Here is a 141,257-nt window from a genome sequence, read left to right on the forward strand (position 1 = left end):
GTAGACCAAATCCTAAAGTGGGACCATTCAAGTGAAAGCCATTGAATAGTACTTCCCCATCACCAGCTGTTTGTTGTGCTGAACGGTGGTTCCAACTTTTGATCCTTTGGATGAAATCCTAAACTGGCCATAAAATGAAAGCTATTGAGCAGTACTTTCCTGTGCTCCCATCTGTTTTAATTTCTATTTTTTCTGGACTGAAATTTTGATATTTGTTTGGAATTTTATGCACTATATCGGGAATGAAAGAGGCTAACCAGGTACACTTTGCAAGTTGCACGAACATATAGATACAACTTTCCTTCTTGGAGATCCTCCTTTCTCCTCACTGTCGCAGGAGGATTTTAAAAAAGTTGACCAAAAACTAGACGAGGAGAGAGTTTTGGACATTTTTATATAGGGATATACTAATAGATATTTAGTATCTGGTATTGAGATATAATTACAATAATGTCGAGTAGCGGACCAGCTGGTGTTTATCCATACATTCCAAGCTAGGTCCAAGAATTTTGTTATTATAATTGTCGAACGTCAAATACATTAGACCCATTGGGACGTAATCAAAGTCACCTGGCCAACTTATTATTTTTTTAAATATACATTCCTTTGTAAATGATTTGCATTTAGAGTGGGAATTTTTGTACAATATTTTTGTATGTTGAATGTGTTGCTTATATTTTTGTACAGTATCTTTCATATTTCCAAGACTACTGCTCTCGTGATGAAAAGTCGCCCAAGAAAGCTTCGTTGATGTCTAGGCAGAAGTATGGCGACTTCTTTTAAGGCAGTATATATGGTTCTTGGGAAAAATATATATGCTTTTAATACTTGAAAGCACCTTAAGTTCAGCTGCTCTGTCCCTATATCTTGAAATGTTGGCATCACCGGCTTCAATAGAACACTTTTTCATATTTGTAGTTCTTTTATTTTATTAATATTATTATTGTCTAGTTACTGTGTTACTCTGGAAAACGTGAACACTTAAATTTGATTTTGGAAATGTAAATGGGCCAATTTCAATACAGGAAATTTCCTACTTGGTTATGTGGGTTAGGGTAATAACATAAGAAATTACTTTTTAGTTGAGAGATGAATAGTTATTTTCTTTAGTTTTATCCCCGAGCCTTGACGCCAACTTACACTTTTAATGTACTGAAATTAGCCCACTGTGTTTAGACCAATCGGAAGGTAGACCAAACAGCAAGGCAAAACTCCAAAGCCATTAGCCTTAAGCCAGTAAGAATATTATTACTCTTGCAGTTTGTTTCTCTTATGTTTGTTTTCCATTGCAGCACATGTGTAATTTTCCAGAAATAATTTTAGCGTTCATGTTTTTTCTTACCTACTGCCCGAAATGGGAGTTATGATACTGAAATGGGATACTGTTAGCTCTGCAATCGTAGCTTTTACTTTGATTGTTTCTTTCCTCTATTATATTATGATTGTAGGAGAAACTTCACAAGTAAAACAGCTGTCTTTTTTTTTTTCCTAAAAGACTGCAACTTCGGTTCCTTTACCACTAATAGCGATTGCTTGTTTTGAAAATGGGTCGTTCAGATTTACCGAGCTTTGTGACATTTAAAAGGTGTAATGAGGACTCGTAGCTTAATCCAGAATAGGCCTTATTCGCTCTGTATGCTAATTGCTCATTACGAAGCACGTGATATTCTCAGGAGAATCGATCCGTCCTTTGTCTTTTTGGGAGTAAAGAATGCATGCCAGCGTGAATATGATCAATTCTAAACATACTCCCTAGAGTACCGTAACATGGCGTGTAATGGAAAAACAAAACAGGGAAACGAATAAGGTCTATTAATGTGTTTTCCAGAGAATTTCCATGTAGCCCCACAGAGGGTTTTAATTTGAATCCCACCTCGCAGGAAATCCCACTTCAGCTTAACGATTTTGGCTCAATGTCCCTTCTTAAGATGGGTATGGAAATTTTCTGGAACAATATAATAATTTATCGGTGAGGAGTAGTAAGCATTATCGAGTCAGAATTTGAGGTAAGCTACTAGAAAGATCCTTGAGTTGTTTTCTCAAATTCTCATTGGATAAGTGATGTCACAAAAGTGTGGATTAAAAGTGTTCACAGTTGTGGGTCGATAAGCTCAGTAACTGATAACTCCCGGGTGATAACTACCTATTTTTTCCTGCACATAATGTTTTCCAATTGTGTGCTCACTTCTCCTTGTATTTCTTGTGTTATGATATTTTTTTTTTCTATTCCATGCTAAATATTTTGCGCCTGTGGTATTTAATATTTCTCGTCTTCCTTTCTTTCTGACTGGAAGAGGGGACAAGCAGACAAGCCAGCTTCTCTCGAGTACAGCGAAGAAAACATAATTATTTAGGCTCCGGTAGTCTTGTAATAGCTGGTAATAAAATGTTGTATTTTAATTAACTTTCGTGTACTTACTGACTGAGTGATAGGGAAGTAAGTTGGTTTCGGGGTAATCCTCGTTCCCAGAGCCTACGATCGTTTGGTCAGCGGTTGGATCGCGCAACAATTTTGAAAACCGTGGGGCTCTGGGGACGAGAATGGAGTTAAAGCAATCTCATACCCAAAGATTGAGGCGCGCTACGACGGTCTGTTACCATGGGGATTGAGTAAGGGACTGTTGAATCTTATCAATGCGTTTTCAGAAATAAGGCAAACAATCATGTATTACACCTATTAGGGTCAGGTTAATATGGGGCATAGAAAACCTGGGAAGTCATCAAATTTTGTAATTTCGTTTTTCCAGACCTGGAAAGTCATGGATTTTTAAAATTGTGGGTCATGGAAAGTCATTAGAAATTATATTTATGGAGAGAAATCACTAAGAAAGCATTCTTTTAGGGATTAAAAAAAGAAAGAAGATGAACAATTAAAAAATACGAGAAGAAACCAAGTTACAGGATTTTCACTCAGTACGAATAAACACCGCGCATTTTGACACTAAAATGCGAACGCTTTGTCGCGGAAATCTTGCCGAAAAAGTCATGGATTTGTAAAGCCCAAAAGAGTTCGCACCCTGAGTGTTAAGCTGCTTTGGGCGTGGTACGGGAATTTTAAATAAATGTCCAAAGACGTTTAGTGACTATTTGGGAGATCAACAAATGCCCTGCAGATGAACATTTAGAGAACTCGAGTTCATGTGCACGTGGTTCAGCGGTACATGATCCATCAGTAGAACGTCGTGAATTCAAGAGGGAAAATGTTGCTTCACAAGATATGGATAGAAAATTAAACGTAAATGAACCAGTTTCCAAATACTGCATTATTACCAAATTTTATTGGAACATTTGTTTTTTGAGGAAAGGCATTTTATACTAGGGTAAGCTTTTGGCCCTGTGGGCCGGGGATTTGAACAAGCAAATTTTCAAAAGTTAAAATGCGCGGGGGGAGGGGGGTGGGGGGGTTGAAGTTTCGAATTGATGGGCGCAAAAGGTGGAAGAAGAACATAAGGTTGATGTGAGTGATGCTATTAAATCTGCCTCTTTGCGAACTCTTCATCCACAGCTTCCTGCGCGCTTTCGTTCAGTGTTGTAATTTTACGCAACATTGTTCAATTGTCCGCTGCGTCACGTCCCATCATTGACGCAACCTCGTTCCCAGGTCCTTTCTCTTTCTCTCCTGGGAACGAGGTTGTCATTGGGTACACGTACTTTGAAAGGGAAGTGACCCTGAGAACCAGTTTTTCTCCCCCGAGTTTCCCCCACCCTCCCCTCCACAGACACGAATACCGTGGTGGTGTTGGATTCTCAATTCAATTCTATTAACTTTATTTAACTTCTTTTTCCTATTTACAATAGGATAATACAACAAAAGGCAGATTTATTAGTGGCCAATATTTCAACTAATAGAATTAGTCTTGTTCAGGGCCAGAGCTATACTTAACGTGAACTTTGATTCAATGCCGTGGTGCCAGCCTTGCATTCAGTTTTGTATTTTCACGTTCAAGTGACGCCTGACACGAGGTCTTTCACAAGAGAGATCCGGCAAAATTACCAGCAAGTTTAATTCCTGCGTTGTGTGGACCTCTGCTTTCAAAAGTTTTCTATAATACAACAAACTAAACAACAATCTCTGTTGCAGGGTAAATGTAAAGGAAAGAAAAGCTGAACATATAAACATTTGACATGAAGTTCGGACACTGGACAATCCAAATAGCTGTAAGGCTAACCTTGAAACCGAGGGCATTGATGGCCCAAAATTATTAACAAGGTACAGAAAATGATTGAAAAGATGTAATTCGTTTAATTATAATAAAATATCAAAAGTAAGACTCCTTACAGATTACAGTTAACTTAACTGTTAAATTGAATTTGAGAATGGTTGGGTTGATAATGGGGTTCTATCTTTGATGACTGTTGCACACACATAAATACTAAATTGAAACATTTAAATGGCATTTTCCGTAATCTTTCTTAGACTTCTTTATTTTCTACTTCAAGCAGTATTGAGCCAAAGTGGAGAAAGAAAAAGAAGAGAAGAAGAGGAGGGGCTTATTAAAGCCGAAAGCGCTCTGAACCGGAAGTAATCGTTTTTGGGGCTATAACGTCGGGGGGAGGGGAGGGTTGCTAGATTGTTTGTTGAACCTTGGTGTTGTGAAACTTCACTTTTTGACCTGGAAAGGGAGATTGGAATCCGGAAATGCTTCATTCATTCATAATTTCCCAGATCCGATTACTTTGAACATTCGTGAAAGAAGTGTGCATCAAAAAACTTTTCTAAACGCTACCAGGGCGGGTTCAATATGTTTATCAAGGCCAGGAAATGGGTCTGTAGCCAGTTGTGTTTACTTGAAACATCAGTCGGAGAATTTAATGAAAAAATGCCTAACGGAAAAATGGCTTGAGTTCACGACGAGCTTTGCATTCCTGAGGTCGCGCCAACTGAATTTCGTGGCTGGGGGTGGTGTGACACATTCATTGACTTGCAAATTTTTCAAATCATTTTTTGTTTGAAATCCTCGCCAAAAATGTCCCGAAAGAATTTGCTTATTGAAATGCATATTTAATTCGGCTGCGAAGTCAACCGTAGAAAGCGTCGGTTGGGAGAAAAAGAGGCCACCGCGTGAATCATCAGATTTCCCAGGTCCCGCGGTCACTAAATCCGACTTGAATTTAACGTGACAGATATAGTTGAGGAGCTTAGATTTCTGATTTGGAATGCAGCGCAACATGGCGAGCATTACGCGTCAACCAGGTATGAGCGGGCAGAAGGAATACTCGGGATCCGTTCAGTACATTGGAGGCTATGACGGACCTTATTCAGGTGATGGCGATGTATTCCTTCAGGAAAATCAAGGAGCCAACGGCGTGCCACCAATTCCAATGGGCCTGGAGGTTTTCGAAAGAGTAACCAAGTTAGTAGCTCATCAGGTTGTTGGAAACGACGAAGGTGAGGCTACTTATTGTTCACTGTGTAACCCTGTTCATCTTTTGTGCAAGAACTGTCGCTCCAAACCTGGTTAATTCATAACCGAATCTGCAAACCAGTCGAAGGGATTGGATTCGTTTCACGTTCTTTTATCCCTCTATCGAGTTGAGCTCAGCTCCGCATGCAGAATCCAGCAACCTTACTTTCAACGACGCGGGAATTCTAACCGCCTTATGAGATTAATTTTAGTCAATTCAATTCAATTCGTTTATTCATGTGTGCACAAGCGATCTTATGGTTAGAGAAACTGATTGAGAAAAGATCAAACATAGGCCAAGCTCAGCTCTCAAATCAAAAATAAAGTTTTGATTTCCGTGAATTCATTCATAGCGTGATCATTAATTGAAACTTCGGTATACGGTTCTCGAATTACGTTTACCGACCGCCCTAGTTGAGAGCAGCCAACCTTTATCTTACAAATCTTGGTTCCCCCCTCTTCAAGAATCACGCATTAATAACTTCAATTTTAAAAGAGAACTGAAGTCGCAAATGTGCCAGTTTAACTCCGGAAGCCACGAAATATTTCAGTGTTTTCGATGCACGTACGTTTATTAATTTATAAAACTCATCTCGAGAAGAAACCTTACATAAAGAACCCTTTGTGTGTTGCAGTTCATGCTCTGTTGCAACTCGCTGTATTTAGATCATCAAATTTAATCATCTTACTTATCTAAAACAGCAACTGTTTAGTCTCCTTTAAAACCAAACACGTTAAAGATACGAAAAATCGAAGTCAAGAGCAACATCCGTGACTCGGATTTATAAAATACATAAAATTCCTTTCACGCGTAAATTTAAGAAATTCGAGCACTACGCATCTCGATTAACTTTAATTTCCGCGATGCCATCCCTTTCTAAAAGAATAATTTTTATCGCTTGAATTTTTTATTTTTGTTACCGCCTTTGGATTTGCAGAGGTTCGCTGTCTTATCATGGCGAACGTTTCACGTTGTTTTGGTCATAGTTAATAAGCTATAACACACATTGTTATTATAAATGCGGTGACAACCAACTACGTGTAAATTGATTATTTGTATAGCTATCGTGACAGGTGGATTGGCAGGTAAATGGCAATGTTATCAATATTGTTGCAAGGAGTCATCATTTTTAAAAAATCACAAATGTGTCAAGTTGTTGCAAATCCTGCCCTATATTTGACTAAAGCTTTTGAGGGCAGTGTACAGTGTAACTTGTATACATGCACTTAAACGTTGTTAGAGTCAATATAAAGTTATGACCCAGGTTGAAAACAGTAGAATATATAAAATAAGCATGTGTATTTAATTAACAATAATTATTATTTATACTTTTATATAATTAAGTCATATAAATTTCACCATCCACAGAATTGAAACAAACAAATCATCAATTCATGTAATTTGAACAAGAAAGTTTATTTCTAGTTCATCTCGGAATAAAATAATCTCATCCCTGCAAGGCCAAACAATAATTAAGTTTCAAGTTTTATTAAGTTTTTCAAACGTTACTTACAAATAAACACCGCCTGCAAATAGCGAGCTAATCTAGGCAGGCGGTGTTAAGGACATACATAAACGAATTACTATTTGAAAGCGTTAAAAAAGTCAGTTTTGAATACATTATTTGTCAAAAGAGTAAAAAGTAATGTAAAGTGAAGAAAAAAATTATGATTTATGATTGAATTATAATTAAGATGACTTTTTTTAGGGTACCAGGACCCTGTTGATGGTCAGTCAATGATGTTTCTTATCCTGCTAAACTCCCTTGCATTTCCCAGGTTGCTCTGGGGATTTACGGACTTAATTTTCTGATATCAATAAGTTTATGTAATAAATAAATTGACAGAAGAATAATGACAGTGTTAAATTGTCTGTCCAACTCTAGCCTGGTGGAATCGCATGGAGTTTGTTGTGGATGATGGTACGGGAAATCAGCTGTTCGATGTGAAAGAAAGTAAGTAATTTGAATCAGTGGAATTAGTAGAGTAATATTTTCTTAATTCAAAATTGTGTTCAAATCAATGTGGCCAATCCCAAAAAAAAATTCTGAATTTAATTTAAAGAAAATACACGTGAATAATATTGGGCAGTGCATTACTTAATACATGCAAGCTAAGTCTTGATTACTTTTGGTTCTATATCTCCATCTAGTTGAGAGAGTCAGGCACTGTCTGATTAAGGTTTTTAAATGAAACTTGATTGTAGCATCTAATAAAGCAACAAAATTATTAAAACCAAAAAAAGTAAAATACTAATTATAATTAAGTCAGTAGAGAGGGGCGCAGGCCTGGAGGGGGGTACCCCTATAAGCGACTTTACAGGGACAGGGACTCTCCAGCTGAAAGGGGTACCATTTTCAGGATGGTGGTATAAAAGGGTAGGGATTTTATGAGCTCAGAAGTACAGAAAAGGGTATAGGAAAACTGTAATTTTGGCATCTTTCAAAAGTCTTGAACAGACCAACCTAAAAGAGATGCAGTGTTTCTGATCTACTGTAGGCATGTGAAAGAGTTACATTTTCTGTCAAAAATAGTATATAAAAAGGCAAGGGTTTGTATGTTGGGATCCTCAGCCTCCCTATTCAAAACTTTGTTGAGTTACCCCTGACCCCTGTCACTCAGCCTCTCCAATCTCACCCCAAACGTTTCTTCTATAAGAAACCTTGTTTTGGGGATTCCCTCAGCCCCTTGGAATTTTCAATGTCACCTCCTTGTGATGGGGAAGGGAGAGGGGTGTACATGAATACATTTCTGGAACTATATCAACGCCAGGGGAACTTTTTTTGTGAAAGGAGAGGGGATGCTTGTCGGAAATTTCAAATTAAACCCCTAAAGGAGACCAATCTGGGCGTGGCCCAAGGTATTTTTCACCCCTAAAAGGGACCATTTTAAAACACAGGCAAATAAAAAATACAGTGACTTTTCGCGTGCAACCCTAAACGAGACCTTCACGGTAAATATAATGGCGTTTTGCCAAGAACACCTTAAGTGAGACCAAAATCCAAAATTTACACCCCTAAGCAAGACGACAAACGTCCCCACCCCTTTCATATGAGATTCCCCCTTCCCCCCGGGATATCAACACAGTGGGGAAATGGAAAAATTTTTTACATGAGAGTTGTAGAAGGTGATTTGCATTAACAACAGGTCAATTGGATGTTTAGGTAGAGGTTCCAATGCTAATCTTCTTTATCTGTTGGTTATTATTGACTGATCTTCAATCCATTTTTCATAGTCAAGACCCTGAACACCTGGCTTCAAGCTCTTCTGGGGCAGTCACGACCTTTCTACATGAAAGTCATCAACAGTGTCTCAAATAACTGGATAATGGAGCTTGAACATCCAGCAAGCTGTGCTTGTCCTGCTCTCTGTCCCTGGGCCGGACCACAAATGACTGTCCGTATGCCCACTGGTGAAGTGCTAGGACACATCAAACACTCGTAAGTTAACTTGCACTTCTTTGGTAGATAGCTGTTAGAGTCCCATCCTTCTTTGTGTATAGTGAAGGAAGCGAGCTTATCATTTAAAATTGACGAGACTCAGTAGTAAGTAGAAAATTAGAGGAAAGAGATAGGGGGATAGACAACCCCCTCCCACTTCTCCCTTATTTTGTACCCCAGCAAGAGGGGCAGTTCAGGTATATTAGTATGTGCCAGGAAGGTGCAAAATATATGGCTTCGGAATGAGCAATCAGGGTTTGCTGCTTGATGTTTGCTTGTCTACGCTTTTTGGGTGGAAAGATATTGGTGCAGGATTTTTTTGGAATTTATACAGAGAATGGACATTTTTGTTTTTTTAAACTGGGTCCTGTTTTAGCCTTACAGCACTTTTTAGGGATCTACCAACTTGGCATCTGACTGTTGCACCTCCCTCCAGCTTATACACTTTGTAAATAGACATCCCCCCCCCCCCCCCATCCCTATGGAAGTTTCACACTTCAGACTTTGCTGATCTTTCCTTGTATATATGCATGATATTACATTTAGCTTGCCTGCACAGCTATTAGGGAACTCAAGCAACGGCGAAGGCAACAACAACGCTGCAAAACAATAGGCGTAGAGGGCTGAGCAAAAAACAATCGCCCTGGACATGCATATTAAATTTTGGTACATTTCTTTGCTGTCCTCTGCAATAACAACATAAAATGGGGGGAGTCTGGAAGGAGCAGGGATGGCACAGTGGTGATTAGAAGCACTAGCCTGACCCACCGATGTGGCCCGGGTTCTTCCTGGTCTCGGCATCATATGTGGGTTGAGTTTGTTGTTGGTTCTTGTCCCTGCTCCAAGGGCTTTTCTCTGGGTACTCCGGTTTTCCTCCCTCCACAAAAACCAACATTCCCAAATTCTAATTCAATCTGGAAACATGCAGTGGAGATGTTATAGAGCCACTCTGTGGATTCCACTGAAATTGCCATTATTTAAATGATCAAGTTCAAGGTTTTGTGGAGGACGTGCACACACGATGGTGAATTTTTCATTTTCTTTCTTAACTTGAATGCCACTCCTAACAATGTTTTGGTTTCTGGGTAGTTTGGCCATTTCTGTAGAAGTTGAACAGGTCGAAATTGTGAAGTGGCACATTAAATGAAATAAAGTTATATATATTTTCAAGTGGCATTTTCGCTGCTTAAGTTCCCTATTCATTACAGAGGACAACAAGCATATACATGCATACTGTACCCACAAACACCAGCGTTATATTACAACCAAGACAAACATGCAGTCCTTAACAGAATGATTATTAAATTCAAAATTGTCAGATAATTTAGTCAAATAACCATGTAGAAATTTTTTCACCAACACAGGTCCAGAGAGACTTGTGGCAGTTGGCTTGGACCTTCAACCTACTTTGAAATTTACAACTATGAAGGAAATCTAATCTACAAGGTGCTAGGTCCCTCAGGGTACCCCTGTGAGTGTACAAGGGATAACATTGCTGTCTTTCAGGTACAATTATTTTTATAAGTACAAGGAATGTTACCTTGCAACAACCTTGAAGGCACTCTGTTGTTGTGATCTAGCTAATATGCCCAAAAATATACATAAACACGACTCAATTTATTATTTTCATGAGTTCGCACAACTTTGCCAATTTGCGTAAAATTACCTGCAAATGTGGGTTGAGTTTGATGTTGGTTCTCGTCATTGCTACAAGAAGTTTTTCTCCAGGTACTCTGGTTTTCTCTTATCCTCAAAAACCAACCGCTTCCAAATTCCAATTTCGATCTGGATTAAATTGTCGAGGACTTTATCATGAGCCAGCTGGCTTAGGATGATTGCACAAGCACTTGTTATTTACATATTTAAACAAATTAGAATACTTTACTTTTTGCTTTAAGTAGGCAAAAATCACTAGCTGACATGACCTTTCTTTGATAGGGCTGATCGAAGCACTCTTCACACAGACCATTATTTGATTGAACCTTCTGAGTCCCAAGTCCGTTTTTCTTTCAGGTCATCAAAGAAGGGAACGAATCTGAAGCCCCCCATCAAGTAGGTGAGATCACACACACCTGGCGGGGGTGCTGTGGGGGCATTTGCAGTTGCTGTATTTCTGGGGACCCGGACTTTGTCACTATCTCATGTAAGTTTAATAGGATTAGTGTAACAGCCAATTAACTCAGGTGTACTTTAATTTGGAGAGGAAGGGGGAGGGGACAGAGCTGTTAACAGGGCAGCCAATCAAAAAATTTCCCCAGAGTCTCTCCAGGCAACCAACCGCTGGCCAAACAGCCTGTGGGGTCTGGGTACAAGATTGACCCTGTTGTGGACCAAACTACATCATCCTAAAGACTGACTTTTTAATGTGTTTATTATGAAAACAAATGTTTGTACTCAAAATAACTCGGTAGTAGTGAAAGTGGCATCCTTACGCACAAACGTGTGCAGTTTCGAAAGTAATGAACAGAATTTGCTTCTTGTAGTTTGCTCTGATTACAATTCATGTGGGATGCGATTTCATTTTAAAACTGTCTCTGCGTGTATTAACGATGAACGAAACAGATATTACAAATTCAAGAAAAGAGCCGTTTCTAGAATTTGCAACGAGGTGTACTACAAAAATACATTTTTGTCTGAAATAATTTCTCACAAAAGCAAACAGATAAATATTCGCGCTGTACAATTAAGACAATTAAGTCACCCCGTATTCACGAGTTGGCTTATAGAGCCTTTTGATTCTATTTCATAACCAAGAGGACACCCTGTGCAACAGCTGTGTTGCCCTATATATGCTGCAGGTTTTGATGTAGAAATTGTCCTCAGTTGCTAATGAAGAAATCCGAAGATGACCGAACCAGTCCTAAAGTTTTCTAAAGTATTACAGTCAACCCAGGTCACGCGTGAACAGTATTTCCAAGAATGAAATGAACATTCGAATTTCTCTTTGTAATGTCCGACGTGTGAATGGAATGTTGGACATTTTTCTGGAAATCGTTCCGAAAAAGACGCATTAACTGAAAAAAAGATTCAAAATACTTGGGAGACAATTGTTATTCTTGAAATATTCAGTTTTGCAATGTAAAGAAAAATTCATAGCTTAATACCGTCAATAAGCTAGGGAAATTTATACGGGAACTCTGAAATCTCGTTGGCGATTTTCAAAACTGACATGTAAATTTCAAAACTCCGTTCAAATTTCAAAAATATCGTTCACGCGTGACCTGGGTTGACTGTAAATGAAACCTCCACTGTTGAAATAAGTTAACGTTAAATTGTTGAAACTACAATCTCATTTGACATTTTGTTGGAAAACATGGAAATAATATTTCTGTGTCGGAAAAAACAGGATTTGCTTATCGCTCATTTTCGCCGTTTTAAATTTCCCGGGCGCCGCCATGTTGGATTTCATGACTTTATACGGTTGTTCAATTGTTTCACACAAAAGAATTTCCGGCGGCAACCGTATGACATCACAAAATCCAAAATGGCGGCGCGCGGGAAATTTAAGAGCGAAAATAGACGATAATCGTATCTAATTCTAGCACTCTGGAATGTTATTTCTACTTTTCAGACTAAAATTTAGAATTAAGACGTTTCTCGCAATGTAACGTCAAAGTTTGTTATCAGAGTAGAGGTACCCTTCAAGCAAATTAAGAAACAGTTTGATTAGGACAGTTGAAAACATTTTCTAACACTTTCAAGGATTAATTTGATTTCCCCATAACACAGTGATTAGAGCTCACTGTAGAAAATTGTTTTCTTGCAGTTCCTGAGAGTCTTTCTGCAGAGGACAAAGCCCTGTTTCTTGGCCTACTATTTGTTGTTGTAAGTATAGCTGTATTCAATTAAAAACTACGAATTTGTCCGATTTCCTAATGATTACCCTTATACGGCACAAAAAAAGGGAAAAAATCACAAAATATTACAGTTTTCTTTAATACATGATTTAGATAATGGCGTATTATTCAGTGAGTGAAACAGGCATACTCGGAAAAAGTAAATCCGAATGTTTCCATCAGGAATCGATCCTAACACCCGTTACGATTACTAGTTCAGATGCTCTACCACTGAGCTACAGGAGACTCGTGGGAGCTAAGGCCATTAAACTAGGTTCATGGGACAAACATTCTGCATACTGCTAGGATTGGAATGTCAATGTGCGGCATATGTGCAATGGAATAAATGAGATGGAATATTTTAAGCGTGGCGAATGAATGAGAATGGTTTATTATTCAGTGAGTGACGCAGTTATTAACAGTCAACTAATCCAATATGAATCCTAGGTTCTGTGAAGTCTGTGAATTGTCTCTTGTAAACTGGCAGGAAAAATATTTCGCTCATGTCATTATCGTTTTATTTTTCTTTTCAGATGCATTCCTATTTGGAAATTATGTGAATACACGCAGTTGTTTATACCAAATACGACAGTGTAAGCGAATCGGCTTGAGGCTTTTTTTAAATAGTTGTTACTCGAATGGTCATTGTGTTTGAGCGAGGATTATGAATGTAAAGCTATCGTCTTTATACGTTTTTGTTTTTATTATTTTTTTTGTTTTTTGTTGTTGTTTGTTTGTTAGTTTGTTTTTTGTTTTTGTTGTTGTTGTTTTGCAGTATACATTACTTTTTTCCCTTTTAATCTGTTGCTATCTCTTGCTTTTTATCTTGTATTATAATGGGAAAGATTTCTATCATTTGCTAAACTCGAGTCGTTTTCGCGAGTCGCGCATAAAAAGCAATCGAGTTAAGTTTGAAAAAGCATGTATCTCCAAGGTAGTTAGTACAAATTTTATTCTTATAAAAGCCGTTTTTACAAGCAGTTTGTACTGTGCATCAATTTTTATTCGCTCTTTGTAGGTAGGTCGAACCGAGTAAAAGTGAAAACCCGATAAAAACATCCGTTTTCAGAGGTAGATAGTGCAATTGTATCCTCAGAGCGCATCTTATTGAGAGTTGAAGAAAAAGCAAGGATAGTAATATTCATTAAAAATCCTCTGAAAGTCTCCAACCGTCGATATTTTGATGCACATAAACATACTTTCTCTCCTGTTTTCAAATCTGCTGAAGTCTATATGTATTTTCATTGTCTTGGGGGTAGGTTTTGTATTGAAGGGAATAGTTTCATCTATAAATACTATACAGCCTTTCTCAAAATTTGTATTACTGAAACAGAAACTTAAAGGGGAAGTATCATGGGGTTTTTGAGCTGTTGTTAAAATTAGTGAAATTAGACCTTCACTTAGCTACAAAATAATTCTAGAACATCGACAGGAAAGAGATCAACTCGTTTCTTGAAAGGAACAACTCGTGATCTGTTCTGGTGTATTTTGGAAACAAAAATGTGAGAACTTGAAAAACGTTAGCCTAGCAGTTTTCAAGTTTCAATCTATTCCGACCTACTCTGTCTCTGGCCAGAGGCACTAATTGACAGTTTTATTGCACTGGGGTGATAAGTTATAACACAACTAGACAATTTTTTTTTGTTTTTGTCGACAGAAAAACTGTTGGGTTTTGAAATGACATCAAATCCACGTGATACTTCCCTTTAAGTTAGGTCGCTAAAGACGTATACCCAACGAAAACACGACATTTTGTGAACGAGTTTTAAACTAAGTTCTCAGTAATTCCCTTTGAGATGAATTCGTCGTCGTCACGTGTAAGTCCGTTCTTATAATCAAGCAATCGCCCCTTTGAAAAAGAATGAAGCATAGCGTGACAGACCAAAAGACGGCGTGACATCTGTATAGGGAAGCTACAAAGTTGTGGTTTAATGGGTAAAAATTCTCATTTCTGAAGTAAAATATAGAGAACTAGCTGGTAGTGCTTCATCAATAATTTTAAAGGGCCAATGTCATAAGTACAATTATCTTGTTGGCCAAAACTGTAAGTATCTTTTCTTGTTCACGAACTTTTTCGAGAATATCAAAGAAAGAAATTGAGTGATTTTACCAAAGGGAAAACAAACCATAAGTTTTTATCAATTTTTACACAACACAAGGGAAGGACTTAAAAAACTTGGCCAATTTATTGTTTTTGTTTGATATATTGTTTTAATATATCAAACACGAGGAAAAGTGTTTCATCCAATTTTCAAACACCGAGAACTGGTTTGAAAAAACGACGCGCAGCCGAGGGGGTTTTTTTTTTTTTTGTTAACCAACTTCGAGATGTTTGGAAATCAATGAAACACTCTTTCGAGTGTTTAATATGGCTTCTCAAAACATTAATAATTCTTGGAGAAATTCAAAGCAAAAGTTCACCAAATTTTATGATAATTAAGATCGCTTTCCAAATCTCCTTCACGGTAGTGAATTCCCTTGTTTTCTCTTCATGGTTTATTTATAATTTGAGAAGTTTCATCTCTTTCAATCCTCGCCATCCGTGGCGAAAGACACTTATAAATTGTCTCAGTGCCGTGGTAAAGTAACTTTTAACAAAACTGGTTCATTATTTTTAAGATTTCTTTTTGTGTGTGTGCGACTTTTGGCTTTTCAAAGTGTTACTTAAAATAGCATGACATGGTCCTTCAAAGCTTTTTGGGGAGTAAGTGTACTTTTATAATAAAGTATTTCCTTTGTAATAACGTTCCTTCCTTAGAAAAGAATAAAGAAAAAAGAAAAAAAAAACATTTCCTTGTCAGCTATTGAGCATATTAAGTATGGGCAGCAAAGTTTGCACAATTCCAGTAGTACACCCTCCCCCGGGAATTAGTGGGGCATTTTTCCAACATTGTCCTTTCCTGGGGTGGGATATTAGTCTACACCCAGGCATTTTACAGACTTCCTGTAAACGAGTAGAAACTGGGACTGGTCAAAATTGCACGTGAAGTGAGGTCGTAGTCTTTGTATATTGTCCTTCAGTAACATTTTGAAAAAAGCAATTTTGGAGTTCGAGTGAGGCCTTTAACTACTGTTAAAATTAAAGGTTAAAAAAAGCTTTAGGTGGAATATTTTTCTTATCCCTGATGATGCCGTTGATCCGGCGAAAGCTTGGATTTTTAACTTTCAATATAACAGTAGTTAAAGGCCTCATTCGAACTTTAATATTGAAGTCGTAGTGTACACAACAAGACCTGCACTGGTCCTCATAGGTGTTCCATTGCCAATTAAGACCTTGGGAAACTCCTTCTTTCAAGATGTACTCTATTAATTCTCTAAAGGTGACCGGCATGCAGGGATTTCTGGGTAGCTTTCGGACGAAACTTCGCGATAATTTTCCTTCCATATGTTTCGACATAGCGGTGGTCCACAGGTCTCACAGCAATAAATTTATCCTTAATTGTAAGCTGATAATAAACGTTAGAAAGGATCTCTGACAAACATAAACTTGAATGACTTTTAAAAGAAGTTCTGTACATTTGTTGCGTTGTACTGACCCAGGTTTTTACGTATCTGGGTATTTTGCTAGGGTATTTTTTAAGTACATCTCGCCATTGTCGACTGCCCATTTAAGTCACCATGCCATAGAGGAGTTGGCAGGGGCAGATCCAAAAAATCCAGAAAGGGGGGGGGGGGGGGGGCGAAGAAATTTTGGGGAGAGCCGTATAAACCAAAGACGGTCCAGATCATGTTCCGCAGAAAATTTAACAAAACGTTAATCATGATGGCTGACGTAATTATGGTTGGTGGTTGAAAAATGAAAAGTTGGTGTAAGGAAATGCAACGTCACTCATCTACCATTTCATTATGAAAATACTTAATCATGATACTTGAGTTCGCAGGCTTCGCAGATTTTCAAGCTGCCTTAACAACCGCTTTAGCGTCCTTGAGCAATAAAGCGAAAACTTTGAAATCTAGAGGTTCGGAAATCCTATTTTTAGCATCCTTCACGAGAATCAATCTCGATTAAGTGTAAAACGACAGGTCTTTTTAGAGCTTACAGCAATATTTCCGAGGTTTAACTTGATACACATATCTCGGCTTTAGTACACTAAACAGGTATCGCTAGAGAATCAGTTGAGAAAAGTTGCAAAGGTAAACTAATCATAGTGAAGTTCAAACTATCTACACCTAAGGCCTAGTTTATACGTCGCGCTACAGTCGAATTTAATACCATTAAATTCGTCGTTCCGTCAACATAAATCGCGGAGTGGTTTTATGCGTCGAAATCAATACGGTCGAATTTAATTCTCTTCCCAAAATGAAGTGTCTCTGGTCGCCACGGGTCGCTGTGGGCTCGTTAAAATAGTTTGAAATACATTAAGAAAATGTATGCATTTCATTAGACGCGACGCTAGTGCGACGTTTAAACTGAAGACGCGTTATCGATATTTTTATCCGTACCAAGGCGGATAAAACTTCTAGGACGAATTTAATTCACCAAACGAATTTAATTCGTTTTAGACGTCGCGCTATCGTCGAATTTAACTGCTTGTGGGACCTTGAATTCAGAAAAAAAAAGGTTAAAACAATCTCCATTTTTTTTTTTTTTTTTTTTTGGGGGGGGGGGGAGCAACGTTTTTCTTTTTTCTTTCTTTAGTCGAGCGTCTTTAACATGAGCCCCTGGCTCGGGAGACTGGAAATATTAAAAGTAATATTAACTGCCCCCTTGCCGCCCTGCTAGCTACGTACGGCCTTGTCATAGAGTGTACAAAACGGAAAGCTGCCCTAACGCCATGATGTCAGTGATGTTTATCTGCAAACAGCGAAAAAGCATACGTGCGACGAGAAACGTTCTACAAACTCTCCGTCCAAAACAAAAAATCTCCCTTTTCCAACGTAATCATTTGTTTTTTTCTTTTTTTCCTGTTTTTGACAATGAAGGCATCCTTTTTCGCCAAAATAATCTATGCTGATTTTGCATGGAAACCAAACCACGGCGTGCAGTATCTTTCTCTTTGCACGTGCAAACAACGGCGCGTAAAATATTTTGCGTAATTAGCAGCGATTGGCTTCAGTTTCTAATTCATATTCATGATTAATTTTACAAGCATCTCGAGAATTCCTGAGTCATCTCTTCGAAACATCGGTTGAGCTGTCGCCTTGAAATAAAAGCGTAAAATGGTGAAATTTGAAGGCATTAACGAAGGGAAGAAGTTTGTACAAGCGACAAAGGTAGGCCCCGCTTTGAAAATATTACTGGCTTAAGTTTGTGCTTTTTAGCGCTGAGTTTTAAAAACACGTGCGCTAGCTTGTTGTTAGCTCAAAGTCGGTTACTTGAAAACGTCTTTATAAAACAGATATTTAATCCTTACATCTGCTCTAAAAAATACACTACTATCCTAAAATATAATACCATTTTTGTGTATCCTTGTAATTTCTGCGTTTGAAAGAACGTTGACACTGTTCTGCTTAGTCAAAATTGTAGGTTAACAATGCTAATTTTTGAAGCCATTGACGCGCAAAATTTGCAAATAGTTTACATACACGGGTAGTTGTTTCTAAATGCTGTTTGTTAACGCGGGTTATAAATAGAAAAGGGAAACAAGAATTAGAAGTCCTCTTAAATGCATATATAAATTTTTGCTTGTTTCCTGTAATGGCAATCGATATTGCTTTATTGCAACTTTGCTGAAATTGAAAATTTATTTGAAAATCTGCTATTTCAGAGAAGCTTCGTCAGTAAATTTAAAGTAGTCAAAGTGGAAATGTGACAACGGAATCATATAGAGGTGCATCAGTCTGGAATCACTGATTAAAGACAGAACTGCAAAGGTAAGAACTTTCAAATGATACAATCAGTTTCTTTACAAAACTTGGTGGGTACTAAACTACAGAATACTTTTCTGGCTTCACATTGGCTTATTTAATTTGATTGTCAATACGCCGGATCGTCGGCGGGCGCACTCCGCGTGTGTTGATCAACGCTTTCGGTGCTTCGCTTCTTTCGATTGATCTAAAAGACAAGGAGAAAAAAAAAGGAGGCCAAAAGAGGTTTTGCGGCAGATCGAGTCTTAGTCTCACATTCGGTTCGATTTTTTGCCGCTGATCTCTCAAAGTAGTAGTTTTTTCTTGCTGATTTTGTGGTTCTTGGGTTGATTTAATGCATTTTTTCCTGGATGCTGGACTGAAAATAGAACCTCTAAATCTGGCCTTCCTTTATTGATACTACTCTATGACGTATGATATCGCAGTTAAGGTGGCTCACAACGCAGTTTCTAGCACTTCCCGTGCAGCACTTTTAATTTGTCAGATTATTTCTGCCACTTATCAGTTGATGCTACAATAATGTTATCAAAGAAATGCCTAATCATTGGTAAACAAGTTATGATCAGATTTATACTGCTTGAGCTTTAAGTGATTATAGCTCAAAAACAAGCCACCTTAAACGTAAACTGTGAATCGAATGCAATATGTCGGACTGAATGCCAGAAAAGAAATAGCGTATTAAGCGGAATAATTAATTTGATCATTTGCATTTTCAGGAAAATTCATTCAGGAAATTGAAAGAAGAAATGAGAGAAAAGAAGTCAAGGGAACAAGCTGGAATTATTGGACAAGGATAAATACTCCGGCAAAAATAGGTTAGAACTTTTAAAATGTTCAACAATTTACTTTGAAAGGGGCAGTGTCTAAATTTTGCTGATATAAGACCGTTTACCTTCTGTCATATACGAAAAGCTCTCAGAACAGCGAGAGGAAAATATATATAAATGATATACAACCTTCTCAAAGGGAGAACGAAGCATGATCAGTTGATCAGCGACTTTTTCTAGGACACAAACATGAAACTTGAAAGAATTAAATTGCGATTCGATTTGCTTCAGGCTCCGAAGCCAAAAAATATAAACTTGTAGCCATTTCAGAAAACTAGTAGGGTAATTTTCGATTTTCGTTTCCAATATATCTGATTTCCTAAGCTTTTAACAGAGATATGAAAACTGGCTGTGAATTTTTCAATTTCAACGGAACATGGCAATTAGTCTTTTTTTTTTTAATAGAATTGATTAAACAACTGTGTCAGTCGAATAACGCTGAACCAGGCGGACATCGGAGATGACTGCTTAAATTTGAGCCACCTTAACTTTTATTTTGAAAATGGTTTCAAAAAGACCTGTACAGAATCATTTTAAGCCGTCTTAAACAGAACTGCAGCGAATGTTTGATCATGCAAGGCTGACAATTTATGCCGTTTAGTTTCTAATTTATGTCACTTTCTGATACTCAATTAATTAAAAATAATAATGATGATAATAATAATGATGATAGCGACGATAATGCTGATGATATGGTCGTAGACAGCGCTCATGAAAAGTTATCGTGTCCAAGTCAATTGATGTTTCATTGACCAGCTTGAGCTCAAATTAGGTAACGGGGGGTTGGGGGAGTGTTTTGAACAAGATTTCAAAATATCCGGGAGATTACATTCAAAGAAAATAAGAACAAACAAACAGACGTTTGTCTAGAACCCCTCGAAGTTTTATTTTAGTTGTCAAACCGGCTAAATACATCAAATATTTGAAAGAGTTTAACGTTTGTTGCTAACTGGGGTTAAATTTAAAAGAAACAAGGTTACCCGAAAACGTTTTCACCGCGAAAAGGTCAAAAATCAAAAGTTTGAAAATCACGGCTGTCAAAACCTGGTTGGCATGGAAACATCTAGTCACGTGGACAATTAAATGTTAAATGTCATACTGAATTGATGTGAAATAAATGATATTCCTGAATTGTACTAGTCACAACGTTTGATGGTATTTGTTGAAAACTAAAACAGAAAAAAACGACATTACTGTCTAAACCGTGTTGCCGTGGAAACTTCGAGTCACGTGAGCAATTACATGTTATACCAGGTTATTGCCATGTAAGTGTTCAGAAAATACACAGTCTTATTGTGATTCCTTCAGTTGCATGATGGTTAAAAATGTGAGGAATGGCATAGGGTTAATGTAGTTAATAGGCTCAACAACTGTAATATTTTAATCCAAATACAAATAATTAAATACAAAAAACTAAGAACTAAAAACACGTTTACAATATTACCTGGAAAAAATATTAGCAAAGAGCATCGATATGCACTAAAGCTCTACAATATCGGAAAAGTCTTTGAATTGGTCTGTTCAACAAAGACATCATTCGGAAATGTCAGACTGGAGTGCTGAAATCGATTTTTGTCAAGTTAAAATTTTTTTAATTAAGATTGGATCTAATTTAGCGGAGATATAAGCAAGGTTAGAGCGAATCACTCAGTGTATGAAATTTAAGGTCATTATAATGGGGAAAAAATTACCGATCGGCATGTATGTTCTCGATCGTTACTGTTCCCCATTTGTTTTTTTATGAAATAGTTGGGAGAAAGTGTTTGAGTATCAAGGCCTTTTATTCTTTGGTGATCATTTTCTTTATTCTCATTACCTGCGTGTGATTAAATAGTGATACTGCTAAGGAGAAATTACAAGGTGATCTCTAGTTAGAGTCACTTTTCCCATGAAAGTAATACAAATCTTTCAAATTTTTAAAAGTCACATCTAAACTCAAAGCGTCCAAAATCTCGCAAAAATGATGCTTATAATATAATTGAATGATTGGAATTCTGATTAAAAAAATATCAAAGCTATGGTATAGTCATATTATTGATACTCAATGCCGGCTATTGTAGGCTTGTTTTTCTCGCAGGGATTTCCCCCCAATTCTGTGCGCGTAAGTTGGTAATACTGTGGCCCGCATTTGCTTATCTCCCGATGCTTTGTTCGGTCCGCCTGGTGGCTGTTTCGTTTGACACCGAATCTATCTTGAGCATAGTGAATGGTAATTTAGTTATGCCTTCCAACTCTCACGCCTGCGGGGTGAAAACTTTGATCTCACGCCAGCTCACGCTTACGGACCAATATTTCAAGCCTGGTTGAAAATGTGAGCTATTACGGCTTTGACTATGACACACTTTTCAAAAATATGTAAACTCAAACCAATACGAGAAACAAAAAGTCTATGTAAAATGTGTAAAGAACGATACTTTCTCTGAAATCTCTGATTTTTGAAGGTCCGTATGAATCATAATCATTTTCTTGAGAACTTTAGATCTATTCGGAACATCTTTGGAAATCTTCGGACGTCTTCGGCAGTCTTAGGAAATCTTCAGATACACAGGCCCGTAGCAAGGCGAAAACAACTGAGGGGGCTTTGCAAAATAGTTAGTTAAAACTACGCCCCCCCCCCCCCCCCCCCCCCCGTCACTCAAAACACGGTCTGATTAGGGAGTTTAAGATGCAACGAGAACATAAAAAAACAAAACAAAACAAAACAAAAGTATATTTAGTAAGTAAAACAATAACTTTGCACCTGCATCACACTTTTTGGTACATTTTTTGCCGTTTCTTTTACGTGGACTACCATGTGAAATTTCCTAATTTTACGTTTGAAGGAGGACGTAACCAAATGACGACAAATGTTTCTTTCTCTTTTAAAATTTGGCTTGAACCGGGCAGTAAGAATCCGACTGTGGGAGCATTGTGCGACATTTGTATTGCTATAAATGATTGGATGTCTTAGAAAACAAGTCAACTCTCTCGTAAGCGACCACCCTTGGTGTACGACAAAGTGGTTGCTTACGGGAGGTGGGCTTACGGGAAAGATCAACAAAATAAGCGTAATACTGGATTGATTAGTTAATTCCATAAAAATTTTACCTTAGCAGCTAAAATTAGGCAAACTAATTTATTTGATTTTTTCACATCTATTCATTCTTCTGATGAAACTTTGTATAACAATTCGGAACAAATCTGTCCCGTTTACCTACAGATCTAATTAAAGCCATCTTCTCTGTCTGTAAACTGTTATTATCTGTCACAAATTTCTGCAAGGCTGATCGGACTGCGTGACCAAACCAAGAATCAGCAGAAAAGCAAAACTTTCCTTCACAAATACATGGCCAAACCTAAAAAGAACTACAGCATATCGTATCTGAAAAGATCTACGGTCCAAAACATAAAAGCAAACAATCTGCAAAGAACCGCATGCAACGAAAATGCTGCAAGTATACGCAGGATCTGTCAGCAGTCCGGGGTAGCGTCATTAAAAATTGAACTTTTGTCTCTTTCTAAGTAATGATTTACTAAAGATCATACGTGATTATGTTGGATGGTCGCTTTCTGGCACACAGAAAACAAAAGAATAGGTGTAATTTCTGGCCTAAAAAGTGGTCGCGGTCTTTTAAGAAATTTGAGTGGTGGTCGCTTACGAGAGAGCTCTTGAAACAGTATTTAACTGAGAAACAAAACGGTTGTTTAGGAAGTGGTCGCTTACGGGAGGTGGTCGCTTACGAGAAGTGGTCGCTATGAGAGAGTTGACTGAAGTTCATTTCAATAGCTTTTACGGCTTGAGATTGGTTGATTTCGATCCATTTTGGTTCTTATTTCCGATTCACAAGGTACGAGTGCCTTTGTTGCTGTTGTATATGAAAACAAACTGTTAGCCAAGGAAACTGACATGTAGTAAACAACTTTTTAAGTCAGAAAAAGTGGACAGGTATGATTTAGTGTCAGCTGCATTGTCGGCCGTTTAACAAGTTAAATTAAGCCAGCCTAAGTTTTAGAAACTTATTTCACAAGCTTTTTACGAGCATTCGTCGCGACACAATTTTTTTTTCTGCTTTCTATTGAAAAAAATCAATTTTTTTCTTCGCTAAAAGTCGTAATTGGGTACAAAAAAGGAGCATAGAAAATCTCTCGTTAATTTCTGGTTCCAAAAACTTGATAATCTACAAACAAGAAAACGGATAACGCAAAACAAAAAAAAGATTTAAAATCGGTCACTGGCGGGGCTTGATCACCAAGCCCCTTGAAAGCAACTTAAATTAAATGACGGCAGAGATAAAGGCCGTCGTTCGCTAATTCAAGGCATGTGCTTCACCACAAGACCACCGAGGCATTGCATAAAAAATGATGGTCAAAATTCGCTAGAAATAGGTTGTGGGTCCTATTGTTTCCGTGCAGATTGCATTGTAACCATGACAGCAAGGTGCTGACCCGGCATGCGAATTGTGCATTATAACAAAAAAAAATTATGAAAACAGAGCAACCTGTATTTCCATAGAGTTTTACCGAAGCAAAATTGAATTTGGATTTATGGCAATTTCTATGAAAAATATTGATTGCCACTGTTTAATTTTTTTGGAAAAAGTCTTTGACATCTTGTAATCAAGCTCTCAGTACGCTTCGGTTTGGGGATGGGTGTTGTCTCTTTGGAAACATTTGAATAAAGAAACAAGCACATAATTAAATACAAAATAAAGGTGTTCTGTTCGCAAACAGAAAGCGAAAATAATCCAACAGCAAATGTGTTTGATTTATTCGAGGATGAGTAATTATAAACCCCAAATAAATCGAACGCTGTCATGATTGACCACTCAAGTTGTCAATTGATGCCAAATGTAAAGGACTGTTTACGGTGCAACTTGACATATGTTTAAAGGCCCATGTTCACCCAAGAGACATTGCGCGCCGAGCTGAATTTCGCACAGTCGAAAATTCAGAAAATTACCAGCGAGCGCTAAATAGCGAAAGTAATCCACATTCATCGAGCTCATTTCCTGGAATATCACTATTTTTCGTGTCACTAAGCTTTGTATAATATCCTCTCGCTTTATTTATGTGGATATTTTCAAGAACAGTCTTCGTGTGGAAAGGAAAATTGGAAAATTGTCGGTCGATTCTAAGTAACATCTCGCCGTTGACAATGTGGTTGTACAATTGTTATTCCGAAGGAATGTATTTGTCTCGCTTTTATTCTGAAACAAAGAAGCGGGAGGATTTGTTGTCTCCATGCATGCATCTGTTGTAGCGATGTTCCTGATTTCTACCGATGTCTGACCTTAACACGTAAGTTTTTTAGCTCCATTCGATTTTATTCTCCCGATTCATGTAAACAGCGTTGCGAAGAGACGTAATAAACTGTATGGTTTTCTAGGTGGCGTTCCTTCGTTTTTTCTTATCGGCACAGGCAAATAAATTAAAATACTCATTTGCTTAGTAAGCTGCAGATTCATTCATAGCATCGTTGCTTTATCATCAAAGGTAGAAATAATTTCATGATGGTAAGATAGACCGGATCGGCGCAGCCCGCTATAATTTTGAAAGCGATATAACTGAGCTAACGAGTCCAGCACTGTTACTTTTATTTCATGTCAGCTTTTATAATAATCGAAAGGACACTTAAAGATTACTGTGTAACTTATACAACAATAGAATGAAAATCTTCGGACAAAATTATTTAATGTTGAGGGCTGCCGGCTTTAACTGCTCGACTGTTTCGCCGCATCGCTCAAAGGAATGAATGCAGAAAAACAAACCAAACCTCGAATTTCGTTCGCCGAGAATTTTACACAAAGGAGTACAAAGAACTCGAGCGCTTTGGAGAGTACATATTTCTTATAGGTATAGAAATTAAAATAAATCGGAGCGACTGAAACGAAATCCGATTTGAGTGGTCTGATTTATTTTGAATGCGCCAGGACTTTCATCCCAGCGGGAATATTCTGGTAAACCAATCAGATCGCAAGACTAAACAATAGAAGCGCTTTTAAACAATAACAAACGGCCGCAAAGCCGAATGGGTGAAACTGGGCCTTTAAGGTTGAGTTTCTTGTTGTTTAGTTGTCAATCTCAAGTCGGATTCAGCGCAAGACCGGAAGAGCAGAAAGAAAGGGCTAACAAGCAAGTGAGCAAGAGATTCAAGTGCACAATATTGACACAAGACGAGAATGAACATGTCGGAACATTCAGGACCCGTTGAAGGTAGAAAATGCAACTTGAATATATATTAATTCATTTAGCTCAATCGGCGCTAATCATGAAGTTCCACGTTAAAATAGCTTGGATCATTTCAAACTGGAAAATGGACATTAAAGGCCAAGAATACGGGCAATATTTTCTTGCAGCTTGTCTCGCCACAAATGTTGCATTGCAAGCTGCGATTTTTTGTTTCCCTGTCAGTTACCATCTCCGCCTACAACAAATTTTCATGTCGCGAAAAGTAGACTTCGTTTCTACTCTCTGCAACACGAAAATTTGTTGCGCGCGAAGGTGGTAATACGGGCAACAAACAGTCGCAACTAGCAACTTAACATTTGTTGCGCGACAAGTTTTAAGAAAATGTTGCCCGTATTACTTGACTGATATTAAATTTTGATTGCATAGAAATTAGATGGAGACACGTTTGGTTTGAAAATGGTTATATTTTAGGAGGAGTAATTTGTTTTAAAAGTGCCATCATTTTTAGATTGGAACTTCTTGTTTACAATCAGTCAGAGTACTGGAACAAAACACGTTTTCGGGATTCACTCATAAGCGCACGATTCAAAATCTCACATAAGTACAGCAGAGGATTCCTTGTTTTAAGCAATCGTCCTCAATTTTCGCGAAAGTTCAGTTTTCTAATTGGAATCCTCTGTAAATGATTGCTGTTAAGTTCGAGTTGCAAATGTTTACTCTGAAACATGGAACTTTAAAAATGTATAGAACGCGATTAAAATTCAGTTTCTTGAAATCTTATAGGAATGCTTCAAATCTAATTTTTCTTACCAGTTTAAATACTTATTCTACAAACAAAAAGTGTGGTTTTGGTTACCAAAATACTTTCAGCAGAAAAATTTGATCTTGTATCGTGCACTTATCACTTCGGGTTCGGCAATTCGTAGATCTTTTTCTAGTAGTTAACTAGTTAGTCACATACAATTTTTTTTCTCGCTATTTTCAAAGGGTGCAAACATGGCTTGAATGTAGCGTTTATGTGGAAATCAAAGTAAGAAAAGAAATTTTTTAAACAAATTTGTACAGCATATCGGATTTGTAAAAGGTCGTGAGACCGTTGAGCACTTGTTTCAGTTTAAAAACTTGAAATTTTTATCTTTGATTTCCACACAAACTCTATTTACATCATGTTTCAGCTCCTAAAAACAACTGATTGACTGCTTCAATTTGTAAAGTTAGTTCAAAACTTCAAACACCATTGTCAACTGACTAGATTGTTTATTGATTCTTGAAGCTTTCAAAAAAAGACTTGGTTGTATTTTTCGTATTTGTCCTAAGTAATTCGTTTCACAATATTGTCAACGAACATAGTTTATTTACTTTTATTATCACTATTTTGTTTGTATAGTTACTTAAGTAATTAAAATTAACTTGTAATTTATATCAATTAATCAATAAAGAATTTAAAACTTAACTATTTTATTGTTCAACTTTATTTGTCTTGTATTCATTAGAATAAATAACAAATGAAAAAGAACACGCGCATTTAAAAGGGGCCTGGTAACTAGTCATTTTGTAGGCTATCTCTTTTACTTTTTTTTGCCTAGGAGAGGTTGCCGAGAAGAAAAAAAGTCCTGCGCTTTTAACACGGGGTCCAGCACAAAATCAAAAAATATCTTGACTTTTGAAGGGCGAAATCCGTATTAAACCTGAACAGATTTTTCCCGCCAAAAGACTTTAAATTTTTTGGACTCAGTACCAGAACACCTCCATCAAAAGCACAGCACTTTTTTTCTTAGTAAAGGCAATCAAACATAGACGAAACATCTTAATAAAAATAGCCTACAAATCACTAGTTTTCAAGCCCCCTTTAAAAGCGCGTTTTTCTTTAACCCATTTCAAAAGCAAAGACTTTTTAAATTTTGTCAACTGAAAGAAGTAAACAAAATTTAAAAACTTAGAATTTGACGTTTAAACATTGGAACAAGAAGATCTTTCTTTCACATAGAATCCATTTTTTTTTCAATTTAAAACTGAAATCATTGCAAACCAAGAAAAATGCGCTTTTTGGAGCAAAGGTACATGTTTCAGGGCCCCGGTTACTTAAAATAAAAATGAAGCTTGTCCAGGGTCAACGCCAGCTTTAAATTCAGTATTTTGTCCAACAGTTTTGGATCGACTTTGCTTACAAATAAATGTAAACCTTACTAATTTGTATGGCTTTCATTATACCTCTTTGCTGTACAATCCGTCATTTTTGACACAAAATGAACAGTTTCCATGAAAAAAGATCGAAATTTGACGGCAGATGATTTCTGTAAACTTTTTAATCCTACGACGAATTTTGAACTTAAGATAACAGGTAGAGGATTATTCTGCCGAGAGTTGACAAATTTAGCGAGCTCAAACAGTGTGTAATGACTTATTTACTTTTCTTTGTAAATATTTGCCACTAATTTAAATTTTGTTAGAGTTCTACGGACAAATGCATGAAAATATTAACCGCGATAACACTCCTTCTAGCTGATCTTCATCACTGTGAATTTAGAAGCAGAATCTTCCACCTGGATTTTAAGATTTTAAGTTGTTAATTGATAAATTTCAGATCAAATTTTACAAAGAATTTTTGTCGACGGATTTTGCTTTTTTAATATCACGCACTGAGTTTTCATTCCAGTTTCAAAATATTGGCGGATTGTACAGAGTAAAGGTCTAATCTAGACAAGCGATAACCGTCTTTCAAGCAAACTAAAGGTTATCAATCTCTTGGTGGGGTCAACTGCCCTTTTAAAATGGCGGAGTAGGTTATGAACGTGTCAAAGTGTAATTTCACATTTTTTAACACGATGTCGAAATTTGTTGATTTGTGTTTGCTTTGTTGATTTGAAGCTTGCGAGAGAGACTTCATAATTTCAAATATTTCACAACCCAACAGACCTCAATATTCTGGTTATATTGAGACTTTTCAGCTGTTTCAGAGCCCTATGTACAGCCCTTGGAACCAAAGTAGCCATTTTAAAGCACAGTCCACCACACAAGCAGAGGATGGTAATCCTGTGGCTAAACTAACCGGACCCTTCAGTTACATACCCTAATGCCTTTCACCTCGCGATGAAAATTTCGTCTAAACACCTTCACGGTCAGACAACGCAGGTCATAGTCTAAAAACGACTTGTACGAATGTATACCGTTCCGTATGAATCGAGGTAGATTCCGGAAAATCTTCAAGTCTGTCATAACAAACTACCAATTCCTTTGTTTCATCTTAAGAGCAACTTTAGTTACTATAGACTATGATTTTTGGCCTTATTTTCATCCTAATACTAAAGACTATGATTTTTGGCCTAATTTTCACCCTAATACTATAGACGATGGTTTTCGACCTAATTTTCCTCCTAGTACTATAGACTATGATGTTTGGCCCAATTTTCATCATAATACTATAGACTATGATTTTTGGCCTAATTTTCCTCCTACTACTAAAGACTATGATTTTTGGCCCAATTTTTATCCTAATACTATAGACTATGATTTTTGGCCTAATTTTCCTCCTACTGCTATAGACTATGATTTTTGGCCCAATTTTTATCCTAATACTAAAGACTATGATTTTTGGCCTAATTTTCACCCTTATACAATACACTATGATTTTCGACCTAATTTTCCTCCTAGTACTATAGACTATGACTTTTGCCCCAATTTTTATCCTAATACAATAGACTATGATTTTCGACCTAATTTTCCTCCTAGTACTATAGACTATGACTTTTGGCCCAATTTTCATCCTAATACAATAGACTATGATTTTCGACCTAATTTTCCTTGTAGTACTATAGACTATGAGTTTTGGCCCAATTTTTATCCTAATACAATAGACTATGATTCTCGACCTAATTTTCCTCCTAGTACTATAGACTATGATGTTTGGCCCAATTTTTATCCTAATACAATAGACTATGATTTTCGACCTAATTTTCATCGTAATACTATAGACTACGATTTTGGCCTAATTTTCATCCTAATACTGTAGACTACGATTTTGGCCTAATTTTTATCCTAATACAATAGACTATGATTTTCGACCTAATTTTCATCGTAATACTATAGACTACGATTTTGGCCTAATTTTCATCCTAATACTGTAGACTACGATTTTGGCCTAATTTTTATCCTAATACAATAGACTATGATTTTCGACCTAATTTTCCTCCTAGTACTATACACTATGATTTTTGGCCTAATTTTCCTCCTCTACATAAGATTATGATTTTTGGCCCAATTTTCATCCTCATACAATAGACTATGATTCTCGACCTAATTTTCCTCCTAGTACTATAGACTGTGATAGTTGGCCCAATTTTTATCCTAATACAATAAACTATGATTTTTGGCCTAATTTTTATCCCAATACTATAAACTACGATTTTGGCCTAATTTTCATCCTAATACTATAGGCTATGATCGTTGGCCTAATTTTCATCTTAATACTATAGACTATGATTTTTGGCCTAATTTTCATCTTAATACTATAGACTATGATATTTGGCCTAATTTTTATCGTAATACTATAGACTATGATTTTTGGCATAATTTTTATCTTAATACTATAGACTATGATCGTTGGCCTAATTTTCATCTAAATACTATAGATTATGATTGTTGGCCTAATTTTCATCCTAATACTGTGGACATAGACATTCATTCAGTACTTTTTTCTTGTATTCACTGTTTCATCATATCTTGGTTTTCTCAGTTACTACCTTTGCCGCGTTGTTGCCTTTTTTCCTTTGTTTCTTTATCGGCAATAGTTTTTCTCGTTTCTTAAATTCTCAGCCATGTTTGTTTGTACATACATGTCAACAGTTTTCTGTGTTTTTTATTATGCTCTAGTTTCCCATCTCAACGATTTTTTTCGCGTTGCTCTATCACGTTTCAAAATAGTTTTCTCCCTCTCTTTTTATTTTTTCAGTCAAGTATTTCTGTTTAGTTCATCCGACAGGAAAATAACTATTTTAGGTCGTTTTACACTCATAATATAATCGTAGCGGAAGTGGAAGGCATTAGAGTAACCATATATAAACAGAATTAAACCTGAAAATCTTATAAGGAGGTCTGATTGCGTTTAAAAAAAGTAGTTCATAAACGCAACATGATCAAGACGAACCTAGTAGGAACAAGGAAGTTTTCAAGAAATCACAAATTTTTGACAGAACGCGTCAAACCTTTCACTAAAAAAGTGACCCCTTAACTCGTGTAAGAAGGGTGTGACCCGTTTGTGGTTTGAAGCTACGGTGTAAAGTGTAAAGGTGGTTCTATGTCTGAAATAACTCTGTGGATGAAATCGTAACGCGTTTACGTTCAAATAAAGGCTACTAAGCGGTCTTTCCTTTGATGCTATTGGACATGTTACAAGGTGGTTCCAACTTCAAAGTCCGTTCATGAAATCCTAAAGTGTGACCATTCAAATGAAAGCTACCGTGCAGTACTTTCCTGTGGTGCTGTTTATTATGCTGTACAAGGTGGTTCTACGTTTTGAGTCTGTGGATGAAATCCTAAAGCGGGACCATTCAAATAAAAGCTACTGTGCAGTGTTATTTTGTAATATTATTCATTATGTCGCACAAGCTACATCTCACGTTTGTGTCTGTCAGCTGAAATTCTTAAAGGTCACTGAAGTCCATTATGTGAAAGACAGCGAGCTGTAGTATACAGTTGGTAAATACGCTGCATGATTGTTCTGTGCTTACTCAAAACTGAGTATCCGCAATCAGACCTTCTTATAAAGGAATCCAAAAATGCCGAGGCTCAGTTGTTCAAAGCGCGATTACAACAATCCAGGACATTAGCACCTAAATTTGCAAGCTAAATTCATCTCTCTTCTTCATTTACTGCGCTGATTTAAAGCTTAAATTTACAATGCAGAATGCTTATTGTCAAACTTCAAATTACCTTCGGCTGAATTTTTGGCCAGCTATTTAAACAAAATCCCCAGCATAAGCGGTAACCTTGCATTGGCATTAATTTAAATTGAATCGACTTTTGAACAACTGGCTTTGGCCTGTGGCGAGTTACAAAAATTTATCGCCGGAAGTGACCATTTTCTCCAAACTGTTTAAGTGAGTATGACAGAATTTTTTTTTATTTGCCTGATCAAATGTTAATGTTGTTCTCACATGAAAATCGAAAAAACAAACTTCTTGTCAATTTTCCTTCCCTGCGTTTGAGGCGTTTAAAAGCGTCAAATTTCACTTCCGGTTGGGTACAATACCGCGTAAGATCGGAGACTGGGGATACTACGGTTGTGACGTCAATAGAGGAATGCTTAGTTTCGCGGTTTCTCTATGCCTCAGTCGTTTCATTCTGAGTATTCAACAATCCTAGTCATATTTTCGTTAGCCTGTTCCAGGCTCCTAGAGAGACGCGCGAAGGAGAAGGCGAGGGGACGAAAACGAGGCTCTTCTTTTCTCTCTTTTTCTTTCCCCCAGTACCCCTCGTTTTCGTCCCCTCGCCATCTCCTTTGCGCGTCCCTCTAGGAGCCTGGAACAGGCTATATTTTCGTCCATACAGTTTTCGTCCGAGACAGGCGTTCCTGTATTGACGTCACAGGCCTAGTATACCTAGTCTCCCGGCTTACGCGGTATTGCACGCAACCGGAAGTGAGATTTCATACACTTATACGACTCAAATGCGGGGAAGAAAAATTGATAAGGAATTATGTTTCTATTTTCATACGAGAACAACATGAAGATTTGATCAAGCAAAAAAAACAAATCTGTCATATACACGTTAATCTGGCTAAAATCCCAGTATAATTTTTATCGTTAATGTTAACGCTACCCCGGCGATAAATTTAATGTAATTATTCCCTAAATTTTAAGCTATTGAGCTATAGTAGTTAACGATTAACCTTGATCCAATGAAACGTAAGCAGTCCTCCGTTCGTATTCTGCAGTCCCGTCCACCCCATACTATCCTCCTCTCCTTTGACACTTTCAAGACGTCTCTGATAGTCCAAGTAAAACTAATGAAAAAAAGAAATATACTATTAGGAAAATAGAATTTGCATTATAGCCTGATTGATGTTGCCTTGAAGATTTAATTTAGCACTTGCAACTTAATGTTCAGCTGGATTCGTCAACTATCTTTGTATAAAACAAATTACCAGACCCATACCAGAGGCACTACTTAATGCTTTGCTAAGTTCATTCAAAAGGAATTTTGCATATGCAGTGCAAAAGCGATCATTCTAAAAGTTCAAATACTAGCGGTATGCAGGATGTGTGTCCCATGAACCTAGTTTAATGACCTTAGCTCCCACGAGTCTCCTGTAGCTCAGTGGTAGAGCATCCGAACTAGTAATCGGAAGGTCTTAGGTTGGACTCCTGATAGGAGCAGTAGGATTTCCCTTTTCCGAGTATGTCTGTGTCACTTTGAATAAAACATCATTCTCAAGAAATACATGCTTTTCAATTAACTCACTTTTTCCAATAGATCGTCATGAGGCTGTCTTTCTAACTTGTGTTGGTCTCCTTCTTTGCATCATCATCTATCTGGAAAGAAAATTACTAATGTGAGGAACTGTCCAACTGATGGTAGTTTTATTATCCTCATCCGTCTAACTTATTGTAAGTCTGTAGGATGACGGACCGCTAAAACTATTTGTTTGCAAGGAAGGTCCTGGTGGTAGTGTGTATAAGCAGAAAATGGCAAAGGGGTGAGGAAAGTGAAGTTAAAGGCCCACCTTCACCCAAGAGTCATTGCGGTCGTTTGTTTTTGTTTTGAAATGCTGTATTGTTCAAACGCTTGATCTTATTGGCTGTACGAACACAAGCGGTTCATGCGGGTTTCCTCTACGACTCGTGCTGGAGGGAAAGAATATTCGTGATCGCTTATTGCTTTCTCCCTCAACTCCCGCTTAAATAAAATGGGGGGATTTTCATATATGAAAACTGTTCCTCGGCGCGCAATACATCTTGGGTGAATGTGGGCCTTTAAATTAATCTTCTCATTCTTATTCGCGAAAAAGTGTACCTGTAAGAATCCAAAATGGCTACAGCGTTTGTAATCCTTATATAAAGTAGACATTTACAGCTTATATTAAGGCCTTAAGTACCATTAGGTATGGGAGATGGCTAACAGGCGTATTGGGGAGTACCCCAAGGGGTAACAGTACATTTCTTAGGTCGGTTTGTATGCAATAGGGATATCCTAAAGTAGAAAAACAAGTTCTCGATATTTGTATTTTTTATTATCTGTGGACTTATAAAAACAAATTAGATACTGGACACACGCATGCGTGAAGGTAATTATCTTACCCGTAACAAATGTTCTCCCTCAGTCAGGGTTTCTTCCTCTTTTCAGGCCAGTCTGAGTAGAAATCGGCCTGTAAAAATACAATGCAGTAGTGTTAAGACGTGCCGTGGTAGTTCTGTTATGCTGTTAAGTTCGAAATTAGCACTATTCTGTTTGAACCCGTTCAGCTTAATAGCTTTAGCGGGCAAGTATGAACATTCAAATGAAAGGTCACAATCAGATTGGGGCAGTACTTTCCTGTGGTGTTGTTTATTATGCTCTACTGGCAGTTCTTACTTTTGAGTCTGTGGATGGGTGTGACCATTCAAATGTAAGCTACTGAGCAGTACTTTCCTGTGGTGCTGTTAAATATGATTTACAAAGATTTCCGCACAACCCCATACCCTTAACTATACGCTCGGCACTGTTAACTGTTAACTCTTCTTATACCTTTACTTGTTATTGCAATATAATCTTATATTGTAACTAACTCTCATTGTAGTTAATAAATGTTTGCATAAAAAATAATTATTATTATACACGCACCACAGTCAACTAACTCTCTTCCAAAACCGCCGCGTACGATTAATGGAGTTTGAGTCGCAAAATGTATACATAATTAATGTAGGGACTGAGAGAAAATCTTGTCATTATTTCACCTCTGTTCCCTCTTCGTTGCAAATTAAGAAATTGTCGAAGAAAACAGGAATAATAATGTTGATTAAATACCTTCAGTGTAACAAATGTCCGAAGTCTTCGAATTTCCAGCCACGCCATGTTTGCGGGATACGTCGGTGTAAGTTCAATCTTGGTCATGGTGTGTACAAAACGCAAATCTGCCCTAACACCATAATGTCCAAGATGCTGTTTTACACGGACCATTCCATGGCATAAACGTGGCGAACATTTAGAATTTTGTCTGGGAAATAACTATAAGAACGTATTTAGGCTTCACGGTTGTTCATCCTGCTGTAACGTTCCTCGTGGCAATAGGTGAGAGAAAAAAGACGAATAATTTAGCATTAATCTACAATTCAAATCAGCGCGCCCTCGAATTCGAATTCCCCAGTTCTTTTCCTTTCAGATGCAAATTCCATGACACCACAAAGGGAAGAAATGCGACCTGTGAAACCTTGGGGGAACTACAATCTTGGACAGAATAAAAAAAAAAAGAAAAAGAAAAAAGAAACTAAACCCAACCCCCCCCCCCCCCCCAAAAAAAAAAAATCAATGATGAATTCACGCGCAAAGCAAAACGCGTCATTTTTCCCTCTTTGAAATGGGGGAAGGAGTGGTCTTAATTTTTCATTCGATTTTCCCAAGAATGTAGTAATAAGGGTAATATCATAATTCGGAATACTTTTATTATTATTATTATTTTTTTTTTTAAATTTTGAGTTGTTCGCGTGCAAATGTTTTCAACTTTTCGGTGAATGTCTTCAAAACTGGATCATCGGTGTTCTAACAAGGAGACTTGTCAAGGACAAATTAGACGACTGGATTTGTAATGGAATTTTTCGGAATCTCTAGTCTAAATGCAGTGGATTTTTATCTTGTACGTCGTAAGTTGCAGTATTCTTTCTGAAGGAATGTTATCATGTAATTTTCGAGTTTATCTGTGTGTTAACTTGAAGAGTTTGGTCAATACAACAAGCCCTGTGGTTTTCACCTAACAAGAGGGGCTCAATGGGGTTAACCGTCAGCCATCAAACAGCCTAAAATTTAACCGTCAGCCGTCAAAAAATGGCAATTTTTACCGTCAACCGTAAAAAAGCAGTTATTATTAGCCGTCAAACGGTTGCGAAATCTTTTAAATGTCAATATTTCAGCTGCTAATCCCGAACTTCAGGCGTCACTGATGCCATCGGTTCCAGTCCAAGTCGGTGCGTCTATCCAAGATGGCGGATGGTCTTTTGAAGTTAACACACGCGCAGTTCCAGGTCTCAATCGTTTTCATCGTTTTCGCGCGTTTTATTGTGCATAGGTAAAAACGGTACGAAAACGCTCGGTGTGGATGAAAAGATTTACTTGTTTTCGCCTAGTTGAAAACGGATTAGTGTGAATGGGGCCTAAGAGTCTTTTTACAGTGTAGACGATAACATCACAGGAAAGTCTTGGATGACGACGTCAAAATGTCGGTATCGAAAAAAATTACAAAGATCGGTAAAAATCGTGCTCGTATCGGATAGGCTCGCTTTCCGCCGCTCCCTCGCGGTCCGGCTTTCCTCCCCGAGTCTTTTCGGGGTGAGCGTTGGCTCATTCCAGAACAGCCGCTGGTAATCGAGCCTACAGTGCTTGTCACTTCAGATGGGGCAGATATCGCCACTCTGCCCTCTCAATGTTGGGTCACAAGATTGGCTAGAACAGTTCCGAAAAACAACCGATTGAGAGGGGAGGGGAGGGGAGCAGGAAAGGGACATTTTCGGCTTGGTTGTGAAGTGTCTCAACCAAACTTGAGTAGAACCGTGTTCAGAAAGAATTCTAAGTATGCGGTCTTAAATGTCACAACATTCGAGGGAAAAACGGGGCATTACTTCCGCGCCGTGGAGGGTGATTGCCATGATATGTTCCCTTTAAACTTAGGAAATTGCGGGGTATTTTCATAGTAGCTGGAAATAATCATAATTATTGGTCTACAATTTTGACATATAGGTCTGTTTTGTAGCTTTCTCGGCACGCTTCCGTACTCTCTCTCTAAATATATCACGTGACCTGCAATTTGCTGTAATGTGACTGTTGTAGGGTTGTAAATGTCAGTTCAAAATGTCAACAGACAGTGAAAAGAGGAAAATTTGTTAATTCTTCGTAAAGCACGATCTACTCACAGGTATGTGCAATTGGTTACTCTTGCCATAGCCGACGCCACGCGTTTCAATACAGCAGGTGGAGGTAAAGCGTGGCCTAATGCTATCTCTCTGCTTACTTTTGGCGATATATTGCGAGCGAGATATTAATGCTAACTAATTATCGCTGTTTGGTATTTTTACACAACACTTCCTAACATGCGAAATAAGCGAAATTAACAACTTTGGCGTCACGGGGTCTGTGTTTACATTTCTTGTCAACGAACTACGCACGAAATGGTGACACGGTGATTTGAACATGTTACAAAATTGTGACTTTTGAAAATAGCTCTTGCACAGGTTCATGAACCTAGTGTGGTCAAATGCAGCGACAAACTATAACAATGACTCAATGAGCAAAATGTCCCAATGAAACGGTAGAAATCACACTTGGTAGTACAGGTGTACACGAGTCACCATGGATTAATTAAGTTAAAGAACATTATTTCCTTGTAACATTGAAGGTCACCATGCTAAAAACGCAACGGAAATCTCCCAGAACAGTGCCAATAAAATGAAAGTAACGAATTACTTATCTGTGGCCAATGGCCTTTCTATCTCGCTGTCTCTTCTACCATATATCCCCGAATTTTTTTTTTTTTTACATAAATGTGTTGTGAAAAATGGTGACCCGTTGGTGAAGTGTTGGAACGTGTCACCACCAACAGACTATTCGGTTGCAATATCAACTGCTCATAATCTTGGACAAACCGTTCCGGGCGTTATATATACTTTAAATAGGCTACCTTTGTGGAAATATTAATTCTGATAAACAAGGAGGGCAAGACGGACTAATTTCCTGTTCCTCCTGGTAAATTTACAACCGTACAACAGTCACATTGCAGCAATAGCAAGTCACGCAATATATTTAGAGAGAGAGCACGGAAGCGTGCCTCGAAACTACAAAACTGGCTCATGTCAAAACCGTAGACCAATTTTTTTCTAGCTACTATGAAAGTAAGTCGCCTTTTTGTAAATTTAAAGGGAAGAATATAATCGGCATCACCCTCGACGGCGCGGAAGAAATGCCCCGTCTTTCCGGGCAATGTCGTGACATTAAAGAAGGCATGGTAAAAATTCTTGCCGAACACAGTGTTAGTCACATCAGATGGGACAGATCTCGCCACTCTGCCCTCTCAATGTTGGTTCACAAGATTGGCTAGAAAAATTCCGAAAAACACCATTGAGAGGGGGGAAGGGAACAGGAGAGGGATATTTTCGGATTGGCTGTGAAGTTTCTCAACCAAACTTGACTAGGACTAGGACCGTAGTATCAGATCGATTTGAAAACAACTGACATGATCAAAATAAAGATTGTACATTGGAGCAGAGCCTGGGGCCAGGCTTGTCACTAGTCCTCCGCATTCAAAGAACACCTTTAGCAGGTGTCGTGAGCGATTGGTGTGAGAAGACAATGGACCTGTGAATATAGAAGACGACTCAGCTCTGACGAGTACTTATAAACAGTCCAAGTCAAGCTTGTTTCTCGGTAAAACACACGCGTCGAAGGAAGAAAAAAAGTTAACCTTAATTTTTCGATGCGGCCGGGGAAATCGACGAAAGATAAAAATCGGCGACTCAGGTAACAAGATATTTTTTGTTACTATCTGAATTTATATGTGAATTGCTCCCGCATATGTTAACGGCAAATGTACAAGAAAAAACAAAGCCGTCACTTTATGGGAATAAAGAAGGGAATTTCCCGTAAAGTTTCGTAGAAATCGAAAAATATTATAAGATAAACAGGGAAATTAGTATCAAAATATTTTGGTTCACAAATCTTGACCGATTTTAATAATTATTTTTCAAATTTTAATATTCCTGTTTTTAGTTGCCTAGAAGGTTTTGTAGAATAATAATTATCTTTGTTTACCATCGAACCGAGCTGCTTAGCTGCATATAAAGAACAGTTCTGGCACTGAAGAAAATGACTTTAAAATTAAAAATATTAGTTTTAAAGACTCGAGGGATCAAAGACCGCGCAAACCGGACGACCACAAGAAATTTGCATGTAGCTTCCCCTGCGAACGCAAATACATAACACAGCCGGCAGCATTGCTTTGAAATCATTAAGTTATTTTAGGTTTTCTGGTAAGTTTCTTAAGTCTGATTGTCCTTAAAACATTGCATTTTCTTTTATTTAGTCATTTTCGCTGACTTTTATTCACACTATGTGCTGTGCGAAGTTAATAATCGCAGGGGGGATTAAAATCTTAACGGAGCCAAAGGAAAATCGATCGAGATGAAAATTTATTCAGTCCTCATCCGCATACTACAAATTAAATAAAAATGTATTTGCATGTCACATCTGTGCCATTTATAGGTGTCGCGTTTAAAATCTTTATTGAGGTAATTTTAGTCCTCGTATTTTAAAAAAAACGAGAGAGGTCGTTCATGAACATGATATACAAAGAAATAAAAATTTTCTGGGTATACCACAAGCGACGGAAGTTAAGAGTTAGTAAGAGGAACTACACGGCACAGATCAACAAATGACAGTTGGTCACAGTTAACAACAAACGCAAATAGCGAAACGACGCCGAGTAAAATAATAATAAAAATAAAAATAGAATTGCGGCCGGTTACTGAGGCCGGGAACATGCAATTTGGTTTGCTCCTTCAGCTGGCACGGCCGATCTTTATTTACACTTGATTGCTTTCGTCATGAGCGTACTTCCTTGTCTACAATGAGTAAACTGGCGCCAGCGACGCCTTATATTTATTCCGGATGGACTTCCTATTTATCCGGTTTACAGTAAAAAATGGAAGTCAAAGTTTACCCAAACTGTACTTACAACATAAAATTTTACTTCTTAAGGGAAGAACGCGCCCAAGCTTAGCCTGTCAGTGATAATGATTGCAGACGAAGTAGCAACAATCGGGACCAATTGCTATGCCTGCAGAAAAATTAACTGATGAATAGTAATAGCAAAGACGTGTTCTTGTTTCGGGAATTGTGGCTCATAATTTCCTTTGGTAATGTGATGTTCTTAAAACTACGGTGGCTCATAAGGGACACATCGACTTTTTCGTCGCAACTTAATAACTTGCGATCGCAACTTAACAACTTGCGATCACAACTTACTAACATAATAACTTGGGATCGCAACTTTTACTAACTTGCGATCGCAACATAATAACTTGCGATCGCAACTTAATAACTTGCGATCTTGTCGAGTTAATATGTTTTGGTTCCATGGCATGTAAGGACATGCGTGTTGACCATTGATCAATGGAAAAACATGGTTGGCAACTACATCCGTGAGCGTTTCTTTCTGACCACTCTCTTCGTTTTACTGAAATCCTAAAAGCGCGACAAATTATAGCTGCCGAGTCTTCCTCGGCAAAATGTCGTATAACTGGAAAACTGATTCCTTTTAATTTCGGAGGGGCAAATATGCCGTTACCAACAGATGCTCCTAAACTCGGGAAATAAGATTGTTTTCCCTAAACTTTTCAGCTAATCAAAACATCCGAATAGATCAAATTGTATTAGCTTACACTGCTGTGTCTTTGAAAGACCACCAAACGATCTGCGAACACAGGATACAACGTTTTTATAAGTATTTTGTTTAAATTTTATCGTTGGATGCCAACATTCCCTCAAGAGATACGCTCATCTTTAATAACATAATACACAAAGCGATGAGATTATCTAGCCAACCTTACAGTAAAAGCTCTACTCAATTTAATTTCAGACGTAATAGAAGGTGACTTAAAATTAAACAGACGGTGGCTTATTTCGAATCAAGAATTTTCAACAAAATTTATAACAGCTTTTTCACTATTCTAATATTAAACTGAAAAACAGTGTTATTAAATTACATGTAAATAAAACTTCGCAAATTAAAGAACAAATTATTCGACAAACCGACCGATGGCGAAAAATTAACATCGAGGGAAACCACCTTTGATATTTTGACCATCTGCCCGGCTGAGTTTTGGATTTCCTTTTCAATTTTTCTACCATATCAATAACTCTTTTGTTATTCTACCTCTTCGTGGAGGGAGGAAGGCAGCTTAAAGAAGCACTGTCACAGCGATTTTGCTGTATGTTAGAAAAAACGGCTCAAATATTTAACAAAGAACCTCTTCTGTAACGTAAAACTGCTATTAGAGCACCGGATGGAAAATGTTGAGGGATTTCTCTGAGGAAAAACAAACTAGAATCAACTTTTAGCGACTTCTCTAAAATATACAGGAAGAAGTTAAAATTGGCCAATTTTTCTAATTGCCATCCATTTCCAACCTACAATTGTAGCCATCTGCCCCCAAAACATAATTAAAGGGGAAGTATCACGCAAATTTGCTCTCATTTCAAAACCAAAAAATGTTTGTCTGTCAGGTAGAAACAAAGAAATAATTGTCAAGTTTGTTATAAATTATCACCCCAGTGCAATGAAACTGTCGATGAGAGCCTCTGGCCAGAGACAGAGACAGAGTATGGATTGAAACTTGAAAAATGTTAGGCTAATGTTTTTCAAGTTCTCGCATTTTTGTTTCCAAAATGCGCTAGAACAGATCACGAGTTGTTCCTTTCAAGAATTGAGTTGATTTCTGTCCTCTTGTCATTCTAGAATTATTTGGCAGCTGATTGAAGGTCTTAGTTTTCCATTTTTAACAAAAGATACCAAAACCCCCATATGATACTTCCCCTTTAATACTAGTTTCTGCGCACTAATGATTCCATCGATTCAATTATGTTTTATGGCTATTCAAAGTGGCTCTAAAAATAGGTGACACTGTCCCTTTAAGAAATGATGGAGCTTATTACAAGATCAGATATCGAAAGAGTAGCGGCGGGAGGCGGGGAGGGGGAGAGGTTATTAGAGAGGAAACTTAACTGAGAGAAGGAGGAGCTTAGTATAGCTCATATGACATTCACCTGTTTACACTATTTACTTCGTCTTTCAATAACATGTGGACTCTGAAGTTCAAGATTCAACCAACCGTTACTTTTTTCACTGCCGGCACTGAATCAGTGTGTGCCGGACCTCTTAAAAATAAAAGACGTTTCGTGTTTAAGGAACACGATATAGACATTCGGCTTACTCGTACTCAGCACTCAGCAGTTTCAGAACATGCTAATGAACCGACCACTATCCGCTCTGGGACAAAGTTACGTTCATTGACCGCGACTCACACCAGTACACCTGCAAGATTGAAGAGGCTCACCCTGACAACATCAGCAGGGATAATGAAACTAAAATTCCAGAAGCTTGGATGCCAACGATCAAACAACACAACTATTTTGGTCCGAGAGTCTGAAAATGCGTATGGATTCTAGAAACCAGGGGTCAGATCGTAAGTTAAGATATATATCCTTAATATTGTTTCCTAACAATAACCGATTATGCAAATAATAGGCCATTTCTAAGGAATAATACTCAGGATTTATCTTAAAGAAAAAGTGTCACGGAGATTTGGGGTGCTTACCATTTACGCAAACCACCCGATGGAAATTTTCGGCATAAATACGAAATGATTTAGCTTGTCTTAACAGAAGATGGATAACATGCAAAATGTATGAACATCAGCTGTAAATCCCAAAATGAGTAATAAAAATACATCACTTTGACCAGAAGCCCATAATTTCAGAAGTACTCCAAACGGAATGATGTGTACCATTTGATTTTCCAACTGGAATTTCCGGGTTTTCCATTTAAATGGGAAGCACCCTTGGTGTCATTTCAAAATCCCCAAAACGTTTTTGTTTTAGGTTTTTTTTTTAGGTTCCTGTTAAAACAGGAACCTAAAAAGCAATGGTTCAGTTTTGCTATAATTTACCAGCCCGGTATACTAAAGATCACTAAAACTGTCCTGAGTTGCATTGTCTCTGGCCATAGATGGACTGAGTTTGAATGGATTGCAACTTGAACTAGAACACGATTTGTCTCTTTGAAGAATTCAGTTGATTTTTTTCTCTCGTACTCTAGAAGCGCTCTGCAACTAAGCTATGGTGTTGTTGCACTATTTTCACCAAAGAAGGTCAAAGTGCCCGTGACACGTCCCCTTTAAAGGGACACGCTATCTTTTAATAACACATTGAAAATCGAAAAGACGTTATTCGGTTGATAGCAACCAAGATATAATGACAAAATGCAAACTATCCACGGAAATTTTCACCGGCAGATGACCAAGATAAAGAGGGGTTCAAATTTGAAAACGTCGGGCCGACGTTTTCAAGTTCCGCTCTCGTAACGCACTTAAAATCGCCGGTTGTACTATATTTTGGTTCAAACTTTCGTCTTAGAATCACTATTAATGTTTCTTTAAATAGGTGATTTAGAAATTAATCAACACAGTGTTCAAAGTTTAAATTTAGTGAATTTTGGCCACAAATCATGATATCTCCCATGATACTGCCCCTTTAAGACCTTTAACGGCTTAGGAAGGCTTCTTAGTGATTCTGGCCCCAGGTTTGAAAGTGGGTGCGAACTATACAGGCCAGGTCTGAAATACCGTACCAGAAATAGACCGCACCCCACCACCCCAGGACATGGTCAGCGATGAACTTTGTTTTTCCATCTCTGCTACATTATCGTCACCTCGATAATTTTAAATAGCTCCTTTTAATTAACGAACTGAATGAAAAATGAACGTTTTCAATGTAGCGAAAGAACCTTTTACAGTGAAATAAACAGCTTAAAGGGGTAGTATCACGCGTATTTGGTGTCATATAAAAAATTCCAAAACGATTTTTATCAACAGAAACCTAAACGTACTGCTCAAATTTGCTGTAAACTATCACCCCAGTGTACTAAGACTATTGATGAGTGTCTCTGGCCACAGATGGACTGGGTTAGGATGGACTGAAACTTGAAAAAATTAGCCTAACTGTTTTCAAGTTCTCGTGTTTTCGTTCCTAAAAATGCACTAATTATATAAAAGCAGGTCATGAACTGTTCCTTTCAAGAATTCAATTGATTTCTTTTAATTGATGTTCTTGAAATGTTTTGAAACTTAGTGAGGGTGTTGTCGCACCATTTCAACGATAAAAGGTCACAATCCCCGAGATTCTCCCCCTTTAACTTCACAAGTTTAAAACACACAATTAAGAAATCCTTTAAGCGGAAATCTGATTCTCCCCTTGTACATATGCTGGGTTCAATGTTCAACACCTTTGTAAAAATTTCTCTCCAGTAGGTTACTCAAGTATTTTCTGAAAGAGTTTCCGAGTTACTCAATCGATGCAAGGAATTCCGTGTGAGAAGTGCAGCACAGACATGGTAGGACGCAACGAAGGAGAAAGACCTGTTTCAGTAAGTTTTTACGGTTCTTATTCCCTGTAAACAATTTTTTCTAACATGCGGAACTGTACATTTTACATGTACATCAACTCCATACGGGCATCGTACTACAAATGTATACCAGAAACCCGAACTCATTTCGGACTTCGCGAGGTTTTGGTCGCATAGCAATTTTATTTCCCTCACTATATCGCAAAGGAGTCATCTCAAACGAATCCTTTCTGTTTACTTTCTAAAATTTTTCATTACTTTAATTTGTAAGTTTAGCTTGGTCAACATATCAGAAACCCGGGTATTTCCGGTAAGTCTAAAGTAGCAACGATTGTGTTAGGAGAAAACGACAATCTCAGGAACTCACGCGAAGATGTATATTACCAAAAGACCAGCTTTTATATCATCAAAAGGAAATTCCGTTGTTTTGGCAGTCTTCGATAAAGTGCTAGCTCAATGATGGTGTACACGTGTAAATACTCTAGCATTTAAATTTTTCAATTTACCCCCCATACACATATCTGGGCTGATTTTCAAAAAGGTGGCTACAGAAATTGAGCACATTTTGAGACTTTCTAAGCTGAAGGAATATGCTAGTCATTCACAATACTCCAGTTACGGTTCATCACAAGAAAGTAAGGTCAGGAAATACTATGAAAGAGAAAAGAGGGGCTTTTCTTTGGAATTAGGCGTGACATTGACACCTGAGTGAAATGAGACATGACCTGTGATCCGACTATAAAGCAAGTGTGACACTTGGTAATTATTAACGGCGCCAACGCATCTTAAATCTCAACCAAAACTCGGTCTTTAAGCGCTCAAGACTAGCCTTCCACAAAAGAATCGGCTTAATCGGGGCAAGACAGCGTTTTAAATTGATTTTCCGTGTTAATTATAAATTCAAGACGTAATGAGAATCACGCCGAACGAACATCTGGAAATTATTTATGATATTGAGTCCGGAAATCCGACCAAAATCGCACTTCTCGACTTATCGATGACTAGCCTAACAACGCTACAGTTATAACGGCGAAAAATAATAGAATAGCTTTTCAAACTCACGCTTCTTGAAGAGAAAATCCTTGCCCATTCTTGCTAGTGTTTTCCGTATCAGCTTAAGTCCCGGATGTTGAAATCAACATTTGAAAAGGGAAGGGTTAGCGCCCTTTTATACCACAAAAATAAACTAAGTCTTTGGCTGGATAAACAATTCGCGAAAATTTCACGTTGCCCGAAAAGAACTCATCCCTAAGACCTACTTTTTAAAGCCAAAGACTGTCACCTCCTCAAGCAAAGCCCACAATATACAAGCCTTTAATAGTCCAAGCCCGAGTAACTGAAAATTACCCGTTTAGCTTAAACGAGGACTACGAGTAGCAAGCATATTAGACGAGGCAGGAACTGCACTCGTAAGACTTTTCCCTCACTAGACTTAATGATGTCCTCAGGAAAACTTTGCTTCAGGAAGCCAAACGAAACGCTAGCTAGGTCTAATGACTTAGTTCTGAGCTCAGAGCGCGCGCCGAATTCAAAGCCAAATCGTTGAGCGGTAAAAAGACGTTTGAGAGAGAGTGGGGCTAGGTTAACAAACCAGGGAGGGGGGGGGGGGGAAATATTTTGATTTTATCAATATTTGCTAATGACCATTGTAATCTATTTACTTACTGATGTGAAATTCAATAGGAAACGCTAAAAAAAAATAATAAAATAAATAAATATCTTAAGAAAAGTTAACAAAAACGTCAATTTCTGTAGCCACCTTCTGGAAAATCAGCTCAGATATAAGTACTGCTACTTGCCGCTACCGTATAATCCCGAGAGAAAGTACGAGTGCTTCCACTTTCACAGAAAACCAGAAACGGATTGTTCGAAGTCTTTACCACACAAATGCCCGATTAATTCGAAAGGTAATCTTTTCTAAAGGCCCCTTTTGAATGAGCTTGCTGTGTCCGGCGTTGAAAACCTCATTATCCCCCGCAAACCAGTAAAACCCCACGCGCGTACACCGCTAGACCAAAAGATAACTCAAATTCCCCCCACGGGCACACTTACATGGTCAAATGACCGCGGAATGCTCGGGGGCGGGGGAAGGATATTGAAGGTTCGAACTTACCGGCGCGAAACGTCTTTCTTTCTTGTATGTTTGTTTCTCGGTCCAGTCCCTACCGCGGGTGATTTCTCTCAATGTCGGTGGACACAACTTTGTAACGACCCTCTCAACACTCACCAAGGACAAGAACTCCATGTTGGCAGCCATGTTCAGCGGTCGACACGAGCTGGATACTGACAGTGAAGGGCAATATTTTATCGATCGCGATGGAGCGTACTTCAAACACGTCCTGAATTTCCTTAGAGATGGAAACCAGCTGCCGTCAGCTGATGTAGCTCTTGAGGTAAGAATGTGTTGATCTGCTGACATGGGCGCACTCGGGGAGACTCGGGGATGCCCGCGGGGGAACTTGTGTTTGTATGGGAATTCAACAACAAATAATAAAAAATGGCCAATTGAAACAAGCATCAGGGATGGGAAAACATGAAACCGGTACTAGTACCAAGCGGGAGGAAAACTGCAACCAGCGGCAAGGGTGGAAAAATATTCAACTAGTGTTAGTTTTTACGAGCGGGAAAAGTGCGTCCGCGACTGTAAAAGTGAGTTAGTTCAGCTGATTTTGCTTAAGGGAAGGTGGGTGAGGGTGGGGAAAAGAGGTGATGTAGAGTAGTCCAAATCCATTGTCAATATGTAACTCTCGTAGGTGTACAAAGAAGCCCAGTTCTACCAAATAGAAGACTTGATCGACAAATTAGAACGTTTCTCCGTCGTCTTTTCCCACAAATTGGAGAACGCACGAAAGATGAGACTAGGAAGGGATTTTCCGAAGTGGCAGCAAGACATTATCTCGCATGCGCAAGAAAAGAGCCTTCAGAACTTGGCATCTACGAGTAAAGTGAGCCTGCTGTCAATGGAGGACCATCAGAAAATCATGGAATGCGGAGACTGTGTTGGTCCGCATGCGCACAACCTGGTCGTCTCAAAACCGGCTAAGCAGGGTTTAGTGCACCACCAAGAAACGTTTGATTACGTACAGCGAAGGTTCAAGGAGACTGATTTGGTAATTTGCTCTCTCAATAACGTGGAAATGAAGCTCTTTATTAGCATCACTGAGGCAGATTTGAAGAACAAAGGATATAGCTGTACTTTTCGTGAAGAGAAAATCAGATGTAAGAATGTTAAGCTCCATTACGGGATCGGCAAAGAGGAGTGCCGCTTTAACGTCACCGAACATGTTGTCGAGTTTATGTGGTAAAGATGAAAACCAGATTTTTTAGAACACGCAACTCTTTGAAACCAAGGATCCATTGTTGTTTGTTTCAGTCAACCCTGTGAGCCATGATAAGAACTGCCTGGTACCCGAATTTTTACAATTTAACTCTGTGTCAGGCCGGTTTTGTACTGAAGTCGTTGCGGTAAAAGACGTTTTAAGTAATATATCAAACACGAGACACAGTGTTTCATCACATATCAAACACCGAGAAGATAGTTGGAAATACGACGTGTAGCGGGGTATTTTTGACGAACTTCGAGGTTTTTGATATTGTGATGAAACACTGTGACGTGTGTTTGATATAACTTCTCAAACAAACTGATTTTGAAGGAGAAATTAGGGATGCAAAAACGAGGAGTTTTTCACCAGATTTCCAAACACATTACGGCGCATGATTTCCTTTGTCTTTGGCTTTTGAATTATTAATGAGTTTGAGAAGTCCAATTACAAATACTAATTTTCAACAAGACATGTATCTCACTTCATTTCCTAAACTAAGGCTAAGAAAAGGCTCCAGTTTTTAGAGTTACCAATCTTCTTTCCGTATCGTTCTTACGGTTCGAATTATTATTTACACTAAGAAACCTGAGAGAATGCGATTATCAAAATAAATTATTAGCAATTTTTCAAAAGAAACACTTTACAAAAGGTTTTTTAAGTTATTTATTCAAGATAAGACGGACAGTTAACTTGTTTAGTCAGAACTTTTGCTGATGGACTATTGATATTACATAGTTATGAAGCAAATGTGGTTATATTTATTTCTACAGAGATGACATAAACAATGGTACAGATGACGTATTTAAACGGCTTATGATGACTTCAAACTTTAGTCTAGATATTTGAAGTGGGTCGTTAATTACCTTTGTGACTCCGTCCCTACACCATAACCATTTAAACTTGTTCTACAACGCTGCAACGGTTTTAGCGTTTTTCTACATTGGTAAACAATAACCGGAACAGTAGGCAAAGGGCAATATGGCATTTACGAATTGCTGTGAACCTCATTAGATAAGCCTTTGCACTTAGCCTCGGTTTCATAATGAGGTTAAAAGCAAGTCGGAAATGGACTATTGGAACGCCAAACACACAGGTTAGGTAAACAACCATTTCAGCTTCCGTCGTGGAGGCGCGACGCGCGAGGAAAGCGAAAAAAGTATATATTATTATTTTAATTCTATTTTTTCCTTCCCCTCCGCGCGTAGCCCACGCACGCGCGCCCGATTCCTCTCCTCTCCTCCCCTTTCTAGCACCTACCACGCAGGCTACTCTGCGCGTCGCGTCTCCTCGAGGAAGGTAATTTTCGCGCGCGGTCGCGCGAGACACTCGCTTTACCATCTCTAAGAAAAACAAGGGACTGCTCGTAGTTTATAAATCGAAAGAAACCATGAAAAATGGAATAATTGTCAGTAAATGTCACTTAAACTGTTGCCTTATCTCGCGGATTCCTTGTTCTCTTTCCCTTTCCGGGTCTTGGCCTTTCCTTTCCGCAGTGATTTCAATAAGACGTAGTCTGAATACGTTGTGTAGCGGTAGGATACGAACGGAATGTAAAATGCTCTGAAGAGGCGGTGAGATCTACCAACAGAATAAACACCCTAGTTTTAGATTTGAGCCATTTATCAAACGGTGAAGCAATCACCAACGTCTGTCGGTCTTTTCCGACTTGCTTTGAACCTCATCATGAAGGCGAGTCTAAAAGTGCAGTTATAATTATGAGAATTCGTTGTCATTCATACGCAAAGAAAACTAATTTTCGTATGAAAGGCTTTGCACTTAGCCTCGCTTTCATAATGAGGTTCACAGCAACTCGGAAATGGCCTATTGGAAATTTGAACCGACTGGCAAATTCACTTACGCCGGACATCTTTGTAAACGGAAAAGGACCATTATTAAACAACATCATCCTCTTCGGCATATTGTAAACCATTAAATCTAATAAATCAACCTGATGAATGAAATTTTTCATTTCATTCCAGAAGTGCTGTTGTCGACCTCTTTTCCTTTACTTCGGACAAAACATATTTTAAAACCAAATCAGTAAGTCAGTGTTCTTTTTGTACATGGAATTTACGCTAGTTGCGTTAATTTCTTTCACTTTGAAACTTTACCCTTACTTTCGAGTTAATTTCCTGTATTTTTACATAATCTGCTTCCAAAAACCGCATTAATTTTAAGTAGACGGATTAATTTGTTGCAAAAAGGAACTTGTCCAGCACTTTATCCAACATCTACAACTAACTTACAGTAACTGTGTTGAAGCGGTTTACATTCATATGCAAACAAAATTAATTTTCACATGAAAAGCTTTGCCTCACTTTCGTAATAAGGTTCTGGAAATGGCCTATTTGAGTGTCACAAAACCAAAACCAAGGTAATTATTCTGGCCAATCACAACGGACGTAAACAGTGCAATGAACCAATCAGAATTCGAAGCAAATACATGCAACCGGCGCCAAGCGCGGGAAAACGCGTGCAAGCAAGTCACGACTGGCTTTGTTTCCCATTGGTTGAGAAAGTGGCGCGAGTTTTTTAAACCAAGCACGGAGCATAGTAAAATAAAATGAGAAATACTTTCGACACTCAATTGAAAACCGCTCAATTGTTTGTTGTTACCCACCTTTCCGTATCTAGAAACGGCTTTTTAATTATCACTTCCCATTCTTTAGTTCGTTTCAAAAAGTTTGGCTCGTGTTCGGTTTCCCTTTCTGTCTCCAAATCCACGAGGAAGTCACACTTTGTAATAGAAATCTGTTGAAGCAAAATTATGCCATCACTGCCATAGCCTGCGTTAGCGTAACAAGCATTTCTGTGGGGGTTTGTGCCGGTTTTTCGCTTTTTGACCGCGCAGAAATTGGGACACAGCAAAAAGAACGGACTCTCGTCCCAGTTTCCGCGCGGGCAGACTGCGAAAAACCGGTGCGAAAAGCCCACAGGGACATTGATACATTGGTCAATTTCTGTTTCACACCAAAACAAAACAAAAAAAAAATAGAGGAAAAAAACGCGCGAAACTCTCAACGTTCAATGGAATAAACGTGATGGAACATTCTAAGCCTGATGAACAAATGAGAATGATCAGTAAGTGACACAGGCATACTTGGAAATAATCCGAGTGCTCCTATCAGGAGTCGAAGCTAGGACCTTCCGATTACTAGTTCGGATGTTCTACCACTGAGCTAGAGGAGACAAATCCGAGTGCTCCGGATAGGAGCACTCGGATTTTTTCCGAGTATGCTTGTGTCACTTACTGAATAATACATCATTCTCTCAAAGTTTAATAGCCAACTTCAAGGTACTTACATATCTCGAAGGTTCTTCGTTGTTCATGTCGTTCATGTGCGTGGGAATAATTTTTGTTCCATTAGCTGCGTCACTGTAAGGCTTCGGTAACTGACCACGAAATTCGGAACGAATAAATTGGAGATGCCATCTAGAAAAAATTATTACGATCACGAAAATTATTACAGTGCGATGCGCCTTACCGTGGCCACCCAACAAACCTTTTTTTTTTTTTACAAGTTAGCCAATCAGGATACGCGAATTTGATTAACGGTCACGCCTCTTTGCAAAGTCCAACAGGCAAGTGACGCAACAACGAATTATTGAAAACATGTCGTTTTGTAATTTATGGCTAACTTCTAAAAAAAATTTTGTTGGGTGGCCACGGTAAGGCGCATCGCACTATAAACTCAATAAAATCAGCAATGGGTAACTCCATTTTTATTTACTAATTGTCGCAAAATAATGCGCCCTAGGAGTGGGGCTTCAGGATTGAACTTGTACGCACCTTTCTGAAGGTAAGAAGAAGCTACTGGGATATCTGTACCACTCCTTGCCAACACACAGGTTGAAGTGCTTGTCTGCAGGGAAGGGTTCTTCAAGCGTGGAGGACATGTGATTCAACTCAAGATACAGGTCCAGAGGAGCGTGGTAACCTACACAACAAGGCAGGTGTTATTAACTCCTGGATCATTGGATAATGCTACTCCAGAATTTTGATTGGCTTAGCATCCATGGCATATCAGCCATGATTAAAAACTGGATAATTATACAATGTAATTCCAGGGATTTGAATGGCTTAGTGGCCATGGTATATGAGCCATTATACCATGCCCGGGAAATAGCGACCATTAAATTGTCTTCTGGTTGTTCTTGCAAAGCGAAATCAGTAAGATCTAGCAACATTTCTTGATAATTTTTAATAAAGCAATTATTCCACTCACACTTGTTGGATATGAGATGATTATAGCCGGATCTATCATCTAATATCCAACGCGCGCTCGGGGACTAATTTTTAATTATACCATGCCAAAAGCCAATCAAAACTCAGAAATTCTATTATCCACTGATCCAATTTTTAACAATAAAGAAGATCTGGGCACTTTCTCAAGTCTGGTTTTCTTAGTTTGCAAAGTTTGCAAAGTTTGGCTTAATATGGCGTAAATTAACATCCCTTGCCTACTACTGTAGTCACTGCACTACTCCAGTAATAAGAGCGGATTCAATTAAAAGTGGTAAAAAACAAAAACAATGTAACTAATCTGACGAATTTCAGCAGATGTAAACAATGCAATAAAGCAATCAGAACTCGAAGCAAGTGCATGCAGCCGGCGCCAGGCGCGGGAAAACGCATAAGAGCAAGTCACGATTGGTTTTGGTTTTGTTTCTCGTTGGTGGAGAAAATGGCGCGAGTTTTGCGAACCAATCACAGAGCGTAGTAAAGCAAAATCAAAGCACACGCGAAATTATTTTCGACACTCAATTGAAAACCGCTCTTATTTTATAAATAATGTAAAGTGAATGACAAAAACGCAAAATTGCTGCCTGTAGTCCATGCATTTCTTGCATTTCTTGGAGGGCAACAGACAGTCTCCACTCTCCACCAAATATCGTTTCCCAATCCAGCCCTCCCGTCCAGTAAAAAGCAAACGCGTTACTAACATAAAAAAAAACATCACTTGGCTCTTACCATAATAGAGGGCACTTGATCTTGAAAGAGAAAGTAAGGAAAAGACGACACTTATGGAAACAGCAAACCAAGTTGACGACGCAGAGTAATGATGCTTACTATCACGGAAAAACATGTAATGGAACAATTTCTGCAGAGATAACCAATGAGCATATATTTAATCAGTGTTAATATCATTGTTCCTGAGGAACTTAAAGTAACTGTGATATGCTCTAAAGGAATGTTCAAAATACTTAACAAACAAGGTAACGACTCAAGATGGCGTTTATTGAGGGGAACACTGCCAAGTGCGGTAGCTTACTCACTGCGACTTCCGATTTGCGTGACAAAAACAACCTCATGCTAGATAGCACGTGCTGGATCAGACAGGGGTATTGGTTAACAGGCGATAAACAAAAGCAAAAAAGACGAGAACAAGCTTGGGGGAAGTTGCTGCGCAGACTTAACCGCACCTCGCATAATGTTAACATTAAAAGTCTCAGATACGATTTTGCTAGAATTAGAGTGCAACGAACTCAACCGGGACCACCCAACATTGATCAGCCAATCACAGGTCACGTTTACAACAAAGGAGTCTGGCTTTGCGGGAGTTTGTAAGCCCAATCAAAAACGACAACATTTCTTTAAATTTCAAAGTGTCGTTTTTTTCGGTGGCCCCGATTGAGCTCGTTGCACTGTAAGATTCATAATCACATTTTACAGTTAACATGGAAACCACCTTACAAAAAGGCCATTAAATGTCTACTGTTCAGCTTAAATGTTTTCTCACTTAAAGACTGGACAACAAGTAGCCTATTCTATTTCTAGCCTTCTCAAGCTCGTTAATAATAAGCCAAGAAATCATTTTATATTTTGTTTGTCCAAGCATTATCATCCAGAAATGAACAATGCCAAACATTTTTGTACATGTAGTTAAAGTAATAGTAATATCAACATCGACATAAATATAAATATTGATATTATTATTAAATAACTATTACTTTATTATTAAATTAATATAATCATTGATATTAATATTACTGATATTATTATTGTTATTATTAATATTAATATTAATATTAATATTAATTTTAATAATCATAAATAAATGCAGAAATAACGGTGCACATACTTGTGCTTGTGTGAGAGTTACAGCTCCAAAGAGACAGAAGAAAGGATAAATAGGAAACAGAAATCTCTCCTCCTAGAACAAGACAAAAAATAGATAAAATTTTAAAAAATGAAAATAAATAGAGTAATTAAGAGAAGCAGTGTCTGCTGCGAGACTCCTTAAACCCTAACATCTAAGAACAAATCCTCAAACTTTTCTTATGGGAGCAAAGTGTGTAGAAGTTATTAAAATATCAAGAAAATTCGCCTTGGGTGATCATATCCTTGATTCTCATGACGTCGGGTTGAATAAAAATTGATATTACCGGGAGAAATTTGACGCTGATCACTGTTAGGGCTTATAAGGTTAAAGCATAAGAATAGATGAAGTTACCTTATGAGGTCTGGTGAAGAATATTAGAATCCATATGTACATTCCTGATAATGCCAGCCACACTGGTAATGCAGATGATGGAACTGAAAGAAAGGTGCACAGTTTTAATTTAACTCCAGCCTAAACAAATTCCATTATTGTTGCACTCTGCTCCCAGATGAATTGACCTGTGCATTCCAATTGCTCGCACAAGCAGCCATAATTTCCAGATGGACTGCCTTTCTTTTATTGCAATTGAAGGGCTGGGAGCATATCTAGCCTACAGAGTAAGCACATTTCAGAATATTTTTTTTTGTTTTAGCTCAGATTCACGGTTTTGCATGTGGCCTTGAATTCCTTCTGGAAAAGGTGTTCCAATGTTTTATCTGCTGCTCTGTGTTTCGTTTTGTGATAAAAAAAAATTCTTGCCCACAATCAAAGGTTTTTACTGCAAACGAAGCACCAAACAGCGGAACTGATAAAAACCTGTAGCAGTGTTTCCTGAAGGAATTCAAGGCCACATCCACTTAGTGGATCATGCAGGGTCCAGGCCCTGTTTGAAAGGGGTGCCTCTATAACCCATGCAGTGTGCAAAATGGGATAGAATTAGATCAAAACACAGATAGCAATAAAATCCAAGTACCGATCAGAAAGGGTGGAAAAAACTGAATAGAAATTCCTAGTTAAAATTACATTAGTGACTGCAAAGATTTAAGAAAGAGAAACAGCTTAATAAGTTTTATGTACATGTATATGAAAGGTGTACTATTGTAGTAGAACTTGGTTTGTGTATGTGTACTTTTCAAATAATATTTAGTTTAAATATTTTTTTTCCTTTTATCCACTTACATTTCTTTCCTTGCGCTTGTGTAGCGGTCACCAACTTGACAAAAATCTGTGATAAAGATATTCACATAAGGTTGCCAGGCATCGCATTCTAAATAAAAAACATTTGACTTTCAAGAGAATATGATTGTGTTAACCGGCAACAGACATACAAGAAGATGAACTGGTAAAATACCAAAGTGAAGGTGGCAAACAACAGGAGCAGTAGGCCTACTTGTGAAAACAATACCCAATAAATATATTTCTGACCCACCTTACCATCTTTCAGTGCTGCAGGACATTCTCAACCTACTACTACAGTCGACTCCCAATAACTCGAACCCTCGCTAACTCGAACCTCCTGCTAACTCGCACCAATTTTCCTTTCCTTTCAGGTCATTTTCTATATAATTTTACCCTCGATAACTCAACCCTTTTTCAATTTCCCTTGAAGGTTCGAGTTATCAGGAGTTGACTGTACTGTACATGTGATAACTTTGCAAATAAGTGCTCCTCAAAAAGTTGCCAAAGGAGAGCTTGTTACCTCTCCATTACATAACAATCACAATACTCACACAAGCTGGCAGGGAGGCCAGGGCCAGAGGAAATACAACATTGAAGTTTAGAAATCCATTAAGAAAATAGAATGTCCAGGGCTCTACACCTACAAGAAAAAAAATCGAGAATGCTTGAGAGTATGTTTTACTTGAACGGACTACTACAACATCCCAGTGAGTAACAACTCATCTGTTGCTTCTTCTGGGCGATGATTCATTTAAACTGTCAATATTTGCTACTGATTTATTGTCTTGGCATCCAAGATCGAGGAATAAACTTCACTTTGCTTATGATCTGTCTTCCTACCTAGCCGATGTGTTATCTCCCTTAACAGGGAAATCAGAGTATACAGTTAACAACTCAGCTCATTTCGTGTCCACTATCAATGGTGAGAGGGTACTAGAGAGCGAGATCATGGTGTCTTTTGACGTAGAATCACTGTTCACAAACGTACCTATCGAAGGCGCCGTACAGGCCGCGTTACGGAAACTAGAAGCTGACCCGTGTCTTGCTAACCGCACGACTTTAACACCTGCACAGATTGCGGACCTCTTGGATTTCGTTCTAAGATCCACATACTTCCAGTATGATGGATTAATTTACGAGCAACAAGAGGGAGCAGCCATGGGGAGCCCAGTATCCGCTGTCATAGCTAACCTCTACATGGAGGATTTTGAAGAACAAGCTTTGACTTCTACGCCTTGTATACCAAAGATTTGGAAACGCTATGTGGATGACACCTTTACCATCTTGAGTCGAGACAAAGTTGACATTTTCCTGCAACACCTCAATAGTCAACAACCAACGATCCGCTTCACTATGGAAACTGAGACCAACAACACCATACCCTTTCTTGACACGTTGGTAACTAGAGATTCGGATGGCTACCTCTCTACCAGTGTTTACAGAAAGCCTACACACACTGACCAATACCTAGCGTATGATTCACACCACTCGCAATCTGTAAAACGCGGTATTGTCAAGTGCCTGTACGATAGATCGAAACACCTCATAACTAAACCATCAGTTATCTCGCAAGAAAAGAGACACCTCTCATCAGTTCTTGTTTCTAACGGTTATCCGTTTTCGTTTGTGAAAAACATTATGAAAACAAAGAAACAAACAGCCACAAAAGAACCAGTGCCTGAAATTAAATCTACTGCGGTGCTACCATACGTCAAAGGGTTATCAGAGGCTCTTCGCCGTTGCCTACAACAGCAAGGCATACGGACAGTTTTCAGATCTGACACAACACTTAGATCACACCTAGTGCGACCAAAGGACACTGTCGACCCTGCAAAACAAGACGGAGTAGTCTACAAGATTCCCTGTGAGTGTGGCAAGGTCTATATTGGAGAGACGGGAAGATCTATGCATGAAAGGATTAAGGAACACGATAGAGACATACGGCTTGCTCGAACCCAATCCTCCGCCGTTTCAGAACACAGCAATGCGACGGGCCACCATCCGCTCTGGGATGAGGTTAAGTTTATTGACCGAGACCCACATTGGTACACCCGTAGGGTTAAAGAGGCTATTCACATAAGACTTCACCCTGACAACATCAATAGGGATAATGGAATTGAAATTCCGGAAGCGTGGATGCCCACGATCAAACTACACAGCAACCGATCAGTACCAAGGCGGACGGCCGAGGGAACAATTTCTACTCTGAACGACGGGGATCGAAATCCTCCAATCAACAACAGCCTAAGAGAGGATCGAAACGCAACAATCAACACAAACCAAGGTGCTACTTATACTGTCACGCAATCAGTCGACACCATCGCCTGATGAAGACCAGCAGCATAGCGGTTGAAACGTCGCGATCCACATCTTTGTGACTCAATCGTGAGACAAACGATTAACTCATCTATCATTTTAAACCACGATGACAAACACCTTTCATAATATTTGTATCCCTGTTTGCACCTAGTTTCTGGAAACAACAAGGCCATCGTTGTTTGTTATTACTAACACTAATTTATCTGTTAAGACATACCATAGAGAGTTGGGCCTCCTTTCCCAAACAAATTGTAGAACACGATACCCAATGGTGCAATCACAGTTTTGCCATAGAACAAGGAGTCTATATACACTAAAGGTCCCTGTAAAAGCAATAATTTCAGACCATTAAAATGAAAAATAATTTAGACATTTAGAATTATGTTTAGGACAAACGGTAAACGGCAGAGAATGACCATGTGACCATGTTTATCCTTCATTTGCTGCTCACAGTTTTCAGTTTCTTGGTAAAATTGAGTAGTTTTGTGTTAGCATGAAACACTAGTCAGAATTATTTTGCACTGTTCTCATCTACGTACTCATTTTTTTCTAGAAAACATAAAAGCAAATCTCACGTTTGTTGTTTCCCATTAACACGATTCTAAATCTCTCTAATTTGTCTTTCCTAACAATTGTATTAACTTAATGACGTAAACCTTTTTGTTTTGTTTTGTTTTGTTTTGTTTTCTTTCTTTTTTGTCGGGGGACGGGGGAAGGGGGGTCAAGGACTTCTTCAGTAAAATGTCCTTAACTTAGTGAACATTGTTTCCTCATAGCCCACTCACTTTGAAAATGAGTGATGGCCTGGGTCGAGAGTAACTGCTCAAACGATTGTGGGATTGTTTGGAGGGATGCTTAATGCAATGATAATATTATAGCCAACGTCCCCCCAAACCTTCCCACAATCACTTGGGCAGCTACTCTGGACCCAGGCTATCACTCTTTTTCAAAGTGGGCTATTGATGATTGTCATTATTATCATAATCATCATCATCATTGCTATTATCAACAATGAAATGACTATGAACATACTTAATTGAACACAAACATACCTTATCAGTGATTTTACAAGACAAAACTTCAATACACAGTGTAACATTGAGCTATGATTATTAATGACGAGTGATGCTTAACCCATGCAAAATAACAACAACTTATGAAGTCAAGAAGTATGACACAAATAACTGCATGGATAAAATGAAAATTGTACAGGGAAAAAAGACAGGGTAACCCAGGGTAAGACTGCTCTGGAGACACTAGACCTGACATTTTGCAATTTGGCTTGTAGGAACACTATTACTTAATATAATATACTGGACTTGATCTGACTTACCAAAAATACTATCAGTGATATAAGGCACAGCTCTAGAAAATAAATTATTCTTCTTTGTCTAACTACAATATCCCAAGCAATAGGCAATCTGAAAGAAAAATGAAAGCAGGAAATCAATGCTTACATCTGGTTGACCAAACACTTTGAAGTTGTTGGGGGTGTTCATAAATTAAAGTGATAAATGACTGGCCACTGAGGCAAAAGAGAGATTGTTCCACAAGGCCCCTAAACCCTTTTAACTTCAATAATTATTTTGTCTTGAGGTAGTGGATGCATATTTGTGAGAGTGACTATTCAAATGAAAGCTATCAAGCATCACTTTTCTGTAGCACTTGTTTATTGCGCTGTACAAGGTAACTGGGGAGGTAATTGGGGAGCAGAGATGGTGCAGTGGTGAGAGCACTCGCCTCCCACCAATGTGGCCCAGGTTTGATTCCCAGACTCGGTGTCATATGTGGCTTGAATTTGTCGTTGCTGCTCATTCTTGCTCTGAGAGGTTTTCCTTCAGGTACTCCTTTTTCCCCTCTCCTCAAAAAACCATAATTTCCAAATCCGAATTTGATTTGGAGTGTGTCCTCATACTGTTACATGCATTTGATCATGACACCTCACAAATTTACAATTTTAAAATTAATTTCTAACTCTTCATTATGATTGAAATGAAACATGCTGTTCTAGAAATAATTCACACTCTACCCATGGAAGGTTTTTGGTTTGCACCCTCACACTGCCCCCACCCCCCACCCCTTGAAAGTTCCAATTAAGCATCACATCTTCCTTAAAAACCTTTAACTTTTGAGACCTTCCCACCCCTCCCCCAATTCAAAAATGTGACCATTCAAAGGACAACTATGGAGCACTACTTTCTTACGGCACTGTGGTTTTTCGAAATTTTTATAGTGAAGTTTCCATAATAATTTATTTTTAATTAACAATTTTTTTTTGTTTTGACCTTCAGCCTTTCTGCAAGTGAGAGGCTTTAGTGCTGTACTTTAGCACTCTTAGACTTACATTAATTAAAGTGAAAATAAAATTTAAAGAGAAACTTTACCCAATGACTGCACTGAATGGCCAGCCAATCAGAGCTCCAGCTGCTGTGGCTAGCACGGCAACCTGTGATGGCAAAATAACACAATCAGATTTCCTGTCAACTCATTACTCAAGATTTACCTCTTGAAGGGCTGTAAGCTTAACAGTCTTATGTCAAATGTCTACTAGGCTGATTTACATGTTGCTCAAAAGTGTCTTGGGAATGTTTGAATGTGGCATTCAATTTAGTCAGAGAACTAGCCTCTAACGCAGACATCCTTAGGGGTTCGTCACGCGTTTCCTCCCCTAAGGACGTCTGCATTGAAGGCTATCAGAGAACATCACTCTGTGTTTTTTTTTTTTTTTTGCTGCATCAAGGCCACTGCCTAGCAGGTGCCCAGTAGCCTGGGCGGTCAAGAAAATGCTCTGGGTACCTAAATGTTTTGCAGCAGCACCCGACGCTTCACATGTTGGGCTCCTTGTGCTAATCTGGTGGCAATGAAATTACATTCTGTTCAACTCGACTGAAGAAGTTGAGCATAAATTTATGTGACCTTACCACATAATTTCCTGCAAACCATCCACCATATGATAAAAGCACCATGTACATTGCAAATGTGCTTGGGAGAAATGCTACAAAAAAGAAATAGCATACATGTAATATAATAACAATAATCATTATCATGATGTGGCTCACAACAGACTTACTGTTTGTACCTATGAGGTGGTGCATAAAGTCCTTTAGTGTGATCATTCAAGTCAAAGCTAATCAGTAGTGCTTTCCTAACATACTGTGCTGCTTATTTTGCTGTACAAGGTGGTTTTAACTTTTGATTTTATAGATGAAATCCTGGAGTGTGACCATTCAAATGAAAGCTACTGTGCAATACTTCAATATGGTACTGATTATTATGTGGTATAAATATCATTATTATCATGTGGTTCTAACTTTTGAGTCTGTCCATGAAATCCTAAACTGCAACCATTCAAATGGAAGCTACTGAGCAGTACTTTCCTGTGGTGCTATTTATTACGCTGTGCAAGGTGATTCTAACTTTTGAGTTTGTGGATGAAATCTTTAATGCAACCATTAATTATTTTATATGAAATCTATTGACCAATACTTTCCTGTGGTACTGTTTACTATGCTGTTCAAGGTGATTCTAACTTTTGATTCTGAGGATGAAATCTAAAGTGTGACCGTTCAAATGAAAACTACTGAACTTCCGATTACTAGCTCAGATGCTCTACCACTGGGCTACAGCAGACTCATAGTAGCTCAGACCATTAAACAAGGTTCACTCGTAGGATTTGAATGTCAATGAGTGATATATGTAAAAGAAATAAGAGGTCACATTGTTGGCCTGGTAAATGTATGAGAGATGAGTTTTTCAGTCAGTGAAACAGGATACTCCATACTCTGGCATATGCCGGTGTCACTAATTGAAAACTCCGTCTATAAAATTTGGCAATCATAAGATGCAATTTATCGTCAATAAGAGGACAGACATATACAAAACTGGGCCCAGTTATTCAAAGCCCGATTAAGCTAATCCTGGATTAATGTGAACTTTGATTCAAGTTTAATTACTAATTGATTAGTAAAGATTCTTCCAAAAAATTTTGCCCCTCAGTTTTGACTTAGAGTTTTCTTTACCGTTAGCTTGCAATTAGGCTCTATAACCACTTTTAAAAGGCGAGATGAAAACCTCAATTAAGTTTTAATCGTAGATTAGCGTTAATCGGCTTTCGAACAACCGGTCCCTGATGTTCGAAAATCCTGTTCAAGTTGGTTTCGATGTTTGATCATGGGGCTGTGGCCATAATCTTCTAAACGATCAACAAAAGTTTTGATTCATGAGTGATAATGATTAGATTTGTATTTTCATATTAATTTTTTATAACTAGCAACATTATTAAGAGCCCCTAGACAATTGATGTTCAAATACACACATACCAGCTGCTGATATAAACATTCCAGTTCCAAAAATCATGAAAACAGCAGTTATCCTCGATACATGATTTCCAAATTGTTTCATTATTCCCCTGAAGAGAATAAAATGATATCATAGCTTTACTGGATATTCAAAGACAAAGAATCTTTGTTTTCTACAAGGAAAACCCAATCATGTAATGCATAGGCCATTCCATGCTTCTAGCCCTTCATTTAAGGTGGCCGAACACAGTTTGCGTGCGCTTCACAGATTCTGTTAGTGATGCTATTAAGCGCGCGCTAGGGTTGTGGTAAGCAAATACTATCGACCACTCGATTTTATACCAAAAGGTAAGTTTTGCTCTTAAAATAACTTAGTTTCTCGTTTGTGAATCCTTCTTCATTTATCGCCGAACAAAGAAATTGAGTTCACAATGAGCTAAGCCTTTTTGTACGCCTTTCATCTTTCTGAGAAACCCTAATTAAAAGCCACGCATGCGCATTTGAACAAAAAAATGTGACTGGTTATTTTAATGGAAATAAACTGTTTTCTAAGGAACCGCTCGTTAGAATTTCGTGAAATTTGACAAAACAGTAGTTTTCTAAAAGCGTAACTTGCCTACAAACCAAAAACAAAATCTAACAGAGGGTATCTTCAAAAAACATTAAAGTGCAAAACCAACATTTACAGGAGATCTGTCTGTTAAAATTACATGAAAGCAGCGTCACTATGTCAGTATTTTGTGGGTTTTTCTGGATACAAAAAATGGAAAAAAATCTAACGAGCGCATTTTCTAAAAATTAAGAAAAACCATTATTTGTGGACGGTTAATAGCTTGCTGTGTTGCCATGGCAATGGCACCTTGTTCAACAAGAAGTATCAAAATTTATTCCTTCTTAGTTAATCTTGCACCATGCTAATTTCGGGTACTCAGAAGTACGTAGTTTTCAAATAATGTTTACTAACACCTGTGTAATGGAAAAACTGTGTTCGGCCACCTTAATTAGCAAGCACTCCCTCCTTGATAGGATACCATATGTTGACCAGTCACAAGCAAGGGTGCCGTGGGCGGATACCAGTTTTTCAAATTGATCCAATGTGAGTGTGACACGATATCAGTATGACATTTACCAATATATGGCATTTCTTTTAATATTAATACTGATACGATATTGTGATGTCATTTTTTAAGTATCCAACTGAACACTTTTCTAAGATGATATCACCTACACTCAAAAAGACTCTTAATGGTCTAGCGTCCAAGCTACAAACAAGTCAGCAAGACCACGTAAGTAAAGAGCTGTGATACTTTTTTGGAGCACAGTGCAACAACACATAAACAAATGGAAAAATCTTGGTTTACTGCACTAAAAAGACCTTCAAAATTCAAATGAGTGGCCAAGTGAGTAGTACTGAATGGGATGAAACAGCAAATATTTCTCCCAAGTATTAATATTTTTCAAGGAAACCTAGTATCGATGATTTTGAGTGATATCATTTCACTCTTAGTCACAAGCTTACCCTTGGCTAGTGGTTCACTGGAATCCATTTTAGGTGGCCTATAGGTGCCATAGGATTTGCTGTATAAATTTCAGTATTTTTATTTTTTTTAATTTATTTTATTTAATTCCTTTCTTTTTTTACTTCATGAATCCATCCGACTAAATGAGCAAATCAAGTTTGAAAGTCCAGTGGCCTGGCGAGCTCCAACAACTACCCTGCACAACTTTGATACATACCTATAAAAGTATGTCTCACAGCCTGCACACACTATTGACAAAACAAAGCGAAGAAAATAAAACACCAACAACTGCAATATAATGAAGAATAAATCATGTCATTATTTCACTTTTTAACCATTTTTTGTCCAAACAGGAGAGGGTAACATATGAAGGGATTCCCACAAAGGGGTGTATATCACTTTTTTTGGTGAAATTTTCTTTTTCATGGGATCTCGCTAATCTGTTACATATGGACTTGTTCTGACATGAAGAATGTTGTTCTGTGATTTTTTGCTTCGTTTTTGAGAAAAAAGGGGCCAAATAATCAAGTCGACGCTGTTTGAAAACCCACAGTTTACAAAGGAAGCCAACCAACCAAAAAAATCCTTGTATGGAACGAAGTCAGTGAAGCGAGCAATTCAAGTCACTGGCACATTAGGTACATGATACGATTCCAGTTTGACCAGTTTACTATGGATGGGAATGTTGGAATTAAAGCGTATATAACAGAAAAGTTTAAATTAGTTTTTGCTTGATCAAATCTTCATGTTATTCTTGTATGAAAATTGAAAAACAAATCCTGTTAATTTTTCTTTCTCTGGTTTGAGACATACCAAAAATGTGAAATTATACTTTGTATCCAGTGGGATACAACACCATACAGGACAGGAGACTGGGGATACCTGAACACCAAATTTATGCAGATCTTAAAGGTGATACCAAGGTCCAAGAAAAACACTGGTACTTTGAAATTCAAGTGTCTTCACTTTTATGTTGCACATTGCAGATTATTTCGGACCTTCCTTGGAGTTGTGCAGACCACTGTTGCTAAAATACTACATGTTTTCATTTGGTGCCACCTCTAGGGTATCTTTCGCTTAACATTGATCACTTGGTGACTTAACAACAACTATCAAAATTCCTGTGCTCTGATTGGCTGGTAGCTATTGTCTACAAGACCACAAACAACAAATTTGAAACTTCATCTGTCTATATTTCTGTTGTTATTATGGCTTTGGTACCAATTCTGCTTTCTATGTTTATCAACCAATCATATCTCAACTTTTCATAAGTATCATTTTAAATATTGTGTGGTTGACTCAGTCTGTGGCTTTTGCTTGCTTTGTAACACCCACTTTACTCAATACCAATTCTGCTCATATTTTTCCCATGCTATTGTAAAAGACAAATCAACGGCAGTTTTTAATGGTCTACAATTCTTATAGACCATAAAATGGTGCCATTAAAATGTTCAAAACTTGGCAGTGAAACCGCTCACCTGCAGCTCATGATTCAACTTGAGTTTTGAACATTTTATGGTGTCATTTTGTTTTAAATTAATAAGAGTACAGACCATAGAAAAATGCTGTCGATTTGTTTGTTTGTTGCTGTCACCGCAACTTTAACCAGCATAAACATACCTTATTGGCCTCAAATATCTGTATTTGCACCTTTCCAGGAAACGTGTGTAACAGCAGGTATGCATACGATCTGATGGCATACTTGGGAGAGTATTCCCATGTTTGAAAACCTGAGCCAAACATCAAGAAATGCATCTGCATTTTTGAGCAGAAAATTGATAAATAAAAACAAAAAGTTAGAATTCCTTGTATTCCTAAAAAAAAAAAAGACTGTAAAAGTTTCAACACTGCAGTTTCCCTTTGGAAATCTGCAGCTGCAATACAATCAGTAAAACAGGGTGCTTGTGCTTGCGCTTGCACTTGTACTTGCATCGCTAGTGAAAACCAGGCTTAAGTTACGTGAAGCACTGCAAAATGTACTATAACAAGAATGATCTTGGTTTTCTTACCGGCTCCCAATAATTGAATGTTTCATCACAGTCAGATATATTACTGAGAAAAGCAGAGCAGAACCTGGCAGACAGCAGCAGTTTAAATAATGTGTAAGGTCTTGGGCTCCACAGAGATTGTTCAGAATACACCAACTTTTTTTCACTGTGAAAAAAATTGCATATTAATCACTTTCACTCAAACTGGCTGATAAAATTATATTAGATATGAGCCTACAGTCAACTCCCTTTATTGCAAACATACTTGGGACTGCGAGTTACTGTCCTTAATAGCAAGATTTTGTAATTGTAGGATTTTATTTCAGTCAAATGTCTGTAATGTATTTTTGACGGGGTGTCCGTAATAGTGAGGTGTCCACAAGGCGAGAGTTGACTGTAACTACATAAATTAAAACACTGCTTGATTTTTTGCTTCAAGTTTAACTACTTCATGAATAGGGAAGTCAAGATTTTTAATTAAGGACGGTGCCTACTAATACCAAAGTATTTTTGCGCGGTTTATGACTATGTGGGAAAAGCAGATCTTAGAAAGGCCTATTGGAATCCAAAAAGAAAATTGGGGGTAACCACGCATTTTTCAAAGATAATTAAGCAACAATATCTCTAAAAAGCGCCAAAATATAAAGCAATGTATGGGATTTTTTCCTAAATTGAAATTTTTTTCCTGAAGCTTAATTTTCGCTGAAAAATGCATGGTTACCCCAAATTTTCTTTTGAGATACCAGAGGCATTTGGTGAGTTCTGCTTTCTCTGTATAGTTTTAAACCACGCAAAAATATTCCTGTATTAGTAGGCACCACCCGTAGGAAACCCGAGTATCCCGCGATGTGCAGAACGTATGTGCAGTAACAATAGTAGGCACTGTCCTTAAATGGGTCTGTTTGAGCTGTTTTGATAGACCCTTTTTAAATATCTAAATGACAGTTTTGCCTACCCTTTTTTATTAATATACTTAGGCCCATTAAATCCCTACCCTTTTATATACCTCCATCCTGAAAAAGGTACCCCTTTGGGCGGAGCCTCCATGTACAGTCCATTATAAGGAGTAACTTCCCTCCCCCCCTCCCACCACAAGGACTTAGGGTGTCCTCCATATGCCTTCATTACACATGTTCCTTTACTCTTTTGCCATTTTTAAGACTGCTAGCAGTCCCTTCCTTGATAGTTGAGAGGGTGTGTGAAATAGCCGAGTGAAAAAGCTGAAAACTGGAGCGAACAAGCGGAGGAGGGCTGGGAAAAGGCCCCAGTCTCTTCTCCTTTTTTTCTCCTCACTCCAGTCTCACTGCGCTATGCGCCTTTGGCTTTTTTACTTGGCTATTTCGCACACCCTCTTGATTATTCAGAAAGGGATTTAGCCAATTTTTGTCTGGGAAGAAAACTATTATGTTCTATTTGTGAGTACCCACACATTTTGTATTCCAAGGTAGATTGCAATCTCACCAAGTTAACCTTCTTCTTTAGATGGTAAAGGGCATCTGATTATGGTTTTTTTAACGCTCAATCCATCACTGACTTCTTTGATCGTTTATTTCATATTGTTTTAAATTAAAGCTTACGCTTACATAGTGAGATCATGTGACATAGAGGCACGTTTGAGCAAGATCAGAAGACCAAAGAGTGAATTCACAAACGAAAACGTGTACAGAGCAAAAGAAGCGCTAAAAGACAAAGAAAATGTAGTCTAAGTCTAGATCACTTACAAATCAACATCTCCTGATTTTGCAGAGTCCAAATCGGCTTCCGAAGTGGTTGTAGTGATGCCCGCTTTCTGCCTACGAGCGGCCATGTTGTTTATAAGCCTACGAACGAGCACGTGCTGTACAGCGGATTGCTTCGCTAATTTCTATAAAGTTCTGTGATTGGGCAGTTTTTTGTGGAAATCAGCAAAGAGCCAATCAAGAAACTTGTAATATCTGCGTCGTGATTGAGGTCGCTAAATCAAAGATGGCGGACTACAAGACAGAACTGGAAGAGAGATTGCGTGAAGTTTGCTGCGTCGGGGATGAGAAGAACGTTCATTTACTCGTACAGAGGGGTGTGAGCATTAATGCACCAAACGCAATGAACGGCTGGACTCCTTTACATTGGGCATCGAAAAGAGGGCATAAAAATGTCGTGAAATACCTTCTGCAAGAGGGAGTTGATACGTCGGTTGTTACAAATAAAGGTGAAACTGCGGGGCAGTTATCTAATGATGCTGGGATCAGAAAGATGCTTGGAGAAGAAGAGACCATACTATTGAACTCAAACAGTGAGAATTTGCCCATTGTACCGAACTATCTTCGGAATCCAGAGTTTTTCTACGCACAAAAAACTTCGGAACACAGCCAGTCTGAAAAACGTGGGCAGAAGAACAAAGATGATTTGATTATAGCGAACCAAGATTGCTCTATTGTTAGTAACAGCCATGAAGGCAATAATCCAACATGTAATTTGGGTTCTGCTGCTGCACAACCAGGTGAAGAAATCGTGTTAAAGTTGCGGATTGCTAATTCAGAGGACAAAGATTTTATCGAGGTTGATTTAGACAGAAGCAGTTTGACATTTCAAATTCTCGAAATTGTTTGCTGTGATGAGTTAGGTATTGAGGCTAACAATATAAAGAAGATAAGGAAATTACCTAACACTATAGTAAGAAATGATAGAGACACAAAAAGACTGGTATCCTTCCAGGAATTGGAGGTTGTGTTAAAAGGAGAGACAACTTAATTTTTATGTAAATACAGGGCTGTCAGAAGTAGGTGGAAGTGGGCTAATACTGGCTGGCAACAACACCAGGGGCACCCGATGGTTCATGTTGGTAAATGTGTAGTTCCAGAAAATATCCATTCTCTCCTAACAGAAGGTATTTTGTTTTGTACTACCCCTTCAGTTTCCCCCAGGGAATTCCAGTTTAGCTTCATACTTTGCTTCTAAAATTTGGACTGTTAAGACCCCCTTCCCCTTAGAAATTTCCAGTGAACTTCCATAGGGTGGGTCTGGATTTTTTCTGGAACTGCACAATATTATTTTGTTAAGACGGCTAAATTGACTTAGAAATTCAGGGCACATTGTCAAGGCCTGGTTGTTTGAGTTAGTAAAAGAAATCCTCAAGACATGGTGATAGTGAATTGTGTTTAAGCTGGCCAGAATCAACATCAAAAGGAAGTGTGGTCAGAATAGTGGGAAAACAACTTAGGTTTCCAATAAGATGACAAAATAATACTGGAAACAACTTCAGTGTAAATCCACATATACTTATGAATTTCATTCTTACAAATCAGCAAAGATCGATTTAATGTTTTATTTCCATATGATTACTTTTGTTCTTACTGAGTATGGTTAAGCCGTCGTTACATGTTGAAACTTTTAGCTGAAACTTGTGTGCAACGGCGAACAAGGCCAGTTTTACGCGGTGAAACTTGTTTTTTCACCAGTGCAACCGTTGCATAAGTAGAAAGCGGTTCTGATTTTCGTGAAACTTGTCTTGCAACGGAAGTTCGAAAAAGTTTCACGAAACCAACCATGTTACACAGTACAATGCCTGCCGAAACTTGTTTCGCAGCGCCGTTGCACACAAGTTTCAGCTAAAAGTTTCAATGTGTAATGGCGGCTTTAGTTATCCTGGTAAAACCTCTCTACCTAGAGCAAAATTATATAAATCTGTAAAATGATATAATTTTAGTCATCGCACGAGTGGTACTTTTTGTAAGTAAGGGGGGTCTCCTAGCTAAGCCTAGAAAGGCTTCTGAGACTTCTGCTCGATACTGTATTACTACTGATTTGTGGTGAAATGTAAAGATACCTGATTTTTGGGCAAATAATCAATAAATAAAAATATCATTTACATGGAAAATCCGGAAATTCCATTTGGAAAATCAAAATTAATGGTACGCATCATTCCATTTGGAGTACTTCTGAAATTATGGGCTTCTGGTCAAAGTGATGCATTTTTTTACTCTGTTTGGGATTTACTGCTGATGTTCATACATTTTGCATGTTATCCTTCTTCTGTTAAGACAAGCTTAATCATTTCGTATTTATGCCAAAAATTTCCATCCGAGTGGTTTGCGTAAATGGTAAGCCCCCCTTGTCTATATAAGCCAAGAGTCCGAGAGCTCACCAAAATTTTACGGGACCCCGGATTTTTCAAAGGGAAAATCAATGAGTAAATAGCGAAAAAACATATTAAGGTGAGTGTATCAATCTTTTTGGAATTGCTCATAGCACTTTCAGAGAACGAGAGTTCTGACCTGGTCTATATAATCCAAGATTCTGAGAGCTCACCAAAATTTTGTCAAACCATGGATTTTCTTCAAAGGACCATTAATCACTTCTAATGGTCATTAGTATAAATCTACTAGTGTTCTATCACGAATGCCGTTCTCTGATTGGTTACGCTTCTCCCTATCTATTTTGTGATAGATAGTGAGTAGCGGTTTTCAACAAAATGGCAGCCACTTCATCACATTTTCGAAGTGTCTGTGATGAGGAAATAGATAAGTTACTTGTTTAGTTTTGACCAACTAGTAGATTTATATGAAAACAATTAGATTATTTGCTCTCAATTTCTATGCGTGATAGCTGATTCAGGCTGCACCCTCATCAGCTATCACACAATAGAAATCTCAAGCTTATAATCTAATTGTTAAGTAGCAATGCGTTTTTTGTAAATTTAGTTTTTTCTTCCCTTCCAAAAAATAACGACCTTAATTTCACTCTTCAGTTAAAACTAATAAATAGATAGAATCAAGAATAAGACAATATATTATTATTAATTATATAAATATTTCAAAACATTTCTTGTAATGTTTACTTGATTAAATAGGAAAAATTCTGCCCAACAAAGATCATGTTAAAGGTCAGAGGGCTTTCAGCTCTGATTAACTCATTCTTCTTGAAATTTAACCTGTTAAATATGCCAGTCGTGAAAGAGAGCAAGCTTTTAAATATTTATCATTGAAGCAAACACAAGAATGCATGGCAAATGAAGCCTGAAATGTTTTCATCCCTATATCATCTAGTCTTTGCAAACTTTTTTGAAAGATTCAAGAAATGCATAATACTCAGCAGACAAAAGATCTTTACCGGCCAAACAATGGTCCAAATAATCTCTCCGCGGTACTAGTCCTTCTTCATAAAACTCATCGGTAACCATGTAAGCTGTCGCTTCAATCCTTTCCCCCTTTAACGTCTCAACTGTAACTTGTTCTCGGCGATAACAACCTTGTGCCACCGCTTCAAAGACATCCAATTTATCTAAGCCTCCGTCTTCAAGAGTGTACAATACTCCGTGTACAACTGAGTTCTTTTCCGGTCGAATGTTTCCTGAGCCACATCCATCGGGTCTTCTAAACGAAAAAGTCATCTTGTAGTCATACAGCCTTGCGCCAACTCGTTCGGTGAAGAAGGCTTTTCGTTCTCGCATTCTCTCTGGGTTCATGTTGGATCCAAAGGCGAAGTACATCTCTTTCCTCGCCATGCCTTTGCTGAGGTTTCTCCACAACAGACTAGCTCTCTTCAAAGTAGTTGCAAAGTGGTTACGGAAAGCTAAGAAGAGAATATCTTGAGACACAGGCATTCGATAGTTCTTGCCAAAGACAGGTTCGAACAGGCGTTCATAATACGATCACCAGTTCCTCGCAGAAGATGGAAGTAACTCATTCCCAGAGTCTTCTCCGAATTCAAGATGGCTGCTGTCCTGAATTGAGCACAGGTAGCCCAAGCAAGATGGGCTCTTCGCAAAAACAACCGACATTTCGTTGGGTAACTCTTTTACAAGGGCTTTTCGTGTAGTATATGTTTAATCGAAGCAAGAGATTTTTGCGAGGCTTACTTGGATAATTTGTAGAACCAAAGGGCGGGTTGAACCTTTTCCCGCTCTGAACGCAAACGCTCAATTTTTAAATTATAAAAGGCTTCAAAACACCTTTGATAGTGATGACGATGGCGTTCCCATGGCGATGACGATGATAAAGGCGACAGTGACATTGCATGTAACCTTAATACGACCTGAGTATCGGGCTTTCCGTTAGGAGAGGGGGGAGTGAAGGGGGAGGAGAGTGGGTGGAAGAGAGGAGGAGAGGAAGGCCTTTTCTTCCCTAATCTCCTTCCTCTCTTCCCCCAACCCCCTCCCCCACCTTGATAAAGCCTGATACCCAGGCTACATTGAATATGACGGTGAGGATGGCCCGGTGGCGAGGGTTGACAGGGATATGGACGTGGAGACTAAATGATGACGATGAGGATGATGTTAAAATGTTCTTCTAACTTTTCACCGGATCCCATCGTTGGAAAAGGCAAATCGAGGCAAATATTTTCTTAAGCCGGCCTGTTTTGGAGAGCATTACTTGCGCTCAAATTTTATGTACAAAATATCAGTCAAGGAAAAGGAAGCAGAACAGAAGAAGATCGGTTTTAAAAAGAGCAGAGGTATAAGTCAGAGGTATAAGCCATCGTGACACTCTTACAAACTAACCAAATAATCAATGCAAGAGAGATCATCGCAGTTACGTAAGCAACCGAAGCAGCTGCGAAAATAAATTTTTCTCGATTAATTGCAACCAACATCAGACAAATTTTGGAACCAATTTTTGAAAATCTTGAAATTATTTATTTTGAAAACAATGCTGACTTTAGTGGGAAGCATCCCTTGGAAAGTTAGGACTACAAAGGACACGGAATGTAATAAGTATCAAGGGCAAATATTGAAAAAATGATTGAATCAGGTCTTCAAACAGACATCCACCATGGTGGCACCCACTCGCCTTCAGAAAAGTCAAACATAAGGGAAAATAGCAGTGTTTCTTTCTTCCCCAGCTCATCTTCAATAAAATGGATAAACCGAGAAAAATAGGATGGGTTCATTATAGTTTTCGTAATTACGAGAGTTTATAACCAAAACTAAGACCCCATCGGAAAAGTGACAAATCAAGAAATAAAAAACGGTCTTAGTTTTCGGGATCCTAGTTTTCGAGGGATTAGTTGGGGGTTAGTTTGTAAAGAACTGCGAAAGTTCTGTTTCTTTCCCCCGTCACACTTAGTGACGAATTTGACTAAATCATTGGGCGAGTTATCATGCAGCTTTTGCAAATTCATTCACAATCCGGTATTTTTTCTTTAATTTTTGTTTTAAATTGTAAAGTTGGTTCCCTGTGGCTATGGCGTTCGGCAACACCCAGAGGCGTATCAATTGCAGACGAGTTTTGAATACCCTTATAGGCTATAGGCTAAGCTTCGAAAAGGCACATATACGCAAGAGGAGAGGGTAGGGGGGGCCATTTTCTGGCCCATGGACTTTTAATGATTTAGCTTCATGTTTCATGCTTAGCGAGCGTCTCCAGATTATAGGGAGTAAATTCAAGGGCAGACGGGGTCTTGTGCATAATTTCACGGAAGTGCTTCCAATTATACAGGAATTATCTTCATCTTTGCGCCGTCTTCGCTTCCATACTCTCTGGGCGCCTGGAACAAACAAAACTATTTTTAGCTCGCTAAGGGTCACCACGCACCGTCGGTTAGCTGATGGAAGAGTTGACTTTGTATAGTCTTCACTTTCTAAAAGCTCGCTTGTTTACAAATTTTGTACTTCCGCTACTCATTGTTTTCGTTATTCGGTATAAACTATGGAGGGATCTAAAGATACCTTACTGCTTATCAAAGAAGCTAAACGTTGCACGCTGCAGAAAGAATCTGAGTCAGTATCTCAGCAAGAAAGCGTTGGAGTGAACGCAGAGCACACTGATCAAAATCCTGACAGTGGAGGCGTTCGCATCGAATGTCGTGGAATTGGCTTAACGGAGAAGTTATCGCAGCTTTCGCTTAACGAAGGCGAAATGCTTCTAGTTCGTCTCAGACTGCGACGAAGGCTGCCAGCAGATGAGAGAAGTCAACGGGCAAAAGAAGAACATCAAAAAGAAGCGAAGGCAAGTCGCTCATAGTCTGAGTTACCAAAAATAGTTTGTGTGTTGAGGGGGGAGGGAAGGTCCTGATCACGAATTACGAAGATTTTTGTAAGCATTTCGTTTTAATTAATCAGCCCAAATAGCATTCCCTTCTACCATCACCAAATTTAGGCGGTTTCATCAGAATGTAAATGTGCGTAGGAATGAAGTCTGGAAAAATCTAAGGATCAGGCGGAACAATACTTCCGCCATAGAGGTTGCAACCTTTTCATCCTTTGCTTAATTTGAAATATGCACTGATTTTAGAGATGTTGTATTGACCAAATACTTTAGCACGTACGCCAGATGAACTAGAAATTTGCATGATAACATTCCTTGTGAAAGAATTCCGCTACTCACAACGTACAAGATCAATTCCCAGTACATTTAGAGCTCGTGTTCTAGAAATAAGTTCCCAGATGTCCTCAAGAGTCACTCTCAAAATCAGAAAAAATCACAGTGGAATTTCGATTATTCGAGCCCTCGATTTTTTCGAAACTCCAGATTCTTCTTGAGCCAAAAGTTGTTTCCCTTGGATTTGCTTCGGTCAGATTTTTACCCCAACTTTTTATTGTAACCAAATTCGGTTTCCCTATGAGATTCGAAATATTGGTATTCCGCTGTAATAACGTACGATGGTGACTAGTTCCAGTTCCTACTGGTTTACAACGGGGGAGTTGGACTGACTGGGTTTGGAAGCTTGAAGCAAGTTCTTTGCTTTCACTTTCAACAGCCAAGAACTGAAGCAGAATGATAACATTCGGCCAAGCATAACTTTATAATCCGCAATAGCCAGTGGGAATAAACACTAGAAGCATCAACAAACGAGCAAACATTAGAACTTATCTGCTTTTAGAATAATGCTCGCTCGGTCAGTTTTAGTGATATGAGTTGTGACTCCGTCCTCTACGTTACCATCAAAACGATAAATAGGTATTTCTAAGTGGGTGCTGATTACACCTTCCCTGTGGCTGCTATTGCGAAAAGCCGCTAAAAAGTGCTTGAAGTCGTCGTTACTAGAAGACCGAATCACAACGTAAATCAACCTCCGCTGAGCGAGCAACAAACCGGAAAGTTTTTTTAATGTTTGAAGCACTTGAGTCGATCGATTTGAAAACAAGAAACGAACTATTTTTTAGAGCGATGGCCTAAGTTACCTGTTTTAAATTGTAGAATGGTGTTATGGGTCAGGGGGAAGCGAAAGAAAGGAAAGAAGCGACAAATACAAAAGGTACGCGTCTGTAACATAAAGTAACCAGATAAATGAAACAGTTTAGTAGAGATGAGTACGGACTTTAAAAAGGACCCCATTTCTTGATCAGTCTTACCTCCCTCCAGGGGAGCCGCATACTAATACATCAACCATATGATCAACAAGGCTCAAATCAAACCGAGTCTTTTTCCTTAATGGAAGCCAGGGTTTTGAGATATGTCAATTGCTAACGTGGATTGTAAATTTTAAAAGACTTGTTTACACCCCCCAAAACGTTGCCGCGATTCGGTGTGTAAAGTATGAAGCCAATCTCTTGGTAAAATATAGTACGATTTTGCGGTTTATTTAGCTTTTTAAGGAGTAAGAACAAAAGTATTCGAGTGTTGAAGGCTGAAAATGAAACTAGCTGGAACAGATCTTTTACATTCCAAATGTTGTTTTTTTTTTAAATTTTGCCATTTCCCCTCTACATGCAATCATCGGGTTAATTGTTTTTATTTTTTTAGTTTTGTATTTCTTTTTAATGACAAAGTCGTATTGGATTTTCTAATTTATCACTTTAAAAAGGTATGAAAAATGAAGTTGACGAAGCCATCGAACCTGACGAATGTAAACAGTCAGCTGTGAAAAAGCAAAGGAAGACGGAAGATAAACCTCTTGCACGAGCGAGAGACAGCGTAACAGAGAAAGGTGCAAAATTCGTTAGGACAAAAAGTAAAATACAGTCGCAAAGAAACGAATTATGTTCGCAGAAAATGATCGGAGGAATCCAAAGGCGAAGAGGACTTTTAAGTCCAAACATGGGAAAAAAGGTTTCCTTACGAGACCAGCTGAAAGAGAAAGATGAAATGATCGCTGATGTACAACGGCAGCTGGAAGAGAAGGAAGAAAAGTTGTCCATATTGGAAACAGATTTAGGGGAATTGGGAACGCAACTGAGTGAGTTACAAGCAGAATTACAAGAAAAAAGCTCACAAGAAACAGCTCTTAAGGAGAAGCTAGGAGAGGAACAGCAACAACTTGCTGAACTACAAAGTCAGTTGACGACAAAGGAGCAAGATGCGAAAATGAAGGAACAGCAGTTGTCTGATATACAAGGCGATTTAGAAGGAAAAGATTCAGACATAGCAACTTTACAGGAGCGGTTAATGAAGGAAGAGAGAGAAAACGCTGAAATGCAAACGCAGTTGGAGCTTGAAAGAAACGAAAGGATAACAATGACACACCGACTAAATGATCTGCGTGAACAATTAGAACAAAAAGAAACAGACACAGCAATTTTTCAGGAGCAGTTGAAGATGGAAGAAGAACGAGCCACTAAAGTGAAAAGTCAGTTGGAAAAAAAAGAGCAGGAAATGACGACCGTGAGACTGGAAAATGCAATCTTTCAGGACGAAAGTGAACAACTGAGAAGAGAGTACCAACAGCAAGTTAATGAATGGCAAAGTCAGCTGAGTGCAAACGAACAAGAAATTAGAACAACGAGACAGCAAAATGCTAGCTTGCGAGAAGATGCGGAGAGGTTGAGGAGGGAACATCAACAGCGAGTAAATGAGCTGCAAAGTCAAATAAGAGCAAACGAACAAGAAATACAAACATTGAGACAGCAAAATGCTAGCTTGCGAGGAGACGGGGAGCGGTTGAGAAGGGAACACCAACAGCAAGTTAATGAGCTGCAAAGACAGCTGAGAGCGAACGAACAAGAAATGAGAACAATGCGACAGCAAAATACTTGCTTGCGAGGAGACGGGGAGCGGTTGAGAGGGGAAAACCAACAGCGAGTAAATGAGCTGCAAAGTCAGATGAGAGCAAACGAACAAGAAATAAGAACGCTAAGAATGCAGTTACGAGATACACAACAACGAGGAATTGAAAGACCTCCTCCTGACCAATCAAGTGACTGGGTCATCAAACGGAGTGAAATTCAAATGACCGGTGAGCAGCTTGGGGAGGGAGCATGGGGGATTGTATACAAAGGAAAATTCCGTGGCCTTCATGTGGCTGTAAAAGAAATGCACGATAATATCTATTCTTCTTACAACCGGCATTTGTTTGAGCGAGAAGTAAACTTTGCTTCTAAATGCCGACATCCTTGCTTGTTGCTGTTTATTGGCGCAACCATTGATCAAAGGCCGTTGCTAGTGACAGAGATTATGGAAAAGAGCTTAAGATCGAAGCTGTATGACAGAGGAGAGCGGCAGATGTCTACAGCAGAGGTATCCGTCATTTCTTTGGACGTAGCCCGAGCATTAAACTACCTTCACCAAAAAGAACCACCCATAATTCACCACGACGTCAGTAGTGGTAACGTGTTGCTATGGCGACGGGGTAACCAATGGAGAGGCAAGGTTTCTGATTATGGCACTGCTAATTTTGTTCGCCACAGTAAGACAAGCTACGCAGGAGCTGCCATATACGCTGCACCTGAATCTCTGGAAGAAAACCCTAATCAACCACTTAGCTGCAAGGTTAGTTACGGTTTGAACAGCTTACTTCACCCATAAAATATCAAACTTATTAGGCTAAGTTAATTCTGCTACATCTGCTAATGGTGGGTGAACTGTTTCCCCTTCGACAGAGTCCTGTTACGCTCTAACGAAGGGCTAACGCTCGAAACGTCAACACTCGAATCGCTTTACGGTGGCCAATTTACCTTTAGTTATCAACTCTGTTGATAAACCAAACATTCGTTTCTACTTTCCATCGACGCTGCACCGCAATTTCTTTAGAGACTAACGGCCCTATACTTTTATTCTTATCGAGTACTAAAGCCCAAGATTAAAATTGTTTTCCAAAAAATGAACGAGGACTCGAGAAACCACTTTACGCCTGAATCTTTCATCGATTGCAAAGCTAGCACACCGGATTTAACAAAACAGACAGATTTTAAAAAGAAGAAACGAACTACAAAGCTTCACAAAAATAATGGTGACAGTAACGGCTGACAACTGATTTAAACTGACCAAAAACTGTCGCCTATTTTTAATTTCCTATACGTCGCCATTTTGGATTCTATGATGTCATATAGTTACTACTATTCTCAAGAGAAATAATTGGACAACCCAATCAGTGACGTCACGAAATCCAAAATGGCGTCGCGCGGGAAAATTAAAAGCGAAAGTTACATGGCGGTAATAAAACCTGTTCGGTCTGAGAAAAACGATCACCGCTTTTTCAAAGGAATTTGAAAGACGGTACTCTCAACAATTTAACGACAATTTTTTTCAAAAGTGGAGGTGCTCTTTAATAATATACGATCTATTCCTATGAAAATACTTCAACTACGTCGTTGAAAGATTATTCAGGATTAGATTTGTGGTCTCGTATTAATATCATGGATGACAAATTACTCCTTAATTTTGGCGCAAAATTTCAGCATCAACTTATACGTGCGAAATTACAAAATTGCTATTGCAACGTTTCTCGATACAATAAACAAGTGAAAAACCCACGATTGTGAGCGCAATTTGTCACCCATGATATTAAAAGGTAATCAAATGATGTACTCGTAAAATTAGAAAATAATTTCACTTTCGTTTTGTCAAAATTCTAATCATTTCCCTAGCCTAAACGGCTCGGGAAATTATTAGAATTTTGACAAAACGCAGGTGAAAGACACCATTTGCTTACCCATACTAACATTTGGATGAATTAAAATGATACCACAATACTGTTGTTATTAGGTTGATGTCTACAGTTTTGGTGTTCTTCTATGTGAAATGTGCACCAGACAGCAACCAGACACCCAGCAGTGTGATAGGCAAATAACCCGAATGACAAACGACAGGTTTCGTAATCTCGTGTTACGCTGTGTAGAGGAACAGCCTGGGATGAGGGCAAACATGGAAGAGGTTATTGACGGGCTGGAGCAATTTTAGCCATTTTCGGATACGCAATCGGCCAAATGTGTTGAACATTAAACAGGACTTTCACGAAAACAAGACCTATGTGAACTACAACTCAAACCACTTCTAACATTCCGACAACACTGATTATAAGATTGGCAAGGTCTGCAGTGTATAAACCAAATATCACAGACAATAATTAACAAACTGTCACTGATACCAGGAACTAACACAAACTAAACTTCAATGTCATCTTGTCTCGTCCATTGATCCATCCATTCATTTTCTCATTCATTAATCTCTTCATTTAAGCAATTGTTGTTTCTTTCATCCATCCATCTATTGATCTTTTCCCTTTCAATTCTGTCCATCTGTCTTTTGAATGCCATTTATCCCTGATTTCATCCACGAACCTCCATCCATTCCTCTGTCCGACAATCCTTCTATCTATAGACTGCAAGCAGGCTCTTTCTTCTCCTAAGTTCTGTAGCGCGCGAGTCCACGCGCGATGGATCAAGCTAGCGGCAAAGTCGTGAGCCACGAGAAAGGCGGGCACTTTTTCCTCCCTCTCTCCAATCCCTCTTCGTTCACTTTTCTAATTTGTATAATTTTACCGTCACTTTGCGCGTGTGATCTGAGTTAAAAAGTACAACCGCTCGCAGTCTACTCTATCTGTTATCATCTGTCCAGCTAGCCATTCTGTATTTGTCTAGTCATCAAAACAGCCATCCGTCTGTTAATGTGTCATCCACTAGGTTCACTCCTTCATTCAGCAGGGTAGGGGATCATTAATGTCTCTCCAACAGACAACTTGATTTGTTCCCTCGACGGAAGGCGAGCTTGTGATTAGTGAATCCATTCTACCATCATACAAACCAAATACTCCTCCTGCCAAAAATAGAATAGGTAAGTAAATAAGGTAATTATTCAGATGAGCTTATAAACACAAACAGCCATTAGCAGCCAACCAGAAATCCTACTTGTCTAAGTTCATACCATTCTGATCAGGGCCAATGTAGCCACTGTTAGTAATAGGGACCTTAAGCAATAGACCTATTCGGCTAACGCAATGTTGTACCCAATTCAAATCCTTTGGGCATAAAATGTTTTGTTCTAAGTATTTCCATGGCATTTAAATGTGAATGCTACATCATAATGCAAATGCAATAAACAAAGAATCTTAACCCCCGGGAATCTGAATTGGGTACAACATTGAGTTAGCCGAATCGGTCTATGACGACTGCGACAGCTACGACAACGCCACAAAACAAAAGGCTTAGTGAGGAAAAACAATCGCTGTGCACGTGCGTTTTAAATTTTGGTACATTTCTTTGCCGCTCACTGCAAAACGACAACATGAAATGACCACATTATATTTTCAGGTGATGTTTTCGTTGGCGTTGCCGTCAACGCTGCTTAAGCTCCCAAATTCAATATCCTTGGGGTGGGGCCTCAGAAGAAAATGAGGGGCGGTGTGAAAAGAAGAGGACAGAAAGGAGAGATGCTGGACTAAACCTTACAAATAAGAACAATATGGATAACATAACTTGTACCAGTGTGAATGTAGAGTATTCTCTTTCCTTTGAATCTTGTGGGATTATTTTTCATCTCAGTTAACATTCCTCTAATTGCCTTGATGTTGTACACTGGATCAACCATTATTCCAGTACTTCTGGAGATTTCAGTAATGCTTTCTGCAATAAAGGATATAAAAGCTGTGACCATTTTTAATTGAATGGATGAATGCAGAGCATGCGATTCACGAAGCAAAACTGCCAGATGTGTTTTACCGAAGTTATTTCTCTGTGATAAAATTATTCAAAATGTGAAGGAAGACTAAACGAATCCCTTACTGGCCTCCCTCGCAGACGTTTGGCTCGTCACGCTGACATCCGCTATTTGCAAAAATTGTCCAAGTCCAAAGTGCACTTCTAGGATTGGGAAGCGCGCTCTGATTGGACTACGCAAATCTCCCCTCGTTTCAGCAGACGTCTCGTTGGGGAGGGAGATTGTGTGACAAGCCAAAAGAGCATCTGCATCCGTTTACAAGGGAGGTTAATTCCTAACAGCTTGTTTAACACTTTTCCTATTCCCCCTGAATGGGATACTTGCCCTTCATCACATTACTCAATATACACCGTGGTAAAGAGAGACAATGTGGAAGTAATATATCAAACACTAGTGATGCCCACCTGTGCCCGCCAACGTGCTGCTTCTAGCAATTTGAACTTCCGTTTTTTTTTCTTCTTTTTTTCTCTTGATTTTTCTTGTTTATATATTAGTAGCTTTAGTTTTCAAGTTTTAAATAATTAACGTGGGATCCGCTGTAATTGGCAAGGCTGTAGTTGTCTCCCTGACCAATAATTTTTTTACACATTCGTGCATATAGATCCGTCTGTATCTGTAATTTAGTTAGGCGAAGTTAAATAAATAAATAAATAAACACAAGGAAAAGTGCTTCATGTTCAAGAAGTGGGTTGAAAAATGAGATGCAGTCAAACTTTTTTGAGCAACTACAAAGAGTTCAGTCCACTTGGATGAAACACTCTTCGAGTGTTTGATACAACTTGTAAAACCGTTAATAATTCTTGGAGAAATTCAAAGCAAAAGTTCAAACTGTTTTATAATTAATAAGGTCACATTGCCAAACCTCCATGGGGGTGATATTCTTTGTTTTAGTTAATACCTACCTAGTTCATCTTGGGTGGACAAAGAATATCCACGCCCCTTGTATCCATCAATAACATCTATAATGTCTTCTGCTGTAACATCAAGTCCGCCTGTTCTGAGGTCTTCGTTTATTTTTTTGTAAAAATAGGCAGCATTATCAGACACATTAATAGCATGACACCTAGTAAGATGACAAAATAGAGAAAATTTGTAAGCTGGGAGGACTGACAGTGGAGCAAATAGCATACAGCTCAAACACAACCTTTTGATTGTCAAGAACCAAACCAACAAAAAAACAAATAGTGTCAAAATTTGAAACTTACTTGAGTTTTGATCCTGTAAGGTAGTTAGCTATGGCAATTCCCGAAGCTGTCCCACCACTACCAGCTGTCACTACAATGTCGTCAAAATTCTCCAACACATTCTGAAGCATACAAAAATAACCCTCTCTCAATTAGAATACTTACTGATCATTTACAGCCTCACTCCTAGTTGTCCTTAGTGCAAAGCTGAGCATGACTTCACCTGTTGAAGTGATCAGGAAAGCATGACCTGGACAAGAAACAGGCAGCTTGGCTCACTCGATAGACACAAGCAGGCTGAGAATGAGGTTGTATTGTTTACTTCAAATGGTGTGTGCCTTTATCACCCTTTGCTGACCTTATGTTGTAATGAGGATGAAGTGGATTCAAGAAGCTGTTTCCTTGTGGCTTTTAATTCACAATATGTACTATAAAGCCATTGCCATGGTAACAAGCCACTTTAAAAATGACTGAAAGAATTTTCTAACTTTCGGAGCTGACATTTCTTGAATTATTTCCTTTAATGTAATGAAACTCCTCAATAGCTTTTTCTTTAGGTAGTTTTTTACATAGGGCAAGCCTCTTGAACTCCTTTTCAAAGCATTCTTTGTACATTTACCTTTTGTTTCAAATGCTTTAAATAAACCCATGTATAATCCTTTACAGACAAGTGAAGGTTGCATAATGAAACATGAATTTTCGATAAGGTCTGACAAGATTACCATTACATTGTTCACCTCAGGAAAGAATGTGTTTGGGTATCAATGAGCTACATCTCACTGTAGGCAAAGTTCAGTGTTGAAGAAAATACCCCAAAAATTGCTGTGAAATTTACATTAATGCTCACACAGACACTCTGAAGAGCTAGCTGCCTTAACATCATGGACGCATGACAAAGAATAAAGATGTCACCTGTTCTATCATTTCTTGAAATGCTGTCAAGTAACCAAACATCCCTGTGTATGAAGATCCCCCAACCTCAATCAGATATGCAGAGGAACCCTGTTGCTTTCTTCAAACATACAAAAAAGTTCAAATTATTGATTAGCCCTGCGTTGGTGCAGCTTCCAAAAGGGTTTTGAGGAGGGAGGGGAGGGGAGGGGAGGCAAAATGTACCAAGCAGGGGTGGGGTTACTTTACTGTATATGTACTAGTTACTTGATGTTTCCTTGCATTCTTCCCCCTCCCCAAACCCTCTTCCAAGCCTCTTATTATGCCTGGTTACATTTCCTTACATCTACTTTCAATAATAGAACTTTGATTCCCTAAAGTGACCTGCTGAAGGGGCGTTAATTGGGTTAATTCTTTCATAATGTAAGAAAGATTTTACAGTGCAATCTGTGAGAAACTCAAAAAGAAACAGCCATACTGGCTAATCTTTGCATGGCACACTGTACACATCCATAAATCGGATAACCTTGGTTGGTTTCTGACTGGTAGAAATCAACAATAAATTTATTAATGCAAAGTCCAGGCCGCCAGCTGTCTATTCAGGGAAGGAGGGCAGGCTTATTCCCCCAAAAAACAGCACTGGCAGAGTAGTACTCACCGAAAAAGGAATTTGAAAATGGCTCTGTGGAGTACAAGCAAAATTACCAGTTGCCAGTATTTGTTGAGAGGATTACAAGTTCCTCCTTAAACACAGCATTTAAAAAATTAATATGATCCCTAGTAAGTAAAGGCTACTTACAACTTTTCTGCCATTTTCTCCATCATCTGTTTGAGGCCAAATTTATACTGTAGCTGAGGAATCACAATAATCTGACTTCCAACCATTCTGCTCAAAAGAAGGTTCCCTTTACATCCAATATCTGTGGTCTGAATAACAGAAAAAAAGACTTACTATGTGTACAGAACAACTTCAAAATGACAACAATATGTGACAAAAAAAAAGCCAAGCAAGCCCAGGGAACTGTACGAGGCAGGTACAAAACTCGGACTGGATCAGATTAGATCGCCTAGCCGAGGTCGGATCAACTAAAATTTCAACACCCGGCAAAGGATACTTTTACCCATTTACGGGTTCAAATTTATGAAATTACAGTTATCTTTGCTCTCCTTTGCCACTTTGTCAAGCCACCATTTTGTTGTGCTAGTGCCATTGTACAGTTCCAGAAAAAATCCATACCCACCCATGGAAGGTCATTGGAAATTCCTAGGGGGAGGGGGGTCTTAAAAGTCAAACTTTTAGAAGCAAAGTATGTAGCTAAACTGGAATTTCCTAGGGGGAGGAAGAGTGGAAAACAAAAAACCTTTCTTGGGGGGAGTATGGATATTTTCTGGAACTGCACCTTTTTTACTAACCCTCTCATAAATCAACTTATAGTACACATGCCTGTTCAGGACTCCTAAGGAACAAGTAACAGTTCAAGCCAAGTTGTCTCGCAGCAATGGCAGTGGCTCTACAGTGATTGGACTGAATCCCACCACATGTAAAAATGGTATCGCACTTCTTATGCAAAGCATCAGCCAGGAGGAACTCCAGTTTCCGAACCTACAAAATTCAAAGAAGAAAAGATGAATATCATTACAAAGAAGGATGAAGTGTACTCGAGTGGAAGGGATGTTGTTATTTTCTTCTCAAACTCATTTATAATTCATCAAGACAAAACAAGAAAATCACTACTGTGACCATGGTTTGGATATGTGTTCCTAATTACCATAAAAGTTTGCCAACTTTAGCTTTGAATTTTTCCAAGAATTATTGATCATTTGAGAAGCCATATCAAACACTCAAAAGTGTGTTTCATCAGATATCCAAACACCTTGAAGTCATTCAAAAAATCTCGGCTGTGCCTCGTTTTTTCAACCTACTTCTCAGTGTTTGGATATCTGATGAAACACACCTTCTTGTGTTTGATATATTACTAGAACAAGACAATCAGCCTGGTCTCCAGGGTGAGGTATGGGTTGTAGTTGGTATTCCTCACTGATCAGACTCTTATAACTTAACTTATACCTTATTTCCAGACAATGTACTTCCAGTTAAGTCATCTCTTTTGACTGACAGTGAAAACTCCTTGGGAATATTTGGGACATGCCAGGGATGAATAGGAGTGTTCCGCTGTGCAAGCTACAAAACAGAAAACCTAAAGTTAGAATGAAACTGACAGTTGCAAATAAGAGGTCTGAGACTTAAGGTGTACTTGTGCCACAGGCAACCCACATCCTAACTCGTTTTTAAGCTTCAGTAGCTTTAACTTAAGTCTTTACAGTGATCAGCATCAAATTTCTCCTAGTAATAACAGTGCTTACTCAACCCCTGAGGTTATGAGAATTAAGGGTATGATCACCCAAGACAAATTTTCTTGATATTTTAATACCTTCTCCACAGGACTTTTATAAGAAAAGCATGGGGACAAGATAGGAGAATTTGCTAGACTTTGATATTAGGGGTTAAAGGGTTAAACACCGAGGATTTTTGCCACTCCCAACAGGATGGAATAATACTCTGTTTTTCACTTTTTCATTGATATTTCTTTCGGACATTTTGCAAACATGCAGATTGGAGATAAAGATCCCCAACCTCCATACTTGGAGCAAAAATCCCAAGGTGCGATTAACTGTAATGAAGTGTCGTAACCTGTTGGCGTCAATGCAGGTGGGTAACTTTGAAGATTATACTACACGCGGTGCATGCCAGTAAATGCCTTTGCATTTGCGAGATCTCATTAAGTAGTGCCATACTTTGCAGACTGGCTAAAACACCATGCTGTCTCACAAATCAGGGTGTTACCCCTTCATTTGGCAGAAGAACTATATGTTTTTTTTTTCTGTTTTAGCAGCCGCTTTAATATTGGTGCAGGTAAACAACAGGACAGGTTAGCGAAGATGTTGGCAAAGCAACCTTATGTTACCTGGGTGACCACTTGTTACTTCACATTTTTGATGGGATGTTCCATTTTTTATCTGCACCCCCCACCTCCCTCAAAAGGATGGACGGAATCTTTGTCCGCACCCTTTGAAGAAAAAAACTAAGGGGTTGATTTCTTGGTGGTGCCTTTGAGAAATTAATCCGAAGGATCCAAATTTTGGCGGTGGCTAAAAAAGTGGAATGTGCCCATGAAATCAACTGCTCCCACTTTGTCCTCCCGTTGTTTTACAGTCTTGTTTTCGCGATCAGAAAATAGAGAGGTGCTCGTGATCTACATTAATTCTTTCCACTACTTGCCATAAACTATAACAAGACCCAAATTAAAAGATAAGCTCACATTTTAAACGTCTTACTTGGACAAAATGCTGCGGAATATCTTTCAGTGACTTGGCCCACTTTGGAGGCTCGTACCGGTGGAGTTGAGTAAGCATGTTCACACCTCGACAAATATTCCTACTCATTTTTGAAGAGAATATCCGTTGCCACCTGGCGTTCTGAGGCCATAGTTATTTCATACTTCATCGATGAACGTTTTTCAGGGGCGAGAAAAACGATAACACCTTCTCTTTCTCTTCCTCGGCGACCACTTCCCCCTCTTTGGTCGGCGGTGTTGCATCATACGGTTTGCGTGTCATGTAAGTACACCTCAAAATTCTGCGGACCACTGGTCTCTCCAAGAGTGCCGGATAGGGATTGGTTGGGAAAGCTTGCCATGGAAACAATGGTGCTGTAATTAATGTTGGAAGGGCCGCAAACCTGCACAGTCCTTTGTTTTAAGGTTCACACCACAGTTGAATATAAAGGAATATCTTAACAAAAGCTTTTCGATTGGTCAGTTGCTCCAACATTCCAAATTCTACTATTGTTTGTGCAGGGTCAAGGCCAAAAAGGCAAACAAAAACATATAGAGTGTTTTCATTCACGTGACTACCGGCCATATTTGGTTTACTGAAACAAAAGAAAGTATTTGCATAAAAATAGAGTTCAATTCCCAGAGGTTTAGTTTGGGGCACCAACATGGCCGCCATTTCTTTGTTTTGGGACACCAACATGGCCGCCGTGACGTCATGTGAAAACACTCCATAACAAAGAAGTTTGGCCCAGCCACTTAGCTCGATTAGCTTGCTATTTTAAGTGGCTGTGCCCTCTTCTTTGGTAATTTTTCTTTCTTGTATTATGTAACTCTGTATGATTTCTGGGCACAAATAAAGATCGTTGTTGTTGTAAGTTTGTCAGATTTCACAGCCATTGCCTTTAATTAACTACGGTTGGGTAGAGCACTGAAAGTGGGAGTGCTCGGTTCTCCAAACCTTAACGGAATCAGACGCCTTTAGGACCAAAAAAATGAACTTTCTTGGTACACTTTTCTGGCCTCTAACCTTCATACTCATTTTCACACCCTGTCTTCCCCACAACCGTTTCTGTAAAATCCATACCCGTTTTCAGACCAAAACGGCTAAAAAAAAAAACATTTTTTTGTTCATCTCTGTTGGCAAATTGCATTTTCAAATTTCCAACTGTAACGTTTTTGTTTTCGTTACTCGAGTTATTTTATTCAAGCCCATGTTACTATGGTGCAAAAATAATAAGCGCTAAACCACACTATTTTCTCCCGACCCACCCCACCCCTCCTTCAGCTCTTTCGGTAAACTCTAATGCCTTGTAAACAGGTCCGGAGTTTGTAGAAAGATGCGCGAGTTTATAAAAATTAGAGGGAAGAATGAGGACAAACTAGGTTAGAAAATGGAACAAATCTGACACACTTATTTCGTTTCATTTTATTATACCAATTTTCCGGTTTTCCATAACATACAAGAGGTTTACAACTTGTTCAATAAGAATGATATAAGAGTCGTGACTGTATGTGCACGAGTCTATGTATACCCATTAAAAAATAAAATAAAAATGTAGACGTTGAATTATGGTCGCGAAAAAAAGTTAAGTTTCTTTACAGGTTGTGCTTGTTCAAGTTTAAACCTTAAATTACCAAGTGATAAGTCAAAATATGATTCTCTCTCCCTCTTTTGCTATGATATATATTAATCTTCAGGCGATGCGCAGAAAAAGAAACGAAACTTCTAGATAGAATACCTTCATATAAGCGAAACTTGTCAATTATTAGGCGCGTTTCAAATCTTTTGCAAATGCTCGTAGCTATTCCAATTGTCATACGTAAATGCACATTCGAAAGACTACAATTCATGCTATACGGCATGACTATCTTATTCATTGCTTTCGTTTTGCTGTTAAAATAAAACTCGTACTCTTTCGAATTTTTGCTTTTTGACAAGCCTATACTTCTCGAAAGATCCATCAGATAATCTTTTTTGTGTTAGACATTGCCTAAAACGAAGATTCAGGTGTACGACCGTCGAGATATTCTAGGATATCTGTATTCTGGGCCCGGTTGTTCGAAAACCGATTAACGCTAATCCCCGATTAAAAGTTAGCCGAGGTTTTGATCTCGCGCGTTAAAAATGTTTTAAAAAGTTAATTTGAAGCTTATGGTAAAGAGAAGTCTAAGTTTAAAATAAGGAACGAAAATTATTGATTATCGAATCAAAGTTCACGTTAACCCAGGATTAGCTTAATCGGGCTTTGAACAACTGGACCGTGAGCTCAAATTCTTACTGATCTACTTTCATACTGATACCGTATTTGCTTTGCAAGGCTGCGTGTCGCCTTGAGCATGAAATTTTGAAGGTTATTATACCTACATATTTGCTTCCTTCTAAGATTTGACGCAAAAATAAGCATTTTCCTGTAAATGGCGACCTTGCTGAAAACATAGTAAAAACTGATTTCGTTTCTAACCCCCCTCCCCCTAAACACCTAGCCTCTTGCTTATTTTATGTTGATGTAGGTAAGTTTGAACTGCTTTTAAACAAAAGTGTCTGAATGATTTTTCGGCGAATTTTTACTTCCGGAAGAGCTAGAAAAAAACGAGAACGAAACAAAACGTGTCTTCAAATGTAAGAAAATATTTATAGGTCCTTAAAGTTTGAAGATCCACCTAGGAATGAATTGAACTAAACAAAAAACAGAGAATTGTCAAAACGTTTTCCATATACTTTTCAAGGTTGATTCCTTCGAAAGCCCACGTATGCAACTTGTATGTAATATTTACAATATTTGATAAATTGACTATATAACGCGCGCAATGCATATTTGAAGGGGATATGATTATATAAAGAGCGTTCTGAAACCTAGCTTGATTGTTTTGTCTCACTGTATGGTTACGGTATGCTATAAACAAAACTTTACATTCATCCACCACCACCGCATCCACACCAATAAACATATTCCTTAAACTAGTTTAACGTGTTAAATCCTATCATGTGAACGAACTTTTCCTTAAAGCTAACCCTGATGTTTGATTGCCCTTTATAATCCAAGTTTGTGTAGACATGGCAAGAGCACACTTTTAGAAACTTTGTCCCGCAGCGTTGCCTTGCCCGGGATAATACCCGTAAGCCTCGGGATAAGTCCACTGGTTGCCCGCAAGATTGCGGTTTTCCTGAGAACTGTTCGCGTACAAGTTCGCATTCTGCGAAGCATTTGCCGAATACGGAGGTGGCGGCTGTCGAGGTGTCGTGGCAAAAAAGCTGGAATTCGGGAAGTTCCCGCTTTGTTGCGGCGCAATGTAATTATTCTGCACGTTAGAAGTTGCTTGGAACTGTTGGTTATAGCCTCCGTACTGACTGCTTTCTGCCAACTGAGACGCAGGGGGGTAAAGTGATGGTAAAGTCTGGTTGTTCGTAGGACTACTGACAGCAGCTGGTGTGGTGCCGGTTGACTGTGGAAACCCCTGGTAATTGTAAACGCTATTGATTTCACTCTGACCTCCCCAAAACGAGCCAGACGTAGTTTGGGTTGGACTTTTCATGGTACCAAAGCCTCCTAAGCTATTTGCAGACGTGTTACTTCCAACAAAATTCGCCGCTGTCCCAATGTTCCCTCCTACCGAAGGTCCCAAGTTGTTCAGCCCTCCAGTCGTGAATGAACCTCTGAAATTTGCTCCAGACATACTTTGCCCAGCTAAATTTGTATTCGGGAAATTTAGGTTTGATGGTGAAAAATTAGGCGCTCTTTGACCAGTAGCTGTAAGACCGGGTCCTCCGAAATTTGTTCTCGCATTAGGGACCCCGACGCCCTGAGAACCTGGAAAAGAGGACCCACCTTGGAGCATCCCTGAAGCACTGCTGGGCGAAAGATTTGCAGTTCCTGTAAAGTTATTCCCTGTTGCAGCCATGTTTACGCCGGCAAAGTTTGACCCTAGGTAATTCGGTGTCTGTTTAGCAGGAAATTGTGGCTTGAAAATGTCAAAATTCGGGGGGTTAGGGAACACTCCCTCTGGAGGATAGCCTGTGGGCGACATGAACTGGTTCATGTCGGTAGTAACAGGCTGGTTTCGAGCCACTGGAGCAACGGAAGCTATCCGAGAATGCGGATGAATCTTGTTGCCAGGAAGAGCCGTGTTCTGAGATTGGGGAGTTGCAAAAACAGTGGCCACACCCACTTGGGACTCGCTCCCGGAACTCGCAGCTTTGACGCTTTTGTCGTCTTTGTTGTCATCGTCTGTCTTCGATTCTTGATCGTCGGCTTTGTTTGCTGTTGCGCCACCATTCCCGCTGTTTTCTTGCGATTTGGCCGGCTCACTGAGCCCTGTGAGTTCGTCTTTCACGTTCTCTTCCTTGCTATCTTGAGACGCCTCACCTTGATCAGTTTGCGAAACTTTAGGTTCGTTTGCGTTATTATTCTGAACCTCGACGTTCCCATCGTCGTCATCATCATCGTCAATAACCCGCCGCTGCTTTCTAAGATTCCCGTGCCACGTGGAAGCCTGCTGGCCCTCTTCATCGGAGTTCCCTTCGTACTCGTACCCACTCGTCCGCGACTCCGAGTCGCTTTCGTAATCAAGATCCATCAACCTGCGGGATCTACGGGTGTTTCGACCTCCCGTCCCGAGCAATCTACCCGTTTCGTAGGCGGGCTTAGAGTATAGCAACTCTTTTTCTTCTCCGTTGACCTCTTCTGCTTTGAACCTTTTCTTGTCGTTCTCCACAGCAGACGTGATGTCCTCCTCGAATTCCTTAAACGTGTAATCCACAGTTTTTCTTGCACGTCCAGAGCGCCTGATGCCTTGGTCTTCCTCGTCATCCGATGTTTTCTAAAACAAAACAAAAAGGACAATTTCAGGGTGGTATCCAGGCGTTAGCTGGTCCCAGACCCTTAGGGGTACTTTACGCTCACCAGTGAGAGAAGAGAAGGCCTATAAACTAACCTGAGACCTAAGAAGGGCTAATGTCAATTTGAACAAAAGAATATTAAAATGCTACGGCAGCCATTTTGGAATATTAAAAAAAAGCTCAATAAAATCTTTCAAAATTTGCCGGGACAATTTCAGCCTGTAGATTTTTCGCGACATTCGACAAGCAACAAAACAAAATCTGACTAAAATGTAAATCTTCCAGTCAAAAAATTTTACTTTGGTCATCAACAGTAAGTGCGCTGTTTTTGTTTTTTGTTTTTTTCATCAAACATGAGTTCGACATTTCTGGCGCGAGATAGTTTGAGGGCGCTGTCCGAATCAACTATCACGCACAAACATCGAAAGAGAACAGTTTGATTCTAGCCAATTTTTTTGAAAACGTGGCCGATGAAATTTGAGCACATCTCGTGAAACGAAATTGATACACCAGTTTCTTGGCCCGAGAAGATTCAGAATGACAAAAAAAGAGGGAAGAAAGGAGATAGAAGGGAGAGGAGAGGGAAAGACTACGCTATGTAAACTAATTTATAAATTGTGAGCTCATTTTTAATTTTTATCTGTAGGGCATGAAAGAAAGCTGGACTGAAATGTCATGTAACGCGGACCTAAAGCGCAGAAATTATGTTTCAAAGATTACACGACGTAAATCTTTATATTTTAATTCAAGTTGCGTTATAACATACCTGTAAAATGTTATTCAAGTCGATCCCGGCGAAGCCCAACCTAAAACGAAACAAGATTCAATGAAATATAAGAAAAACGCGTCTGCGCATGCGTAAAGAAAAAATGCAAACTCTGTATATTCGTTGCAGTGAAAGACAACATCACGTCAACGTCACAGCTACGAGGGTCAAAGAAAGCTACAGAAAAAGAGTATATCCAAAAACACGAGCATTTTGGAAAGTTAATGAGATGGCGACTACCACAATTATGGCAAGCAATTACTACATAAGAAGTAAGAGAACAAGTGGGTATGGTGATCATTGAAAAGCTAGTAGCCGTTGACCTGCCACACATAACCACCCTACTATGGTGGATTATGCGCCACTCAACAGGCTCAAAGCAACTCCAGTTAAATGAAACAGTTGCCACAATCGTTGGCAAACTGTGCCGACAGCTGGAGACATTTTAAACTGCTCAAAACTTGAGGAAACTCTCGAGTAGAGCACATTTTTCATCCAATCCCGCAAAATAATGCTGCAAGTGGGAGCAGCTTTGAAATGAATGACGGAATACCAATAATCACGCTGACGAATCACAAAGGACCAATCAGAACTCGGAGCAAATAGAACTAATACATAAATCGTTAAAATCTATTAACTAAATGCAGTCGCGAGGAAAACGCGTGCGGATAAGTCACGGTTGGTTTTGGCAAATTTCTAACTGATTGAGAAAATTGTCGCTCACAAACCAAAGAGCATAATAATGAAATCCAAAGTAAACGCGAATTCCTTTCAAAATCCAATTAAAATCCACTCTGATGCAATGTTCCATGCAACTTCTTTGGCGGCAAAGGAGAGAGGGAGTTTGAAGTCTCATCGTTTGTAACGAAACCCTGTCGAGCTGATTCACACTCCTCGGGTGAGAAGGGAATCAGCATGAACGCGTTAGAGTTGAGGGTCAAACTAGAGCGACGTCTCGTTGTTGAACCTCGAGAAGACAAACGAGCAGATGAAAGACTAAAAGCGTGTGAACTGGGCCTTTACAGAGTCAGCGTCTGTCTCGTCACCAAAGCAAGGCCCAGTGCTAAAAAGATAATAGGCCATTTCCGAGTTGCTTTGAACCTCATTACGAAAGCGAGGCTCAGTGCAAAGTTTTTCTGATATGAAACTTAGTTTTGTTGGCAGATGAATGACAAATAATTTTCATAAGGAAAACTATGCTCGAAGCCTCGCTTTCATAATGAGGTTCAAAGCAACTCGGAAATGGCCTGATTGCATTTGGCCTCGTTATCAAACAGAGACCACAGACACGTTGGACGATCAGTGGTTGAACGCGATCGGACAGCTAAATAGATAAAAACACAGAAACGGCTCTCGCAGGCAGAATTAAGATTTTTAGAGCACATCTAGCCGATAGCAGCAAATGTAAAAGCATTTAAGAAAAACAGGACTCGAAGCAAGTTCAATTTTCTTTTAGAAAAATAAGGATTCCTATTCAACTACGAAATCTGATTTAGGTAGCAAGTTTTGACGTGAAATTAACAAAAAACTAACCTTAGAAACAACGTTCAAACACACTCTATCTGACCTGAAGATTCAGTACCTCCTACAATTTGAAAAAACGACAAAATTTGCTTTCTGATAGCAAAAACTTTAAGCTAATCCATCATCATTCACAGCAACTTTTGACGTTGATTTCTACCATGGAATAAAGTCCAGGAGCGAAAACCAATTCAGAAAATTTCACCAAAACAAGGCCCTAAAATTTCAAAACGGAACGGAAAATAACTATATTTTCTCTCATTGTGCGAGCGGGGGGGATTCTGTAAATGATGTAATCTGATTGGTTTCGGCAGCGGGCAGAATTTTTCGATCTCGCCCGAATTGTTGTGTGATTTGTTACAAGACCTTGGGCCTTGTTTTTTTGTGGGAAAACTAAAAATGCTATTCACCAGCCTGCATGCTGCTATTCTGGAAGTAGTATTGAAATTTGAGGTCACCTTTTGGCTTGTCTTTGTCTCAACTTCATCCGAGCTGCTAAACGTGTCTTTTTCTCCTTTAAGACTTCTAATAAAGCCAGCTAAAAATGCAAAGAAAACATATAGCATGGTAAGTTGAATAAATCAACTTCTAAATCCACACGGTACAACCCAACAGACCCTCCATTTTCCCAGCAGCAATAGGGAGCTTTAAGCCTGGTTTTCACAAGCGACGCAAACACAGGCGTAGGTACAATAGCCTGTTCCAGGCTCCTAGCGAGATGCGCGAAGGAGAGTGCGAGGGGACGAAAACGCGTGGGGATATGGGGGAGGGAAAAAGAGGGAAAGAAGAGGAGCCTGTAATCATTTTCTTAAACACCTCATGCCGCCCACTTTTTCCAAAATGTGTCAACATGTCAAAATGTCAAACTTTTCATCGTCACGGGTTTCGATTACTCGCGCGAGTTCTCGAGTTCGCGCGGTTGTCCATACATCGCTTCGATGTCGCGGACACCGAAAGATGTTAATGTTGTTCACGTATGAAAATCAAAACACGACTTCCTTCTAAATTTGTCGTCCCATTGTTGGACATGTATACTTGAAAAAGCGTCAAATTACACTTCCAGTAGGGACAATACCGCGCAAGACCGGAGACTGTGGATAATAGGACTGTGACGTCAATACAGGAATGCTTAGTTTCGTGATTTCTCTATTCCTCAGTTGTTTCATTCTGAGTATTCAACAATCCCATTCATAATTTCGTCCACACAGTTTTCTTCCTCTGCACACAAAAACCACTGAGGAATAGAGAAATCGCGAGACTAGCATTCCTGTATTGACGTCACAGATCTACTATCCCCAGTCTCCCGTGTTAAGCAGTACTGTACACAACCAGAAAGTCAAGTTTGACACTTTCATACGCTTCAAATTCAGGGAAGGAAAGTTGACAAGGAATTGTTTTTCGATTTTCATACGAGAACAACACGAATTTGACCAAACAAATAAAAAATAAAAACATTCTGTCATGTGCACTTTCCCATAGATTGCATGTTTTGCAATCATGCGAACAAAATTGACATTATCCAGGTCAGGCCCAATTCAAAAGCTTCTGTTGTTTGATACACTTTTGTATTTGGTTGGGTTAGACAGCATGCAGGAGTCATTTTACAAAAAGAAATACTCCAAGGAAAATTCAATACAATAGACAATTACCTGTTGACAGAAAGGACAGAACCAGTCCCCCTGTGGCACAGTAAGCAGAGGAGGACGAAGGCAAGCAGTGTGGTAAGCTGCATCACACTTGTCACACAAGAGAATCTGCAACAAAACAACGGTACTGAAAAGCCTATATCCACAAATGCAAAGTTACGAACTCATTCAGTAATTGCCCGTTCCAGAGTTCAATGCGGTTAAATGTAATTTAGGCTAAGTTAGACTTGAGCCAATGCTGTTTCACGGCGTTTGAGTGGTCATGCGCAGTTGGGGTCTCATACAGGGCTTTTGCAGGGCTGACGGGTGTTGCGTTCCAGCTCTGTGAGGACGTCCAATTGCACTGAGCGTTGAACCTGCTCGTGGCGTGCTTTTGCTCCTTCTCCCCCACCCCTCCCCCCTTCTCTTGGTCATGGTATCTCCACTGATTCTATTAGTGTGACGGTGCCTGGTTGGTTACCGCTCGCAGGGTTGCCATAGATACCTGTATGCTCTACTCATTACTTGTATCTCGCCTGGTGGCACCTTCTCTAAGGCACCTTCCCCAAGCTCATCTATTGGCGATGAATTTAAAATGGATACAAGGTGTTTAATTTTCATTTAATCAGAAATTGGAGTCCGTCACAAGAAAGATCACATCAAAGTTAGCTAGTTTACCAAGTTTGAGGTTCTGTTGTTAGATTGCAACCATGCAGAAGGTTTTCAAAAATCGGAAACATTTGAGACTTAGTATGTCGAAGTATGGATTTAGGGGACGCCATCTCAGAATTAAGAGACATTTGTATGGAATTTGCATGACCTTTGACAGGTCACAGCCTAGTTACTACACAGTGAAACATAACCAAACTTGGTGAACTTACTATTTTTTATGTGATCTTTCTGGCAATAGGGTTCATTTCTTCATATGATGCAATTTGAACAATGTTTTAACTAGGGCTAAGACCTTTCATGATCTTTGAGCCCTAAATATGCATTTCAAAATCACTTTATAAGTTGAGGAAGCTTTACAGCTTTTGACCCGCCTTTGCTACATTTGCGTGCCTAAATCTGCAATAATTCATTGTCAATTATACTTTCATCTCACACTGCAATAGGCTTTTAAAAAAATGAATTGTTGAGACCACAGCAAGAACCAACAGCACTGAGCAACCTGGCCTATTCATCCCATTGGAGTGGTCACAGAGTTAATTGTACTTGTATCAACGGACACAAAATATCAGTTGACTCACCGAATCAGGTCTGACGTTAGAAAAACATCGCGCACAAGGATTATCATCATCATAGTCTTCTTCTGCGATGGGTTCCTTCTTTTTGCCTACAAAAAAAGGAAATAATACATCGTGAGACTGCCCAAATACGGTCATGGTGCATTGACAAATCTTGTCCATACAAAACAGATATCCTGTGATAGGGAATGTGTAATTTTAAGAACAATCCCAGCATGGAATGCGTTACCACCTGACATCGTCAAGTCTGGCTCTTACTCGGAATTTATCAGTGGAGTATCCAACACACTTCCAAGCTTTTGAACTTCCTTATGAATCAATAATGTAACCTAGTTCTTTATATGTTCTGCATGTATAATTTAATCTATTGCGCTCCCGCTGGCCACTCCATTGCCGGATTAGCTTTGCTAAGGGCAATTATGCTAATTGAAGATAAGATTAAAAAGTGTATTGGGAGAAAAGTGGCAAAATGAAGATCATCTCTTAGTAGCTTTTCTACAATAAATCTGTGCTAAATGTTATCAAAGTGTTGAATAATAAAATTATTATCCTGCTCAATCTTGTGGAATATCCCCTGATTTAGCCATTTCAGCCTGCGGCCTCATCGGCTAAGTATTGGGTGATATTCTGCGCATTTCATGCTAAACAACTGACCTTTTCTTCCTTTTTTCTTCCCAGGGCTTTTAATTTCTCCCTTCTTTTTCATCTCCTCTCTCTTTGCGAGAGCTTTTTCCTTGGGATTTACTTCTGACTTGGACTCAAGAAATTGAACAACTTCGGCTAGTTCCTCTGTTTCCCTGTAAGAAAAAAAATTGCATGTTAAATTCTATTTTAAATGGTGACTACAAAAAAAAAAAAGCAAGACTGCTTCACTAGGTGTGAAATAATGAGTTACAGGGTTTTGTTATTCTTAATTTGCCTTTACAGAAAATTATTTGAATTGCAGTTAGCCCACCATGAAATACACAACTGGTAGTCCAAATCACAATTTTCCAAGGAAATTTACTGTTAAAGCAAACATTTTTTAGTTATCTTAAATTTGACCCATCTTATTGACGCTTTTTCAATATTTGGGAGCTTTTTTATTTCAAGCACAGCTTAACCCTTTAACCCTCGATAGTGGCCAGCATGTAAACTCTCCTAACAATGTCCCTACTTGATCAAACACACAGGTTATGAGAATAAACAAGATCATCACCAAAGGCGTGTGTTTTGATATCTAAAGAAATTGTCCTAACTAGTGCCATTAATACAAAATGGCAGTTCCAGAAAATATCCATACTTCCCCCATGGAAGGTTTTTTGTTTTGCACCCCCTGTCCCCCTAGGAAATTCCAGTTTAGCTTCATACAGTTTTGCTTCTAAAATTTTGAATTTTAAGACCCCGCCCCTAAGAATTTCCAATGACCTTCCACCGGGTGGGTATGGATTTTTTTCTGGAACTGCACAATACAGAGAAAACAGTGAGAAGTATATACATGTTGATGCACTGAATTGGGGCTGAAAGGTTAAGAACTTTCTACCCCGGGGGGAAGGGGGTGGCTATTAAAGGATTTACAGTAATCTTTACTTGCTGTATGTGCTTCGCAAGTAAACTGCTAAATCCAACAATCACAGCAGAACGTTGTATACAGCTGTTTCGACAAAGGTTGTCCAAAAAAAGCATGAAAGCATACTCTACAATGCCGAAAGGTAGTCTGGGAAATACCCAATAAATTTCAATAAAAGCTCAGAATCCATAATGCCTCGACCGTACAGTGAAGACTTGAGATGGCGGGCAATATGGATTCTGAGCTTTTATTGAAATTTATTGGGTATTCAACAGACTACCTTTCGGCATTGTCGCGCACGCTTTTATGCTTTTTTGGACAACCTTTGTCGAAACAGCTGTAAATACTGAAGCATGATCAGTCGACCTCATCACCCGATGAAGACTAACAGTAAGCAGTCAAACTGTCGACAACAACAACATTTTTAATTGCAACAGGTAATTGATTGAACTTTACCCACCCAGCTAACAATTTCCATGATTCACAGTTTACTTCGTCTTCCTCTGTGGTGTATAGTCGCACGCCATTAAAACCATCCTAAAACAAAAAGAAAGAACTCCTGATAGTAAGAGTTTCTTCCAGAAATTGCCTTCTGAGGGCCCATGGGTCTCCTTCCGAGATTTTAGAGGGACTTTTTAGATTAAAAGGGGTCCCAGATATTTCCGCTTGTAACACAGAACAAAGGAATTTTCATCTTTTCAAAACTTTTCATCAGAGGATATAATATACCAGCAGTCTTCACTCACCGTTCATCACATGATCCAAAAGGATTATGTGATAAAAGGTGAGATGAAAAGCTGTGTTTTTACACTTCATTCCACTAAATAAATGAAGCTTCTGCAATAGATGTGAAAGGTCAGACTTTAAAACCTTTTTCTCCAAAGAATAGAATTTACACACGTTAAGTTACATTGCGGAGTCATGAGGATTACTTTTGCCACTGAAAAGCATTCAAAATGTTTAATAATAAAAAATTATACATTTTTAAGCCTTACCTCATGGTACCAGTAAATAAATCCATCCAAATCTCGTCCAACTGGCTGCATACGAAGATCTTCAGCATCAAAACTTTTGTTCACTGAACTCTTGAGTTTATCATTCTGATCAAACTGACATTCCAGCAACACCTACAAATTACAAAATGAAAACACAATTCAGTAACTGAAAGTGTACCAGAAATTTAATGAATGTTTGGTTTATCAACAGAGTTGATGAATAAAGGTAAATTGGCCACCATAAAGAGATTTAAGTGCTGAAGTTTTGAGGGTTAGCCCTTCGTCATGCTTGAAATGTCAGCGCTCAAATCTGTCCATTCTTGCAACAATGTCTCCAACTTTAAATAATTTTTTAATAACACATGGTTACCACGCCCAGTGTTCTGTTTGGATCCACTGACATCACAAACCTTAAAAAGCTCCAGCTTAGATGCAACTTTAAGCTCTTCATACCCAAACTGCTCCAAATCCCAAGCACAGAGTAGACCATGTTCTTTAACAACCTGAAAATGGGCCAAGATGTATATTAATTTTGTTATCTTATGTTATGTACAATACACATACTCTTGACTATACTGTATTTTTACCTTCAAGTCAGTCTCCCACCTTAATTTATCATTAAGGGTGGCTGGCACTGGTTTCCATCACTTTCCATCAGTTTCCAGTGCTTACACTTTGATGGATCAATACTACCACTCTTTATTAGGTGATGGAACAATAGTGATATTAAACAAATGCCTTAACTTCAGTGAACAAGTTATGGTCATTTTCTCAACATTAATAGGTTAGCATAGCAACAGTCTAACCTGTTAAAAACACACCTAATTAATTATTATGGAACTACAATCAGCATGTACAGAAACAACTTTTTGGAAAGTTTCACAACATTCTATGAAAGGGGTTCAGAGCTCCCTTCAATGTTCAAACAGGTAGTGACTAGTTCACAGAGTAGTAATTTGCACTTAATGATTTAAAAAACATCATGCAGCATTCTTTGCTCTCTTTACAACTGTGGCCATCTTGATTTCGCATGATACATGGGGTGCTTACCAGTTATGCAAACCACCCGGATGGAAATTTTCGGCATAAATACGAAAGGATTTATACTAGAGTGTCTTAACCCTTTCCCGACCAAGAGTGCCATATGGCACAAGATGTAATTATGAGCTCAGTATTTGGTCAATAATTGTGTGAAATTTGCACAACCAAAAGATCTTTGAAAGATCTATAGATTGAAGGCATAAAATCATGCCCCCCTCCTATATGAGACTTGATTTACCACCCCTCAAACTTTTGGATTTATTTTTTCTTTGTACGTAAAGGGTCCAGTTGATATCTTACAACAAACAATGCACTGAGAGCTGTACATTAAGCTATAGTTTAGGGGGATACCCAGTATGTACAACCAATGAGAAAATTTTCAAAGTTTTTCTTCTTTCGTTTTGGACTTTTTTCACTCTAATATGTGACCTCCATCTCTGTTGGTGTGATTTATAGCACACCCCAGAAAATACCTTTTAAATGGTATATCACATGTGGTCTCCTAGTTCATAGTTAGCGATTTAGAAAAATTCGCCATTTCCCTCGGACGGGAAAGGGTTAACCAAGGATGGATAACATGCAAAATGTATGAACATCGGCTGTAACTCCCAAAAGGAGTAATAAAAATGTATCACTTTGACCAGAAGCCCATAATTTCAGAAGTACTCCAAATGGAATGATGTGTACCCTTTGATTTTCCAACTGGAATTTCTGTGTTTTCCATGTAAATGGTAAGCACCCATAACATTCATGATAGCAAAAAAGTGTGTAACCCCGCCCCCTACACCCAAAATAAGAAAAGTTTGCTAAATTTACTGAACCAAAGTGGCCCAAAAGTTCATTTTTAGGGGGTGGATGCCAACCACTTACTTTCAACAATGACTTTTCCCATTTTTCTGGGTTTACAGAGAGTCCTATCCTTCTCAAAAGCTTCCTGTATAATTCTGCTATGATCTCGACGTTGCCTGTGGAATCAATGAAAGCTGAAAAATAAATCATCTGCCAATAAATAAACAGAAACTTCACTTTGGAAAGTCACCAGCCTGTGATGATGACAATAAATATTTCTCTCTTAAATTTCAATACTTTTTACTTCCATTAAGCACAACCCAATGATTGCATACAGATGTGGACGCTCATTTCCAAGTCCACAGAAATGCAGAAAAGTAGCCCTCAAAATGACCAAGTTGTTAAAGGCTACAAGTCACTTTCAAATGCTATTCTTAAAGAGGAAGTATTACAGGAATTTGGTGTCATATAAAAAAACTCTGAAACATTTTTTCATCAACAGAAACCTAAAAGTATCACTCAAATTTTTTGCAGATTGTCACCCCAGTATACTAAGACTATAGATGGGTGTCACTACCCACAGGTGTACTGGGTTAGAATGGACTGCAACTTGAAAAACATTAGGCTCTAACTGTTTTCAGGTTCTCACGCTTTCATTTCCAAAATGCGCTTGAGCAGGTCATGACTTGTCCTTTGTTAAGTTATGGATGTTTGTTTTATAAACAGAGTTGATAACTTAAGGTAAACTGGCCACTGTAAAGAGATGCGAGTGCTGACATTTCGAGTGTAACCCCTTCACCAAAGAGACAAAGGGCTTACATGTACGTTCGAAACGTCTTTACGGTGGCCAATTTACCTTTAGTTATGAACTCTGTTAATAAACCAAACATTTGTTTCTACTTCCCACTGACGCAGCACCCCAGTATCTAACCTCCTTATCCATATAAAATAATGCCTAGCAAGCCAACTCCACAATAAAGAAGAAACCTCATTTCCCAGAGTCTCTCCTCTTCCCATAGGCCAGTATTTCAACAAGTACAACTAATTTTCTTAACACTTTTGACCGCAGTGTCAAGATGTATATTCTCCTCACTGTCCTCCATATGTTTCTTATGCTACTAGTTGGGAGATTTTGTCAAAAAATCAAAGCATTTCATCTTTGGTGATTATTTCTTTTATTTTCCTGACTTAAATGTTTAATCAAGCAGCAACATTGTAAGGAGAAAATTGATGTTGGTCACCACTGGGGCTTAAAGGGTTAAGGGTCATGGCTATGACAGGAGAAAATAACAGCTCCAAAAAAAATCCAAAAGTTCCAAAAAAAATTCGCACCCACCCCTTGGAGGGTCACTAGAAATTCAGAAGGGTGGGGAGAGGACATACAAAAGCCAAAATTTCTAATTTCCAATCTATAGAGCACTTTAGATCCTTTTTTATTATGTTCTTGTTGTTGTTTTGGCTCAGATTCACAAAGTCATTTCACTACAAAGTTAAGAATAAAAATGTGATTATTTCTTGTTTTTACAGTGAGTCCGGGTTAAAAATTATCTGTGTTTCAAAATGTTTTTGTGAGGAGTAAATTGGACTCAAATATTAGAGAATATGTCAATTTTAAAACGTAGCGAAGACTAAACTGCACAGTAGTGAAATCACCGGTAACCGAACGCACAGATCCTATAAACACGATAAGCTTAACAGTCTTAAGTCGAGAGCATTGCAGCTAAAACTGAAGGCACTAAAGCTTAAGTCTCGGACCAAAATAAATGTGCCGTAAATGAATAAAGGCTAAAAGGCGAAATCACGCCAAGTAAAAGTTGAATAACAACAGAACTTTTGACACCGTTGCTTAGGGTGAAAAAGCTAACTGTTAGGAACGTAACATTGTGCGTCTTCCAGTCTTTTCCGAGAACAAAAACTGATAACGAGGCGATGTTCCACGCATTGTACAACCATCTGAGCCAAAACAGTGAAGAAAGTTTCGAAAATGACACTGAGATGAAACAGCGCAGCTGTCTGGCATAAAAGCGCTTTGTTCCAGCGCCTAACAAAAGCTGAACGATAGAGACACAAAACATGCGCATCAAAAACCCTGATCGTCGACTTAACCAAACCACAAGGATAGGAAATGCTCCAATAGATTACTCAGGCTTCTGTAAAGAGGGTGAAATGGTCCACTTTTGTGTAAAAGAGCTGCGACTGTTGCAGCAAAATGAAACACAAATTGGCCATCAGTTAGGCATTTACCGTTCTCAGACGAATGGCTGTTGAATCCATCTTCCAGGTCATCCAAGGACAGATCGGGGAAATGCAAAAGGTGCCTAAAGTTCTCCAGAAATGACCAAATGATTGCAAAGTCTGGATATTCGGCTGCTCGTCCCGTCTTTTGCGTGTCCACTCGCATGGTGCCGGCGTCTTCCTCGGGATCTACTTCACTGCTTGCTGGAGTAGACGCCATTTTGATTGACAATAATTTATGCTGGTATCCAGACTCCCTATCTTATGTGGCGGCCACTATTCCCAGGCTTTTTGCCATACTCTCGCGCTCTCTCGCGCTCTTACGCAATCTCGTACCCAGAGTCCTCAGGCTTTTTGGTCAGCGGGGCGGCGCCAGGAGAGACTCTGGGATAATGGAAAAATTTAATTTTTTCGATTGGTCGTCTGCATAACAATGGAAGACCGACAGGAAGTCCGTTGGTCATTTGCGGAAGTTAACCAAACCGGAAACCCCCAACCAAATTCCTTGTTTTGGAGGGAGATTTGAAATGTCAAACTCGCTGTTTTGTAATTTTTATGTGTGTGTCACGGTTATTTTATGTTATTTTTTTCATACCAAAAATAAGAAGGACTCCAATTCAAATACGGGTTTTGGATTGTGTCAGTGAAATAATTTCTAGCCGACTAAACATTAGCCGTTTGATCGTAGGAAGTTTTCCACTACTGTCATACGACTGTAAAATGACACGGCCAAATGCGAGCAGTTTAAACTGATTACTGTCGCTGTTGGAAAAAATTATTTTCGGAAAATATCATTATATCAGTCAGTTTGGGAGAAAAGGCGGTAGGAGAACGAATTGGTGAAGCCGTTCGCAAGTATGGAAACATTAAACGTATTAGAGAGGACATTGGTGTCGTCAACGTACTAAATATTTCGAACATGTTATTTACTAGTGAATCGAAGGTTATCATGGAAAAATAGAGAAGTTCTTCAACATCTATAAACCTTGTCGTGGATAAAAGTTTGGAGATGACTGATCTGGTGTGGAGTAGAGTCCATCTCAGGTTGCCGTTTCGATTAATTTCCTTTCGGTTTTGCCACAAGGGAAACGCTGAAGACATCTCTACGATGATCAAACACCGCACACGATAGCAAAGGTTTCACTTTTGTCAGCCACCGCCCACGGCCAGCTTGCCAAAGAAAAATAATTCAGAAAAAATTGCCCCTTTGAGGCGGAGGTAATGGTGTGTTGAACATTTTTCTTAAATTTTGAGAGATTTTGTTTTCAGAAATTTGGCAGATTTTGTTCTAACTGTTCCATATTCCATGCAAAATAAGAACAATTGGTTATTTGTCCTAAAAAGTGTAAAGGGCCGTGGTGTTAAGTTACCTTCAGATGAAAGTTTAATCTCAAATGTAATAGTACATACAGATTTAAAGATTACTTTTACAGTATAAGGGCAGTTGAGAATAAAGACTTGTTGTTTGTTACTTACTACCATCTTCTCTACAAGAAGGTCAACACACTGTGACAGTGAAGAGCCACCCAACTTGACAAGTCAAAAAACAGGTGTAGATAATACTGAAGCCTGAAGCTGGACTTCGAAATGCAGAAATACCTTATAATCTTTGCATTTATTTTTTTCCCACATGTACACAGACAAACAATGAAAAGAAAAAAACTCAAGTAGTGGAGTGGAGGCTCAATAAAAGAAATCAATATGAGGCTTATGAATATTAAGCCTCCTCAATCTTAAAATATACAAAAGTTATAACATAATATATATTGCTTGGAGTTTTTATATAGCTCAACAAATAATGTACACTTAGTTTAAATAAAGATGGCAAAAATTTGAAGGTAATGATAGTTTAACTGTACTCTGTTAATGTGCTGTACATTAATATATGTGAGTAAAAATAATCTAACTTTTTTAAAATATTATTTTTCCCTTCATCTGAAAAAACATGCAAATACTCCATTGACGAAGTATGAGACAAGAAAACTGTGGGTTCCCTTGCAGAAAAATATTCCTGTTGAGAGGCCAAAGCAATTATGCTGTTGCAAAGTGTGAAAATCATGTCTAAAGTACCATTTGTTGTTAAAAAAAATAGATGAGCGGTGGTGTGACTTTCTGTGCTATATGTTATAAGGAAGAACACCAAGTCTTCCCTTGAAGGGCTCAATTGGGACGCTATTATTGAGGAGATACAGGAGAAGGCCATACTTGATTTCATTCTACTGCACCTGTACCTGTTCTACATAAACATGGAAGCCAAGTACCCCAAGTTTGTGTGGCATATGACCTGTAGATAATGCTTGCACAGCCTTGTGACCACTTTCATCATAATTATATCCCTATCAAACACTCCACTTGTAATTGGCAAATTTACTAACATAATTATTTTGGCAGAGGATGGATTTTACTGAATAATTTGGTGAAAAAAACCCCTTCTATCATTTCTTCATTTAATGTTCATTCATTTAATTATTATTGCTAGTAAATATAATTTAGCAAGAAATTTGTGGTAGCCAGCAGGTTTTAGCATAAAAATTATACTTCTAATTAGTGAATCATATCGTTTCTTGTTATTTTGCACTGATAACCAAACAAAAGAAAAAACTTTCAGACACTACAATACTAGCTTGCAAAAAAAACTACATTCAATATTTACTAAAGAATGACAAGTCTATAAAATATATATGTTGAACATTCCAAGGATTCCAATGGGTCCTTTACTCCCTTCCCCTTCCCTGTTGGGGGTAACTAATAAAATTATGAATAACCATTATCTCATCAAGTATATAGAATTTTTGAGTATAATTTGTTAACAAAACTGTTAATTATAGAGTGATTATAGATGAAACATAAAGTTTTACAGTCAACGCTTGTTAGACCCCCCCCCCCAAAAAAAAAAAAATAATAAATTACTATTCAATATATTTTATGGGTTAAAGAAACATCACTAGCATTATTGTTTATTCTGTTAACAAGCTTAAAAGAAATTTGAAACATCTTTAGATACAGTTTTGTAACTGATGGTATGACAAATTCATATGATTTTGAATTATTATTTTGAATGTGTATTTCTATTGTTCTAGACCTTTGATCAATGCAGCTCACTAGGCTTGGTCCAGTCCCACAAACATTATGCAATATGCTGGATGACTTAGATTGTGGCCTAATAGACAATCAGAGCCCAGGAAAGGCTTGAACTAAGAGTCACGTTTGACAATTTTCAGTTTTAGTTCTTAGCTAACATTATTGTCAAGGGACCACAAATTCCCTCAAGCGCTGTATAATTTACACAGTTCAGCAAAGGTCTCACAACATTGTGCCAATCATTCAGGATATTGGGGAGTTTGACAATAGTAATTATCTGTCGTCAAAGCAAGAGCTGCAAGATCAGAGAAGAGATTATATTATACTATTCAGCTGCAGAGTGTTGGTTGAGTATAATACTTCCCTTGCCTGAAGTCAATTAAATGTATGATACCTAATCACATCACCATCGAGCTGACTCAAAAGAAGTGGCAAATCATTCAGAAATTATCAATTTACCAGTAATCTGCCCTAATCAATCAGAATACATTAGGTTATGTGTGTCAGTATCTGAGCTATCTGACTCAGCTCTTCGTTAAAGTGTACACTCTACGACCAGATGAAGTCAGGCCCCACCAAAATTTATGTCAATTTAATACAAACCCAATTTCCCCAATCTATTGACCCCTTCTCTGTGCTTCCTACACTGCAACCAAATTTATTAGAGAACTCACATAAGATAGTTTCAAATTATTTTACCTTGATTACATGTATACAAGAACAGACTAAGGAGATTATATGCATGGTATAGAAATTGGCTGACTAAATGAAGTACCATAGTGAGGAAATTATCAACAGTCTCTCAAGAATCACATTATAACCAATTTACTGATGCGAGGGGGCATGATTACCACGCTCCATACAGTTCTCATATATACTTATTACTCTGTGGTTAGGCAGAATAGCTAACTAATTAAACCTCAACACAACTCACTATCCTTATTTTCAAAGCCGGTTGGCACAATTATCCAATCTCTGTTAATTATACTACTTCATTTTATTTCTAGATATATTATTAGTATACCTGGGAGCAACTCTACAGCACTAGAAGCATGCAATATGTGAGCACTCTCTATCAGTTTTGCCAAAAGCTAGGCAAAAGGAATGTTTATATTTAAAGTGCTACTACGATCAAATTTTCGAATACCTTTTATTTGCGGTTGATTGGTAGTTTATGTCCTAAAGTACATGATCTCCAAGTTATATCCTCATAAGATGAAGGAAAGTGCGATTTTTTTGCGCTCAAACTCCACGAATTTTCATCCGCCATTGAACCGCCATGTTCCTGCGGCCTGGTTACCAAAGGCAGATGGTGTCCAATGACAACAGAGGCCGGGTCACCCGGGAAAAACAAGTGACGTCAGACTCTCAACTCGAAGCGCAGGCGAGCCCTATGAGGCTAACTTCTCATACGGTTTCGAACACGTTTTCGAAAAATGTTTCTTTCTTTCAATGGTGGGAAGTCGCTGTGTTGTTCAGTGGTATAACAACTGCTCTAATCGAGCGGCAGGAATTGCGCTGCATGCGAGTCCGGCCGACAGAACGAGAGATGTGTGGGTCCAGTTTGTTGTCTTGCACGTTTTGCTATTTTCTCGGTTTAGTTCGAGGGACACTTGGACATTCCACCCAAGTCAGTGAACACAAATAAAACCTGATCTTTTGAAAAGGGTAAGCGATCAGGAGATCGTGAACCTGAAAAAAATCTCCGAAGGGGAAGGAGCGGCAAAAGGTAAGCTTATGTAAAGTGGGCGAAATGTGTGAATATTGTTTTTTATCTTTGGTGATTCCTCGATACCTTGTTCAGCACCCATACAAATAGCAGTCACAAATTTTTATACACATTTTATATTGCGCTTCTAAAGTACTAAACTTTGACTGAACGAGTAAATAATGTAAGTGCAACTAGCTCCCGGAACTAGCTTTTCCCTCCGAAGCATTTCCAAAACATCTCAGTGCGATAAGAGTAAGCTTGTGTTTACTTTGCTTGTGCAAAAGCTTGTGGCAAAAACTGTGCAAACAAACGCGAAGAAAACCACTTTAATTATCCATTTTCACTCAGCTTTCGATAAGGTGGTCTTTGGCGTTTACAAAAGGGTTCCTTCTTTCTTTTAAGTGGTTTTCTTGAAGAAATAGTTTGAATTTTTGGTTTAAGAAAGGTTTTAAGAAAACCTCACATTCAGTTGTTTCTTATCAATTAGATTCAATTGGTAATGTATTTTAAATTTTGATTTATTTTTCAGACGCTGAGTTGCAACAACGTCAAAACCCAGCTCTTACTATTAAATACAGGGCAAAACATACCTTGCAGAGCACAACACGTGAAAAATGTGGACAGCCAAGAAAAGGCCAGTGCTCCTCCTTAAACTAGCAGTTGAAGAGCACTGACCTTTCTCAAGGGCTTTTCTTGATGTTTTGTCATCAACCACTAGTTGACAAATGGAATCAATAAAAGAACTGTTTTCTCTTCATTCATCATGCCTCCTCTTTGTAACTCTTTCCATTACATAGGCTTCTGTTCTAGGGAATGGTCAGAAATTAGTGGGGACGGGGGGGGGGAGGGGGGTGGGGGAGTGAGGTGGAGATTTTAAATTGAGCAATGAAAATGATGTGACCCTCCATAGCGATGCAAATGAAATTTCACGACCCTCCCCCTGAACAGGTAATACAATGTAGTTCAAATACCAGAAAAAGAAAACAAGAATAGAGGCAAACTGTAAGTTACTTACTGGAACCATTTTGCCCCAACATAATTCAAATCATCTATAGAGCCCATTGGCATCATATAACTCCATTATGCTACACATTTCCTTTGCATTAATATTTTAATACTTAATACTTGTCTTGCTTTTGTTAAATAATGACTTAAATTAACAAATTTTATTTTGTCTTTTGTATATAACTCGCTCTCCCTGTCATACTATAAATTATGATTGCAAGAGCATAAATTTATGTGACCCTCTGTTTTCACTGCTTATTCTTTCATGACACTCCACCTCCCCCCCTCCCCACCCCCTGCTCCCTGCTTATAGGGAGCTGAAGCACAGACATTCCTGAGCCATGTATAGCAACCAGAACTCAAATGTTTTCTCTTTTGGTGTGGTTTTAAATAAATACTTATTTGAATATAAACAATATTAATATGGTAGCCATTTTGGAATAAGGTTTATGGTTCATTGTCTGCAGTACATTAATAATTTTATTTTTATGTTCATTTGAAAAAGAGTGCCAGAATCTTGTTTCACCAATAAATTTGTTGTTGTACAAAATGAAATTGAATCTACATTTTCTAAGAATAAACACTGATCAAGAAGAACAACCTTGAGAAAAAAATCAAAGGTGGCTCACAACAGTCTCAACTTTACTTCATTTTGGTAGCATGCATTTGCCCATCTCTCACTGCACCAAAAGTGAAAGTAACAAGAACTGTTACCACAGCAACAGTGTATCAAACTCATCAACACTTGCTTGGGGGTTTGCCCTTAGACATGTAGGACAAAGGATGTTTGTTGTTAGGTTGATTTGACCCTTCATTAGAATAAGCAAAAAAATTTCAATACCTGAATCACAAACTTTAACTCCCAAGAATATTGTTTTCAATTTATATTTGCAAAATTCCTACTTTTCCTCCCCTCATTTGCCTAGGTGGATGCTTGTTACCAGAAAGCATGCCTTAATAAATTTTCATTTATAAAGCTAGTCATTTCTTCAGTGCGTTAAAGCATCCAGTGCAGTGGTGTTTAACCTGATGTGAGCCACCTTAAAAAAAAATATATGTACACAGAAAAGACTATTACATTGTTCATGATGGTGCAAGGGAAGAAAACAAATCATTGCAAATTGTTGTTGCCTTGCAAATTTATTTGTTTATTGATTACTGTACTTATTCAAATCTGGATACAATGATGTCCATGCAGCACCAGCACTCTCCAGGCTTGGTAAGTCGCTCAAGGGAGCAATTTGAACATTTGCACCTGAGAAAATATTGAACCAAGAGGAAACTTAGCATCAATTACAAGGGAACGATCAGCTTAAATTCAAACCATTGCACAGAGCTTTTCACTACAATATATATTCTTTTTCCATGGTAAAAAAGTGCAAAAACAGTAAGCTTACTCGGAACCGAAACTTAACTGTGCACTCTAATTTAACACCAAGGCAAACTTTCGAAAGCAAAGCTAAAAACCTAAACCTAAACCCTCTGGGGAATGAACTGGCTAGTAGTCAAGAGAAATTGTTGAGGATTCTCAGGCACTACACTTTTAAAGCTTGCCTGTTTTGTTAATACAGCAAATAACACATCTAAATATCAATCTCTATCTCTAATATCTTACCCGAGAGATGAACGACTCAGCAAAGTCTGCTCTTCCTTCTCTTGTAGCAAAAGCGCTAGCTGCTGAACTTATTCGGCTGCCTCTTCTTCAGACGGAACTAGCTCTACAGAGTCAGAACTTCTTAATTTCCTTTGCCTATATCATGCAAAGACGATCCAGGAGAGCTTTCTGTGGCCAAAACAGCTCTGAAATTCGTCGCCAGAAGGAGAACTACAGTACTCGCTCGATCAGCGAGTTGAGAGTATTACGTCACGACAAAAACACAATAGGTTTGAATAAAAATACCGCAACTCCAATCACTTTCATACCGCGGGCTCACTGGAACATAAATTCATAATGGCGGACTCGAAAACACCAGTTTTCAAGGCTCAATATTTTCAATTTACGGCGCCCAAACTTCATTTCAGTGACCAAGACAGGTACAGCCACATCGGATAAGCTGTAAAGAACGTATTTTTGTTTCATACGTGACATGAAGTTTTGATCGTAGTAGCACTTTAAAGAGGTGAGTTAAATTATTTTCAAATGGTAACATGTATGTGCTCATTGCATCCCATTTGGAAATAAACTGTTAAGGGAAAGGAAGAAGGTAATTTGAACATAAATTTAATACAGTCAGCTGCTCAGTTCTGTGAGAGGAGAAGTGATGGTTCCTTTTTATTTGTAGGTATAAACAGTAATAAAGAAATATGTTACTTGTTTGTTGTAGCAACGTCGAATTAAGTCCACCTTTCGCTCGCTCTTACATGAAAAAAATCCAGTTGCTTTGATCCGCTCTTACGGGAAAAAATCCAGTTCCCTTTGATCGCGTGTAGAATCAATTTTGGCTTTCTCGAACACTTTCAAGGCCCGATAAAACCTTCAGGCCCAGTAACAGTAACGCGGCTGCCACTTTGGGGCATTTGACTTCCGCTTTAATCGTAAGCATGCGCACAAAGACCGGAATCCCACGTTTTCTGGGATAAGAAATTCCATTATCCCAGAGTCTCTCCTGGCGCCGCCCCACTGACCAAAAAGCCTGAGGACTCTGGGTACGAGATTGGCTCTTACGTCACGACAGAACATTTTAGTCATTTTCTTTTTGTGTGAAAGAGGCTAGTTTGCTTCAAGCTTGGTTTTCGACGTTTTAACTTTCACAACTACTAAAAATCGAATTTCTGGGAATGGATTCTTGAAATAGTATTTGCAAGCCCGAGCTGTTTTCGGGACTTTTGATAACTTTACTCCGCGCCAGGTCCGCCATTGCTATGTATTACGGACTTTCAGATTTGACTAGGAGTACGAGATTGAGTACGAGTACGACTTACAAATCTAATTTTGCGCGGTTTAGATGACCGCTTGTCATACCAATCTCGTTTCTAGGGTCTCCTTATCTACTATTAAACAACGGGAAGGAGCGAGAGTTCTGGAGATGTGACTGATTTGCAATTTGAAAGTCGTACTCGTTAGCCCCTATTGTGTAATTACAGGAAACTTTTGCTTTGGAAAGTCAAAATATACCATGGCCTAGTTTTGTCACAAAACAGTTTTTTAAGACTACAGAAACCATTACTGTTGAAAAGCTTCTTTAAGAGAAAAAGTCCTCTTTATGTCGTCGCCCTGATTTAAGGTTGCGTTCAATCAGGACCGTATTCAGGAATAAGGAATAGCTGTTAGATTTCCATTGTTAAGTAAATTTGGGAAGACGTTTTCTGCAAACTTTCGCTGACACATGATAATTTAATAGCAATTTTGTACTCAGTAACTCCAAAAACCTCTTATGAGGGATTTCTTGTCGTCCGGCTGCGTGAATTCCTATTCCAGAATAGGGTCAATCGAACGCACCCTGAAATAGTCGTAGCAAGGAAAAGTTGGAACTGGCGTCATGATATAAGATAAAGACTAAATCAGATGAAGGTTGAAATTCTTAGTCATCAGTCGACGGTAAATTCGTCAGCCTATACGACAAAAAAATCATCAGTTTTTGAACCACCCATGGGATGTTAGTTGATGGACTGACACGTGGAAACTTGCACGAAAACTGGAAAATTCAGCAAATTTTGCGGTGTTAATTCTGATAAGACGTGACCATGTAAAATACTAACAGATGAACCTAATCAGAACTGAAAAAAATACAAAAAAGGCTTTAAAATCCTTAAAATAAAAGTATAGAATTTTTTAGAGCTTCACTCGAATTTTCAGCTCGAAAACTAGACTTATTTTGCGAAATGTATTGTCATCGCGCAAATTAATGAGCCAATTTGTAGTGTCTTGATTTATTCTATATTTCAACTTTTTAATTTCACAGTTTTTAGGGTTTGTGGCTTTCTGTCGTCACAGTTTAGATAGACTGTAAAGAAGTAGAATAACTTTTAAGCACGTCGTATCCTTCTTTCCCAAGGGAATTCACTCTGAAGTTTCGATAAGCCGGCGACACACCTGGCGAAAAAAATTGCCAGGTGTGTCGCCGCCTTAAGCAAGGACAACGACAACGGCAACGAGAACGCCGCAAAACAATAGGTTTAATGAGGAAAAACAATCACTCTGCACGTCCTTTTTTCCGGGTGGTACATTTGTTTAGTCGTCCTGTGTAAAATAACAACGTGAAATGCCCAAATTCAAAGTTTTGTGGAGAACGTGAACACAACACCGTAATTTTTTTCATTTTCTTTCATAAAACGCCGTTTCCACCAATTTACATCCTGGATTGTTCGGCCATATGGTACTGATTTTGAACAATTTAGAATAATCGCAAAGTAGTTGAAGTAGCGTGGAGTTATATTTTTAAGTGACGTTTTCCTTGGCGTTTACAGTGGTGTCTCGTTGCTAAGTTCCCTATAAATACATATTATCGTTGCAAGAAATTAACGCTTGCGTTAACACGCCTTAATTTAATACAACACATATCAGCACTGAGACACACGTACCATCCCCGTGGTATGGCCAATACCGTACGCATGCGCACAACCATATCACCCAGGCAGTGGCAGCCATGAACAGCTGTTACGCCCTTATTGGGGCTCATCAGCATAGCATAGCCGTCGAGTCAAAGAGCGGGGGTAAACCCGCGTATCAGAGACCCTTTGCTGCCGAGGCGAGTGCACAGCACTCCTTTAAGCGCCAGCTCCACCGTAGGCAAGTGGTACCTGTTGGATGCCAATTTGAAGGAAAATTTTGTTTAAAATTAAGGAAATCAACACGATGGAGAAGGTAAAATTCCCAAATGAAGGAAATTAACGCGATTGTGTTGGTCTTGTATTGTTGCAACTAAAAATATTGGCCTTCGAGCAAGCTCCTTCTCTCCCCCACCACCCCCCTCCCTCTCCACCCCCGAGAGCTTGCTTGAAGCTGATATAGTAAGAGTTATAGAATGTTGATTCTAAAGGACTTTTTCGGAGAAACAGCGAGCCGAATTTTGAAAAAGTCCTCTCCGACTTAGCCTCCCACGCAGACGTTCTTAGGGGTTCGTCACGCGTTCGTGATCATGCTCCAGTGGGGCAGGAACGCGTAACGAACCCCTAAGAACGTCTGCGTGGGAGGCTATCTCCGACTGCGATCTGAAACTTGAAGTGTCGAAACTGAAGGTAAAGGAAAAGAATGAAATGGGTCAGACAAAGAAGATGTAAAGAAGATGCCGTTTCATTTTGTGTTGCCCGAAGATAGATGCAAATAAGCAGCTCAGAAATTAACGCCCTGTTTATTATGTTCGCGGAAATTAACGCGCATACAAAATTACCCCACCCACATTAACAAGAATATCTAAAATTCGCGTCATGTTCATGGAGCGATAATTTCCTTTAATGAGGTAATTTATATGGTCTAATTCGGTCGTATGGAATGTGATTCATGCCCCAGGAAAACTAGTAAATATTGCAGTAAATCGGCATGTTAACCATACAAAGGGAGAACAAAGTGTAGATTGGTTCCAGTCGTCTATCTGAGAAGGTCAAAGATGGAACGCCTTCCCAACATCCCTTTTACACCCTTATCAAGAGCTTGTCTCTCGCTTTGTCTCCATAACAGGAGGCGCTTTCCGTTTCAAAAATAGAGCTTGGAATAAACGGAAATTTTACGGAACAGACGGACAACATTCGGGTATACTCCGTTTTTTTCTGTTTCAATTGGAACTGGAACGGAACGGAATTACAATTCCCTAAATTTTTTAACAACTTCTTGCGCAATCACTGGTACACCGAGTGAGTTGTTTAGTTTACCAATGACATTGGAAGGCTGGAATTCAAAACGATGTTCTTCACCCAGATGGAAAAAAAAGCGTTTCCAGTTGACAAAGGAAAGTTTGCAGAGTTTTCAATAAATTTTTCTATTGCAAAATTGGAAAGCGCCTAGGGTCCCTGTGAAGGATTTTACCAGCTGAGAGACCCTAGGAATGAGGTTGGCGCATAAGATAGCAGAGAGAAAACGGAGGCCAGCAAATTAGCGATCAGTGCTCTACAATCTAAACGCTTGGAGGAGCTACATCAATTTTGCCCCACTTTCCGTCACAGGACACCTTCCTTCTCAGAGTCTTCTCATTTTTATTGAAGGTAAAGTTTGAAAACTGAGTCTAAAGTCAACACTCTCACGCCATTTTTTAAAAACACGATCGTTGGATAACACAATTCCAGATTTTTGATTGGTTTAATGGCCATGGTATATCAGCCATTATACCATGCCCGAGAAATAGCAACCATCATTGTTTTCTGGTTGTTCTCGCAACGGTGAAATCACCAAGATCTAGCAATTAACTTGGCTGCTTTTTGTGTTCCATGTAGAAAGAACGCACTCCTAATTGTGTTTGGAGTGGAGATTTTATGGAACAATCAACGGAATTTAATGAATGAATGAATGGACCTTGGGACGCGATTTTCCAGGGCGGATGACATCAGCGCCAACTTGGCAAAGGAGAGAGAGACCCTGTTATCGAGATCCAACCTTGTTCCCAGAGCTTTTTCCTTGCAAAATGGGGAGGGGAACGAGGTTGATCGAGATCATTGAATGCACTCCCTTATTTTTTATTATTACTAGTAATAAAACAATAATTACAGTCGTGCTTGTTGGATATGAGATGATTATAGCCAAGGAGGCGTTACGCGCTACGCTTGTGGAATAATAGTTAAATATATGTACTAAATCGGAGTCTTTCACGATTATTTCACTTTGGACCTCTAGTTTTTCGGCTAATACAGTAATGTTTTTATCTCAGCCGTAGAAACTTTCTTCCGTTTCTTATTGTTTTTAACGTCCTCGTTTCTGTCTTTATTCTTGCTACTGTAAATCTTGGGAAAGTAAGAAAAGGTGAAAGGTCTGGTCACCTCCATATCTGAAAATAAACGGAGGCAAAATTAATCATCGGTCAATGAATCAATGAATGAATCAATCAATCAATCATTCAATTAATCAGTCATTCAGTCAATCAATCAATCAATCAATCAATCAATCATTCAATCAATCAATCAATCAATCAATCAATCAGTCATTCAGTAATAATAATAACTTTATTAACGTGTCAAGAAATGTAGCTGAGGGGAGAGGTCCCCCTCTACTAATAGTGGACACCTGACTAAATTCTAAAAAAAAAAAATTCTAAAAAATGAATTAAAATTTACATCGTAAACCATATCAGTCAATCAATCAATTGATCTGTCAGAAAGTCAGTCAATGAATAAAGGTTGTTAGTTCTAAAGAATATGTGATGTTGCGTCGATATGAGGAAGTAAAGACTGATGTTTGGTTTCGTAACTGAGTTGATAACTTAGTTAAATTGGCTAATTAGTTAAGACGTCAACAGCTGGCGTTTGGTACACTAGTCCTTCGTCTCAGCGTGTCAAGGAATTGTAGGTTGTATGTGGTTTATATATCGAAAAGTGGAGCTCAATTTATATATCACAAGCATGGTAACGTGAAAAAACAAGAATAATTTAAAGAATAACGTTGATCTCTAGGACTCAACGAACGCTTATCTGCTTTCGACTATATTTTTTTCTTGATTTTCAGGTAACCATGAGTAGTTCCATTTTCTCGCGTCGAGAGTCAGCTTTTTAGTCTCTGTACGGTAGCCAATTTACGAAACATTGACCAACATTAGCCAGTCCGTCAGTCAGTCGGTCAGTCAGTCAGTCGGTCGGTCGGTCGGTCGGTCGGTCGGTCGGTCAGTTGGTCAGTCTGTTAGTCAGTCGATCAGTCGGTCAGTCGGTCAGTCAGTCAGTCAGTCAGTCAGTTGGTTGGTCGGTCGATCGGTTGGTCAATCAGTCAGTCAGTCGGTCGGTCATTCGGTCGGCCGGTCGGTCAGTTAGTTACTCAGTCAGTCAGTCAGTCAGTCGGTCGGTTGGTCAGTCGATCAGTCAGTCGGTCAGTTGGTCAGTCGGTCAGTCGGTCAGCCGGTCAGTCAGTTAGTTAGTCAGTCAGTCAGTTGGTCAGTCGGTCGGTCGGTCGGTCAGTCGATCAGTTGGTTGGTCGGTCAGTCGATCAGTCAGTCAGTCAGATGGTCGGTCAGTCGGCCAGTCGGCCAGTCGATCAGTCAGTCAGTTGGTCGGTCGGTCAGTCGGTCGTTTGTTTGGTCGGTCGAACAGTCAGTCAGTCAGTCAGACAGTCAGTCAGTCGGTCGTTTGTTCGGTCATTCAGTCAGTCGGTCGGCCGGTCGGTCAGTTAGTTAGCCAGTCGGTCGGTCAGTCGATCAGTCGGTCGGTCGGTCATTCGGTCAGGCAGTCAGTTGGTCAGTTGGTCAGTCAGTCAGTCAGACGGTCCGTTGGTCGGCCATTCAGTCAGTTGGTCAGTCAGTCAGTCAGTCAGTCAGTCGATCGGTCGTTTGTTCGGTCGGTCAGTCAGTTAGTCAGTCGGTCAGTCAGTCAGTCAGTCAGTTGGTCGGTTGGTCAGTCAGTCCATCAGTCAGTCGGTCGGTCGGTCGGTCAGTCCGTCAGTCAGTCGGTCGGTCAGTCCGTCAGTCAGTCAGTCGGTCGGTCAGTCAGTCAGTCGCTCGGTCAGTCAGTCAGTCAGTCAGTCAGTCAGTCGGTCGGTTGGTCAGTCAGTCCGTCAGTCAGTCGGTCGGTCGGTCGGTCGGTCGGTCAGTCGGTCGGTCAGTCCGTCAGTCAGTCGGTCGGTCAGTCCGTCAGTCAGTCGGTCAGTCAGTCAGTCGGTCGGTCGGTCGTTTGTTCGGTCAGTCGGTCGGTCAGTCAATCATATCAGTCAGCCGGTCGCAGAGTCAGATAGTCAATTACTCATTTATAAGTTTTGACTGATTTACAGCTTGTGCTTAGCCACGTAGTTTGGCCATCAAGCCTGTTTACCATTCAGTCAATCAGTTAATACATAAACCAACACGTCAATCAATCTACAGGAAATTTCTCACTAAACTTACTAAATTCCCGTCTGCGATCCAATCCATATTTGTCATAAAAATCACCATTCTTTTCGCCAGTGGAAGGGTCGTCTGAATTTCCATTTTTGTCGTCCTTTGTTAATGCATCCGGCTGATTATTGCTCAGTTCTCCTTGGGTTTCATCACTCGAAGTGCTTTGATCATCTTTAATCTTTTTTCGTTTTGAGCCCTTGACTTTTTTCTTGGGTTTTAAGATTTTCGGAAGTTTGTTGGAGTCCTCAAGGGTATAAAGATGAAATCCAGTGTCATTCAATTTTTCAGCGGTGCTTTTCTTTCGAGAATTCAACGGCAAGTACCCAGTTTCTCCCACAACCTGGAGTCCAGTCTCCATTCCATTCTGATCTCGATCATTCCCTATTGGCGTGTTGGGATGGAATCCGTCTCTTCCACGAGAGGACGAAGTTTTCCGATACGAAGCCGAACTACTTGCCGACGGAATTGGTGGCATTAGAGATTCCTTTCTCACTCTTGGTGGCTGGTAAAGGGGATCGACAAATTAATAAATTAGAGCTTGATTTTGGGATCGTAGATGTTCCTAACAAACCCTTTTTCAACTGTTTGCAGTCGTTTATTTAAAATCACACAATCAATTTCTTGTCAATTTATTTTATTAATTGCCCGCGTACCAAAAATATACCGAACCCCGCTATCAGTGCGAGAAATCAGTCAACTTTAAATTTAAAAGGACCTTCTTCAACACTTTGTTTGTTTTCGTATTGCACTATTCTTTTCGGATGAATCGTTTAATTTAATATATGTGTCGTTCAAACAACGTATAAAGAGCTTTCAAAACCTTCGAAATTTTTCAGATAATCTTAGATTGACACCAAACTAAGTAGTGAAGCTAGAATTGTGGAACAACTATTTCAATAGACGTGTGAAAATTGAGGCAATTTGATTATTTATGATCGTGAGCGAAAGCTTCGGACATGTAATTTCAATTATGCCCCCTTTGAAGACTAATTGCATCACCAATTAAGCTAAAGAAAAGAGCGAACGTAGCAACGCCAATATACAATAAAGCGGAATTTATTTGACAGCATAACGGTAAAGCGCTCAATCCTTTGGTCTTACGTTTAATCGCTTAACACTAAGACAAATTAAAGAAATTACATTTAAATAGTCGATTAAAAAAAGTCCATGACTAAGTCACTTCGTTGGTATTAAACGATAAAATACATGTTAACGACATGTAATAGTAACCCGCCGCGCACTTAGAATCACCAGAAATAAACATTGAAAACACGGAAAAACCAATGAAACAAATGTTCTGGTTAACAGTGTTCAACCTCAGCTCTGGCAGCCAAAGGTTCAGTATTACAGCGCTTTCTTTCTTCAAAATTAGGTTATGGATAGCAAAAGTCGTGTGTATAGTTCGTGCAAACTCAATGGATATTAAACCATGATTGAGAAACGTACAGAACAAAACAAACCGCGAAAAGACATGTGAAATTATTTGAGACTATTTATCTAGTTAACAGTACGCTTAGGAAGAATTCCATCTTCATAAGTTTCTGAACTTTGGTTAGATAAGGCATCTCATGCACTGTGATAGTAGCCTCAGGATTTTCACAAAGCACGGGTGTTCTTCAAGTGTGACCAGTGAAATGAATGGTGTATTATGCGGTCAGGTGCACGGTTTTCAAAACTTTCCCAGTAGAAACGTTAACTTCAGTTAGAAATTGCAAAATTTGTCCTTTGACACCTTTGAAGAACAGGCTTTTATTTGAAACTTGTTTTAAACGACTCACTAACCTGTTTTCCGTCTTCAAAGCGCCCAAGTCTCGAATGTAGTTTGGCTGTTTGCCCTTGGAGGTAGACAGTTTCATCTTCGTCATCTCTGCTCGATACTATCTGAAAACTTGATGGCACGCTAGCAACAGAAAGCCTTTTCATGCTGAACAAGAAAAGTCAAGAATCGTTTGAAGTTTAAATAAACTTGCCGTGTGTCAATTTGGTTCGCACAGTCGAAACGAAGTAGACCAAGAACTTGAAGAATGCACACAATTATATCCTGTTTGGCCTTTTCGGCTGGTGACGATTCCGCTTGCGACGGAAGACCAATATAATTATTTTGTTTGCTATTTTGATAACCTAAACCCTCAAAGACCATGCATGCATATTAATTGCTGGACGCTAGCTCGAAAAAAACTAAAATAGATTACTAGTCTCGACTCCGAAATCAGACAAACTTCATTGCTTCACGCCTATTTGCGAATGAAAAATTAAGATGCCTTGCACATAATGCTTCAATGAAAAATTAGTTTAGCTGTTGTTAAGAACACAAAAGAGAAAATCCAATTGCGTCATGAAGTGTAACAAGAACGAAAACACAATTGTGGCAGCAATTAACAGCAACGCTTAAATTATGTTATTTTGAAAGGCCAGTTCATTGAAAATTGGCGTAATGTATGCAACGCACGAGGGGGGGTATTTGGTTATTAAAAACACCAACAACGGAGTCATCCCTGCTTAAGATGTCTTTTGTGCAGTTCAATGTAAACTGGGCGGTGAATTGACTTTAAAAGAAAAAAAAAACTTTATTTTTATTTTTTTTTATTATTGCCTTAATCGCTGAGGCTCAAGAATCTTTGAATGGAGACAAAATAGAAGAGTGGGTGATCAAACGCTGCAATCCAAAGCAGTAAAGTCCAGGGCTGAGTTGCTCGAAGCATGGTTAGCGCTAACCATTGGTTAAGAGGTATTAAAACCTATAGGTTGTCATGGTATTTAACCCGGGTTAGCGCTAACCATACTTCGCGCAACTGGGCTCAGGTGTTTAAATTGTGGGGATCGCGGCAAGGACGGCATTCAAGAAAAAAAAAATATGAGGCTTGGGCAGTGCACATAAAGGCCCCATAATGTTTTTTCCAGCCCGCCACCCAGTGTTAAGGCCCGCTTACAGGTGCAATTTTTGTCGCACTTTTTTCAGGTGCAACTATTGTCGCGCTAAAAGCTGCAGTTTTAAATCGTCTCCATAATCTAGATGCGCAGTTTCAGCGTGAATGTCGTCGCGATATCGCAAACTTGCAGGGTTTCTCAGAAAACGAACAGTGACATCGCACTGAAATTGCCCCCTCCGAAGTTCATAAAGGGACTGGGCCCTAGTTTACGCATTGTTCAAATTGCGTCATATGAAGAAATGAACCCCATCGCCAGAAAGATCACATAAAAAATAGTAAGTTAACCAAGTTTGGTTATGTTTCATTCCGTAGTAACCAGGCTGTGACCTGTTAAGGGTCGCCCAAATTCCATACAAATGTTTCTAATTCTGAGATGGCGTCCCCAAAATCCATACAATCTCAATTTTTTTTTCGATTTTGAATACGACCGAGCCTCAAACTTAGTAAACTGACTATTTTTTATTTCACCTTTCTAGTGATGGGGTTCGTTTCTTCATATAACGCAACAATATGTAAACAAGGGCCCAGTCCCTTTATGAACTTCGGAGCGGACAGGCCGGTAATTTCAGTGCGATATCGCCGTTCGTTTTACGATCTTTCCTTTGATGGACTCCATTTTCCGATTAAATAAAAACAAGAGAGGATTGATAAAAAATGATTTAAAAATTCGTTCCGAACTTCGGAACAAGCAATTGCAGCTGGTTTACCAACCTCTTACACAGCAGAGACGTTCAAGGTCATTGTAACGAGACCACACTTATATTAGTTCTGCACCTTCCTGGAAGTCTTGGACCAAGTCTCAAGTTTAAAACTTTAAATGATCAGTCTCCAGAGTACCTGAAAGGCCTATTTAAGCCCTTCAGCACGGACTATGGACTTAAGAATAGTGACAACAAATTGGCTCTGCCTAAGCCTCGTACCGATTTTTTGAAACGTAGTTTCTGCTACGTCAGAGCCGTTAGATCTTTTACTGATTTTAGAAATGAGATAGATCGCCAATTGTCCTCCTCGTACTCCCACACGGCAAACATGTAAATCAGTTTTAATTTTAAATTTTTGTCTTGTAACTGATGTTTTTACCGTGTCTAAATAAAGTTTATGTATGTATGTATGTATGTATGTATGTATGTATGTATGTATGTATGTATGTATGTATGTATGTATGCATGTATGACCAGTAACAAACCCTTGCCACCTTGCTGAAAACCCAGGACTTCCCAGAAATGACGGCGACCTCGGGCCTCTGAAAACGCACCTTCTGTAAATCAAGGAAAACCAAAACGAAACGACTGTTGCCGCATAGAGGAGTATAGGCAAAAAATGGTCAAGAAGTACCGTATACCTCTGATAATAATATACATGAAAATCATCCGAGGTATTGTGAAGATCGCCGAAGTTTAACCGATACTTTGCGAAGATCATTTAAAGATCAAGAACTTCTGATGATTTCCGAAGATTACCCGAAGACTTCCGAAGGTTACCAGAAGAATTTCGAAGATCAGTCGAATATTATCGAAGATTTTTCAACATAATTGGAAAGTTTGCAAATAATTTATGCCTCTACATTTTTATGATAGGCTATCTCGCAATTTTTTCACTCGAAATCATGTGATTACCCGTACATACCTCTGAATGTAAGCTTTGGGTTATTACCGGCTCAAACAACTTTTGTCGAGGCTTATTATTGGTGGGAAGTTTGCACGTTGGTTTAAAAATTTGTTGGGGTTGACAATAGCAAACAGCTAACCTGACGACTAATGGACTTACGATCGGCCGGACGTTGTTGTAATCGGAAGGATTCCAGAAATTGAAACGAGACGCCCTTAACTTGGACAAATAAAGCCCTGAAATCGCTTCAACTCCTGTTCGCCACCACCACACAGTAATTTATTTAACGTCAACTGACACGGGGAGTGCTTGCGCAATCTCCCGAGCCCGAGGCTCATGATAAAATGCTTGACAATAACCCAAGATCGAATTGGAATTGGGAAATATAAGTTTTTGAGGACAAACCAAGTGTTTTGGCCATATCTAGTTCGCGCTTCCTTAACTAATTTTTTTCTTTTCAAAATAGTTGCATCTCGATTTTCTGTCTTTCTCGACATAGACTTAAGAGGCTGTGATATAAGCAATGTTTCTGACATGTTTACAAATAACGCAATTTGTATATTCGCGCGCTTAAAATTTATTTGGCGACGAGTTTAGGTCTGTCCGAAATAACATGCCATTCATGTACTATTTGACCGGTAACTTTACAGTGTATATGACAGAATTTTTTTCATTTGCTTAATAAAATGTTAACGTTCTTCTCGTATGAAAATAAAAAAAAAAGCCTTATCAATTTTTCTTTCCCGCTTGGGGCGTATAAACGCGGCAAATTGCTGGGTACATTACCGCGCAAGACCGGAGACTGGTGATAATAGGGCTGTGACGTCAATACAGGAACGCTTTGTTTCGTGATTTCTCTATTCCTCAGCTGTTTCATTCTGAGTATTCAACAATCCCATTCATATTTTCGTCCACACGGTTTTCTTCCTCTACACACGAAAACCAACTGAGGAATAGACTCGGGTGCCTAACGTTCCTGTTTTAACGTCATAGTAGTACTATCCACGGTCTTCCATCTTGCGCGGTATTGTACCGGAAGTGAAATTTGACACTTTTATTCGCCTCAAACGCGGGAAAGAAAACTTGATGAGCACACAGAGAACAACATAAGATTTGATCACACAAATAAAAAATATTGCCATACGACTTACGCTAAATGCGCCTGGACGACTTTAACATCAGTAGCATAAAAACTGCCATTTGGGGAGGGGGGGGGGGGGGGTATATAGCATGTGTTTTCAAACGAAGAACAGGTCAAAACGACACGAACACACTTACGCAAAAAGAAGAACGTTTCACCTTTTAATTATGTTTTATTTCCTGTTCTGTGTAAGAAAAAGTTTTAATTAGGTTTTAGGTAGTCACACACAACACCGAGCCACACATATGGACAGTCAGAGCTCAACCCGGCTTAGCATGAAACAACAGTATTAGAGTGGTTTTCAACTGAGTGTCATTACTACGACCAATCACAAGTCACATAAACAACAGAACGGACCAATCAGAATTCGAAGCGAATGCGTACCAAGCGCGGGAAAACGCGTGCGAGCAAGGCACGATTGTTCTTGGTTTTGCGTCTCATTGGTTAAGAAAGTGGCACGAATCTTGCTAACCAATCACAGAGCAAATTACTTTCGACACTCAACTAAATCCACTCTACTTGAACGTCGTTTACTTTGGTACGCGCTTTCACAGTCAACCCGATAAATTCTTGGCGTTTCCTTTCCGTGTTCCTCGCTGGAACGACAGAACAAAACCTGCCAAAGCTGAATAACACGACTTGAGCTATTCAGTAGTGCTGTCGCTCGACGTTAGATGGTTATCGACGCTGTCAGGGGTTGAATTTTAAGTTGAATCTAGTTGTTTGTTAATTTTAACTGTAAAAGGTAAACAGTCTCCTAAAGCTATTACAAAGACCTTGGTTCTGCTAATCTTTGGAGTTAGAATGCGGATGAAATGCTAAGATGTAGCATCCATTAACAACAGCTCTTGAGCAGTAATATCGCATAGACACGTACTGCTATTTTTTTCATCTCCAAATATCACCGTGAATTTGTCCAATTACTTCGGCAATCTTGGAGGGGTAAATTCCTTTCGTCACCAATTGACATACATTAACAAATTCCTCTTAAACGAGGCAACATCGTCCAAGTATACGTCCTCGAGTTGGAAGTTAGTCAACACCTGGGGTACACAGTTGCGCCCATCTACAACTCGGAGGGCAACATTTCGGACAGCTTGTTCCAAGAATAACCACGCAGTCGATCACAGCCTGGCGAACTCCGTTAGTAGAAGTCATCGTCATCATCACCGTTGTCATCGATGTCGTCATCTATCCCCGTCACCATTGTCCAAGGCTTGCTTTGATTGGAGTTATCGTCTTCGTCGTTGTCGAGACCCTTAAGCGCCATTATATCGCCTTCGGGTAGGTCTTCGTCCTCGTCGAAGTCGTCTTCATACAATCTGGCAAAACAAAAAAAAAATGTTCACAAAGCGGCCCACTAAACGAGACTACAATATTCACAAAGCTAAATTTAGTTACTACGGACAAATTTGATGAAGATTTATTGCGGAAGAAAGTTCCTGGCCCATTCTCTTCTGATTGGTTGAAAAAGCAGCACGCATGCTCTGAACGCTCAAAAGCACAGGGCACCCAACTCGGATAAGCTCCGTGGATTAATGTTCAGAGAACTAGAGAGTTTGCTGAAATTAGTCCTCAAACGTCCGAAACAAGGAAATCTCCTTTCGTTTCCAGAGACAAAGATGAATGCGAAATAGATCCAGCCAGCATTTTTGAAAAGCTAACAACAGGTTTGAAATTCTGCAGATGAGATGCTGCGACTTAATATTAAGAATCCGACATTTCCGAGCAGAACAAACTGCATTAGTTTATCTGGGAAAACGGAATTTTAAGTGTTTTGTTTAAATTTAGACTAGATTTAAATTTAGACTAGATTTAAATTTAGACTAGACTTTAGATTTTTAGATTTAAAACTAGAGAGGCGCCTTCTTCTACAGCCCTTCATTTCGTATATTAGGTTTATTGGCACACGTTTACCGCGTGCAAATCACGTGAACTTACCCTTCTGTCTGTTCATTGGCCCCTTCTTCAGCCACCAACAAGTCATACTCTTCCTGTGCATATCGTTCCCAATCTGTCGGCTGATTGCCATCATTTTCTTGCAAATCCTAACAATAAAACGAACAACTGTTGTAGGCTTCCACATCAGATTCTGAGGGCCAATTTACTCACCACATTTGGCGCGGCAAATGTAGTTCAAGTCCCCCCTCCCCAGCCCCGCTTCACTTTGGGAGGTGAATGGGTTGGGTTCAAAAAATAAGTGAACTGAGAATGATGAATGTGTAAATGTTCTTGATCAGCGCCAGAGGCATACTCGGAAAAAGAAAATCCGAGTTCTCCTAAGGAGTCGAACCTTAGATCTTCCGATTACTAGTTTGGATGCTCTACCACTGAGCTGCAGGAAACTCGTGGGAGCTAGGCCATTAGGACCTGAATGTCGATGTGTGGTATATGTGCAGCGGAATGAAATATTTTAAGCCTGGTAAACTGTTTGAACTTTCATTAGGATGGCGTTCCGCAGAGAAAATAACTGTATTGCATGAGATTTTTTCAATCATTTTGCAACTAATTGTAGTTGAGGAGTCTGTCTGCTATAACCATAAGCCAAGGGCGAAAGTATTCTTGAAAATAAAACTCTTTCCTAGATCAATAATATCTTCGCATACCCTGGCTGCAGCGAAAGGATCTCTCTGCTCGTACTCCAGATATTTATCCAGGTTGAAGAATGTGTTGAAGAAAATGTACGCCAGTTTGCAATTTTTCAGGTCACTTAATTTTATACAGCCTAAAAGGAAAAAGGTGAAAACAAAATTACAGAGGGTGATTATTGAGCGAGAAAGGGCAAAAGACGTTATTAACAACAACAACAACATCAGCATTTACAAACTTCCAATTTCCTCGGCGTCTCTCTCTCTCTAACGACTCAATTCTATTCTCTTCACATTTTAATCGACATCGCCTTTTTTCTTAGCAGCCGTCGTTTGGACTCGTCACGCAACATGCTCCCTAGCGCGTTGCGTGACGACCCCAAACGACGGCTGCAAAGGAGACTTTTTTTTTTTTCATAATCTTGTTCTCACAGAGGAGGTTAGAGGCGCGGTGGTGTAGTGGCTCGAGCGTCGGACTTTTGGATCCGAGGGTCGTTGGTTCAAGGCTAGGTTGTTCTCTTCATTACTGCGTCGTTTCCTTAGACAAGAAACATACTGCTAGGGATAACCCAGCGATAGACTAGCATCCCATCCAGGGGGACACAGCGATACCCCTAGTTGCTTCATGTTACAGACACAGGGTTTAGTTCGATTTTACCTTTTTACAGGATCATGAAACAAAGGAAACATACCTTGAACCTTGGGCTTCACCATGTCGAGCATCTGCAAGAAAGACACGAATTTAACGAGTTACAAAATTAATTTGATAGTCGCCCGTTCCAGGCAACCCCTTCCCACTTCACTTTCTAGTCCAGTCATTCAATTTGGAAAGAAAATGCCGCACATTATTCTGTAATTTAAGCCCTCTTTAGAATTATCGTTCGTTCGTTCGTTATCTCCAGATGACGAATGCGTGGTTACCCCCAATTTTAATTTTGGATTCCTACGATCTGCTACAACTCCTGCAGGGTCATAAACTTTGCAGAGAATACCTCTCTATTAAGGAGGCACTGTCCATCATTTTAATGATAAATACATACTTGACAAAGACAATCTTCAAACACCATTGTCTCAATCCCTAGAGCTTCCATTTTGGAGACTTGCTCTGTGTAAAAATATTCTAACTCATACATCGACAAAACTCCATCACCATCCAAATCCATGCAGCGGAACCAGTACTCGATACTAGAAAAAAATGGAAGAACAAAGAAAAAGACAAAAATAGCTTATAAAACAGGTGCAGAAAGGGGGGAGAGGAAGGGGTGGGGGGAGGGGGAATTTAAGCGTGAAACAAAACTGTCTCAAACCTGAATCACTCCTTCTCTCCTTTTTCTTTACTTATCACAAAATCACAAACTTCTAACATCAAATAACAAAATCTCCTTTCTTGTCCCCATACTTTTCTCATACAAGATGCCCCTCTAATGGCATTACACGAAATGCTTAATGTAGCCCCAATTATTCCTCATTGTATGTTTCGCAGATATTTAAAAAATATCCTCCCTTGGCCATTGAAATAATTGTCTGAATGGTTTTATTCAGATATATTGCGTGATACTTATCGTTGTGTTACTAGGAATCATACCAGAAATAACTATGCAATAACGTCATGACCCCGCTGAACTGGTCTGGCCTCCTCTAGCTCTAATCCTTCACGTTGATCATTCGATCTGTTTTTTAAAGCGGATTTTCTTTGCTGTGAACTCTCCCAATTTCCGCCGTTTCAACTGTCGAGTACTACCTAGAAGTTATTATTTCGATTTACTGCTTGAAAAAGGTTGGTTTTCTCTCTGAAAACGGCAGATCCGGAGTCTTAAATTCAGACATGTGGCCGCCATTGAACGAAAACAACTTTTCCAAATGATGATTTGCTTTGACGTCACACAAGTAGCGATGAGTGGGTCCCCTCCCTCGTGATATACGCGCAGATAATGGAGTTTGATTGGGCCGCTTTTGTTCAAGACAATCAAAACAATAGATCCCTTCTGGGAGAGGGAAGAATTTAATCTAGTTTTAATGAATAAATCAACTGATGATTTGACGTCACACAGAAGTGATGAGTGGGTCCCCTCTCTCGTGATATGTGCCTGAAAAATAGATTTTGATTGGGCCGCTTCTGTTGAAGATAATGAGAACAATATATCCTTACTAGGGGAGGACAGAGTTTAATGCATAAATTAATGTGCACATTTATGACACCGATGAAAAAAAAGATACCCGACCGAAACCTAGACACGTCATGCCCTGCGGGCATACCGTGTAAAAAGTACTGAGGAGAAGTTATTAAAAAATCAAGAAAATTCACCTTGGGTGAGCATGTCCTTAATTTCATGACTTCAGGGGTTGAATAAACATTGATATTACCAGGAGAATTTTAATGCTCACTATTGTTAGGGCTTAAAGGGTTAAGACTTTAGTTACGTCATACAATGTACCTTCTTGGGTGCTTCTTGTCTTCTTCAGAGAGAAGAAACCAAACAAACTCCGGATAGGTCATCTGTCCTTCAAAATATGTTGGACCTCTACATGATGTAAGTTCAAAGTATATATATGTTAAAGATGTACAGGGTAAAATGCGGGAAGCAGGACAACAAGAAGACATCAGCAGGGACAACTGGAAGACTGGACAATAACAGACTGCCAGTAGGAAGCCTTTTAAAGTCTAGACTGTTCAACAATTGTTGAAGTCTCTGTTTCATCTGCTTGTTTTCTGTGTGATGCACCTATTGAAGATGCCAAACACTATTTTTTGTTTTGCCTGAGTTTTGCTGCTCTGTGTGAAATACTGTTTGCTTCCGCTGTACACTTGTTGGGAGATAGATGGCTTTCCGCGTCTGATTAGAGAAAAATTGACTGGCTTCTAAATGGTGTTCCTGGTATTGAATGTAAACTTGTTTCATTCTGTTCAGTCTTTTATCTCCCAATCAAATCGTTTTTCTTAACTGTAATTTTGATATCTTTGTATTGAGCACTTTTTTTTTGCTCTTAGAGTAAATGTCGAAACAAAATATTGTTTAAATTAAAAAAAAAAAACTGTTATATAGGTCCTTATCAATACTGTCCTTTTAGCACACACAAAAAGACCCACTTTTGTTTTTGTTTAAAAGTTTTCACTCCATAAATGACCCCATATAATATTCATAACTTGGTAGAGGCTCCCGTTTCCACTTGAGGTTTAAATATTTTATGAAATCATTTTAGGGTCTATAGGTGGTTTACAACCAATCCTTAGAGATTAAAAAGACAATGATGCGGCAGACGCTGGATGACAGAACCTTTCGTTTTGTCATCCAACATGGCCGCCATGCCCTTGTCCTTTTGCATCTCCGGAGATTGGTTGCAAACCACCTATTAGAGTAAAGATCATAGTAAACTGCTGCTGATTTGTTAATCATACCGTGTGACACACCCAGAAAACAGCCGCTTCACAATCCTTGAAGACAAGGCTAAAAAGAAACAAAAACAACAAAATTGATGCTCTTTTCCTTACACCTGTTGTGAGTGAACCTAATGTATGAAACTAAATATGTCTACCATATATATCAGCAATTAACGTGAAACCCTGTCAACCATTCTCATCTACCAATAAGACTTAGTAAAGAGATTCGAACTTACAAGCTTGTGGACAAAATGGTTGATGAAAAAAATTGAGAAAAGTTAAACAGTTTCACTTGTGACGTTACTGCAGTGCTGTTCAAACATGTGCATTATGTATTTAGTCTAAATAACAAATAAAGGATTCGGTTGAAGACTGTGATACAGGCATTTTAGTCTGATACCAATCCAAAATGCTCCAAATACACTCTAATTTGGCATGCAGACTGATTCCTATGTAACAAATATGGTAACAAAATTATTTGTTTTTTGATCCAAAGGCTTGAACTTGATAAATTAGTCACCATCTCACAAAATTCAAACCAACAGCATTGAGACTATACCCACACAACCACATGCAAATTTATGCAAATTTTATTACAAGTTAAACAACTGGATTTATTTAATGAATAAATAAAAAGCATGTGTATTTACCATGGTTGTTGTGCCTCATTAAATCTTTCTCGTCAATCACCAGGTCATGGTCTGTGTCAAGTTCCCAGAATTTACAATATATTACGTAAAAATGCTCATAAGAAAAAAAGTCCACAATCTAGAGAGGCAAACAGACAGCAAGGTCAGTATTAATAATGGATGGGCACAGGATTAAAAATGCTATGCACTTTTTTTCTCTTGGAAACAAATTTAACAGGGCAAAAGGAGAGAGTTGGTAAATATTGATCTCTGTCATGGGAAAATCTTTTCAATCAATTTTTAACTTGACCCCTGGTACCAATTCGATGGGATCAAAATCAAACTTAAATGGCACAGTTCAACACATTTTTAATTAGTTATGAATGAGTACATAATGACAGATTTTCAAAACCAGCCAAGCAATACCTAAATTTTCAAAACCTGAAAACTGCAAGCTACCACTATACAAAATTCTGGAATCCACCATTTTGGATTTCATGACATCATACAATTGCCCAGTTGTTTCATAGAAAATAAGTTTTTCTTCCTGACAATAGTGGCAACTGTACGTCATAAAATCCAAAATGACAGTTCATGGAAAATTTAAAAGCAAAACAGGGGGATAATCACATCTAATTTTTAGCATATTTGAATGCTATTTCTACTTTTCAAACTAACATTTAGAATGTAGACAGTTTTTACAACAATTTAACATCAATTTGCTGTCAGAGGGGAGGTTCCCTTTAATAGAGCTTTCACCATGGCATCCAAAATATTTCTGTAGGAATGCAGCTTTAGGCTTAAAAAAGAAGAAACAGCCAGAGGCATTTCCAAACAGTTTTTCAATTTCTTGTAACCACCTGAGTATATTATTGCATACTGGTATTATTTACTGTAATATTGGTAAAATACAGCTGAGTGTTTAATGGCAGCTTTTCAAGAGTGACCATCTTATCTGTACCTCGTTTATATCCTCTTCATCTTCAAGACAAGCTAAAACCTGACATTGAAATAATATACAAAAAATGTACTGTTAGAATGAAAATGAAATTACAAGATAAAAACAGTTTCATTTTTTATGTTCAATAGAAATAAAAACCAGAAAGATGATAGCCATGTTCACATTACAACTCAAGTTATAAACATTGTCTTCAAAATGGAATTTATTTAATTTACATGCAAAGGTCTATCATATACTGACAAAATGCATGCATTCCTCTGTCATGGCAAGCATACAGTCGGAGGGCAGAGAAAACGCTTCAAGTACAGTCTGAAGGTCTCCTTAAAAGACTTCAACATCAGCACTGAGTCCTGGGAATCGCTTGCCTCTGACAGACCCACTGGCGCCACCTCATCACAAAAGGAGCCAACACAGCAGAGTAGCGTACGTCCCTTCAAGCCAAGCAGAAGCATGCAGCACGCAAGGCCAGATAGCCATCAGCACCTACAGCACAACGCCTACCCACTTCTGCCCTACCTGTGGGAGAGGCTTCCTCACCCGGATAGGCCTCATCAGCCACCTCCAGACACACCGAAGCAGCTCTACTAACTTTGAGATGTCATGGTCATCTTTGACTACGAAGGACAAACATCACAGGAGAAGGGAGAGTGGGGAGTGCATGGGGAGGGAGGGTGGGGTGGTGTGGAAATAATGCCTGACAGGTCTAAACACCATAATGATTATTCATGCCAATCTGGTATTCTGGTTCACATTACTTGCACTCTGTGTTTTCCTTGTGCTTTGCACCAGCCTGTGAAATGCATTTAAAATATACAGCTGTCCTAGCCTACAAATCAACTGCGTTGTACTTACTTCTAAAAAATTGCTATTCCTCAATTCAGGTATTGTGATTCTCCCTGTCCACGAACTATTTACACAATAAAATATTCTTGCTATAACCTGAAAGTGGAAAGACAACAATCATTGTAACAGAGCTGTACTAAAACCCTGGACTTATACACATTTGTAGCATTGTTTGGTGGTGAAGGTGCAATTTTGAAAAGAGCATTCTAGAATCAATATTAATAACAAACACTTTGAATAAGTACATTTTACACTCTATTGTTAGCACTTGTGGGAGTAGGGGACAAGTTATTACTTTCCATCCCAGTTTTCTCTCACTTATGATGGCTTGCAACTCTCTTCAACTATTTCCTATAGTAAGAAATTTTTTTTGCAATTTTTTCCTAATTCGTTGCCTTCTTGTCACCCTGGGAATTCTGTTTCCTGTTCGAGCCTTCTTTTCCTGCCTCACATAGACTTTCCAACTTTTGTCTAGCTTTTTCCCCAAATCACTTCTTTCTTTCCATGAATTCGTTGAATTCATGGCTCATCAATTCATCAATAATTTAAATCACTTTTTGTTACCGATAGGGAGAGGACGAGATGTCAGCTGTAAAGTCATGGACTTACAGTGTGAATATATCTGGAATGAAAATCAGAAGCTTCTCGGAGAAATTCCAATCCAGGATGTGTTTCCACAATGTCCTTGAAAAAAAAAAATAGGTGTTTATAATGACAATTTAAAGATAGTGCCTCCTAATATAGAGGTTTTTTATTGCACAATTTATTACTATTAATAATTATTATTTCTTATTATTACTAATGGCACCTCCTGCCTAATCCTAAATTTGAAATAAGTGTCCCAGGCCCTCATTTGAGGATTTACGGTAGGTTACTATGGTCTACTTAACAAATAGATTCCACACTGCCATGTGTCTGTTCAGTAATAGGTCACAGATGACATCGAAATGTGGTAAGTAAGAACCAATCAAAATGCACGTAGAATTCAGCTTATTAATATATAATCAAGAAATAGATTCCATGTTGCCAAGCATCTGTTCAGTAATAGATCACAGATATAACGTCAAAATGTGGTGAGAACAAAAAAGTGGCGCCAAGTGTGTCACTGATGTTCTTACCACATTTTGATGTGTTCTGTGATCTATTACTGAACAGACGCATGGCAACATGGAATCTATTTGTTTTATGTAATAAAGAAGCAAATGTTGTTAATGGTGACATCATCTATGCGTCTGTCCTCCAATAGATCATACAGTAAGAACCAATCAAAATGTGTTTTTACAATAACTGTCCAAATTCCCGAGCGCTGATTGGCTCGTAGCTATTGTCTATAAGAGTACAGACAATAAAAATGACGTCAGATGTAACGCGCGCGCTTTTTCAACTAAAAAAAATTGCCAATTCCGCTCGTACTTTTTCCATGTTATTGTAAAAAACAAATCGACGGCAGTTTTCTATGGTCTATACTCTTATGGTCTATAAGAGTATAGACCATAGAAAACTGCTGTCGATTTGTTACGTAGAATTCAGCTTATTACATTAAATTACAGTAGTGCCGCATGACAACTTTCAACTGGATGCTGTTCCAAATGGGGAATAGAAAAAATAATCCTTACGGCACTGTAAGATCTTCAACTAATGGTCTGGTGCTACAGGTGATTGAGTTGCTCAAGTAGACAAACGGACCAAAATTCACTGTGTTATTACTGAATTTGACATCTATTCTATCATAAATTGAATAATCATGGAAATTTGTCTTTACCTGTAAGAGTGGAATAAAGTCATCAGTCTCAAGATAATCAGCTGGATGCTTTTTACTCAGTAGTTGAACAAATCTTGATGCATTGTCGTGATACTGAGATGTTAAGCTAGAACAAAATACTTCGATATTATTATGGAAATTAACAACATGCAAATTGGTTGGCAAGCAATAGAAGGGCTAAGAAGCATAGTCTTCTTATAATGTCGAATTCTAGGTCAATTTTTGTTTTGCTCAAAAGTGCCTACATTTTAGCATGTGGTCTTCCATTTAATTAAAAAACATCCCTCTGACTTTTTTTCGCTCCATTTCCATTTTTTCTTTCCTTTTCTTTCACTGGTCAACTCAATATTTTGGACTTATTTTTCTCGGAAAAAAAAAAACAAAACAAAACAAAAAAAAAAACAGCGTAAACCAGCGGAAAAAGCACAAAGCAGTGTTCTCTGACTAAACTGAAGGTTGCATGGTTATATGCCCTCAACCTTTCAATTACAATATAAATTTCATTTCATTGTCAGTGTTTTAAAGTGCTGAACAAGAAGGACCCTGAAAAGGGTCAACCAAACTACTCTTTACAATGGGCCCTTTGCAGCTAACGGTTACGTGATACAGAATCTGCCATGCTTGAGAGCAAGTTGTGCACTGGGATATCCAAAACAAAGCGACTTCATCCACTCAGACTTCAATTTTCTTGGTTTTCAATTGTCCCAGTGCGCAACTAATGCTCTCCGGCATGGTGGATTTTGAACCATGTGATTGTTAGCTGCAAACGGCCCACTAAGGGGTGGATGACCCCAAGAGCGAGAAACCATCCACAAGGGTACAATTTGCTGTACATCTAGATTCTGTGGTTTAAATTTGTCTTGGGTTTAAAATTTTTTAAACCATTTTAATCTGCATTTGCTATAATTGTCTCAGATTCATTTTCATAAAAAAAAAGATAAGTCAAACTGGCTTATAAAAATTTCAAACCAAACACAGATTTCCACAACAACATAGATTTTAGCCAGAAATCCTTCAGAAACCCTGGATTGCAACAGTACTGATCTTTTGTTATCTTTACAAGCAAGAATAAGAAGAGAGATAATCTGCCAGTAGTCTGATAATTGAAAGTAAAATTTGTAGCTTCATATGTCATGGGCTAAAATTCAATAATCTATAGCAACATACCTATTCCACATTACTGTAAACATGGACAAAGTAACAAAACCATCCTTGTGACCTCCTGCTGTAGAGAACAGGGGCTCTCGCCAGTAAAAAGGTAAACCACAAGCCTGAAAGATATGATCACAAAGAAGCTTCTATTACACTGTGTCTGTAATTACCAGTAGCTACAGGATTTTACAGGCCGGACTTTATTCTAGATAGTGGTTTCTGGGCCACTGCTACAGAGATTTTAGAGAGCCTTTTCATGAAAGGGGGTCTATAATATTTCAACTTCTCATACAGAACATAAGAATTACCTGGAGGGGTACTCAGTGGATTTTTGGGTGGGGGTGTGCAGCTGCAACTCTGATACCCTTATCCTATACCAGACCACATTCAATCACATTTTGCCACCATAAATAAATACTAAAAACTAAAAATCCATACCCTAGACTTGCTATTTTCCATTTAACTCCACGTTTCTCAATGGTACCCTATTTTAGGAAGTTATGGCTTTAAGATAAATGGGTTTAATACATAAAAAATTTAAACATTCAAAACTGTCCTGATCCTTGCGTATATGAGGTATACCGGTACCCCTAAATTATAGCTAATTTTGCAGTTCTCAACATGTTGATTAATGTAAGATGTCTTAAGACACAGCTGCTAGAGAAATAAAAAAAAGTTTCAAGAAAGTTATGGGCTGGGGTGGTCAACCACATCACTTAACGGAGGGAGTTATGTTTTCATCCTTTTAATAAGCAGATCTTTACAAGACCATCCTTGGTGGCAAAAATTCATAGAAATCCTTCACATAATGACAGAGTTATGGCATTACCTGCCAGTTGGCACTCTTAGGGATTAAAAGGATATAGACTAAAGTTAGCCCAATAAAATTATGTGATGAAAATAATACTGATCACTTAAAATTCTAACCTTTTAACTTTTATAAATATCTGGCTACAAATCCCTAACAATAATATTTTAACAGCTGAAATGCTTTGTTTTTTATGAACAGATGTCACCAGAACTGAAGGGATTAAATTTGATGTATAGTTTCAATTTGCTGTTTTGGTTTAAAATAATTATTTATTAATTAAAGGACTTAGGACATAGAACTGACCTTTCTGCATTTTTGGTTGTTTTAGTTTTGACCCAGATTTGCTGGATTTTCTACATGTAGCCTAAGTTTTTAATAAGGCCTATGTTTTTAATTTCAAGATAAAGCAGAAACAAACCAAAACTGCTTCAAATTCCCAGTGAAATGGATAATTTATTTTGAGATAATTTAGCATGTCTGGACCCTTCAATTTTTCAAAGGAAAACCTTTTACTTGTTATTTGTTCTATTTTCTGTGACCTATTTAAGCAGACTAATGAATCCAAATAATTATTAAAGGCTTAGGCATAACTGGCCTATAGTGAATTATTTTCAGGCTTGCTTTTCATAACTGCTTAAAGGGAAAGTATCATGCTAGTTTGATGTCATTTCAAAACCTTAAAATGTTTGCCTGTCAAGTCTGTCAATGGAAACAAGCAAATAATAATAATAATAATAATAATAATAATAATAATAATAATAATAATAATAATAATAATAATAATAACAATAATCATAATAATAATAATTATAATAATAATCATAATGATAACGATAACGATAACGATAATAATAATGATAAATAAATAAATAATAATAATAATGATGATGATGATGATGATGATGATGATAACGATAACGATAATAATAATAATAATAATAATAATAATAATAATAATAATAATAATAATAATAATAATAATAATAATAATAATAATTGTCTAGTTTTGTTAAAAATACATGTAATCACCCCAGTGCAATAAAACTGTAGATTAGCGCCTCTGGTCAGAGACAGAGTAGGTCGAAATGGATCAACTGAAACTTGAAAAATGCACCAGTCAAAAACAGATCATGAGTTGTTCCTTTCAAGAATTGAGTTGATTTCTTTTCTTTCAAAGTCCTAAGAATAATTTTGTACCTATAAAGTGAAGGTCTTATTTCACCATTTTCTAACAAAACAGCGGAAAAAAACCCCACAATACTTCCCCTTTAAGTTACGTACACAAATGAGATGGTTATTTTTATTCATTCTCTCACCTGCAATTCAAATGAATGAATTTCATATATTTCACTTTCAACACTAATTTAGCAAATATGATACAAAGTCTGCAACTATAATTCCAAAAGATATCCATGACTCTCCACACAGAAGAGATTTTCTCAAAGATCCCCTATCCCTCTGCAAACTCACAATTATTTACATTCATACTTTCCCTTAAATTTTTTGGCCTTATGTGGACTCTCCATTAGCCTAGAATTTACATGCCTTTCCGTGAAGGAAATGCGGACATATTCTGGAACTATCCAATATTTCACGTATATTTCCCCTGGTCAAACAAATATACTTAGTTAATATTCTACATAAGAACTCCCTAGAAAGTTCGTTTGCATTAAATGTATGCTGTTTGTTTCTCGTTTCAAACTGTCAAGGCTGAAACAAAATCATTGAAAGTGAAATGATAAATCTGTCGTCATTAAATATTCCAAATGAAAACGTCAGTACAATTTTACAGGTCATGCATAAATAAATACTAGACAAAATCTATAAAGAAAATTCAAATGACAAAGGTCGCAAACTTTCTCTTTCCTTAAACAAATTTGTATAATCCTAAACAACAACTTGTGCTCTATTGCACTAAGCCTAATCTTATTCTAAGCTGGCAGTATGCTGCCAAATCCAAAGGCCAAAACTAAATTATTGTTTTCAATCTGAATAAGACTGTTTCGAGTTTTTCCATTCTTCGAATTTTCCAAGACAAAGCGTTAAAAGGATACATTGGTAAGAAATTTGAGCTGCTAAATACTGCTAGTTTTTGCTAGCTTATGGTAATAATATTGAAAATGCAACGCTCGAAAAAGAAAAGAACAAAAGAATATATAATACGATTTGAAACAAAACAAGAAAAGAGAATTAACTTAAGCTAAAGCTTATTGCACAATTTTTGCTCATATTCAGTGAGCAAGCGGAATAAACCAAGCAGTCAATACTTGAAACACTGAAGTTGATCAACACAAGAAGCTCGAAGGTTTTGCCAAGTCCTTACGATCGTCTTGATTCTATTTGCTTCCATTCTTGACAAGCTCAAGAGCTTTATAAATATGGCTTCTTTTTATCCAGACGGCTATACAAACAAACTTCCTCGAAGATATTAAAATACTGTTTCATTAAGCACCTAAGCAATTTCCGACAGCCGAAGGGAAACCTTTTTATTGCCAGAATATAGCAGTATACGATTACATAGGAAGCCGTTAATTAACATATACTGGAAGTTCGAGTTTGTAAACGCAAATGTCGATCACCTAAGGACAAATAAAACGTGTTGAAACCTGTGAATTACTCGAAGTGTACAAAATCCCTCTTGATCGGAAAGAAATTCGGGTAAAATGGTCATTTTCTAACGCTAAAAACATCGCGACGTGTCCTATGTTGGTTTTCATGTCAACTGATAGGTCACGAACGTTCAAACAACACGCAGCTGGCTGATCGTGTGTTGGTCACGCTACAAAAAAAAACTACTCGGCCAAGAATCATTATTTGACAAAACACACAAGAGAAAACTGTCATACCTTGGCTACTGCTCCAAATTCCTCTTTCGGTACACCCCGCTCATAAAGTTTGAAAATTTTCGTCACTTTGATCAACGCGTTGTCGGTAGCCGAAGAATCTTCTGGCTTGCCAAGCGGAAAATGAAACTGTGGCAAGTTCGACGCACAACCTGGAAATATTCTAACATTGTTCAACACCAAAGCTTTATCCTTCATCAGATACTTTGTCCCCTCATGGTTCTCTAATCTTGGAGAACGCGGTGGCGATTTAGAGCCGGGTCTTCGCGAACATCTATCGCGGGGGCTACGCGGTGACCGCAACACTTGAGAGGGTGAACTCGTTGGCGGGGCAGGAGGAGAAATCGGCCTAGCACCGCCTATTGTATTTTGAGCAGGCGACAATTGCCTTGGAGACAAAGGGCGGCCCTGGATTAACTTGTTCAAATCATTTCTGAGGATTCTTTGAGTTTCGGGCATAGAGAGCCAGCGTAGAAACAACTCATCCACTTTTACTTTCAGTATAGGTGACAAGTGAGCCATCCTGCTTGTCGTTGAAGAAAAACGTCAAATTCTTACGCGTAGTTGTATTGGTTTAAATCAATGGTCGATCGCTGGCATTCATTTACGTCCTTCTTCCCATTGTGAGATTGAGTGGACAAAATGATACAATAGTCTTCAAAATCCACTTATTAATCGTTGAATTTGTAAGCTCGCAGCGACAAAAATTCGTAAACTCCCACGTTGATTTTCGCTGGCTTACAACACTTGCAAATCTTCAAGTAAACCTACTCCATTCATTGACGGTTAATTCGCTTTGGCCGGCCCGTTGTCAAATCCATTACAAGGCACATTGATAGGGTAAATAGAACGACTTCCTGGCTTGACTTTATGCCAGAATTTTCCATCTTTCTGTTGAGAAATAAACGGAAAAATCGAATGCGGCGCGCGATTGGAACTACGAGCAGCGGTCGATCAGCTGAAAATGTGCGTTAGTCTCCAGTCTCCTTCATCTCCCATCATCGGAGACCCAGGGGTTTCCCAGGGGCAGTCGTGTCAGTCAGTCGGGGGCGGGCGAAATGGCGCTCCCCCGGCCTCAGGGTAAAACGTCCAAAAAAGACTGCAGTAGACAATGGAAATCATAAAGTTAATCTGGGGAAAAAATTAGAGTGAAAAGAAGCACATCATGTTTGTTGCTGCAACGGCAGTTTCAGAAAACTTGAAACGTTTTGTTTTGCACGTCCCTCCCCCCAGGGAAAAATTAATTCCGGTTTAGCTTCTTACTTTGCATTGCTTCTAAACTTTTGACTTTTAGGACCAACCTCCCCTTAGGAATTTCCGATGACCTCCCATGGGGTGGGTATGCATTTTTTTTCTTGAACATCACAGGTGCAAGTTTCCTTACAAATAATAATAATAATAATAATAATAATAATAATAATAATAATAATAATAATAATAATAATAATAATAATAATAATAATAATATAAAATAAAAAAAAACCTAGTCTTAGTCTTGGTCTTATCCCAAAAGCCCACAAGAGCCTTTTACTGGGGAACCATCTTGCACAGAATAAAGATACACAGGCTCTCCACTGGTTTTGGCTCTAATTTAGTCTGCAAATAAAGAGAAGACATTTTGTCCTTTTTCCCTTATCGCATAACTGGATTTAAATTGTGGTGGTACCTCAGCATCAAAATGATTGCCAAGCTGAAAATCATATCCCCACAAATTTACGCCAATCACTTGTAGCAACAATAGGTCACAATAGCCATGAGATCAACAGCAATCTTTATTGATTTATTGCTCCAAATGTCTGTTAACAACCTTCCAACTGTACTCTGTTATGTTAAAAATTGTGTTCTATATTGTTTTTATACCTGCAGCAAACTAGCCCATGAGATCAAACCCTATGGTTTGTATTTTGCTTGCTGAGAATTAATCTCATGTCTGTAAAGTAGAATAGTCAAATAAAGCAAATTCTTAGGGTCCAGTACAACGCTTACTATACAGCTAGTCAAAAATGGTAGGAGAGGATGTCTTGAGATGAAGCCACAGGGCACCCATATGAACTGTGTGACCATCTGCAGCTTTGAAAAATATTGAAAAGTATGCGAACACCAGGAAGTCTGCATTTTGTAAGAATGAACACCAAAAGTGTGATTTCTCTCTTCAAATTCACGGAGAGATGCAAATTGCCAAAAGCTTAACCTTGCAAGGCATGAAGCATGAAAGTATGAAAGTATGACCAGTTTGCAGCAGGCTTGGTAAGTAATCATGAAAGGCTTTACCTATACACTGTACTTCATTTACAAGTTTAGTACACTTAAATAAATAACACTCTTGAAAGAAGAGCTTAAGATAAAATCAAGTTTCCATCAGTATTCCTATGGATGGTTTCAAACTTCTACTTTGTGTCCCTGGTGAAGTCTTTAAAGTAAAACATATCTATACATAAATATATACAAGCTAGATTACAAAGAAATGAACCAAACGGTATAGCGCTATTAAAATAATACATTAATGTTTACTGAGGAAAACAGAAATATACCAGAGGGGTATCTACAATTTTTAATCTTGAAGATCTTGAAGAGTTTTTAAAAGAGTATCTCAAATAAGTTACAGAAAAAAGTTTTGGTCACATACCATATTTATTTGATTATTACTGCCCACCTTCGAATGAGCGCAGACCCTGAAAGCCCAAAAAGTTAAAAAGTGCCCACCCCAACCCCCCAACAAAAACATTTCTTTACTGGCCCAGCGTGAAGTAAGAGGAGCATCAGTTGTGTTCCAAAATTGGTTTCAGACACGGTAGCCAATGAACTTTTATTTTATTTATGGCTTGTTGATGTTGGCTTTTACACTTTGTTTTGTCTTAGTGAGCACTGCGAAATAAACTTGTTATTCCTTGGTCTGTTATTCTCTTAAAATGAAAAGCTTGCTTGCTCAAAATGTTGGGAAAATAGTAAGCGCCTACCCTTGAATGAGTGCCCACCTCAAATAAGCGCCCACCCTCATGGGCACAAAATGAAATAAGCACCCAGGGCGATTAATGGAATAAATATGGTATTTCCAATAATAATTACGATAAAATCTTTAAAGTACTTGTCAGAGATTAATCTATTTTAATTTATACAGCTCAATTCTGAGAGAAATTTCAAAAGTTTCAAAGAAAGTGGATGATGAATCTGGGTTGTCAAATATAATTCTGAGGAGCTGCCTCCACAGCCCATCAGGATTTACAGAAAGTCTCACTATTGCCTGTTGTCTTTTGCCAGTAATCATCGCCGCAGTAGTTGTCAGTCATAATAGCTGGATACCACCTGTTAATAATATTATAGTCTAAAGTGTCTTGATCTCCAAGAACACGTTGCTGGCTGTTATGGCTGCTGATAAAAAGCCTGAAACTTGGGTATGTTTTCCTAGAATTTTTCTCAGAACTGATCGTCCATTAAAAAACAAAAGAAGATAGAACAGATACCCTTCAGGTATAAAGCTTAGCCCTTTTAGTACTATAAAGCACCTATCGAATGCAAAGTGGAACCCAGTGGAGCCCCTGGGTAGTTTTTGGGCATTGGACGTTTTCACTTAGATTGTTTTTCAAAATGGTCTCTTAAATGGCAAAAAGGGGGTCAATTTCCTTCCTAATGGGAGACCCTACCCTGTCTAAGTATATGCTGGATCTACATTGTCATTAACCCTTTAAGTCCTAACAGTGATCAGCATCAAATTTCTCCTTGTAACATCCATCAATGTTTATTCAACCCTCTGAGGTCATGAGAATTAAGGAATGATCACCCAAGGTGAATTTTCTTGATATTTTAATACACTGCAACATCTCACCAGTGCTTTTATAAAAGTGTGGGGACAAGATAGGAGAATTTGTTCTTCGATATAACCGGTTAAAGGGTATAAGGCAAAGAAGGAGAAAAAGATATATTACCTAAATCAGCTTGGGGTCCCCCTTGGGCTTAACTATGAAGGGTGCATCAGGCACTTAGAACATTACTTTGTACAAGCATATTGCGTCCTTATATGAATACTCTGTGCTGTAAAGAACTTGCCAAGAGGTCTGCAGTGCAAATTCCCTGCAGAATTGGACAATTTCAAGTTCTTTCACATTGACATTTCTGTTCCTGCTGTCTTTATCATCCAGTGCTGATGAATGATCGTTAAACAGCCTTTAAATGCTCAGATAAGAAGAACTTGTGAATCCATTCCTGGCTTGAGATATACACATATGTATACGTGTAACTGCCATATGCACTTTGTTGCATTTATTTGATAGGGTTTCCTGTGGTATTCTTTGATTGGGTTACCTGTGGTATTTCAGTCCAAGTACCTTCCAGTTGGTGTTCAAATTCAATCCAAGAATTCAAGCCAAGTTAGTGAAATATCAGCAATGCATTCTTCACCTCCTGAAAGCCATACAATATCACTGAATAGGAAAATCTGATCAAGTCTGATTATAATTTTTGCTGTATAATTCCATATGTCCCGTCAATATTGATCCCTCC

At 38.7% G+C, this 141,257-nt stretch overlaps 12 protein-coding genes across 17 annotated transcripts in view; 5 read left to right on the forward strand and 7 right to left on the reverse strand.

Moving 5' to 3' along the window:
* Nucleotides 1–2,404, forward strand: part of LOC146469022 (uncharacterized) — a 29,810-nt gene extending 27,406 nt beyond the window's left edge. The window contains exon 9 of the mRNA XM_085123628.1: nt 1–2,404. This exon is cut by the window's left edge and continues 5,458 nt beyond it. The gene's annotated coding sequence lies outside the window, so the exon portion shown is untranslated.
* A 2,589-nt stretch (nt 2,405–4,993) lies between these two features.
* On the forward strand, nt 4,994–14,877 carry LOC146469023 (uncharacterized). 2 transcript variants are annotated; one of them, XR_014867283.1, is made up of 8 exons: nt 4,994–5,389; nt 7,292–7,360; nt 8,641–8,845; nt 10,210–10,351; nt 10,859–10,988; nt 12,612–12,670; nt 13,215–14,729; nt 14,814–14,877. XR_014867283.1 is itself a non-coding variant. In XM_085123632.1 (7 exons), the coding sequence occupies exons 1-7, from the start codon at nt 5,158–5,160 to the stop codon at nt 13,239–13,241; spliced, it is 864 nt and encodes a 287-aa protein (XP_084979758.1). In that variant the 5' UTR covers nt 4,994–5,157; the 3' UTR covers nt 13,242–14,877. The 2 variants fall into 2 exon arrangements, 1 of the variants encoding a protein (XP_084979758.1); XM_085123632.1 differs by having other exon boundaries at nt 13,215–14,877.
* A 21,590-nt stretch (nt 14,878–36,467) lies between these two features.
* On the forward strand, nt 36,468–47,963 carry LOC146469024 (BTB/POZ domain-containing protein KCTD7-like). 4 transcript variants are annotated; one of them, XM_085123651.1, is made up of 4 exons: nt 36,468–36,582; nt 43,742–43,860; nt 45,999–46,232; nt 46,593–47,963. In XM_085123651.1, exons 2-4 carry the CDS (start codon nt 43,789–43,791, stop codon nt 47,142–47,144), a joined length of 858 nt encoding a protein of 285 aa, XP_084979777.1. In that variant the 5' UTR covers nt 36,468–36,582; nt 43,742–43,788; the 3' UTR covers nt 47,145–47,963. The 4 variants fall into 4 exon arrangements, with proteins under 4 accessions (XP_084979777.1, XP_084979778.1, XP_084979776.1 ...); XM_085123652.1 differs by having other exon boundaries at nt 43,745–43,860; XM_085123650.1 differs by lacking the exon at nt 36,468–36,582 and adding an exon at nt 37,957–38,180 and having other exon boundaries at nt 43,745–43,860.
* LOC146469025 (alpha-1,2-mannosyltransferase ALG9-like) lies at nt 47,808–66,418 on the reverse strand. The gene is made up of 18 exons (XM_085123642.1): nt 66,292–66,418; nt 64,592–64,736; nt 64,203–64,337; nt 62,800–62,870; nt 61,084–61,172; nt 59,686–59,759; nt 59,149–59,210; nt 58,098–58,185; nt 56,982–57,087; nt 54,997–55,085; nt 54,446–54,491; nt 53,618–53,700; nt 53,246–53,317; nt 52,135–52,264; nt 50,953–51,100; nt 50,466–50,595; nt 49,783–49,913; nt 47,808–48,740 (listed from the first exon to the last, which is right to left on the reverse strand). The coding sequence occupies exons 1-18, from the start codon at nt 66,375–66,377 to the stop codon at nt 48,596–48,598; spliced, it is 1,830 nt and encodes a 609-aa protein (XP_084979768.1). The 5' UTR covers nt 66,378–66,418; the 3' UTR covers nt 47,808–48,595.
* A 72-nt stretch (nt 66,419–66,490) lies between these two features.
* LOC146469026 (ankyrin repeat domain-containing protein 40-like) lies at nt 66,491–68,394 on the forward strand. Its single transcript, XM_085123654.1, has one exon. It carries the CDS (start codon nt 66,536–66,538, stop codon nt 67,298–67,300), a length of 765 nt encoding a protein of 254 aa, XP_084979780.1. The 5' UTR covers nt 66,491–66,535; the 3' UTR covers nt 67,301–68,394.
* Nucleotides 68,395–69,228: 834 nt separating this feature from the next.
* Nucleotides 69,229–70,209, reverse strand: LOC146469027 (gamma-glutamylcyclotransferase-like). The gene has a single exon (XM_085123655.1). The coding sequence runs from the start codon at nt 70,149–70,151 to the stop codon at nt 69,591–69,593; it is 561 nt and encodes a 186-aa protein (XP_084979781.1). The 5' UTR covers nt 70,152–70,209; the 3' UTR covers nt 69,229–69,590.
* A 1,713-nt stretch (nt 70,210–71,922) lies between these two features.
* LOC146469028 (uncharacterized) lies at nt 71,923–77,604 on the forward strand. The gene is made up of 4 exons (XM_085123633.1): nt 71,923–72,495; nt 73,687–73,744; nt 74,294–76,194; nt 77,410–77,604. The coding sequence occupies exons 1-4, from the start codon at nt 72,196–72,198 to the stop codon at nt 77,602–77,604; spliced, it is 2,454 nt and encodes an 817-aa protein (XP_084979759.1). The 5' UTR covers nt 71,923–72,195.
* A 23-nt stretch (nt 77,605–77,627) lies between these two features.
* LOC146469029 (uncharacterized) lies at nt 77,628–85,021 on the reverse strand. The gene is made up of 9 exons (XM_085123634.1): nt 84,771–85,021; nt 83,503–83,616; nt 82,879–83,037; nt 82,234–82,361; nt 81,456–81,555; nt 80,565–80,665; nt 80,262–80,422; nt 79,125–79,265; nt 77,628–78,459 (listed from the first exon to the last, which is right to left on the reverse strand). The coding sequence occupies exons 1-9, from the start codon at nt 84,876–84,878 to the stop codon at nt 78,341–78,343; spliced, it is 1,131 nt and encodes a 376-aa protein (XP_084979760.1). The 5' UTR covers nt 84,879–85,021; the 3' UTR covers nt 77,628–78,340.
* Nucleotides 85,022–86,175: 1,154 nt separating this feature from the next.
* LOC146469030 (uncharacterized) lies at nt 86,176–101,628 on the reverse strand. 2 transcript variants are annotated; one of them, XM_085123635.1, is made up of 11 exons: nt 101,384–101,628; nt 99,221–99,333; nt 97,720–97,812; nt 97,310–97,441; nt 96,775–96,851; nt 95,420–95,562; nt 94,769–94,854; nt 93,543–93,647; nt 92,352–92,431; nt 90,373–90,412; nt 86,176–89,587 (listed from the first exon to the last, which is right to left on the reverse strand). In XM_085123635.1, the coding sequence occupies exons 1-11, from the start codon at nt 101,592–101,594 to the stop codon at nt 87,842–87,844; spliced, it is 2,826 nt and encodes a 941-aa protein (XP_084979761.1). In that variant the 5' UTR covers nt 101,595–101,628; the 3' UTR covers nt 86,176–87,841. The 2 variants fall into 2 exon arrangements, with proteins under 2 accessions (XP_084979761.1, XP_084979762.1); XM_085123636.1 differs by having other exon boundaries at nt 99,221–99,315; nt 101,384–101,626.
* Nucleotides 101,629–113,761: 12,133 nt separating this feature from the next.
* On the reverse strand, nt 113,762–118,346 carry LOC146469031 (uncharacterized). The gene is made up of 3 exons (XM_085123692.1): nt 117,896–118,346; nt 116,120–116,615; nt 113,762–114,085 (listed from the first exon to the last, which is right to left on the reverse strand). The coding sequence occupies exons 1-3, from the start codon at nt 118,034–118,036 to the stop codon at nt 113,943–113,945; spliced, it is 780 nt and encodes a 259-aa protein (XP_084979818.1). The 5' UTR covers nt 118,037–118,346; the 3' UTR covers nt 113,762–113,942.
* A 3,593-nt stretch (nt 118,347–121,939) lies between these two features.
* Nucleotides 121,940–137,676, reverse strand: LOC146469032 (serine/threonine-protein phosphatase 2A regulatory subunit B'' subunit beta-like). The gene is made up of 14 exons (XM_085123637.1): nt 136,764–137,676; nt 133,122–133,225; nt 131,955–132,060; nt 130,802–130,876; nt 130,202–130,288; nt 129,350–129,388; nt 128,410–128,527; nt 127,778–127,826; nt 126,816–126,902; nt 125,421–125,565; nt 125,073–125,103; nt 124,399–124,517; nt 123,734–123,840; nt 121,940–123,114 (listed from the first exon to the last, which is right to left on the reverse strand). The coding sequence occupies exons 1-14, from the start codon at nt 137,280–137,282 to the stop codon at nt 122,937–122,939; spliced, it is 1,764 nt and encodes a 587-aa protein (XP_084979763.1). The 5' UTR covers nt 137,283–137,676; the 3' UTR covers nt 121,940–122,936.
* An 838-nt stretch (nt 137,677–138,514) lies between these two features.
* Nucleotides 138,515–141,257, reverse strand: part of LOC146469033 (uncharacterized) — a 4,454-nt gene continuing 1,711 nt past the window's right edge. Inside the window, exon 2 of the mRNA XM_085123648.1 lies at nt 138,515–141,158. Within this exon, the coding sequence (XP_084979774.1) occupies nt 141,103–141,158 (56 nt within the window). The 3' untranslated portion in view covers nt 138,515–141,102. The remainder of the gene's footprint in view (nt 141,159–141,257) is intronic.

This window comes from Pavona decussata, unplaced genomic scaffold (assembly GCF_977016875.1).
Source record: "Pavona decussata unplaced genomic scaffold, jaPavDecu1.1 SCAFFOLD_127, whole genome shotgun sequence".
In the NCBI taxonomy this organism is placed as follows: domain Eukaryota; kingdom Metazoa; phylum Cnidaria; class Anthozoa; order Scleractinia; family Agariciidae; genus Pavona; species Pavona decussata.

What these genes read in the sequence shown, in the direction of transcription:
- LOC146469023 (XM_085123632.1), top strand. Translation starts at nt 5,158, where the DNA reads ATGCAGCGCAACATGGCGAGCATTACGCGTCAACCAGGTATGAGCGGG. An exon ending in CTAGGACACATCAAACACTC is followed by an intron (nt 8,846 to 10,209) that starts GTAAGTTAACTT and finishes TCACCAACACAG; the next exon opens with GTCCAGAGAGACTTGTGGCA. An exon ending in ATAACATTGCTGTCTTTCAG is followed by an intron (nt 10,352 to 10,858) that starts GTACAATTATTT and finishes TTTTTCTTTCAG; the next exon opens with GTCATCAAAGAAGGGAACGA.
- LOC146469024 (XM_085123651.1), top strand. Translation starts at nt 43,789, where the DNA reads ATGCAAGGAATTCCGTGTGAGAAGTGCAGCACAGACATGGTAGGACGC. An exon ending in AAGGAGAAAGACCTGTTTCA is followed by an intron (nt 43,861 to 45,998) that starts GTAAGTTTTTAC and finishes TTCTCGGTCCAG; the next exon opens with TCCCTACCGCGGGTGATTTC. An exon ending in CAGCTGATGTAGCTCTTGAG is followed by an intron (nt 46,233 to 46,592) that starts GTAAGAATGTGT and finishes TAACTCTCGTAG; the next exon opens with GTGTACAAAGAAGCCCAGTT.
- LOC146469025 (XM_085123642.1), bottom strand. Translation starts at nt 66,377, where the DNA reads ATGGCCGCTCGTAGGCAGAAAGCGGGCATCACTACAACCACTTCGGAA. An exon ending in AGATATTTGAGGCCAATAAG is followed by an intron (nt 62,871 to 64,202) that starts GTATGTTTATGC and finishes ATTATATTGCAG; the next exon opens with TTGTTGGTGTTTTATTTTCT. An exon ending in AGGAGGCCCAACTCTCTATG is followed by an intron (nt 55,086 to 56,981) that starts GTATGTCTTAAC and finishes TTTTTCTTGTAG; the next exon opens with GTGTAGAGCCCTGGACATTC.
- LOC146469026 (XM_085123654.1), top strand. Translation starts at nt 66,536, where the DNA reads ATGGCGGACTACAAGACAGAACTGGAAGAGAGATTGCGTGAAGTTTGC.
- LOC146469027 (XM_085123655.1), bottom strand. Translation starts at nt 70,151, where the DNA reads ATGCCTGTGTCTCAAGATATTCTCTTCTTAGCTTTCCGTAACCACTTT.
- LOC146469028 (XM_085123633.1), top strand. Translation starts at nt 72,196, where the DNA reads ATGGAGGGATCTAAAGATACCTTACTGCTTATCAAAGAAGCTAAACGT. An exon ending in AGAAGCGACAAATACAAAAG is followed by an intron (nt 73,745 to 74,293) that starts GTACGCGTCTGT and finishes CACTTTAAAAAG; the next exon opens with GTATGAAAAATGAAGTTGAC. An exon ending in ATCAACCACTTAGCTGCAAG is followed by an intron (nt 76,195 to 77,409) that starts GTTAGTTACGGT and finishes TGTTGTTATTAG; the next exon opens with GTTGATGTCTACAGTTTTGG.
- LOC146469029 (XM_085123634.1), bottom strand. Translation starts at nt 84,878, where the DNA reads ATGAGTAGGAATATTTGTCGAGGTGTGAACATGCTTACTCAACTCCAC. An exon ending in TCCTTAGGAGTCCTGAACAG is followed by an intron (nt 82,362 to 82,878) that starts GCATGTGTACTA and finishes TCTGTTATTCAG; the next exon opens with ACCACAGATATTGGATGTAA. An exon ending in GAGAAAATGGCAGAAAAGTT is followed by an intron (nt 81,556 to 82,233) that starts GTAAGTAGCCTT and finishes GTATGTTTGAAG; the next exon opens with AAAGCAACAGGGTTCCTCTG.
- LOC146469030 (XM_085123635.1), bottom strand. Translation starts at nt 101,594, where the DNA reads ATGGCGTCTACTCCAGCAAGCAGTGAAGTAGATCCCGAGGAAGACGCC. An exon ending in TTATTTACTGGTACCATGAG is followed by an intron (nt 96,852 to 97,309) that starts GTAAGGCTTAAA and finishes TTTTTGTTTTAG; the next exon opens with GATGGTTTTAATGGCGTGCG. An exon ending in ACTTGAATAACATTTTACAG is followed by an intron (nt 89,588 to 90,372) that starts GTATGTTATAAC and finishes GTTTTGTTTTAG; the next exon opens with AAAACATCGGATGACGAGGA.
- LOC146469031 (XM_085123692.1), bottom strand. Translation starts at nt 118,036, where the DNA reads ATGAAAAGGCTTTCTGTTGCTAGCGTGCCATCAAGTTTTCAGATAGTA. An exon ending in GCTTTGAAGACGGAAAACAG is followed by an intron (nt 116,616 to 117,895) that starts GTTAGTGAGTCG and finishes CCCCTTTACCAG; the next exon opens with CCACCAAGAGTGAGAAAGGA. An exon ending in GGATCGCAGACGGGAATTTA is followed by an intron (nt 114,086 to 116,119) that starts GTAAGTTTAGTG and finishes GTTTATTTTCAG; the next exon opens with ATATGGAGGTGACCAGACCT.
- LOC146469032 (XM_085123637.1), bottom strand. Translation starts at nt 137,282, where the DNA reads ATGGCTCACTTGTCACCTATACTGAAAGTAAAAGTGGATGAGTTGTTT. An exon ending in TTGAAGATTGTCTTTGTCAA is followed by an intron (nt 125,104 to 125,420) that starts GTATGTATTTAT and finishes TCTTTCTTGCAG; the next exon opens with ATGCTCGACATGGTGAAGCC. An exon ending in ATCCTTTCGCTGCAGCCAGG is followed by an intron (nt 123,841 to 124,398) that starts GTATGCGAAGAT and finishes TTTTATTGTTAG; the next exon opens with GATTTGCAAGAAAATGATGG.